Below are 140,948 nucleotides of genomic sequence, written 5' to 3'. Positions count from 1 at the left end.
GGTGTGAATTATTCGAGAGGTGAATTGTGCCTGTTGGATGTGGTCCGGCTTCAGTCCAGCTGGAGGAGAACCTATGATCAGGCGAGATAAAACCTAAAGCTCAGTCTCAGGAAATCTACCAAAACTCCTCTTGCATGAGGAATCCTATGCTTTTCTCACACAGTGGGAAGATGAATTGATGGACATATGCACAGCTTTGTGGGAAGGGCTTTTGTTATCACTGTTCCCAAATCCGACAGCTGCTCAGTTCTTGGACAGGGTAATGACCAGGTTCTCACACCATGCAACACAGCCTGGTCTAATGGAAGGCGCCCCTGACCACGACAGGGAGATGAAACTGGATGAGTTTTAAGGTCCCTTCCAACCCAAAACATTCTGGGACTCTATATTACACTTGCTTGTCATCGCAGGCCTCCAGCTGAGTAATAATTAACATTGACTCCATGATTCTCAGGAGGCTGAGCAATCATTTTATTATACTATACTTATTAAGAAACCCATTGCCCTTATAGACAGTCATGATATAGGTGGGCCCAACTGGTCCTTCAGTCAAAACACCATCACCATTGGCCATCAAGAAATCACCCTTTGGTAAACAAATCTCCATAATACATTCCACATGTTCACAACAGCATGTGGAGCAAGTGAAGATAAGAATTGTCTATAATTCTTGTCTCTGATCTTCTCACAGACTTTCCCAGCACAAGGCCTGGGAAAGTTGTGTATTGCTTTCTGTGGTCAGAGAGCTGCTGCCACACTTACTTAGCATCAAATCCTCAAAAATATGTTTTTTCCAGACATCCAGATCTTCCAAAAATACTCCTCAGTATAACTGTCAATACTCCATTATGGCTTTGTCCTTTTGGTGTCACTCTGTTCCCACTCTGGAATGTTTCCCCAGCCCTTTTCTAAAACATTCCCAATCTGGTACATACACAGGCTGCAGTGTATGTTCACAGCTCAGTAGCTGTGCTGTAAATGTATATACATTCATCCTGTCAAGGATGCATTTTAATACACTTTTTAAATTACATTTGTCCCATAAGTTTTTTCAAAGTGGATCAGATTAATGTTTTACTAACTAACTTAGGTCCCCTCCTATTAGAATGTGTGCTTAGTTTTGTGGCCTTAATGAGGTAGTAGAGTGGTAATGCAATTGTTTTTCCATTGCCATGGACTTCTTTTTTTATGGCTCTGAAAGAGAAATTCCTGCAATTGAAGTCAGAATTCAAACCATCCCAGGTTCGTCACTGTTGGGAGAATAGCCTGGGTTCAGGGCTGTGCTTGACTGGAGAGTTCTCCACCATTACTGCTAAAGGAGTAATGCTACCTTAATATGGGGTTTCCTATAGTTTTGATGGATAAAGAGAACTCTTCAAATCCTTTGAACAAAAGTTGAGGGTAGTTTTCAGAAAAACTGTCCATAGACGCAAATGATCACCCACAGTCAGGGAGGCTGTGTTTAAGACTGAAATCCAGGCCCATGTCAATAGACATAATTTAATAAAAATAATAATGATCAAGTAAGCAACTTCAAAACAAAATTAAAACATTTTGTTGTTAGTCCTATTACCAAAATATAGGTGTATTACTGTGGTATGTTAGGCAAAATTAATATTTCATTATCAAAACTGATTAGAATATATATATATATATGAATATATGAATATATTATGTTTCTAACTTTCTAAACTTTAATATATCTATTGTCAGTGAAGTTATATATAACTATATTCATCATGTCCCTTTGTTGCCTTTGTCCCAAACTGGAAATGAAACTTGGGATCATTTTAGTAAGGAGGTAGGTAATATAAAAAAGGGTCTTTAATGAAGGCCTTCAGGGGCAGTTATGGAAAGATGTCCACAAAAGCCCACTCCCCCCCAGGGGTGAGTGCATTTTTAGGTTTTAGGAAATTAGCATAATTGATAAAAGCACCAGTTAGGAGGACAAGTGGTGATGCAGTTCCCCCCCAGGCCAAGCCCCTTCTCTGCAGCCCCCCCTTCAGCACTAGCTGTACTTTGCCCATGAAAATGTGTCTTGAAGGCTGTTCTCAGCCTTGGCTCCCAGGAAAAGCCAAGATAGCAGCAAGCCTTGCGCCTCCCGGGGCTTGGAGCTCTGGAATTTGTTTTGTCCTTCTGCTTAGGGAAAGGCCATGAAACCTACTGGGAAAACTAGCTACTAGTACAATAAATGACAGAGTTACAAATAGGTATGTGAAGAATGCAGAGAATATGTAAAAGAAAAAAAGGCAAAACCCAAACAGCATCACCTTGACAGAAGATTATGTCCCATCCAAACTCTGTTTTGTCAAACAGCTGCATAGAAAATGCAGATACAATGCAGACACATAAATTATTTCTTTCCAATAAGCAGACTCAGAGAACCACAGGATAGTTGGGGTTGGAAGGGACTTTGAAGACCATCCAGTTCCAATGCCCTGCCTTGGACAGGGACACCTTCCACTAGCCCAGGTTGCTCCAAGCCCTGTCCAACCTGAGTATCCAACTTAGAGTATTTTGTCTTATAGCCAGAGCACACATATTTTCTGTTAGCAGCATGATTAAGGGTGTTTTTCAGGCTCTCTGCTTTGACAGCTCTAGACCTCACACAAGAGGGTTGTAGGCACTGACTACCACTTAAATATTTTTGCCATTCACTTATAATGTCACCTTAAAAAGTACATGACTGTGAGATACAAGAGATGATGGAGAAACTTAAGGCTGACCTCATAAAATTCCTTCCTTTAAGCACAGTACACAAAAAACAAATATACTTTCCACCCAGTTGCCCCAGCCCTGCCTGCAGTTCACACTCTGTAGTTTATTAGCAGCTGGCTAAGCAACACAGGAGGGGTTTGATGAGGTATAACGCTGATAAAAGCAATTGTTGCAGTCCTGCAAGCAGCTGTAGAGTGGTTTTGTTTGTTGTTTTGGGCTTTTTTTGATTTTGGTTCTTTTTTTCTAAACGGCAGTGTTTGTGGAAGGCTGGGAGGGTTTATTTGGATGTTCAGATATCTTTCTGTAGTTAACACAGCTGTGGGAACAGGCAGTGCTTATATAGACATACTGTGCATAGCACTAGAATACTAGAAAAAGTTGAAATCAGGTGGGGCTTTTTTCCCCTAACAAGCCTCAATTTAGGGGGTAGGTTGCTTAGCACCTATAGGCTCGTTCATTACCCTATTTAGAGCCTACTGGGGAAGACAAAAACCCCAGTGACTAATTCAGTGATTTTGCTGGGAGATAGTATGCACTAGCTGCCTGGAGGAAGGTCTCCTCCTCCAATGGCTGATGCTGGGCCAAGTTTAAACACTAATGCAGAAAATGCCCAAGAGCCTGGGAACTGATTCAGGAGCTGCAGCAGCAGGTTTAGTGAGAAGGATGAGAAGAAGAAAGCGGCATTGGAGATGGAGGTCCAAGAAGATGCAGAAGTTTAAGGTCCTAGAAGAATTTCTGACACTTGAGTTAGGTTTCTTAAAAGTTTGGTGGAAAGAGCAATATTGGGAATGTTGAATTTTAGCAAAGATGACTTGGTAGCTGTGGAATGTAAGCCTGAAGTTGATGTGTTTGTGCGAAGTTATGATAAAACAGCAGGATTTTGAAGAACTAGAAAAAATTTGAGGAGAACCAAAAGTCCTTTTTTTTTTTTTTTTTTTTTTTACAGATAGGGCCCCAGAGATGTGTAGTAGAAAGGCTGTGAGGGAAAGGTGGAGGAAAACAACATAGGATGGAGGAACACTTCAGTAAAATATTATGGAAAGCTACTATGTAAACTCTTGTTATCATATGCATGTGAGATAAATAAAAATCTTACCCCCACAGATACTGGGGATAAGATGATTGTAATTGTGGTTATGAAGTGAGAAGTGAGTGTACACTAGAAAAGAGCTGCCTGGCTCTGATGTGACCTTCAACACTGATGTCCTTCCTGGTGTGTTTGAAGGAAGGAACAATTGAGGTTTTGTTAAAAGAACAAAAGAAGGCTTTGGTCTGGTCATGCTTTAATGATCTAAGGGAGTCTAACCTACAGCTTGCCCCTTTAGTCTGGTATTGAATTGGAGGGGAAAATAAGCATTTGATGGACTTAGGATTTGAACAAACTCATGCAGTGGTGTGGCAGATGGCATGTTTTATTAGCCTGTTGATTCTGGTTTTGACTAACAGAAGGGGTTTGAAATTAATGAAGTCCTTATGTTTAAGTCTTCAGGGAAAGGGGTGTCATAGAACCAAGCACAAAAGCTATTAGTGCAGAGGACTAGGTATCTGTGCCTGTAGTGGAAAACTTCAGCACATTTAAGGGTTTATCTTGGAGTAAATAGTACATAAAAAGGAAAGTGTGTCTCAACAAGCTGTTGCAAAATTACAACAAATTATGTTAGTTATTGAGTTCCTTGGTGTCCAGGTCTTACAGCAGCATTAAGTACTCATAGGTAGTGTGTATGGCAGGGATCAGTATCCTGTAGAAAAGGTCAGCTGCTTGTTCCCAAAATTACCTAGCAGCACCGCTCCTCGCAGAGCCTGCTGCTGACATGGCCTGTCCCTTGGCCCGTAAGTTACTGTTGTAGTTGCTGCTCTGGATGTGTCAGTCGTGCAAAACTAGCTGCCTTTTGGTTAATACAAGCAAATATGTTTTGCATTTCAGGCCTCTTTTTCTTTTCCAGTGTCTTCTTGTTTGGGTTGTGCTGGCTGCTTGCCTGTTTGTTGGCTGAGTCTTTCCTGGTTTTTATTGCAATAAATCGGTTGTTTGGTTTTACAGCCAAGTTGCTGATGAAACTGAATATTGTGAGTAGGTAATTATTGTGACTAGGTAATGATCTCTGGCTGCTTTTGAAAACAATATTCTCGGCTGCACCTCGATGTTTATTTTTCTGTAAATGTCTCAACATTTACATTCCTTACAGCAGGAAACCCATTATCCAGTTTTTGAAGCTTACTGCTGGTGACATTTTCCCTTCATTTTTTATTACTAAAACGTGCTGCATCATCATTATAACACAAATTATGAGTGCTCTTGATTGGGTGGATAAACTGGGCTGTAAAATCACAAGCTTTCTATTTAATCCACTTCAATTGCAAACTGGAATATGTTCTATTTATTTTATTCTATGATTTGCTGGCTTGGTTGGTTTTTCTTTTTTATTTTTGTTTGTTTGGTTTTTAATAGAACAACTTAGTTAAAGAGTGGAGTATTAATTCTGCAGGGGAAGAAACATGGCAGTGGTGCCCAGCGACCGAATGAAGAGCAATGGCCACAACTGAAATACAGGAAATTTCACTTCAGCATGAAGAAGAACTTGATGTTGAAGGTGGCATAGCTCTGGTAAAGGGGTTCCGGTGAGGTCGGGGAGTGTCCCTCTGTGAGACATTTCACACCCACCTGGATTTCCTATGCTACCTGCTCTGTGTGACTCTGCCTTGTCAGGGGTGTGGTCTAGGTGATCTCCAGAGATCATCTTTATTTTGTGATTCTGTGATCCTTCCGGGATCATTTTCAAAGCCACTTGAATTCTTCACACCCTGGAGCTGCTGCAGGAGCACCGTGTAATTGGGGCCGGTACCTACCGGCCTGTGTGTATGCAGCTGGACTAGTTTTCCCTCTCAGTTCCCAGTCTGTACCACCGCAGTTTTCCCTCAGGGTTCCTAATGTGTCGGTACCCCTCTAGCCCAGTTTCCCCTCAGGGTTCCCGGTGTGCCAGTACCACCCTAGCCCAGTTTCCCCTCAGGGTTCCCGGTGCGTCAGTATCACTGTAGCCCGGTTTCCCCGTAGGGTTCTCGGTGTGTCAGTATCACTGTAGCCCACTTTCCCCCCAGGGTTCCCGGTGTGTATCACTCTAGCCCAGTTTCCCCCCAAGGATCCTGTTGTATCAGTATCACTGTAGCCCAGTTTCCCCTGAGGGTTCCCGGTGTGTCTGTACCCCTCTAGCCTAGTTTCCCCTCAGGTGCCCCCGCCCCTCCCTGCCGCCCTTCCCGCCGGACCGCCCTCCCCGTCACGTGCCGGGAGCGCGCTCCGGGTGCACGATGATGGTGGCGGTGGCGCCCGGCGGCGGGTAGAAAATGGCGGATTTCGAGGAGCTGCGGGTGAGGAGGAAGGAGGGAGAGAGGTGGCTGCGGGGCAAGATGTCGGTGCTGGGGGGCCCGCGCCATCCGCGGAGTGAGAGGGAGGGAGGAAGGGAAGGAGCGGGCCCGCCGCGACTTCCCGGGGGTCGGCGGGTCTGCCTGGGGAGACCCTCCCTGTCAATGCCGGGTTCCCCATCCCCGCCGCGCGGGTTGTGCTGCTGCTGCCGCCGGGGAGGTTCTTCGCGCTGCTCCCGACATTTTAAAAGCTATCTCGGCGCTGCCGAGCGGCCCCAGGGCTCGAACGGCTCCTGCTGGGCCCCGCGCTCCGTGCGGCTGAAGGGAGGGCGGTGAATAACCGCTGGGCTGTTAAAAATGCTGATAGTTGTGGAATCTCTGGAAATCCGTGGACCGCTTTCCATCCGGGAAAGCTGTGCTTGCCCAGCGTGAAACCCAGAGCCTCTTTTCAGACTTGTTTTATCTTCGGTTCATTTTCTTTCATATTGCCGTGGTGGACTCTCTGTCGCTGATTTGTCGGTGTGGGTGTGTGCGTGCGTGTCCTTTCATTTTGTTAAGGTGTGTACACAAAGAGCTGACTGCATAGTTGGTGCTTTTCCTGCTGTTTCCTGAACAATCCGCTGTTACCTTTGTGTGGAAAGAGAAGGTTGTCTTTCAGCGGCGTCCACAGCTGCAGAAGTGAAATTCTTCGTGGGAATTCTGCGTGCAGGCCGCTGCCCCCCACCTGGACTTTGTTACAGGAGGGATAAAAGCCAGTTAAATAGGAACCCCTGTGAGCTGGGCTTTAGTGGAGAGGAAGAGCTGGTGTTGGTGAGACCAGTGCGAAATGTGCTGCAGCCGCCAGAGAATTTCCCGTGCTGAGGCTTCTTCCAGCACTAACACTGGTAGTGCAACTGACGGGCTCACTTATGAAAATATAGTGGAAAGAACGGAGTTTCTTTGTCTGAGGACAACAGTGTTCTGTCTCAGTTTTAGGTTTAGGAATTGTTAGCTTATTTTTTTGTACGTCAGCCTTGTGTTTTTGGGGTTTTTTTCCCCCCTTTAAATGTATTTGTGTTTACAGATTTTCTTGCTCGGCGTCCTTACCCATTCTCACCCTCATTCCAAGGTGTCTCAAAGGGTTTGGCTGAAGCCCTAGTGTAAACTTCGCACCAGTGGTGACTCTTCTTTTAGGTCTTCCTCTCCAGTCTTGAGGTGGAGTTATGATCTGTCTCTCCCAAAGCACTGGAATCACTTACCTAGATATCCATAAGTATTGATAGTTTCCCTCAGGGCATTAGGTTCCTGAATACCTGTAAAATTGACAGGAAACTTGAGGTGCATAGATAGATGTAATGCAGGAAGTATGGAGGGGAAAAGGGAACTGTGTTTCAGACCGACTGCAGGTCTGCCCTTTCATCACTCAAGAAGTGCCACTAGTTTAAAAAAATTAATTCTGAAGACATATCTTTTGATATTCTTGTTAATCTTATTTGTAAACTCGAGTGCTTGCGAGGTGAATCTGCTAGCCTGCAGCTTCTCTAAATGTTCAGCATCGGTGTGATAATAATTCATGGCCTGTTGTGGGAAAGCTCTAGGTAATTTTCGGAGGAGAATGTTATTGTCTGCCTCATGTCTGCCAGGCCATAGCTGATTTTTTCCTTTTTTCTTTTTGCATTTGAGGATGCATTTGAATGTGTCTGCTTGAATACTTGGTTTTGAGGCTTAAATTTTTTTTCAGACAACCAAATTTTCCTGCTTTTGACCAAAGATGAGAGAGATTCCCCTACCCCCAGTAGATTTTGTGAATTGGCCTTTAGGTGTGATCTGAAATGGCTGCTTTATAGATTAACCTTCTGAATGTTTTTATGGCAGTATTGTTTGCTGCTCTCTTGTTGATTGCAGTTTCCTGTAGTGTATAATCTCTACCTGCTTTATAAAAGGCCACTTGGGCCATTTTGAGAGTGGAATTTATTTTAGTAATTGGTTAAGGACTGTCTAAAGGCAGGAGATCAGAGTTCTCTCTTAAACCCTATTTCTTGAGGGAAACAAGCAGGCCCAGCTGTGTTGGTGTGGGGGGGTTTTTTGTGTGTTTTTTGGTTGGTTGGTTAGGGTTTTTTAGTTTGTTTGTTTGTTTGTTTGTTTGTTTGTTTTCTGGGCAAAGGAGCATTTTGATATTTGTTAGGACTATTGCTGGTATCCTCTGTATCTTCACAGAAAAAGTTCTGTGGAGTTGGAACCCGAGAGTTATAACTGAGAGGCTGTAGTGAAAGAAACCAGACTTCAGGAAACCTGCTGTTACATCAGGCCTTTTGAAAATCTTCAGTTTTGTTAAAGGATTTGCTACTTTTCGAGATACTGGTGAAAATGTCTGGTCTGAGGCTTACCCTTCCAGACCATGTGATTAAGCTTTTATTAGCTTGGAGTGTTTATTGATTTCTGTAGATTACTGGTTTCTGGAGGCTTTGGGAGTGGCTGGGAAGATGGGGGGAGCACCACAGTGTCTAGTTATAGTTTTGAGGTACCATTTCTAGAGCTGCTGTTCACAGATGTGTTTTTAAACCTGGCTCATACCTTTCTCCATAATCCCCTCTCCAGAGCAGCCCAGTAAATGATGAAGGAATTGCTCAGGCACAGGCGGATGTGGAACAGAATCATCAGCCTGGTGTGGAGGCCAGAGATGACGAGCAGACACATTTTTGAGCAGAATTGGCCCAGAAGTGGGGAACTACAGCTCCTTCTGAGAGCCATCTGTGAGGCAACAATTCCAGCTCCCAGCAGATTCTGAACTCACCAGGATTTAGCTTGAAGCTTGTTGAATCTCAGCAAAATACTGCAGATAAGAGGATCAGTTACATATTATTTAGTATTCTTGGGTCCCCTGTGTTTCTGCTGGCGTCCTGACTCTAAAATTGAAACAAAAAATGTGGAGTGCATGCAGTCTTTGAAACAGATCTCTAGTTTAGGTGGCAGTATCAGTCTCACAGTTTGTGTTTAGTCATGTTTTGAAGTAATTTGTTAGTGCCATCTCTGTGGGTCAAAAAAGAAGGCTCTTTATAGGCAAATGGCTCTGCCTGTGCCAAAACTAGTCTGTGACACTTGTTATCGGTTTCATAGCCATTGTGGAAAATAACTCATTTTGTTGAGAAGAAATGGAAGAGTGCTAGTATATCCTTTCTGGCAGGAGAGATTGAACAAAATTTACTGGAAAATCATGTTTATAAATGCTGGAAGTAGGTCCCACTTTTACTTTTTGTGCTTGCACACCCAGTACTGAAGACACATGATTCAAATGTTGTTTGGATACCATATTAAAATACAGAAGTTGAAGTCTCAGACATTCGATCTCTTGTTCATGCCAGACTTGGTGCCTTTCCACTTCACTTGCTTTATTTTTCCAGTCTGGAAGAACGCTGTAAGTGACCGCCTCACATTTACCAGGTGAAGCAGTGCTTGGTGTTAAATTGATAACAAGAAAATGCTGAGAGCTGTTTTCATGTGTCCTCCTCAAGGTCACTGACAAACACTGTTTTATTTTATCTGTGTTAAATATAATTTTATTGTCTATGCCGACTAGTTTATGTTTTTGATGTAGAAATCAAATTCCACATCATGATCTTGGTTAAACTTAAGATGGTGAACAGAATGGATGTGAGAAGTTGCTGTTGGTGCAGTTATGATCCTTAGGCTGCAGTTAAATTGAGTGTATTAAATAACATAAATGCTGATAAAATACTCCTAATAGCCTCTGATAATTGGGTCAGAATTTCGTACCTGCACAACGTTCTTGCGTGCCCCATAGATTCACAGTCACCGTTCTAGATCACTAAGGTTTGTTGAGACACCTTAAAAGTTTGTTTATGTAAAATCATTAACAATTAACTGATTGTGCTGAGATACAGTGTTGGGGAAAGGAAGGAGATAATGAGTTTTTGGATACTCTAAAAAAGAAGCTGCAATGAAATGGCCAAGCTTTGTTTTGAATGTCTTAAATATTTGTGTTTGTTTAACTTAGGATTTTTGCTGTTCTTAAGTGCATGCAACTTTGGAACTAATTCCTAATAAAGGAGCCAGGCTAGAGTGTGTGCAGAGGAAAATCTCCATAATACTGTGGATCTGGTGGTTATGATTTGCATTGACTCTGGTTTCCTTTAGAGCTGCTTTTGCTTTCCTGTACTACTGACACAGATTTCAATAATGGCATCTTCATTTTTCCTTGTGACTTGCATTTCTTTAGCTATGGTTATATCTGTTTGAGAAAACATTTCCACTCAGCAGAGAGATCTTCAGCTGTCCCAGGACTCAGGTTGTTTTTCGTCACCATCGTTACCCATTTCTAGCCTGCTGTAGGTCAGCATGGATGCAAACCTGCTGCCAGAGATGTCACAAATGTACTGCTCTGCTGAATGTCCATGAAAGGGCTTAAAGTCAGGAGAGAGGATTTGTGGAACCTGTCCTTGGTGTGTCCTTTCTGTACAGAGCATCCAGGCACTTTGGGGATTATCTGGAAGGCAGTGGGGCTGAAGCAGAGCTCTCAGGGGCAAGCTGACCAGCCCTTCTGAGCAGGCTGGATTGCTTCTGGGCTGCAGGTGTCCAGTTGGCAGCTCAACTTGCCTTAAAGCCACAGTTGTTACTGCTTATTGTAGGGCATGTGTCAAGAATTAAACAAATTAAACGGGCATTTTCAGTTACCTTGCGCTGATATATCTCTCTCTCTCTCACTCTTTACATATATATATATGTAAAAAGAGAGAGAGATGTAGAGTGACTGTTAATATTGCAGGGGAGTGTGGAGAATCACACAGGTCTTGTTTGGAGAGATGTTTGATCCCTTACGTAGCTTTGAAACATGCCTGCCCCTTAATTTCAGCGGCATGTCAGCATTTCCTGGGCTCCTTAACATCATCCTCCCAGGGAAATTAATGCCATTCCAGATACACCTACGGCTTAATGCTTTAGAATGGTGTTTCTGCTGATGAATCATGGTTGCTAAAGTTTAACTGTAAGAAACAAAAAAACCTATGAAGCTTCTTATAACCTTCAAGTATGAATTTCAGGGGGAAAAAATTTCTGGAATATAACAGTGCTTGAATTAGCCAGTCTGATTTCCTTAAATTTCTGTCAAACTACTTTGTGTTCATGGAGTAGTGTTAAAACTAAAATGGCTTTGGTTTTGTGTTAAAAAAAGTGCTTTTTATTGGGCTGTGCAGCTGTAAAGAACTTCTCTTAAGAGAAAATGTCATCTACATGACACAACTTGAATGTCTAATCGTAATTGAGTGATGTGAAAAGCATATTAATAACAAGGCTGCAGTCTTCTGCAATATGCTGGAAACCCAAAAGTAACTTGATAAGGGTTTGTTGGAAGCAGTGTCTGCCTTGCGCCATGATTTTATAAATATTCTCAGACATACATCCCTATAAAAGTTTATGGATGATAATGAATGTCCACTCTATATTTGTAAATGGAGTAGGAAGATAAGTACAGAATCATAGGTTTAGTTTGGATGGGACCTTAAAGCTTCACTCCCATGGGCAGGGACAGCTCCCACTGTCCCAGGCTGCTCCCAGCCCCATCCAGCCTGGCCTGGGACACTGCCAGGGATCCAGGGGCAGCCACAGCTGCTCTGGGCACCCTGGGCCAGGGCCTGCCCACCCTGCCAGCCAGCAATTCCTAATTCCCAATGGGCCAAAATCTGTGCCTGCCCTGTGGCAGTGGGAGCCATTGCCTGGGTGCTGTCCCTGCCTGCCTTGTCCCCAGGGGCTGTGCAGCTCTCCTGGAGCCCCTGCAGGCCCTGGCAGATGTGTTTCATATACGTGTTTGTTGTTGCCTTAAAGGGAAAGTAGAAACAGGTTTAGAGGGAAAGTGTTGTAAAAGCTATTGCTCAGATACTCCTGTGAACTTCGCTTTTTGCAAGTCTTCTTTCTAAAGCCTGTCTTAAGATTTTAACATTGATGGACAAAACAGTGTATATTTTTCATACTTGAAAGCATTTTTAATGTGGGCGTTAATTTAAAATTTTGATGACTCTGGTATTGAAGCCAGGCTGTGTCTTCTAGTAAAATGAAATCCATCTTGTGACAAAGTGCTAGTTTGTGAAATTTTTTTTGTATGAAATGTTAGCCATGTTGAGGCGTGACTGACTGCACATTTCACCTTGATTAACTTTCAGGAATGCACAGAAGGCAGCAGGCAGGGTAGTAGACAGTATTTTGCAATACATGCATGCTGTTTCCATAATCTCTGTGTAAAGGATTATTTTACTCATTTGCATTGTGATTATGGAATCCAGCGTCTTGCTTTCTGCCTGCATCTGAAATAAAGGAGCTGACGTTGCTATCAAGCTTATGCAGTTATCTACAGAAGCATGCAACATGAAGTTTTCTGTAAATTCATGAATACTAGTATTATCTTTTAACACAGTTTCTCTTTTATGTCATAACTATAAAGCTGTTACAGTATTTCAAGCCATTTTTTATGAATGTTTTATGAATGTTGGAACACTTTCTTTTCATCACTGTTTGACTGAGTGCAAGAAAAAGTAGAAGGGGAGTCCAGGGTGGAAACTGATATTCTCCATCTTGTATTTGTATTTGTTGTTGAGGGAAATTGCTGGGATGAAATTAAGGTAACATCTCCTGTTGGTCTCTTCAAAAGTTGGGGTGAGCCATTCAGTGGCTCCCATGACTTTTTGCTGGCTGCTGTGTCCATGGTGCATTTATAGACAGAGTGTGAAAGCCACTGTGTTATCTCTGCTCAGAACAGCTTCTTGGTAGAAGAGTCACTGGATCCAAATGGGCTGTCTGGAAATGTTGAAAATCAGGGGCTGAAATGCAATAACCTTGTCTCATCAATGATGAGGAAAGGGTGTGCCAGATGAGGTTTCTGCCATACTGTTTTAGATGGTTATTTTGATTTGCATAAATAGTGTGGCCCTTGAGAAGGCAGGTCCTGGCTACTTCTCCTGCTGTGTTTTAATGGCACAAGAAGTAGCCAGTGACTTGGACTTGGGACTGCATGTGCCCAGACTTGGGTCAGTGTGTGCCCAGGTGGACAAGGTGCCCATGGTGTCCCAGCCAGGCTGTGACACAGCCCCAGGGCAGTGCCCGTCCCTGTGCCGGCGCTGCTGAGGCAGCTCCAGTGCTGGGGACAGCTCTGGGCCCTGAGCACAAGAGAGACACCGAGGGGCTGGAGCGTGTCCAGGGCAGGGAACGGAGCTGGGAAGGGGCTGGAGCCCCAGGAGTGGCCAGGGGAAGTTGGGCTCTCCTCTCATGTAACAAGGGATGGGACAAGATTAAATGGCCTCAATTTATTCTAGGGGGGGTCTAGATTTGATATTGGGAAAAATTTCTTGACCAAGGCTGTTGTCCTGCCCTGCACAAGTTGCCCAGGGCAGTGGAGGAATCCCCATCTTGGAAAGATTTAAAAGCAACGTGGATGTGGCATTTAGGGACATGGGTTAGGGGTGGCCTTGGCAGTGCTGGAGCAATGGTTGTTCTTCATTATCTTGGAGGTTTTTTTTTTCCAACCTAAATGATTCTGTGATTTTAAGTTCAGTTTTCATCTGATACAATTCACTGGTCTTACTGCCAAAAGAATTTTCACAATATTAAAAAGAGAATAGGGAACAGGCCAGAGACACAGGGAGGATTTTGACTTTATTGGTGGCTGACTCAATGTTTGGGCAAAAATTGTGTTAAAACTTCAGCTGAGATCAGATCTGTCAGAACATGAGTATTAACTCTGTGTAGTAAGGACTTGGAAGGTAAAGGCAAAACACTGTTTTGAGTTGTGTCTCTTTTGAAATCAACGCCCAAAGTTTTAGTAAGAGTCCAGATGCACTGCTGAACTGTTTTTAAAGATGTGTGTGATCCCAGATGTCTGCTGTTTCATACCTTCTGTTAGCACCTTCATCTCCAGGGCTTGAGTCTAGAGTTATCATGGTGCAGCAGCACAGATTAGAGGCAGGTGTTCTTTCACCTTTAAAGACTTAATCTCCTTGCTGTGATGAAGGGGTCCCTAAGAAATAGGAAGGAAGTTGTTTAGAAGTATTCCGGACAACTTTATACCTCTGAAATGGAGAGATAAACTGCTCACAAAAATGAGAGATGATGCATCTGTGCAAAGTTAATTGTTGGTAGCAGTGGAGCACAAGATTGTTTCCTTTTGTATAGTGAGCTTTTTTTATTTTTAATTTCTATTTTCACAAACAGTAGGATTCTGAGGATTGAACTGTGAAGTTAAAAAAATTAGTCTTCCAGAATTCACCCTGGTAACCAAGTAAATAGTATTATTTGTTTTGAAGACACCTTTGTGACGTTTGATGCCAGAATGTGATCTGAAAAGGAGAGGGAGTTCTTTGTGACATTTGAAGAATCAATTATGTTGTTTGTTTGTCATACTGTATGCCACAGTATGCAATACATAATGTAGCTTTTAAGAACTGTCCTCCTTGCTGTGTGCATATCTTTCAGCAATGAAATCTGATATGCCTAACTCTCTTTGTGCTTGCTTTAACACTGTCCAAAATAAAGGGAGTTTCACAATAAACTGTTCAGAAATTAAGAAATAAAATAATGAAGTGCTTAAAATGGGTTTGAAGACAGGTGATAATACTGATTCACTTCATTTTTTGTTTGGTATTTTGCTTCACAAAGTGAGACAGATTCTTTGTGGTACAGCTTGTGCTATGAATTTAAGATTTTGTTGTTGTTTGAGTGTGGAAACAAATCTTTCATGGGCAAACCCAACCTGCATCCTGGACGCTTTGTTTCTTCATTTTAAACTAACTGTGCTTTTATGTTCTGTGAAGGTGTGGGCAGTACCCATAACCAAGTAACAGGTTGTCAGGTTAAGTGATGAAAGATGCCGCGCCACACTCCTTGAAAAGGCCTCCTTGGGGTGCTGTGGGCTCACCTGGGCTTTCCTCTCTCTCCCTTTCAGAATATGGTATCAAGTTTTCGCGTTTCTGAACTGCAAGTGCTGCTGGGATTTGCTGGACGTAATAAAAGTGGTCGCAAACATGACCTCCTGATGAGGGCACTGCACTTACTGAAGAGCGGCTGCAGCCCAGCGGTTCAGATCAAAATCCGAGAGCTCTATAGGCGCCGGTACCCGAGGATCAACGAGGGACTGTCGGATTTGTCGGCTCTAAGACCTGCAGCGTCCAGCTTGGACAGCAGCTCCTCTCCGGTCGAGCCTGACTTGGCTGTCGCGGGCATTCACCCACTCCCTTCCACGTCAGTCACGCCTCAGTCTCCGTCCTCGCCTGTCAGTTCCGTGCTCCTCCAGGACACTAAGCCGCACTTTGAGATGCAGCAGCCATCTCCTCCGATTCCGCCTGTTCATCCTGATGTTCAGCTGAAAAGCTTGCCTTTCTACGATGTGCTCGACGTGCTCATTAAACCCACGAGTCTAGGTAAGTGTTTAATACCTCTGCAGCTTGCTTAATTCATTAAATAAGCTTTACTTCTAACAGTACTGAGCCCAGATTTCAGTGGGTTTTTGCAGCTGGGACAAAACAAAACTCCTTTCCTTTTATATCTTTACCTTTTCTTTTTCTTTACCATTTTTTCCAAAAGTGCGAAACCACACTTCAGAAAATAGTTTTCTGTTATAAAAGTAATATGATTAAAGACTTCTTTCTTTTGAATATTAAAGAGAAGAACAGAGTTATTCAGTTGGAAGGTACCTACTATGATCAACCAACTGTCTAACCAAAAGTTAGACAATAGTAGTTAAGGGTGTTATCCAAATTCCTCTTAAACACCGACAGCTGTCAGCATTGACTGCTTTTCTTGGGTTTGACCACTCTCTTTGTAACAAAATGTTTCTTAATACCTAGTCTGAACGCCCACTTTTTGGCTGAAAGATTTGGACCTGAAGTTTCTGCTTAGTGCAAATGAGGAACAATTTTGTGAGGAGTAATAGAAAAAGGATTTCAGGGTCAGTTATTTACAGGTTGCAACAGGGTAAAGAGAATGAGTTCATTGGTTTGCTGCTTTACCCTTATCTCACAGTACTTCTGCAGGCTCTGAGATCTGGCACTGCAATAGACACTTTGTGCTGCAGTGTTCGGTGCTGTGCTCAGAGTAGTGAAGTTTGTCAGCCTGAAAGTTGTTGCAGTACTGTATGTTGTAATATGGAGTGGACATTGTCTTCCAAATAACTTGAAATCAGCTTTATCTTCCCCTCAGTCTTGAAAATTTTGAATTATTTGGAGCTACATCTTCTGTCTTGAAATTCAGTCAGTCTTACCTTACATGTCAAAAAATGTTCCCTATTTAGTAACATATTTATAAAATAAGTTTGCATCCTCTTAAACAATTTCATTTCTTAACTGATCACAGAGTCATTTAGGATGTGACTTGTAACTCAGTGAGGGATGAACTGATCATCTGCCATCCTCCAGTACCTAAAGCAGAAAACTTTATCAACAAACAGTAATTACAGTGCCTATTGTCACTTCTCTTTGTGCATAGTGACACTCATTTTTCTTGTGCATTTGAGAGTTAAGTATTTAAATAACAGTTTAGTCAGAGAACTAGGAATATAGTCCACCTCACTGCTTCATGCTTGAGAAGGGATTAGTGAGGTATCCCTTTGCACTGATATGAGAGCCCAGGTGTAAGTGTGGGGTTTAGTTTTAACCCACACCAAATTAAATAACGAAATACTTCTGCTGTCTTTTTTGCTCAAATATTATTCTTAAGTGCTGAAGTATTCTTATAAGTATTCTTATGTGCTCAAGTATTATTCTTAAATAACCAATGTGCTCTGTGATGTTTGAGTGCATACATGCACAATGTATCTGTTTGGAATTGCTCGAGGAACTTGGTGTGTGTTTGCTCCACCTGGGTTCCTTTTAATGTTTGCTGCCTTCTTGTGTGGCTTTTTTCTGGGTATAGAAACAATCTCCCCTGAATGTCACAGTGCACAAGACAGTCCAACTCTTCCAAATTTGACTGGTTTAGTTGTGCTGTTTTTTGATGCTTAGATTAGGCATGTCCAATTTAAAATAAGCAGCAGCTCCCTGCTGCTCTCATACCTAATCTGCCTTTATTTCAGGTCAAAATTTTTAACTTCTCGTCAATTTTAAAGGAACTAAGAAAGTGACATGTGCCTACTATGGACTTTAAATATGAAAATATTGCCAATTCCCATCACTGACAGACAATTTGTATTCATAGATACAATGTGAACTTTGTATTTCTTTATTTTTTTGTCAGATGCCACTAAAGGGTAACTCCAGACATGAAGTCTAGCTGGCTTCTCTGGCTTGAGGGGTTGTGGTCCATCACTTCTTCTCCCAAGACTTTGTTACCTGTAGCTGTTGTGAATTTTCCAGCTGTCCATTAATAACTTCTGGTGCACATGTTCTTCCTGTGGTACCTTACAGTAGTTGTTGGCATCTCTATGGTATTCCTTTTGTCAGGTATCCAATTAAATACTTTGTTGTGTATTTTTTTGAACCTTCCTCCTTTGGGAGAAAGGATTGTAGCACAGTTTGTCAAGGTGCTTCAGTACTGAAGTGTAATGTGATGTTAAACCATCTGAATGTAGTTTAATGAAAGATTTGTTCCATTGTTTTTTTATTAACAGTTACATGCAGTTCAACCACCATTTGGGTGACTTAATGCCTTGTTCCAGATCCTGTTTTAATCAACGGCTTTAATCACCATGGTTCAACTTCTTTTGTGTCTTTTTTTCTTCTTCTAGTACAGAGCAGTATTCAGAGGTTCCAGGAGAAGTTTTTTATCTTTGCTTTAACACCACAGCAGGTCAGAGAAATCTGTATTTCCAGGTAAGAAGTAAGAGTGTTGTATAGTGTAGGTAAATTTCTACACAATTTCAGGAGAAAGTGTGAGGTTTTGGTTCACCAAATGCATCACTTATTCAGCCAATGCAGAATGATAATTCTCACTGAAGTTACTCTTGAGTTTATATCTCTTCTGTTTCCTTCAGGAACAACTGTGCACAGAATTTGTGTGCATTTTGTGAAAATTGTACACTGTTAAAGAATTAACAATTACTCAGTTCCGAATAATGTCATTGTTTAGAGAGGTGGGAAGCTTCCTCCATTTCTCCTGGCTGTAGGAATGGAAGCCTGCTTTTCTGTTTTTGCCCAGGCTTGATGTTGTGAACTATGAAAATTCATGGGTGCTTTTTCATCCCTGGCAGCATCCTATGTGACTGTTGCTATGAACTTTTGATGGAGGATGCTGATCCTGAAGTTCTGTGTAACTTGGGAGTAGTTAAACAGAAATGTCAGTTGTAAGGTGCTCATAGCTCAATAAAACAAAAACAAGAGCAGAGTTTAATGATGCTGGGGCAGTTGTGTCAGTTGTTTCTCTGTATGGCTGCAATATGAGTCCTGCTAAGTGGGTACTTCTCTTTTTCTTTCTCGTCACAGGGACTTTTTGCCTGGAGGCAGGAGAGATTACACAGTCCAAGTTCAGCTAAGGTACGTTTTGTGCAGTGTTCTCTGAAAACTTAATTGGCTGATAGATGTTTGTGGGGACACTTGAAAATGATGCTTTCTCTTTCTATGGATACAGGCTATGCCTAGCAGAGACAAGCTGCCCTCAAGAGGATAATTATCCTAATAGTTTGTGCATTAAAGTAAATGGGAAGCTGTCCCCGTTGCCAGTAAGTATGTATGTGTGTATTTGTGGCTTCTTGGTGACTTGTGGAGTGTGTATGTGTTTTTCTGTAGTGTTAGCTTGCCAAAACGGTCAAGCTGCTTGTTATCACTCAGATTTCTCTAATGCTGGCATGGAGTTTGTACATTTGCTGTGTGAGATAGCCATTACTGCTGTTAATAATCTTACAGCCACTGCACGGACTAAATGTGATTAAGGCCCCTACAGCAAACCTTGTCTTTTGCTGTTAATGTAACTAAATAATTCAAAACCAATGTGGTGTCTGCATGGAGAATCCTCCTCACACCTGCTCAGACTCAGTTTATATGAGGATGGTAGCCCTTGCTGTGTGGGCTGCCTGTATTTGTGAGAGGCTTGAGTTCCTTCTAGTTCTCAGGTAATGGCCTCAGCCTCTTGTGTGCCACTTGTGCACTGCTCTGCCTCTGTCTGCTTAGAGCACAGTTTATTATGGGGATGAAGAATAGACACGTTTTAGGGTTCCTAGCACATTGCTGGTGCTGTATCAGAACGCTGTTCGCAGTCACACTTCAGGAGTGTCTGATGTTGCGGAAATTAGTACATAGTCACCACAGGGTCATCTGGAGCCTTGGGTATGGACAGAAAGGGAAAAGCTCTCTCATTCTCAAAACATTTCTGGAATGGGTTTCTCTCCTCTTTGAATAGGACAGAGAGAAACTCTTGCACAATCCATTCAGAAATACTTCTTGAGGCTATAAAGTGTGGTAAAAGTCATGGAACAGAGGGTTTTTTCAGTAGGTTTGGAAAATGGGTTTTTTTGGTGGGTTTGGAAGGATACCATGTGGAGAGAGAAGGTGTGAAACCTCTTTTTCAGATTGTTTTTGGTGTCTTAGACATATTGTCCTGTACCCTCCCTCCTCCCATATGCAACTGTGACTGCTTTTTTCAAATTTTGCCTATACTCAGCTTAAATGAGACTCCTTAGATTCTCTTCCTCCTATTTCAGTCTTCAGGTTATAAAAGGTTTCTTTTTCATGTTTTCTGATCAGTGTTTTTTGCAAATGCTGGTTACATTCTGTATGATAACTTTGAGGGTTACAGCAAAAAAGAATTCAGTCTGATGTTGTCTTTTGGGCATCAGTGTCCACTGATTCTCAGTCTTGTTAATATAGGTTACACCCTGCTGTGCTCTCCATTTTGTGTGTAAGGTGTCACAGTTGTAGCAGAAACTACTACTAATCTTGGATTATTGCTTAGTTTGGAGACTTAAATCCTCTAGGTTCTTCCTGCACATGAGAAGATGATTTTTTAATCTGTTCAGCTGAACCTTAGCTGCGAAAATGAATAAATCACTATTGCCTTGGCAACTTCCCCTCCTCATTCACTGTGAGCTGAATGACAAATAGAATCTCAGTCTGAGTGCTTCTGCAGATGATTTTTGCTCTCTCTCTGCATCATTGGGCACTTCCTTTCTGTAGCAGGAAGTGTCAGGTAACTTCTTTGCCTCAAAGACCACTGTTTTCCATTGCAGTAGTGTTAGTTAGTTAACCTCTGGTGCCAGCTTTTTTTGCCCACCTGCACAGTGGGCAGGTGAACTTCTGTCACCTGCATAAGTGAACTTCTGTCTTTGCCTGGTAGGGCAGTTCACATCTCTGCAGAAAAATCTATTCTGTAAATTAAATTATTTTTGGTCATCTCCTTGCTTGCAATCCTTACCAGAAGCTTCACAGCAATGCTGCCTGTGTGCCAGTATTGCATGGGGTTGTGTTTATGTGAACATCATGTTTCCTTGTATCCTGCATTGGTGTCACTGGGAAAAGCCAGATAAAGGGGCAGTTATGCTTTCTCCTGATGAATTTCCTTGCTGTAGCAGATGATACCTGCCTTGGGTAGTGTGGTTCTTTGAAGAACCATGGAAGACTTCAAGACCCCAATAATATCGCCACTAGAGTGGGCAGCCTGCCTAAACAGTGCCAGGCCAGCAGAAAGCTCCTAAAAGGACAGGAAGAGAAGGTTCCAAATTGTTGTAGGAGTATGAGCGTGAATCTGTTCTCAAGAATAAGCTCTGTGGAAGAAAACACTAAAAGCTTTGCTGAAGCAAATCGTGCACTGCAGAGTCTGTCTCTGGAAAAAAAAAAGGGAAATGTAAGAGAACTTGCATTCACTCTCTTCTGAAATAATTCTGTGTTTTAAATGTGAAATTGTCACCAGTTCCCATATGTCTGTTCCCTCTGTGTTTGGAATAAAGCCCTCATGGCATACTGGGCTAGTGAGTAGAAAAGGCTGTTTATATATATAATATTTTTTTTTATTATTATTTTTGTTTTTATTTCCAGACTTAACATCTTTCAAGGTAACTCCTTCACCAAACACTAGGTTGTGAATTTGTATGTATTTCTCTGGTTAAAGAAATATTTTTTTTTTTCCTCAGCATATCCTTTCTGGGTGAGTTTTTTGTTTAAAACAACACGGTCTGGAAATTCATCAATACTGCCTGTGCAAGAGGCAGAGCTGCACTTGCTGGCATCCTTCATGTGCAGGATGAGTTTGAGCTGAGTGGCTGCAGGCTGGCTGTGAGCTCAGAGCAGGGGTTCTCAGGGTGGCTCTGTCAGACTGGCTTGTTGTCTTCATGACAGATGCAGGGTGAGAGGAATAAGCTGCAGGCTTACTGTGTGACGAGGGTGTTGGAACTGCATGATCTTTAAGGCCACTTCCATCCCAAACCCCTCTGATTCCATGATCTCTTAAATACAGCTGGGACTGCATGTGCAGTCCTTCAGGGACCTTGGCAGGGGACAGGTGACACCTGTTGCTATTGGGGCCAGTAGCTAATGAGGCAAAGTAGTCGCTGAGGTGATGTGGAGCTCTTGCAACAAGGTTTGATTGTTTCCTAATCAGTGAAGTGTTTTCAGTGTGTGAAACACTGAGTTTAGTCTTCATTACTTGCTCTGTTTGTCACTAAGGCTGTGACCTTGTGATGTTTCACTCTGTTTTAGTAGGGCATGGGGAGAAGGAGGACAGAATATCCACATGACCTTTTGCTCTTCCAGTGAACTTACCTGGACCCCAACTGTGTTCTCTTTCACCTTTCCAGTGCTTCTGTAAAACCCTTTTAAAACAACAAATGCCTTACAACTGTGTTTGTCTCTGCTGATGTACTGTGAAAGTCTGATATTTCTCAGAATAAATGCTAGCTTTGCTCTCCAGCCTAGACAGCCTCTAAGTTTGCCTGCTTCTCATAGATCTGTTTGAAACTAACAAGTATGTGTCAGCAGTTTCAGAGTACACTGGGTAACACATCCATTGTCCTTTTTTCCCATAGGGATATGCTCCACCACCAAAAAATGGAATTGAACAGAAGCGACCTGGACGTCCCTTGAATATCACTTCTCTAGTTAGGCTGTCATCAGCGGTGCCAAACCAGATTTCTATCTCTTGGGCTTCTGAAATTGGAAAGGTAACTTGCATGTTCTGTAGGATGTGGGAAGTCATCTGAATAGCCTATTTGAGCATTCCTGCTCCCCTGCTGCCTGGTGTGGCTGGCAAGTGTTTTTTGTTAGATGCCTGAGCTTACTATCAGTGCCAGGAAACAAAGTTTGCTCTAGAACTGTGGTAGTTTTCAGCAACACATGTGGGATTTACATACAGATGGAAAGATTTTCTTACAGGGTTCACATTCAAAAGTCTGCTTTTAGAGTTTGCCTGAAATGCATGTCAAAAATAACAAACTCTTTTTGTGGTGTGAATAGTAAATCCCCCTGTAGATTTATTAAGGAAAGAGAAGGAGAGTGCAAGGAATTTTTGACTCCATCCTAGGTTTAAATAACTGTTGCAGCACCCTTTCAGCTGTTGTCAAGAACTATTTATTCCTTACCTGGGACTGTTTGTGTTAATTCTGGATGCAGTTATCAAAGTAGTTTTCTCTACAAGGTTTTATTCAAAATCAAATTCTCTGGACTAAAAATACCACATATTTCAAAGAGACTTCAGTATAAGCTTTTATATTAAAATTTTAAAAAGAAATAGGATTTAAAGGTAATGTTCAAAAAATAAATGAAGGGCAGTGCTGACAGCAAAGGATGATTTTCTAGAACTGGGATGGAGACGAAGATGTGAGCCATTGCTTCCCGGTCAGAGCACAGAATCTTAAAATGGCTCCAGTCCTGTGTGTGGTCTTGGCCTCTCATGCTGAGGCCTGCTAGCTTTCTTCCCTGTATTGCCAAAATATACTCTGATGGAAGCAGATGACTTGGAATGCTTGGACATCCTCCCCTTGGCCTGAGAAGTGAAGTGAGTTCTGTGGTTTAGTGCTGATGCCAGAATTTGCTGCTTTTCATCCTCAAAGTGAGACCCTGGGGGGCAGCATGGGGTGTCACAAAAGGGCTTGTTGGCATGGACTGTGCTGATACTGGAGGGCTGCTGAGCCAAGGGGGCATAAACCCCTCAGTGCTGGGCAGACTTGAGCCTCTAGAATCCTCTCTGTAAGGCAACAGTTGGTCGTTCTTTAAGGAAAAAACAAAAATTCTAGGTTTCTTAGTGGTTTCATGTGCAATTAGAATGCTTTATCTGCTGCTCTAGGTAAGAGCTGGTTTTCCTATAGGTGGTAAAGGAGGAGCAGGGCTGTAGGAGTTGTTTGAAGTTCCTGTGCAGTGCCCAGGCAGTGCAGGAGCCATAGGAAGATGACTGACAGGCGGTGGAAATAAGAGGTCACGAGTTGTTCTTATTACACAGATGAAACCATTATTATCCTGCAGCACTGGGGCTTGCAGACTTTTCATTAGTGACCTAGAAGTGGGAGTGAACAGTGAACAAAAGAAGCTGACAAGTGGTGTGAGTTAGGGAGGAGTAGAAAATGCTGGGGAACGGGGCCAGGCTCAGTGGAACAGACATGGTGTAACAAGGCTGGGCTTAGGAGTACAGAACAAGCTAAAGAAAAGGTACAAAGAAACTGGGGCAGCTCTGTACCATCTGAAGCTGTTGTTTATAACATAAAGACCTTTTATCTTTTGTCACGTAATTCTTTGAGCTCCCCACTGACACTGGAAAAAAGGGGACAATAAAGGAGACAAAATGTGAGAAACTCTTGAAAGATTACATGTATGAAATGTGTCACATATGTTCTTTCCCGGAGGAGAATTCAGATTGTCTCTTGGTTGTGAAATTACCTTTTAGTTCAGTCATAACTGGAGTATGATAATTAGACCTCACTGGCCAGAGAATTTTGGCAGAATGTTGGACCTCCACAGAATTGAAGTTGTCTGTCAATGCTCTTAATAATTACTGATGAAGCAAAAAGTCACATTTTTGTTTTAACTATATGCTACAACAAGTGTAAATAGTCATCTATTGTCATAGTGGGAGTACTATATGAAATCAACATTTAATCTTTAATCTTTCTTTTTTGTAGAATTACTCCATGTCTGTGTATCTGGTTCGCCAGCTCACCTCAGCTGTGCTTTTGCAGAGGTTAAAAATGAAAGGTATCAGAAATCCTGATCATTCCAGAGCACTAAGTAAGTAATCAACTTGCCTGTCTATACTTTTGGAGGGTGATCGGTGGCTCTTTAAAACTGGAATTAGTAATACAGGAGAGATTTGCTGTTTTTTGAGAATAAAGTCCATGCCTAGGGTTTCTCAGGTTCCCTTGGCTGTTGGTGAGGCATCACACACTTTTTCAGTGGGGGTTTCTAGGAAGCATACCCAGAAATTCCATCTGAAATGTGGTTATGGGAATGCCACAAGCACTCCTTACTGTGATTGTGGCTGGGCTGTGAGGTGCAGCTAGACGTCCTGAGTTCTTTTCACCTGTACCTCACTCACTCATAATGGTTTATTTATCTCTTGACATGTCGAGTTGAGTTTGCTCTGTGAACATCAGATGTTGAAACATTTGCTACTTGCTTACAAGTAATGAAACTGTTGTTTATGAACTAGATTAATATTTTTAGATAGCTGAAAAAAAAGTGCATGTACTACTGAATCAAGGTTAGCATTTGAAATAATGACCTCTATGTATAACTTCTTTATTTATTTTAATAGTTAAAGAAAAACTAACGGCAGATCCTGATAGTGAGATCGCCACAACCAGTCTGCGGGTCTCTCTGATGTGTCCTGTAAGTATGGCTGGAAATTTCCAGATAACATTCATATTTTCATCTGTAGTGTAGAATTGGGCTGCTTTTCAAAGGCCTTGCTTTAGAAACCTCACTTGTTTTGTATTTTATCAGCAAGCTAAGATAAAATAACGGGGAGAAGCAGCAGTAACCCAGCTGGGGTTTAGGACTGGATGCCTCAGCTGTGATGCACTGAGTCGAGCTGCTGCTTGTGTACAGTGAGGCCTGTAGAGGGATTAATCTCCTATATTGACATGCTGAGGCTAATCAGGCAGGCTGACAGAATAATTAAAGGGTGGAATGATAATTAAAACCTCTTATCTCCTCATCTTGGTGGCTTTGCCTGTACTGCAGATACAGAATCAAGCAAAAAAACAGGCGATCACCTTATAACAAGGTAATGCTGCCTTGGAGGCTCTCTTCCCAGGAAGAAGTTGGTCATTCTGAGTGTAACAAGTACCTGGAGCTCAGGAAAACGCCTGAAGTACTGGGTTAAAAGAAAATTATAGAAGAATCAACTTCAGCTGATTGTTTAATAAAAATGAAGTCTTCCAAGTAATGTTGTTTCAGGTCCATTAGAAGTGTTTCTGACTGTTCTCAGTGTGTTGAGGCCTTGGAGCAGGGCTTAATTTTTCCTTTAGGAGCACTGTGTGGGTGCTGTGATGGAGTGAATTTAGTTGCAGCACCCTTAGCCCCAGGCACTTGTGTAGTGAGCAGCAAGAGTTGTTTCACCAAGTGCCTCTGGATTCATTGTTAACCATTCAGGCCTGTTTCTCTGTCTCCTGTTCTGACACCCTTTAAATGCATCTCCTGCAGCTGGGAAAAATGAGACTGACAATCCCATGCCGGGCAGTGACCTGCACACACCTGCAATGTTTCGATGCTGCTCTTTATCTTCAAATGAACGAGAAGAAGCCTACCTGGATCTGCCCTGTCTGTGACAAAAAGGCAGCTTACGAGAGCCTAATACTAGATGGGTAAGAGACTGGCTTTGCAGATTACACAATTACTTAAAATCTTTCATTATGTACTCAGTAGCTGCTTTTGTGACTTGAAGCTAGCCATTTAGTACTATTTTTGGTCAAAATACTTCAGACTGGAGGAGCCATTAGATTCCATTAGTTTCTCTTCCCATAATGACCTATGTAAGTTTATGTCCTAAGTGCACCATCAAACTCCTGAGTCTCAGTGTATTTCTTCTGGAGAAATACAAATACAGCATAAAAGGACAGGTCTTCCTTTCACATGTCTCTATCCCTGAAAGGTGTTAACTTCAAAATGTAACTTCTAACTCATAACAATTGCCTAACTTGGTTCAAGAGGTGATGTATTCTGCTTCAAAATGGAAATCTGTGCATTACAGTAGTGTTGGAGTGAATTATGGATGGGTTGGGATAATCTTATTTTCTGCTATCTGAAAAAGGCTGTAATTGCAGGGTTTCAGATTAAGAGGAACTAGGGGAAAGGAGACACAATGGGTCAAAGGTGATCATAATTATCTCTTTTTTCGTGTCTCCTTTTCACTTAGAATAAAAATGTAACTTAGAATCAAAAGTGAAACTTTATTTTTTCAGCCTCTTTATGGAAATCCTTAATGAATGTTCTGATGTGGATGAGATCAAATTCCAGGAAGATGGCTCCTGGTGCCCCATGAGGCCAAAGAAGGAAGCTGTGAAAGTGTCAAGTCCACAGTGCACCAAAATAGAAAGTATGTACATCTGGGTACTCGTTACAAACCAGGACAAAATCTTGGAGAATTAGTTGTAGCTTGGATAATGTGTGTGGATGTTGGTGTTTGTTTTGTAGAGGGCTTACTACTACTAATCCTCTTGGAATTTAAGCTAGAAAAGAAAGGGTTGTATCTGTAAGTGCTTTTTTTGTCTTTGTCTTTGCTCTTTATAATAGCAGTTAAGAAAACAAAAGGTTGCTTTTGTTTTATATCCTTAAAATTATAAGTGAAAACAAAAGTTTGTTCTTTAATAGTCTCAGTGTGACACAGAAGAGTCACAAAGCAGGTACTGGGGCAGAATATTATTTGTAATGGCCAGGTGATCGATTATACAGGATCTGGGTTCCTGGTTCTCTTGCAAATAGAAACTGCTGACATCGCCATCTTTTGGAGAACAATGGTGTTTTATTTTCTTCTTCAGGTTCCAGTGTTGTTAGCAAACCATGTTCCGTGACAGTGGCCAGTGAGGTAAACAAGAAGAAGGTTGATGTTATCGACTTGACAGTAGAAAGCTCTTCTGATGAAGAAGAAGATCCTCCAGCCAAAAGGAACTGCATATTTATGTCTGAAATACACGGGAGCCCAACCAAAGGGTTTGTCAATTTTAAAGTTAGTTGTTATTCTGTAATGTCTCAGCTAAACTGATCTGTAGTGAAATGTATTTAGAATCCAGCTCTGCTCTTGCAGATTGTCTAGGCCTCTCCTGTAGAAGGTTGTATTGATGCAGTAACTTTGTACAGGCAAAACACTATTAAATAGATTTTCACTTCACAAAAGAACTTTTTTTTTTGCGCTGACTGTTGCTGTGTTTGCAGGGACACTTCTCCATAGAAAGGAATCTGACTAAGCTAGTGGGCAGTGTTCTCCTGAGAAAGTAGATTATGCCAAGTGGAGGAACTTCATGCGTTCTTGCTGAGTTAGTGTCATCTTAAAGGCTTTTCTCTTGCTGTCTTCTGTATCCTCTATCTAATCTGCTCTGGTGCCCAGGGAACAAGACTGTGTTGTGTGTTTCATCCATCCTGTCAGTCTTGCAAGGGAGCCACTTTTCTGTTTTGAATCAAGATGAGCTTTTCCTCCATCTCTCTGTTAAATTTTGGAATGTCTTGGATGCTGTTGTTGGCTGTGGTCATCAGTCAGTCCTGCACCTTGATTAGCGCAACCAATGACTTCCCAAGTCTTTTGGCAACTCCTCCATCTTTGTAGTCAGGCCTGACTTTGGCGCTGGCTTGACCACCTTCTCTGCTGCTGTGCCCTTCTGTCTGTCAAGACCTCCTGTCTGTCCTGATCTGTGCACCTCAGCCTGGGTGCTGCTTGTGGCTCCCATGTTTCTGCTCTTGGCCCGTGGGGCACCCCAGACCTGCAGGGAGTGAGGGCCACTGGTCAGGCTCACCAGCACTCACTGCTCCAAGCTCAGCTTTCAGTACTGGCTCATCAGTTAGTGTTGCTGCCTGCATGAGGTGTGTGTCTGTGTCTCTCTGTGTAGTGGCTTATGACCTGTACTAAAATAATAATAATAATAAACCCAATCCCCTTCTGTTTTGAAGGTTCCCCTTCTGTTTCAGAAGTAATGAGCAGGTGTGGTGAGTCTCTAGTCCACAGGAATGTCTGTGTGGTCCTTGGTGAGCAAGTAGTTGGTCATCTTCAACCACTTTCAGCAGTGATGCTGCAATGCTGTTGCTTTTTTGTGAGGATTGTGGAGGAGTCCTTCTGCAAGAGACTCTTCCTCACTTTTACAAGAAAGTGTAGCTACAAATACATCTCTTAATGAAGTTTCAGAAGGCACCAAGACTTCCTTCCGTGCTCCTATGGTTGAGATGGCTACGTGCAACTGTAATTGTAGGAGGACTGACTTCTTTTCTCTCTATGACCCATGTATTTTCTTTGCTTTTTGGGTATGAATATGGCATATTTTTATTCTTCAAATCCAGATCAATGTCAGGCTTTTGGGATATAGCTTATCTCCTTTAAACAGTGTTGTCTGAATGCTAGTTTTGGGAAAACTGGGTGTCTTCTTAGAGGAAGCAACAATACATGCTGAAGTGTGAGAGGTGCCTGAGAAGGGAGGGTCTGAAATCCATGGTTCTGACATCAGAAGTAGGTTAACAGGTAGGAGTGTGGGAAGGAAGATGAGTGGATAGCACTAAAGGCTGGAGGGAGCAGTGCAGAGCATCTGGGAGCAGAATTCTGTGTATTTCCACCTGACTTGGAGTTCATGAACTGTTCTGTGCACGTGGCTGGTGCCTGGGCACCTGTGGCAGTGTTTGTAACAATGCTGCCAAGAGATCAGGCAGCGTGAGGAGAAGCAGAAGGGTTGTAACATGCTCCTTGAGCGCTGAACTGGAGGCTGGGAGTAAAGGCAGACTTGTATTTAACTCCTTCCTGTGCAATCTGTGTCATCATGTGGGGCAGGATAATGGTCAGTTGTGCCCTTGGTGTAACAGGTGGGCACTGAGCAGCAGTTCTGTGGAGAAATCAGATGGAACACTCTCCTCCTGGCTCTGGTCACCTTTACATCCCTCTGTGGGTGCTCACAGACACCCTTTTGTCTTTGACTGTTGCCAATGACTCCAGCACTGTACTTTGTTTTAATGCCAACTTGCTCTTATGTCACAGCTGCTGTTGAGAGCCAAGATACGGTCATGTTATTATGAAGACTGTTATGGAAAAGGAAATTAGAGTGGAGTACTGTGTAGTGAGTAGCCATGCTGTAGTTGTGTTGTCGCATGGTGACTTGTGAATGAGAGTGCACAGCAGTGCATGGTTTCCCTTGTGCAACTAACAGCCAGGTTGTTTGTAATTTCCCATGCTGTTTGAAACAGGGTTCTCATGTATCAGCCATCTACTGCCAGAGTGCCCAGCGTGACGACGGTCGATGCTGCTGCTATTCCTCCTTCATTAACAGACTACCCAGTACCATTCCATCACCCACCAATATCCAGTATTTCATCAGACTTGCCAGGTAGGTGCTGAGTGTTTTTCATGTATGTTCTGACGACAGTATTAATTTATGGGGTGGGTAGAAATTGGAAGAATTTATTAACTCTTTGTTTTTGTTTTTAATGGAACAAGTCTATATGCAGTATGGCACTGATGGGATGTCCGGACAAGCCTAGTACAGGCTGTCTGCCCATTTTCAGATTGCAATTTGCAGCAGTGATGTGACAAGCACTGCTTTTGGGGTACAAACTGGCACTTGGGCATGGCAGCCCAAAACTGCTCTTGCTGTGCTCAGCCAGACTTTGTGTAAACATCTGGTGGTTATGTGTTGTAGATGCGAGGGAGAGTAGTTGCTTGTTTTAGTTACTAGAGGTGTGAGGGTGCTAACTCATCCCAGCCCTCAGTGTAGTTACTCTGCTAGCTGATTGTAGTGGTGCTCTGTCTAGACTGTATGAAAAAGGTTAAGGTGAGCTACAATCTGTGAGCTGACCTCTATTGACTTTCTTTACCTAGACATACCCTAAATGCCTATGATGTATTCTTCAACACTGCTGCTAAATATCAGACAAAAGGTGGGGATACTGATTGTTTTCTATCCTGGCTCCTTGAAAAGCACAATGTGTAAAGGGACTCTGGGGGTTCTCTTGGCCGGCTGTAACAAACCCAGAGCACAGGACGTGGTGACTTGTGGTGACGGGTGTCACTTTGGCCTCCTGTTCTTCCCTTTCCCTGCTCCATTGCCTGTCTCCATTCCTCCCCTGCACATCTCTGGGTTTTTTCCTCTTCTTTCAGCACCAGTTTGGCAATGAGATGGATATCATTCCCCTTGTTTCTCTGTCCATCTTGGCTCCCTTACTGCTCCCTCCCTCCACTTCTCCCTTGTTAAGAAATCAGTTGTCTTCCGAAATTGGATAGGAGAATAAGCTGAGAGAACAGAAGTCTAGAACTGTTGTTCAGCACTTACCAACTGAAGTTCTAGAACTTGCACAGACAAAAGAAGCTGTCAGTTCTGTAAATGCAACTGACTTTTTAAATCTCCTTCAAAATTTTTCTCTCATGGAGAAGAGGAGGAGAGATGTCACGGGCCAGAAGAGATTTGGAGGTGAGGGGAGTGGGAGGGAGTATATCATTTCTTTCTGTTGACATAGCAAACACAAGGCCAATATTTATTAAAAAAAAAACCAAACAAACAAAAAACCAAAAAATGTGGTAATTTCTCATTGGTTTTACAACTCTAAACATCTTGCCCTAAATGCTTTCACGCAAATGGTGTTTAAGATGGACACTAGTTGTCACTGGTCTTGGAGGATATACATTGAACTACTTGTAGTTTCCTCTTCTTCATTCCTTTTATTTGTCTAGACACAAAACGGGGATGATATTAGAAATGTTTCCTTATTGGCTGCCCGTGGGTGGAGGAAGAGACCTGCTGCTTGTTTTTGGACTTGTGCATGTTGTGACTTTACTTCATTCCAGCATCTTTAATGTGATGACACTCTTCATGTCCCAGTTTGGCCAAGTCAGGTACAATATGCAGTGAAACTTGCATTAATGAACCAACAGCTCCAAATGGCAACCTCCATCTAAGCAACCACATTGAACCACCCTGCAGTATTCAGTGAATAATACATCATTATGTCATCCTCATTATTAAAAAGAGCCACTTGTACTAGATAATTCGTTTTGCTGCTGCCTGAAGTAGTCGTTGAGAGTGGTGTCACAGTGGTATATTCCATTTAGAAACTCTGTATGAATTGCAAAGTCTGTTCTACAACCACAAAAAAAAATCCTTAAATTTGTTGTGTGTGAATAAAGGAGAGACTTGTCTACTTATAATCCTTCTCTTCTTCCTAGGTCTGGATTTTCTTTCGCTAATCCCAGTTGATTCACAGGTACGTTTCTGATCTGTTGTGGGGTCAATTTCCAAGCCTGATTTTGCGATGTTGTGCTCCAGTAATTGTCAGGGTGCCGTCATCCAAACTGTGTTTGCCATTCACTTGCTTAGACCTAACCGAAGTCTAGGAAAACCTGGCAAGAGCTAGTAGTGAATGTGCTTTAAACAGGATTCAGCTTTTCCATGATGAATCCAGGCCTGGAAGCTCACTCCTTACTGATAGTGTGCCTTTTTAAAGTAAATATGTGCTCAGCACTAACTTGAATATACCCAGAGTGTATTTGAGGCCCTGGCATAGGCTGCACAGAGCAGCTATGGCTTCCCCATCCCTGGAATTGTCCAGGTTGGATGGCGCTTGGAGCAACCTGGGGTACTGGAAGGTGTCGCTACCCATGGCAGGGGATGGAATGAGATGAGTTTTAGGGTTCTTCCAACCCAAACCATTCTGGAGTAGAAAAAGGGGGAGGTGAGGGAGGAGGCCGGTGGCTGCCATCCCCGCTTGGTCACTGCTCCGCAGAGCTGCGGTTCTCGCTGTGGTCCCGTCGCGCGGGGAAGATGTATCTTCAGAGCATACATTTCCCCCGCGCAGTTAGTCTCTTCACTCTTCATTGTTTGTTTCAAGCAGTACTGTCCTCCTATGTTTTTGGATAGTCTCACCTCAACCTTAACAAGCAGCACGCCTGGCAGCATCATCACCTCCACCAGCCACCACGAGAGCAGCACGCACGTTAGCTCCTCGGGCCGGGCCGAGGCCGGCGTCATCACCAGCAGCGGCGGCGGCGGCAGCGCGCCCGACATCATCTCCCTGGACTGACCCTCGGGGCAGCACGGACCCCGCAGGCATTGCACACAGCTGCTGCTGCTGCTCCTCTTCCCCCCACCCGGAATTCCAGCGCCTCGGAACTCACGCTGATATTTATTGAAAGGATTTCCCCCCTGGGAGAGTGGGGTGAATTTCGCTGATGCTCGGAAGAGAAGCGATAGGGTGGTTTTTGGTTGGGCTTTTTGTTTTTCTTTCTCCTGCTCGTTGAATAGATGGTATAGAAAAGGCCCTTTTGAGAATACATGTTCAAGCTCTTAGTTTGTTCTGGGGATACTGACTTTCTGTTGTGTGGATTCCATAAGTGCTTTTTGATTTTGTTGTAAAATACAGCAATAATGTAAAAACAAATGAGTTTTTTTTTAATAAAGAAAAGCACTTACTTGCGCTAGAACAGCAGTTAGGAAAAAGGTGCAGAAGTGTAGGAATTAGTGAATTTGTAATATTTTCACTGGGGCCTGTAATAAACTTCATTAAGAGAATGAAGCTTTGAATAGCCATGACATGTGATTTATGTCTTGTCACCCACCTCCCCCTTACCTGGGGACACATAGAAAGCCTCTATAAATGGAGTTGTTGGGGTTTTTTTTCCTAGTTTCATGTTCCAAATGCAACAAGAGCCTAAGCTGTGACCTCTTCCTCTTTTATGTTCTTTCAGCTAGGAAGGGGACAGACTATCTATGCAAACCCTGCATCACACAATCTCTGTGCTGCCATGTTATAATTGGGACACCTTGCCACCACCAAAAACTCCCGGTGTCCCGTGGAATGTACAGCTCCTTTCTGTGGCATTCATAAGGAGATGAAATAGGAAAGACTTCCTCCAATGCAGGAGTGTTTTCTAGGACCTCCTGATTATGGTTTCTGTCTCCTCAGCAGCTGCTGTATTCCATGTGGACTGTAAAGGGAGCCTTGGCTTTTTGGGAAATAGAAGCCATAGGTGCACAGTGTCCCCACCTAATTTTGAATTGTGTGTTTAGGGCTTAATGATGCTTTGCCCCACATTTCCTGGCCTCCTGATTGTTGCTTTTCTACTTCAAAGGGAACAATTTCCCCGTTGTACTCCTCTGATGACCGTGCTGCTTTGTTAGTGTGTACGTGGTGTCTGCCCACACACACCTGGGGATAACCTCAGCAGTACTGTATGTGGAAGAGGTTACAGACTAGGAAAACCAAGTCATTTCCATGGAGCTGGAATAATGGTATTGTCTATGTATGCTGAAATAACAGCTTTCTCACGTGTTGCGTTTCTGTTCAGTAACTGTATTTGAAATTATCCCTTCCCTAATGACCAGATCTTACTTTTTTGCTAATTTTTTGTTCCTTTTTTCTTACCTCTTTAGTTGGATGTCTGGTGCTTTTTGCCTTCCAGTACTGTTACAGTATTTGAACCAAGTACATGGATGAGGTATATTGAAACAGGATGTTTTGTAATTTTTGTCTGCCCTGTACCCCTACCTTTAATGCTGCATTACTGTTCCTTATTGCCTTTTTTGTATGATTTTTCACGCAGTCTTGAGTTCACATGTTGGTCTTAATAGTGCCCCAATCTTTCTTTTCTTTTTTCTTATCAGTTTAATATTTTGTACCTGTTAAGGATCAGTTTTTAGCATGATTTATTTCCAATAAAACCATGCTTGTTACAAAGTTTTTCTTGATGGCCTGCAGCAGATCAGTGCTTTCTGCATCACCATTGCACGTCGACTTGACCTGTAAGTAGAGTGTGGAAAGAGGTTCCAAGAGTAATTCTAAATAAAAGTTTGCAACTGGTCTCTGCTGAAAATGCTGTTTGTGCTCTTAATGTCAAACTCGAGCGTGGCTGAACTGTCTGAGGGGATGAGAACATCTTGCACGTACATCAGGAAAGTGAAGTAAGGACAAGTGTCCTTAGGATGTGCTCTAAACCACTCAGGGTGTAATAAAGTACAGCTGCAGTTTTGTAAATTACTGTGCCCCATGTAGCAGGCAGTAATTGGGCTGAGGCAAGGTTGTGTTCTTCAAACCTTGCAGAGCCATGACAGCAACAGTGCAAGCTGGAGACATTTCAGCCTGGATTGTCACAGGCCCTGGTGTGTGTGCTTTTCCTGCAGTGCCAGTTAAGTACAAGGCTTGTGTAACCCCTGAATCCTTTAGCTCTGCTGCAGATGAGGGTGTGCCAAGGTGTCAGAGCAGTGCAGTGTCCCCTTCCATCCTCCTGCTTCCACAAGGAATTTGTTGGGATGGGTGGGAGGAGGTCAGGGCTGCAGCTGAGGTGGCTCAGCCAAACTGGCCAGTGTAGCTGGTGTGGCTTTGGTTTATTTCCCTTTCAGCAAATCCTAAAACACATCAGAATGTCTATCCAAGAACTTCCAACAAGAAAAAGCTTGGAGAAAAGGTTGGATAGGGTCTTGCCTGTTTGTTTCTGCTGTGTGAGTTGATGGTTGCTGCTTTGGGTGGACTGTATCAAATACACATTTGAGCCAGGGCAGAAGGGCAGTGAAGCTGGTGAGGCTAATACACAAATTCCCCCCACTGTACAGACAGCAGCATGCTGTGAAAGCCTTGCTCCACACACTGGTCTCCTTTCCCTCACCCATTCATTGCCATGATTTTCTCTGCAGTTACTGGAAGGGAGCTAGCTGCTGAAATTCTAGTGACAGGAAGGCTCTACCTTCTTGAAGGCTCAGCCTGAACTGGCTCCTGTGAGTAACAGGGACAGGAGGTGTTTGCTAGGTTAAAAATAATTGTGGTCTAGGCAAACTGTACAGAACACCATTAGTCCTGGGTGGCTTTTTTTTTAAAGTAGGCTTTTGACACAGGCAGGAGTGTCAAACAGGCAACAACACAGATAACATACAGGCAACAACAACCACATAAGTCAAATTTGGGTGTCATTTTTGGGGGTTTTTTTAATTAGGTGGTCATGTCATCACCGCACTTTGTTAGCACTGTGTGTATTCAATGTGTCAATCTAAAAAATTTCCATTTCCTTCCTGGTTTCAAGAGGAAACTGTCAGGACAAAACTAGGCAGTTTTGGGCAAAACTGGGCATTACACACCATGAAACAGATGTGATTGCAACTTACCTAGGAAGTTACCCAGAGGTGGAACAAAGTCCTTGAAGCCTTTGCCTTTACCTGTTTCAGTCACAACTTGCCAGGGATCTTCATGCAGAATCTGCCAATAATCAAAGATGCACTGGAAAAACCTGGCTGCTGGTGTTGGATCTCAAATTGGCAGTAAAATCCAGTGGGAAGGAAAAAAAAATAAATTAAAAAGGGATGGGCCAGCTACAGGAAAAAATAGGACTGGCTTATTGTGAGTTTTTGCATAGACAAAACCCTAGAACACCCTGATGGTAGCTAGGAAACACCTCCTTTCCAATTAATTCTTTGAAGCAGGTAAAAGTGAGGCCAACTCCCACTTGCAGAAGGCTCTCACGTGACCAAGTTAATTGGCAATAAAAAGTCAAAAATTCAGTTCAGACAGACAAAATGGGATATGGAGAAAAAGGTGTTTCACTTGTCACAGGAGCTGACCTGGTCAGCTTGAGCTCCTTAGGCTCTTACAAGCACCCAGAAGTGTTAATTCAGTGTTCAGACCAGCCAAGGTGAGAAATGGAGTTCTTGCACCTGCCAGCAAAGGAACAGGACACAAAACAATATGTTCAGTGACAGCCTGTCCTTCATCACGAACATGTGCCGTGTGGCTCTATTATTATCACAGCAATTACTGCAGAGAAGGTTCCAGAAGGGGAACAGGAACAAAGCACTCGACACACTCAGCCAGGCTCGGGCCCTCCAGCGTGGGAAAGGCACCAGGTACAGAGGGCTAAAAATCAAACCTGGGAAAAAAACCTCCTAAATACTCAAAACCAGCCACGCAAGTATGTAGATTATTATTTCAAGAAGTTAGGTTGCCAGTTTAGACTTTATAAGTTGGCCATCTCTCATTTCACCACTGATTACTTAAGCAGGCACCACACTGATGCTTTGAAAGGAGCCACCTCCGAAATAAAACATGGCATTTCTTGCAGTTTTTCCATGTGAGGAGTTCCAAATGTGCCCCCCTGAAACCTCCCCATGCCACAGGACACTCCAGGAGTGCATTTTTAAAAAGGGAGGAGTGAAATGGGACTCACAAACAAAGCACAGTACCAGAGGAAGGGCTCTGTTCCACAATGAAAATTATTTCAGTGGCAGCATAAGAAATATCACATTATTTTAAAGGTAGGGTGTTCTGTCCTGTCATGGAAGCTCCTTTGGCTGGCACAGTGTCCTCCTTTTAAAGCTTCAGATTTCTACTAAATTTTCTATTCTGCTGCTGCTGGTGACCAACTCTTCCTCCCAGGCTTGCTGCAAAGGAAAATCTTTGCTTAAAATGATGGAAGCCCAACCTGAAAAGAAAAAGTCTGAGTGTGCAGGAGCTGCCACATCTTTCTGGCACCCTCTGCTGGCACCAAAGCCTGGAGGAGCTGGCTGCCAGGAAAAAAGGAGTAAATTATCTGAACTGGAGATGCTCTGAACTGAGGATGTACAGGACAGCAGGCTGACAAGCAGTCTGATAAATACTGTACCAAAATAACCATCAGCTTGGCTTAGAAATATCTCTACAGCTGCAAAACTCCACTGCTCTGCCAGGATAGGTCTCACAAGTCATAGAGGTGGAAAATATTCCCCATTTTACTCTTTTGTCCTTGCACTCACATCCTTCAGCCCTGATGGCCAAGACATTTTTTAAGCAGCTGGGCTGGTATATTGCCTGCCCACCACCCAGCACTGGGGTCCGGAATTAATTTTTAAAGCAGGTTTTAAATCTTCTGATTGCTTTTAAGATAGTTAAGACAAATTGGTATGTGAAAAGCTGGGCTCAGTGATAAACAAATACTTTTAGGATGGAATGTGTTTTCCAGGCTTTTTGTGGAAAAAATTAATTTACTAAGAAAATCCAGCTATTCAAAGGCCAGAAGTTAATGTTTAAGCAGTTCAAAAAGAGTTTATTTTTAAAACCCCATTCTTTCTGCTCTTTCTGGTTTTTTGGCTACCTATTGCTTGTTATCCTAAAGGTTTAGTGACATAAAGAAAGGAGAGAAGTTATCTCCAAATAGTAACTTCCCCAGAGGAAAAGTAATTTATGAAGAACAATTTACCTATGCATCTACATTTTGCTATTTCCATTTAACCTTTTCATAACTTTAGAATAAAAAGCCTCCAGAATCACAGAATGAGGATGGTTTGGGTGGGAAAGGACCTTCAAGTCCATCCAGTGCCACCCCCTGCTATGGGCAGGGACAGCTCCCACCATCCCAGGCTGCTCCCAGCCCCATCCAGCCTGGCCTGGGGCACTGCCAGGGATCCAGGGGCAGCCACAGCTGCTCTGGGCACCCTGGGCCAGGGCCTGCCCACCCTCCCAGCCAGCAATTCCTAATTCCCAATGTGCCAAAATCTGTGCCTGCCCTCTGGCAGTGGGAGCCATTGCCTGGGTGCTGTCCCTGCCTGCCTTGTCCCCAGGGGCTGTGCAGCTCTCCTGGAGCCCCTGCAGGCCCTGGCAGGGGCTCTGAGGTGTCCCTGGAGCTTCTCTGGTGCAGCTGAGCAGCCCCAGCTGTGCCAGGCTGGCTCCAGAGCAGAGGGGCTCCAGCCCTGGCAGCAGCTCCGTGGCCTCCTCTGGACTTATTCCAACAGGTCCATGTCTTACTTGGGTGCCACAGAGGTGAACACAGGATTCCAGGTGGGAATGCTGAGTCCAGCCCCTCTCCAATGTCTTTCTGCACCACTGCATCAAAGACATTGTTCAGTGTTCAACATCAGAACAGACCTATTGTGGTTTCCTGGAAGTGAATGTGAAAACACATTTAGGTGTCTGTCTGTTGCATCTCTGGTTTTGTCATAGTTGGGTTTACAGTTGGGTTTCATGATCTTAAGGGTCTCTTCCTCCTCAGATGATTGAATGATTTGGCAGTCACAGGCCCAAGTACAGGCGGGGTGTAGAATGGATCAAGAGCAGCCCTGGGAGAAGGAGCTGGGGGTGCTGTGGGTGAGAGCTGGGCCTGCCCCAGCCTGAGCCCCCTGCCCTGGGCTGATCCCCAGCGTGGGCAGCAGGGCAGGGGGATCCTGCCCCTGTGCCCCTGGGCTCAGGTGAGAGCCCACCTGCAGAGCTGCCCCAGCCCTGGCTCCAGCAGCACAAGGAGCTGGAGCTGCTGCAGCCAGTGCAGAGGAGGCCACGGAGCTGCTGCCAGGGCTGGAGCCCCTCTGCTCTGGAGCCAGCCTGGCACAGCTGGGGCTGCTCAGCTGCACCAGAGAAGCTCCAGGGACACCTCAGAGCCCCTGCCAGGGCCTGCAGGGGCTCCAGGAGAGCTGCACAGCCCCTGGGGACAAGGCAGGCAGGGACAGCACCCAGGCAATGGCTCCCACTGCCAGAGGGCAGGCACAGATTTTGGCACATTGGGAATTAGGAATTGCTGGCTGGGAGGGTGGGCAGGCCCTGGCCCAGGGTGCCCAGAGCAGCTGTGGCTGCCCCTGGATCCCTGGCAGTGTCCCAGGCCAGGCTGGATGGGGCTTGGAGCAGCCTGGGACAGTGGGAGCTGTCCCTGCACATGGCAGGGGTGGCGCTGGATGAGCTTTAAGGTCCCTTCTGACCCAAACTACTCTGGGATTAGAGGAGAGCTCTGTCTCCTTTACAAAAAAATTAGGTGAGCTAGAATTTAATCCTAGCATTCCTCCATCGTATTCCTTCTGATCTCAACCACGCATTCTCTGAGTCTAAAATAAATACAATTTAGTTTCCCACACATCAGCATCCAGCATATAAAGATGTAAGCCAAACTTTGTGTGGTACCCCAAGGCTTTTATGTTCTTGTTTTCTCTTTGCAATACTCTGTTCAACAGTGCCAAATTACTAATTATAACACAGAACATAATCTAAATCCACTTTAGGCAGTTTTGCTCATGTGTGCAGGAGGAGTGTTATTTTTGACAGCCCTTGGTATTGTGGGGATATTTTTGCTGGTGCAGGGTAGGGTAGGTGAATGGTGATCACCTGAAGCAAGGCATGTCCAGCAGGGAGCCATCAGCACATCATGCATGGACTAGGAATCCAAAATTCACACTGGAATTTAAGCTTGTTTCAACAAACTTAGCGACAAACATCAAAATAACTTCTTGGATTCCATGCAGAAGGCCTCACCTACGGATTAATTTCAATTAAATTCTATTTAATTCTATTCAATTCAAAAAGTCATGGCAGCCATTTGAGATTTCCTTGTGACTACTTACATCTTTTAAATCTTAAAGCTATGAATAAAATATTATTTAGAACAAGTAATTTGGACACAACTCCATGTTTGAATTACTAAAAACCATCACTCATTGCCTTCTGTATTTCCTTGGGCTGGTGGCTTACATTCCAGCCAAAGGTTGTGATCTTGGGTTATATTAAGCTCCTAAAAAAAAGCCATAAATGCCCTTCAAAACAGTACTATACAGTACTAAAAAGGAAAAGGTCCATGGATAGCCATATTTTATGGTTGTATTTTCCATATAGAGAATATTAAAAATAAACCCAAATGTTTTATTAAATCTCTGGCCACTTGTCACAGTGATGTGTTAGGATTTCCCTTCTCCAGTGAAGAGTTAAAGAAATTTACACATCCCCTGGAAACCCTTTTCCTGTGGGTTTTAACAAATCTGAGGAGAACGTGAGTTACAAAGGGAACTAGTTGGTTTCTTAATTTCTCTTCTCTTAGCATTCAAAGTGCTGATGTGCTTCCAGGCATTGCTCTTCCAGGGGCTGACTGGAATTCAATCTTTTTGAGTACACTGGAATCCGTGAGGGCCCACAGAAATCTCATTTTGATTGCACAGACACAGCATTTGTATCAGCATTGCACTGACACCTTGAGAAGAGGCAGGGAGGCAGTGCTGGTGTCTCTTTCTAGTAGGAAATAAAAGATTCCCTCTTTTCTTAGACCTGGTGTGTGCTTTGTGTGCTGCACCACGCTCACATCCTGTTATCTCCCCGGCAGATCCAGTGCAGTACATTCCCAGCACATTATTTCAGATTGTGGCATTCCTGACACACAAATTTGGCACTGACCAGGTTGTAAAAGGACAATTGGATATGTTATTGCAGGTAACAGACTGCTCATATTCTTCTTCTGTCCCACATTTTTCACACTGTTCTTTTTTTTCTAATATGTACAGAAAGCATGGACCTATTTAAAAGAAGGTTGGATGTCCTAAGGATGTCCTAAGGATGTCCTAAACTAAACAAAAAAAAAGGTCTATGCTTACCCTCTTGCAATCAAATCAAGTAAAATAGTATTTTACCTTAAAAACAGGATCCAGAACTAGCTGGCAGAATGTCCTCAGCAACTTCTTTCCATCTGGGCTAGAGGCTGATTTGCTGAGTTTTCCAATTGCTGGATCAAAATATCTGAAGAAGATGTTTATTTTTACTCATCCAGTTTGAACTTGCGGAGTATCCATTTCCCCTGCAAATTTCCACTCAGTTACTTTTAAAAGAAAGCTTCGCAAACTTTCACATTTCAGCAGAGATTCAAATAACAGAAGGTGGCTCATTTCAGTATAGAATAACTGCTAGAAGCCTGTGGAGGCAAAGGATGGCTTTTTTGTTAATTTAGGCCTTTGATTTATTGACTGATTGATTGATTTTACTATAAACACTCATTCTTCCAGGTTGGACAGGGTTTGGAACAACCTGGTCCAGTGGGAGTGTCCCTGCCCTTGGCAAGGGGTTGGAACAGATGACTTTTAAGGTGTCTTCCTACTCAAACCATTCTGAGATTCTTTAATTTCTTGGCTTTTACAGGGAAATAGGCACTTAAGGTAACTTTGCTGTCCAGAATTCTCCTAGTCCACCCTGCTACCTCTAACTGCCTCTTGAAGCCTTGCTAAAATAATTTAGAAAGAGAAATCCTGGAGGAACCTGTAAGCTACATGAGTCAGGGTAGGCCAATTTATTATAAGGCACCAAAAGACAAGTAAATACATTGAACTTTCACACTTGTATAAATCATTCTGTTAACAGCAAGCTGTGTACACAGCTAATAGCAAATTGAGCCTGTTGATTTCAACAATTTCAGGTTCATTAAATGCACAAAAATACTCAGTGGAATCATAAGACTGGGTTTGGTCCATAATCTTGTGTTTGTACATTAATTTTACCTGTGCAGGCCAATGAAATAATTCAGGTTCTGAAGCTGTGATGGCGAATCTTTTCTCTCTGCTCTTGCAGAGAAGAGAAGGCACACTCGGAATATCCGCACGACAGGAAATTTCCCTTCTCAGAGTCGCGGTTAAACACTCAGATGTTTAAATATTCTCGTTGCAGGAATTCCAAACTCCCTGCAGGGGCTGCCTGGGGGAGTTTAGCTCAGCAGAAGCACTTGTATGCGCCGCTGACGTCCTCAGAGTGTCACTGTGGTACCTCAGCATGCATCCATGTGCAGCCTTCCCTCTGCCTCCTCTCCACCCCAGAGCCCTCTCACCATCTCTTCTGCTTCATTCCAAGCAAGAGTTTCCCTTCCATACGGCGGGGATGTTTATGGCAAAGGTTAAATTGAAACTTGAGAAACGCATCTGTAAGGCTCCGAGTAGGATCTGGGGGATTATAGCTTTGTGGCGAGTGTTAATTGAATTGTTGGTGAACTTTCTCTGGCGTTTAGAATGGAGGTGGCTCCCTCCTGCCACACAGAGGGAACTGGCCTGACTTTGGGGTGGCTGAGATCCATGGAATGTAAGAATCAGAGTAAAATCCTTAGCTCAGAGACCTTTGTTTCAGTAACTAGGTAAGCTGCAGTCAATTTTAGCCTTAAAACAAGCCAGTATGGGAGAATTCCATCTGAACAAAGGGAAACAGAGCGCAAAACTGGTGAGAAAGTTGGTCTTGTACCTATTTGCTGAAAACAAATAGTATCTGAACCAGCACAGTTCTGACAATTCCTCACCTTAACAGCTAGACCACCAGAGAAAACTTCCAATTGACTTTGCTTTTTCATTTTACAGTCCTCATCTGCAACACAGGAAATACTGTTTGTCTTTCTGTCCAACTATGCTTCCAGAGGTATCCAGCACATTATCATATAATTACTGACAGAAAAACAGAGACTTACATCTTCAGATCAGAACAGAGCAAATTAAGTGTCCCCTCAGTCAGGAATAGCAGAAAGGCCACGTTTCTTGTTGTGCAAGTGACAGAAGCAGCAAAGTGAGGCACAGAAAGCCAATCTTTTGGATTTAAAGACCAGCAGCTCCCCTTCACAGTTTGCCCCAGGCAAATGTCTGACATTTGGGGTTTGAATGACGCTGAGACACCACCTTGAGGATACACAATTCGTCACCAGAGCATGGCCTGTTTGTGAATTCTCCCCTCCCTCCCAGTTGCTTCCACTCCCCAGTTGTTTGGTCTGAAACAACATCCCCAAAAGAAAGAACATGGGACAATGAGGGGGGAAGGGGACTGAAGAATGACTCTGAACCGCATTCAATGCATGCAGTTATTTTGCTTCAAGGCTGGTGCTCTCCAAAACTGGGTTTCAACCACAGCAAAGTTTTTATATCTTCTTCACCACAATATCACTCATTGGTCCAGTTTCACCTTCTCCATATGTGGGAGTGGTGGCAGTGACATTTTCTACACCATTCTGGTAAAGTTCCTGCAGGTCCAGTTGCAATCCCAGCAAAAAGAATGATCCATTTTGGTCATCATCAGTATGGGTTTCATGTGTTCTGCAGTAGCCTGTCACAGAACTGTCTCTGTCTGTACCCAAACCTCTTAATAAAATATCACCACAATTAAAAATGGTATTATATATATGGGCAAGACATCTAATCTGCTTGATAAGAGTGGTGAGTGGGAAAGTCAAACTGGTACCAAATAATTTTCAGTTGTCTGTACTTCTCTAATGGAAGGAGAATAGAGACAGGCACCTCCACTCTCCAGGATTTTGCTGAAAGATCAACTTTATTTCCTGCATTTCTTCATTCCTACAAACATATATTTACTCTATATTCAACCCACAGGTTGGGTATGAAGTGCTACAATCTCCTAAGAGAGAGGAAAGGCCGTGGGCTAAAAATGCATGTTAGAATTCATATTATACAAAGTCAGACTTTTCCCCCATCACTTTTGAAATTTTTCCCCCTTAAGAAGATAAAAGTAAAACACACAGAGTTCTTTCCAGCAGAAGAGCATGTTTACCTGAAACAGCCAGTCACAACAGGGGCACCATCAGCGACAGGAGGGCTGCTGTGAATTCAGAAAAGAAATTGACATTTCCTGGGAAGCCAATTAAGTTAATAAGAAAACTCAAACCATCCCTGAACTGTCTGATGAAGGTCAAGGTGCTCTCTGAGAGTTTACAATTCCCAGAAATTGCCCTGTAAGAGAAGAAAATAAAAATAATGAATTAATAATGTTTCACTTTGTGCTGATTTTATAGGTTTCATTGGTTGGGCAATTACTGTGCCAACAGTTATGGTGCCAATGCTTCTCAATATACTTTAATATTTCAATTCCTGAAGTTATTAGGATCTAAAACCCTGGTTTTTTGTAATTAATTTTTATTCTTATTCAAAACCAACACCCTAACCTTATAGTCACAGCATGACATCTCTGTGAGACACTTGTAGAGCAGTGCTCCAATTCACTTTAAAATTTATTAACTTTAAAACTTTGCAGTGGCAGACTTCAAATATAGAGGAAATAACAAGGCACAGCCCTCCAGAGTAAGAAATCCATGAAAAAAGAAGGATACTACAAAGAAACTCTCCAAAGGCATCTTCCTCTGTACTGAGGAGCAGGTGGGAATGGTCAGTGGGTACCACATAAAAGCTCAGCCCCAAAACTGCTGAGATTTCACTCTGAGGACTGTGAGCTTCTGTTCTGTAATGCAGAGCTTGAGGCACATGTCAAGTTAAAAAAGATCTGGCAAGAGGCAAGGCTTTCAGCAGAGACCTCTTCTGTCTTCAGGTTTTAAAGAAAAAGACAGGAAGAGAAGATACAATCAGAATTTACGTAGATTCAATTATGACACATCTTTCTTGCTCTTTTTCTGCGTCTGTGAATCAGATTCCTCAAGCTCTGGCTGAAGAAATCATGCTCTGCACACCAAGGAGTCTGACAAGGTTGATTTGTTCTGCTCTACTGTGAAATTCACCCTGAGGAGGGAGGAAAAAAATAATGAAAAATCAGCTATTGCTTTCTTTCAAAGTATACAAATGATACGAAGTTTTAAATTTTTACTGTCGTTAAATTCACAACCTAAAGAGGAAATGAGGTTGCTCATGATTTTAAGCTCAGTATTACAAATATCCATTCACATTTTTGTCTTGTTTGTGCGAGTACAAAGAGCGGGGGCATAACTTAAAATACATCCCGGGTTTTGTACCACGAAATGTCAACCAGCACAGAAAGCGAGGAGCCCACTTGCAGAAACAGAACAGCTCATCCCTTCCAAATGTTCCCGGAGGGTTTGGTGCGCGCAGCTGAGAGCTGCAGCTCTCTCTCTGCAGAGCTCCATCCTTCTCCTCTGCTCTGCTCCCACCCCTGCTCCTCGCCGTGCCAAGCCCTGCTCCCTCTCCAGATCCCCATCTCCCAGGATCCGAGCCCTCCCAGGTGAGCCCAGCCTCCAGCACACCCTCCTGGCTCTCCTCCTTTTGGGGACAAAACCACCAAATCCAGAAACTGGTGGTCCAGCTCAGCCAAAAACCTCTTAAATCATTAATAAGCCAAGAGCAGAATTTTTTAGAGCCCCTTTCACAAATTTCCCCTGAAAGAAATAGTTCTTATTTCCATGTTCTGTCTCTTGCTGAGAGCATCTCCCCTCTTCTAGCTTGTAAAAAAATGAAAGGAAAGAAGAAATCTTGGCCCCCAGAAGTGCTGGTATTTATCTGTTAAGCACATTAGACACCTGAGCAAAGGTAGGTGAGATGTTTCTAATCTTGGCCTGTCTCAGTCTGTCACAAGCACCTTTAATTGGTTATTCCTGCAAATCCTCTTAATGCAGGAAGCTCTTCACAGGGACAGGGAAAAGGACAGGAGTGGGAGGGAAAAATTATAGGAAATAGCAAACAAACAAGCACGGAAATCCCATGTTGCAGCAGTGGTTTGTACTTGTTGATCAAGGGAAGAAAAATGCCCCATAAGAAACACCTAAATAGGCTCCTTGTCTGAGCTGGAGTCACAAATGACTGAAAAATCAAATTAAACACGCGTTTCTATTGCTACACCAACAGAAGTTTCCAACACAGCTGGAGTGCTAATGAGCACATCTTCCTCCAAGGATAAGATATTAATTTAAAATATCAACCAGCCAAGCTCAAAATATAATTAAATGTAAGAGACAAAACAGGATTATTTTGTGCATAAGACAGATACACTGCAGAAATAAATTACTGCATGTTCTCTTACTAACTTTGGATCTTTAGTTTCATTTTTTTTAATTGTATGTTTTCTCAGAAATTGGTTCTCATTAAAATAGTCAAGTTCTGTTTGGAAATGAGAAATATCTGAGCAGCAGCTTGGCCTCTTCACCCAAAAATGTGTTATTTCCCCACAATCCTTTTCATTTATAGTTTCTTTCCTACTTGAAAGTCTGTAGAAAAAAACCAACCAACCCCTCCCTCTTTTGCCACCAAGAGAAACTTAGTATAAACAAGACAATTTTTATTGTATGTTTACACTTTTGTCAGTGATCCACTTCATATGAAGGTACCTAATTTCTGAATTTGATTCACTGGGTTATTTTTCAGCTTAATAAAGAAACAATTGTATTCCTTTTCCATAAAGTTCCACAGTGTCCTTGCATCCAAAGTCTCACTCAGAGTAACACTTACATACTTCTTCCTAACTTCTTTGAACTATTTCTTTCTTCTCTTTCTTTTCCATTTACAGATGGCACCACTTTTCTACTTTTATAGTTTTCCCTGTTTATTAAGTTGTGCTGTGCTAAAATAATATAAAATCAAGACTCTTAGCTAGAATTATGTATAGTTCCATAAGTATGCTATGTACACTTGTTTCATAATGCAAATAAATACCTAAGTGTTGAAAAATGCTCTCTACCTGCTCTTTGTTCTTCCTAATTTTACACTTTGGTGATGGTGCAGCTGAAATTTGTGCCAGAAAAATATTTAGCTAGCAAAGATAATTGCATTTTTTCCATTTAAGTTTCCACCACATTTATTTGCACAGGCCACACTGTGGTTTTCTTTTGGGATAAGGAACAGAGATGGCCACAGCTGTTTATTTTTATTTTGTATTTAAAGCCCTCTATAAATGTCCATTTGCACTAATTCTAAATATAAACATCATGAGCATATTATTTCAACAGGGCTGGTTGTTATCCTGTGGCAGGAACTTCAGGATTATGTACCAATAATTGCTGTCCACTTCCAAACATTTTATTTACCACTTCATTTACACAGATTCCAGAACAGGCCTGGGTATGTGTGCTGCTCTGCAAGAGAGAAAAGCACGAGCAGCACAGTTTTTTTGGTCTTAAATACAATTGAAAACACATATTCAGATTAAAAATTAACAGTGACTTTAATTTTAAATGATTCTAATTGAAGAGAATTTTACAGAATTTTTGTTCTGCTGTGTCAGTCAGCAACCAGATCAAAGGTATCTTGCCATGAGATGCTTGCTGCAGAGGGATTAAGATCCTTAACCAGCAAGCAAGAAATAATTGAGGTGAAAGCAGTATCTGTAAAAAGGAGAAATATTACCACTTTATTAAAAACAGAACTTCACTTTTTTTCCAAAACTCCCAAGTTTCATGGCCAGAATGGGCAGAAAATTACCTTCTTTCCTTGTAACTTCTATCTGACATTTTTTGGTTATCTCACATTGCAGTGCTGCCTCCAGACTGGACTTCTTCTGCAAGGCATCTTTTCCTCTTAAAGATGTTGAAATTCTTATTGTATTGAACAATTACATGCTTCACCTCAGAAATAAATATCCTGAAAGCCAAAGAAAAATGAGAACACTTACAAAAGCTGACGTGGGTAACATAGAATGTCCACTTCAATTAAAAAGTAACATTAATACAAGGAAAGACTACAAGAATTTGAGAAAAAAAAATTTAAGAAGAGAAAGAATTTTAATAGCATTAATTCTCAAGAAATGCAAAGGTATGCAAGCATATGTTTTTCCACTGGTTCACTAGAATAAAAAAAAGCTCAGAGTGAGCGAAACATATTACGAGAACTGCAGTGATTTAAAATAATCGTAGAATCAGAGAATCCCAGAATGGTTTGGGTTGAAAAGGACCTTAAAGCTCATCCAGTGCCACCCCCTGCCATGGGCAGGGACACCTTCCACTGTCCCAGGTTGCTCCAAGCCCCATCCAGCCTGGCCTGGGGCACTGCCAGGGATCCAGGGGCAGCCACAGCTGCTCTGTTCAGCGCGGACTGACAGTGGGAGAGAGCTTTCCTTTGCTTTTAGCTAGGTTTTAGCTAGCTGAGGCAGAGAAGTTCCCTGGACTGTGGTTTTTCTTTTTCTTGGAACTTTCTCAAACCTGCTCTGGACTGAAAACCCAGAAGAACACCAGGAGATCACACCTGTGGCCCACTGGAGCCTGGCACACAGCACTTTCCAGCACAGGAGGGACCGATAAGAGACTGAGCGACCTGAGCTACACCCCACAAAAAGGACTTTCTAAATTTGCCATCTCTTCAGAACAGCGAGAGGCTTTGTTGTTTAATATTAATCTTTTATGCTTGTAAATACTTTGCTTGCTAAATAAACAGGTTTTTTTTTTATTTTTCTCCAAGGAAATCTTTTCCTGAATGAGCTGGGGGACGGGCCACTTGCACCTGCTTTCTAGAGAGATCCCTTTGGAAGTTTCCTCTCAAATTTGCCCTAAACCAGGAAAAGAGCCTTTCCCTGATATCCCTGACACAACTCCATGCTGTGGTGTTCCAAGGGCCCCCTCTTGCCGTGGGTTTTCCCTCTGAGGATGTTTAGTTTTGATTCCTGACTTGGAGCAGGTAGTCAGTGCCGTAACCCCCCATTAGTTACCTTTAAAAATGAGTTATATGAAGATCAGCTCTCTGTTGGAATGCAGGGATGACACCAAGTCCCATTAAAAATAACTCGCTGTCATGGAAGGCACTAAAGTAATAGCAGCACTTCACGTTTCTAATACAGACTTTCATCCAAAAACGCCTTTTAGAAATATTGGATAATTAAATTGTCAAGCGCAGAGTGAGTGTGTGAATGGCTTCACTGAAAAGCTCCGACTTCAGGGACCAAGCTAAGGGAACATTTATGCAGGAACACCTCCTAAGAACTGAAGGTCAAGAAAGGTGAATATCAAATCAAGTAAATTATTATATACGGAGGGCAATGGGTGGGATAAATGGTTGTATCAGCCCTACAGAATGAAAGGTCCGTTTTAATAGGACCTGTCAGCCTTGGAGATGGAAAAATGCTGCTGTAGCTTTCCACAGAGCTGCCAAAGGAGAACTTGCAGGACTTGGCTCAACTGGATGAAGCTTAACACGATTACATATGTTTAAGATAACAAAATACCAAGAGTACACATTCAGAGAGCGTCAGAGCGTGGGAATGTGGAAATTCTGGCCTCCAGCATCAGAATTTTTTTTTAATTAAACAGCAATTTCAGTGGTCATAAATGCTCAGCCTGAAGCTCAAAATTACATGTTGCCTCAAGGGCATTGTTCATTTTTTTAGAAAGCAGGTATTAGCTGCACTGTGCTCCTCAAAGCAGTGCCATAACAGAGGAAAAGCTGGATCTGAGAGCTCCAAACTTTCCTTGGCCAGACAATTAACAACTTCACGTTGAGCAGGCTGTAAGCCCAGTGTGTTTGATGCCTTGTCAGCACCTGTACTCAAGACAAAATAATCTAAATAACCAAAGGCCTTTACTTGCCAAGAAAGAGAAGGACTCTTTTGCTCATCTCCTTCCCCTGGACAAGAGGAAATGTTCACAAGTCGCTTCTCTGCCAAGCCTTTCCTGCCCAAAGGCACATTTTTCTTTCAGCTTATCTTCAAGGGGTTATGAAGCAGATATGAAATAGCTTCCTTTAAACAAGCAGGTTGTGTCACAGCAGAGGGAAAGTGCTGTTGTTTTGTTCTGAAGAGCTGAGCAGCACTTGTGAGGGCCCTGCTTGTGCAGTCTGAACGTCAGCTCTGTGCACAGTTCTTTGTCAGCATGAAGAGTTCTTTCTGAAGACTTGATGTCTGGTAACAAAACCAGCTTTTCCTTGGGTCTGTGTGCATTTAAGTACACAATTTTTGGCCCATTTTGCTGAGCTGGTGCTCACACACAGTCCTGTACATATAACTGAAATTTATTTTCCTCTGCCTTTTATTCCTTTCCAATTTATGCCAACCTGTGCAGGAAAACAAAGCTCAGAGAAGTGTTGAAATTTTCCAAGTTAACAGGTTCCTGGAAAAAACCACGGAGTGTACACTGGCATGCCATTTTCATGGGCATTTTATTCTTTGTATGACCTCAATTCCATTTAAAAATGACAGCTCTTCCACAAATTGTCTTTCAGCTTGTTACTTACCTACAAAAACCTTCTTACAGTCACTAACCATTCCTCTTCCCACATTTGGTTTGTTTTTTTTTTTTTTTTTGCTAGAAGCATGGTCTTTTGTGTTTCTGGAGCAATTACTGTCCTTATTCTCTCCTCCACAGCATCGCCTTCAGCCCTGGATGTGGAGAGTGCTGTACTGAACCCCCTCCTGGCTGTATCTTCAATCAATATAATCATGTAAATTGTTCCTGAAGAATGAAAGAGCTGTGTGCAATTCAGCACACATTTTAAAGGCAGAAGGGAAATTGAAGAGACATTATTTTTGTGCTTGCCTTCTGCCAGACTTGATTTCTTTAATATGCTGGGGTTTGCTTAGGAGGAGAGTCTAAAATGATTCTGGGTAAGTGATCAATTGTTCTGTGTTTAGAGCACTGTAAATAAGAGCAGGCCAGCAGTTCTGGAGGATTGGAAAATGTTGAAAAGAGAGGTTTGTCAAAGGGTAGCTGAGGCTTCTCGAGGAGAAGTTGGTTCTAACTGCACCCAGTATTTTATCACCATTGTACAGAGGGTACAAAGACCCAGAGCCCTTATTCAGTAACATATATTGGAACAATTAAAAAATTGCTTGCCTGTTACTCCATGTGTGGCAGGATATGCCATGATGGGACAGGGGGAGCCATTTCCTGTGTCCAGTGCTTCTCAGAGTTTTAATCCATTTTCACTTACCCTGTTTTGCCCTGGATCCACCCTTTCTCATGCATATATTCAGATTTTTCCTCTGTGTTTCATTTTGGTCTAGGTTCTACTTTCTATTAATTTCAGATAGATAGGTTTGCCTTGCTTTGTAGTGCATGGAGTACTTGGTTTTCCATGCCTTGTCTATTCAAATAAATTTTGGTAACATTCAGTGGCTGGGAGGATGGGTGTTTCTGAAGTTTATTGGTACATGGGCTTGTGTGGACAGGCAGGTCCCTCCCTGGCTATCACCCAGAGTAGCCAAGCAGAAGACAACTCAATTATCATTACTCTGCAGTTTCCACATTGGTGCTGCCTCAGATCTTGAAAATTCCAAGTACATCTGAAGAGCTCAAGCCTGCCTTCACCTGCTTGTGCACAAGTCATGAAAAATTCAAATTTGAACCGTCCCTGGATAAAAATGGCACAGCCTTAGCTTAAAACATATTTTATTCTGTAAATCAATGCATTGACTAAAATATTTTCTCACGTGCAGTATTTTCTCATTTGCATTATTTAAGCACTGCAGTTAGTCAAGATCAATCTGCAGCCTATTTATTTTATTTGCCAATTGCATTTCTCTATACCTACCACTAACAGCTCTGAGGGATCCTCTGAAGACAGAAGGTCTTATCCACATTTCAGTATATTACCTGTTTGTATTTCTAGTAATGATGATTGAGAACTAAAAACTTATAATTTTATAACACCTTAAGTCAATCTACAACAAAATATTTTACTGTTGTAAGATACCTGATGGGGGCAACAGCTTCTCTTCAGCTGGTAATTCACATACTGTCGGGGAGCAATCCTGCAGGTTTCTCATCAAGAAAGTGCTGTCTCTCAAAATACTCAAATTATTTATCTCAAAAATACCCAAAATAATATTGTAAATCTTCTGCCTTACAACACCTCTGTGAGAATAAAAGCCTGTGATGGATAAATTCATGGGAATAAAAAGGTACCTGACCAACACAGTGTTAGAAAATCTGCACAACTGATGCCAGTAAAAGAACAAAGCAGAAAATGTCTAAAATGTTTGATTTTCAGGAGTGGGAAAAGAAAATTGTGTTAGTTGTAAGTTGAAGTTGTTTTGCCTAATAATCTTTGAAAAACAGATAATTTAAACCCTGAGCATTTGGACTTTTCCAGGGTAGCACTGAAAGTTTTCCTAATCTGTTGCCATAGTCTTTTTAATTGTTTTTCTTTTTTGGAAATCTGTTACCTCAAGCAGCATGTGTGTTTGAACCTTTGAGCATGGAACTTATATTAATCTTGATAATCAGGTTATATAGTTATAGATTGAGTGTGACTTTAACTTTTCTTTCCCTACCAGAGGCTTTAAAGAGGCTTTAAAGCACACCAGTCCTTTAAAGGTATTAATCAAAAAGCTGGTGAGTTATTTTGCTGGGTTTTTTTTGATGAACCTTTTTTTTTTTTAATTATGCATTGGCTACAGTCAAGCAATTTCCTTGGATTTTGCCTTCACTTCAGAATCACCTTTGTCCACCTCACAAAATATGAGGCATTTGACAGGGATATCTTCCTTGGAGGCCTTACTTAGGGATGAAGAGGACAGGCACTTCAGGAAGGCATTTCAGCTTCTTGCTTGCCTCTGATGTGTTGTGACTGAATGACAAGAAGGATGTGCCACATGATATTATTTCTGCTCCTTCACTGGATGCTGTGTAAGAATATCTGATATTAATTTTAACACATAAAAGCAGCATATATGATCTTGAAAAGGGCTGCATTTATTCAGTTCTCCTTAAATCAGTGGGATTGCTCTTGTCATTTTAAGCAGTTTGCCCCCAAATGACTGTTTTTGAAAAGCTGTAAGAAAAAGAGTGCTAAGCAAAGATAATTATGTGTAAATTTGAAATGGACTGTGTGATCATTTGTGCTAGTGAAACACACTTGCTTGTCTGCCTGGACCAAATGAATGAGTAGGTAACTCATCCAAGCTTATTTAGAGTTTAAGGCTGGCCTCATTAAAAGGCATCTCACTACATTTGGGAAATAAATGGAAGACATTACTGAAAATTTACATAATTTCTTTGCCAAAAGGTCCCTGCTTGTGAATGAAATTAACAATGCTTCCTTATCTTAAAATAATTTATTATTATAATATATTTTACAATTATGTATGATTATTGTTAATTATAATATTCAATATAGTGAAATGGATGTAGAAGTAGTTCTATGTTATCAAAGATTCAAAAGGCATACATTTTAGTGTTCATTCAATTCTGGTTTCAAAAGACAGTGGAAAAGAAGGGAAAGCACAAGAAATTAAGTGGTTTTCTGCTTCAGGAAGGATGCAGGCAGGTTTTCTGCAGTGTATTAAATAAGGGCCACCACTCAGCCTTTGGTATACTGGGAACATCTGCCAAATTGCACTGGGAAGGTCACACCTGTTTATTGGGAGCAGGATGTATCCTATGATGGATTGAAAGGAGTGGTGTGGGCCAAAATGGTTGGGCAGGGAGCCTGTTCTGAACAAGGCCCATCAGGGCTCAGCAGGCATCCAGGATGCTCCCCCAGGAATGAGCAGTCACGGGGCAGCCCTCGTGCACAGGGCTGGAAGTATCCAAGGAATTCGTGAGTCTTTTTTTTTCAGGAAATGAAGAGATTAGGAGTGAAAGCTCCCAGCCTGAGCTAGGCCCAGCAGCCATGTTCCCTCAGCTCACGGAAGGCATGAGGGAGCTGGAGCGTGTCCAGGGCAGGGAACGGAGCTGGGAAGGGGCTGAGCCCCAGAAGAGGCTGAGGGAGCTGGGAAGGGGCTGACGCTGGAGCAAAGGAGGCTCAGGAGGGCCCCTGTGGCTCTGCACAGCTCCTGACAGGAGGGGACAGCCGGGGGGGTCGGGCTGTGCTCCAGGGAACAGGGACAGGAGCAGAGGGAACGGCCTCAGGCTGGGCCAGGGCAGGCTCAGGTTGGACATCAGGAGGAATTCCTTCATGGAAAGTGTTGTTGAACATTGGAAGGAGATGCCCAGGGAGGTGTTGGAGTCCCTGTCCCTGGAGGTGTCCAAGGAAGGCCTGGGCATCTCTGGGCTGGTGACAAGGTGGGCATTGGACACAGCTGGGACTCCATGGTCTTGGAGGTCTTTGCCAACCTGAATGATTCTGTGACTCAGTGATAAAACCACTGTGACCACTTTAAAATCTTTGATGGAGGAGTAGTCACCTGGAAGCCCAGCTGGATCAGCTGCCTGGGGCAATCTCTGGTCACAGTCTGCTAAGGCAGATGTGCCCCTTTTAGGCAGAGGATGTCACAGGGCTACGTTTGGGGTGGCCAGAGGAAGGGCAACCTCACTAAAGGAGGTGGAACAACCCTTCACAATTATATTAATCAAGGCTGGTGAAATAAATACAGAGTTTCACCATATTGCTCTCATACCCAGTGGTGGTAGGGGGAAGTGAGACTTGTCATAATCAACTTTATGCAGGTTTTCCTTTTAAATATAGCCCTCTTCTAGCAGAAGTGATCAACATACCTCTTTCAGAGCTACTGTGAAAGGAGGTGAAAAGCATTACTGCTACAACAAAATCACTGTTAAAATATTTCTACTTACCCCAGTGATGAGAGGGTAGTTGTAAGAGCTTTTTGTGTGGTTTTTTATTCTTACATCTTTAAACATAATTACTGCTTCCCTCACCCAGCAGCAGCCATGAGTAGGTTCCTGTAATGCTGAATGTGCTCTCAGTAAAAAATGGCATTTTAAGACTGACTGTAATTAGGGATAAAAGTGACTCTTGCTGGGCTGAATGTTTGCTCCTGGTCAGTTCTTTACAAAGCAGTGTTTTTCATTTCATAAGCAGAAGGATTATTTTTGTAAGGTCACACTTCCAGGACAATTTTTAGCATCTCTGCCATAACTGTGAGGCGCCAGGTTTCTGCAGAGAAGACAATTTTGTCAGTGATGCATGAGACAAAGTAGTATCCATGACTTCAAATTTTCATTTGGTCCTAATACCAATAGGCCAATGGACCTGTTTTTGTCACTAGTGGGAAGAGATAGGAAGACTTTTTTCATCCTTGGGCTGAGCATGTTTCATAATCAAATGTTCCTTTAAAGCTGGGAAATAACATTAACATTAGGAAAATAAAAAAAGAAAAAGGAACATTTTCTCTCCTAGGCACTGCCATATGTCTTTCCAGGTGGAAATACAACAGGGTGCAGTAAGGCAAGGATTGTGCAGGGCCCCTGTTGTGCTTGGCTGTTGGAAAGCATATGGTGCAATAATGTTCCAGTTTTGACTGTGAATTTTCCTTCTCCTGTCTTCTCTGGCAAATATGATTGTTCTGATGTGTGTTCAGCTTTTCTGTTTGTGGCTAGGAGTAGTGTGCTCCTCCATCTTCAAATCTACCTGTAAGAGCAGATTCCACTTCAGAGAAAACCCCAGAAGAAAAAGAGAAAATGTATGAAAATTTTTCTCACTAGTTGTTTGAACCAATTTTACAATGTTGAAGAGTTTGCAGAGGCTTGGATTTCACCAGCCTTAATGGAGACTTTTGGATGCTGAAATCCCAGGAGAAGGAACCTTTCCCCATCTTGAAAGAAAACAATGCTGGTCCTCAGGCAGTTTTTATGCCCTTGCAATAACACTGACCTGCAGCTGGCTTGGTCTTATTGTTTCCTTCCTACCCTTGGAGTTGATTGCTCGGGAAGTATTGCGTTTTGGAATTTATTGTTTGTAGTTCAAGTTTCTCAGCACACTCCTCAGGCTGTGATGATGCTGCTGAAGTTTTAGCACTGCCTGAGTGCCTGCCATCCTGCTCCCCTCTGCTTGGCCAGGCATGCCAAGAACTGCACAGAGGGCTTCTGCATCCCCAGGGCCTGAATTCCTGTGGGATGTGGTGAAGTGCTTTGGACACATGTGTGATCACAGATTATGGCAAAAAGCAGAAGCAGTTGTATTTATTTCAGTCTCATACCTCAGTGTCAGGTCACTGCACTGCACCGTTTCTGAGGAAGGCTGCTGCTCGTGGCCTCTGAGGAAAAAGGCATTAATCTTGGGCATGTGGCAGTTTTGAAATAAGAAACTCATGCAAGGAAGTTCATCTGGAAACATGAGCAGTTTAATGACTGCCTTCTACTCTGAAGATGGAGGGGGCTACATCTCTCCAAAAATTATCTCCAGAGCTCCTACTTCTATTGTAACTGTGGGTATTTCCATTGAGCAGTCCTTTTTAAAAATCCTATTAGGCTATTGCCCTCTACGATTTCTGTCTGCAGAAAATCCCTTGGAGCAAAATGAACTTCTCACAAAAGTCCCTGCATGGAGGATATTGCTACACTGGGTTTCCACCCTCTGGTACCCAAACATTTAGAAGCCTCAAGATGTGTTTGGCAGCAGGGCTGAAAGGAAATTGTGGATGCCTATTTGGGCAAGGCTGTAACTGCCAGCTTTGCAGTGTGGTTGTAGAATGGCTGTGACATGCCTAAAATACTGAGTTGTTCACTATATTCCTAAAAACTAGCTGTGCCTCCATCTCGCTTCTTCCTTTACTTCTCTTACTTTATCTCCTTCATGCCGGTTGTCCCTAGGGGATGAAAATCCACATTAATGCAAACTGACTCAAACTCACAAAACAAGTAGAGATGCAAAGCAAATACTGCAGATTCTCCTATGGATTGCAATCCAAGTTGTACTTCCAGGCAGTGCCTTGTGAGTGTCACCCCTTGTCAGTGGAGCACACGGAGCACCCACCAGATTGTTTATCTGCCCTGCTGCTGTTGTGCCTCTGTATGCTGGTTGAAGAATTTGGGTTTCATCATCATCATCATCATCATCATCATCATCACCATCATCATCATCACTGTGTTCTTGACAGAAAGCTTTCTTTTATTTCTGAAATGCTGAGCAGAGCAGAACTGGCAGTGTCTATGACAATGTCATTTGTGGCATTAGTGGCAAAGTGGAAGCATCATCTTGCTTTCCCAGTGCGTGCTCTATTAGCACTCTCCATATGCTGACTGTTTATTGTATTTTGTGTTTTAATGTTTTTTCTCTGGGGTCAGGGTGCTGCTCCACAACCAGAGCAAAAGGAGGCAGCAAGGTTTTCTGAAGGTGACACTGGACACTGCTGTGTTGATAACAATATCCCTTGGAAGCAGTAGGATCTCATCTTCTCCCTGCTCAGAAGCACCAGATCTCTTCAGTAGCCTGTGCACGCACATTTACAGCATTTCTGAAGCCAGAGCCTTTTGATCTGCTTTGTTTCCTCGGGATTAAACTCTCTATGAGTTCTCACTCCTGAGATACTCAGTTTGAACTTGCCACTTCTCCTTGATCTTCGGCACTGGGTGAAAACGTTGTTCTCACTTTTTTTTTACTGCCTTTTCTGTGTGAGGAAACAAAATTTTATTCCTCCTATTCCTGTATATCCCATTGAATCCTGCAAATATATCTGATCTGAGAGTTCTGAAAGCTGGAATATGGTACAGCCATTAATTTCATTGAGTCAGAGTCCAGACTGAGTGGTGGATTTAAACAGAATGAGTTGTTCAGAGCTTGGAAAAAGCATTTTCCAGCTGCTTTTAAGTCAAGTAAACTGCTAAATTATTACAGAATTGCAAAGGTCTGGTACAGAATTGTACAAAGGGTGTAGTGCTGCAATGTAACTTCTCTTCCACAATCTTATCTGCATGAATGTCTGTAATCAAGCTCACACATTCATCCAGCTTTAAAACTTCAAACGCAATTTGCGGTGCAAAACGTGATGTAGAGTTGATGAGGCAGGGACATTTCTCCAGAAGTCATCAGCAATCTGCTGTGAGTGCTCAGTCTCACTGCAGATCTGCACCCGAGGCCTTTTGCAGGAGCAGAAAACTGCTTTGTGCAGTGTGTTAAACAAACAGCAGCAGTCAGTCCCGGCCTCAATCAGATATTAAGCTAATAACCCAGACTCTGAAAATTCTAACCTGTTTTGTGTTGCCACTGTACACACCTGAGTGACTCCAAACAGGTCATTGTTTGAATCAAGTTGCTCATGAGGAGGTTTGCAGGATTACCCTGTAGATTCAGCATTTAACTAAAAATTATGCAAGTAATTTATTTCACCAGCACACACCCCACCCCTTGTTTCCTTGGTTTTTTCCCTTTTTTTTCTTTTTTTTTTTTTTTTTTGCTTTTTAGCACTCATGCACATAAAAAAGTTGCATGGATTTAAAATTTTAGGTTTAGAATCACGTTATTTTGAGAGAAATAATCCCCTTTTAAAGTGGTGTAAATGTTTCTTATGAATATAAAAATAAAGCCTGATAGAAGAAATGCTCCTTTGAGAAGTTTTATTGACTCCAGGGGATTTCAGTCCCACTGGAGTAACTGAGAGATCTGTTTCTAGAAAAGGAAAGGGATTTAGCTCAAGAAAGAGGCTTCCCTCCACACAAACAGCTGTTTCTTGTCACATAAGAGAGAAAAGCTGCAAAAGAAATGGGGCATCAAGCACAGAGCGAATAAAACTGCTGCTTCTCTGCAAACATCCCTTGCAAAGTCTGGAGCATAGGAGGGTTTTCCAGCTCATGATGCAAGAGCCGTGGGCTGGGCTGAAACTTGACATCAGGAGGAAGCTGAAATGCAGCATTGGTGGAAGCTGCCTGTGATGCAGAGGTGAAGGCTGGATCCGGCTCGACAGTCCGGGAGGGAAGAGGCGCACAGCCCGGGATCGAAAGAGCCAGAGAAGCAGGAGGAGCCCCTGAGTGGCGCTGGAGGAGAAACACAGAGACAAGGGCAGCCTGGCAAAATAGGAGGGCAGCCACAGCGTGTGTGGAAGGTAAATAAGCAGCCACAGTAAAATAAGGGGCAGTTTGATTGCAAAGCGCCAGGTTGCTGCTGCTCTCCTAGTCTGGCTGGGTTTCTTGCCCAGGGTATGTGCTGCTCTCTGCTCGGCACGTTCCTGATCCATTCCCACGAGTTTTACGGGAAACCTGGCTCCGCAGCCATCTGCATTGATCTGAAAGCTGGGTTAAAAACTGTGAGTCAACTCCAAACACAGAGAAATTAAGTTTTTTCAAATGGTATTTTTTCTCTCTAAAGCAAAATACCCTTGTTATGTCAGGAAGTGGGAGTTCAGAGGCAGGCATGGCACATCTGTAAGATGCATGAGTGCTGTGGAGGGGGAACTGAAAGCTAAAGATCTCTTGCAATTACGTGCAGAACTTCACCGTGTACTTTAGATTGCTTCCTTTAGATGTGCTAGCAAGCTGCTAACACCTGCAGGTAACTGAGTTGCCAAAAAAAACCTCGGAGTACTTGAATAATTCTAATAATAGTTTCATATATTAACAGAATGGTGTGAAATTGTAGAAGTAGGAAATAAAGAGGGATCATAATGGAGACTGGCTGTGTGATGAAGTGTAAACAAATCAGAAGTCAAATTAAGTCCTATTTAATCTGACTCAGAGCTGATTTGCCTCAACATGATTTCTGTGGGGTTGTAGGGAGTTTTCTCCTGTGCTACCTAAATAGAATTTGAGCACTGTGCGGATGCTGCCAAGTTAATCAAAGAAATGTTCATTTGAGCACGAGCATGAGTTTTCAGGGATGAGTGCTCAGGGTGTTTGCTGAGGCTGCAGGTCATGCAGCACCCCATGAAAACAAATAGCAGGCAGGTGATCCCGTGTGGGGTGGAGATGGGAAGAAAAGGAACCCATGTCTTGGCACCTGACCCCACAAATGTGACACTGGTTGTGTCCTTGGACAGAGATTTAAGATATTGTTCTCTGGTTTCAAGTAACTCTCTTATCTAGGGTCCGTTATCCACTTTCCCCCAGTTTGCTGGGAGATTGCAGTGATAAATCTCCCCATCACGCGCAGGGGAGGCTGATAGCAGCACTGCACCTCTCTGCCATTACACGCTCTAATTGCACGCAAGGTTTTCAGGGGTGCAGAGACATCATGGAACAGAGAGAAAGACAAAAGCAAAGATTAAAAAAAAAACAACCCCCAAACCAAGATGGACCAGGAGCAGATCAGATCAAACACAACAGAGAAAATGCAGCTTGTTTCATGGACAGAAAGAGAATACTCAGCTATCCCTGCAAGTGTGTCAGAAGCCACAAACAGAAGCTGCAGTAATTGCAATTAATTGCACTCCAGAGGGATGATGCAGCACCCACGGCCTATTACAGCTTTATTTTGAAGAACAAAATGACTCCCCAGCCACCCACTGCCCTGTGCTCAGCACTGTTTGCCAGGAGGGTTTATGCACACAGCTCCCTTCTCAAAAGACTTTTCCACAGGTACATCAGTTTGAAGGATTTGATGGACTAATTATTTGTATTATTTTAAATCAACAGTTACCAAACAAGTAGATTTTTTTGCTCAAAAATTATCCAAATTTCAGACAGACACCAAATAAGCTTGCTTTAAAGTCAATGTACAGAAGGACCTAAACCTGTTTCTAGAATAATTCTGATATTTCTAGAGCATATCAATATGTGTATGAATCATGGTTTTGAAAGACTGCAACTTTTTTAGATTAAGCTGTTTACGGAACAAAGGGATTTTTGACCACCAGTCTTAGTTTCCTCCAAATCTAAATCTCTGCTCTTACAGAGTGATTTTGTTCTTGGCTGTTATTATGTTTACTTTAATATGAACTTATTTTTAGGAGTTAACTTCATATTTCAAGCATAAGTGTTTTTTAAAGTATTGAAAACCAGCAGTGTTTTCTTGTCAGAAAAAATGACAAAATGGGAATAGTCAGTATTTGCATTTATATAGAATCTTCCCTCATAGGATATGGAAGTGCTTTGAAAATACCAAGCTGCCAGGAGGAAAAGGTTTTGTGGTAGCTACATATCTATCACTGAGTACAGTGATTGGAGTGAAGTAGGTGCACCCAGAAGCCTCAGAACCCCAGAATTGACATGGAAACAAACCTTGGAAAACTGGAAAACAGCCTGTCTCATTAAATAAGTCAACTGTTCACTCTCTGACCCTTGGTAGGAGGCTTTGGATGGCACCTGGGGAGCCATGCATGAGGAGAGGGACTCAAGTTCTTGCAAAGTTCCCAGATAGCTCAAGTCTAACTGTGTAGAACTTCTAAAGACCAAATTGTTATAGGATTGAATTAGAATAACCTTCTTTTTTTTTTTTTTTTTGTTGGGTTTGATGAATTTACGTCTACCTCATTTTCAGAACAGCTTTTACTTGGAAACTGTTTTTTAAATTGGTGTGTGGGAGGCTGGCTAGGTCACTGAAAATGACAGACTAGAGGCGCAATCAATAGTTCATTTCTGGGAAAGAGTGAGCAAAAGGAGGTGATGCAGGGCAGTTGAATTGCTCTAATTGGATTCAGAGTCACAGAACAAGAAAATAACTTTTTATTGCGTTTGCCCATCATTATCAGTTCTAACTTTTAGTGCTCATTTACTAACTTTCCAACTATTTCCCAAAGAAACAGGATGTAATTGCCTTACAAAACTCTCAAGAATGTGATTCTTGCTATTTGGGTATTAGGACATGCTGTAAAATATTTAAATTTATTGATTATAACTCAATGCAGTCTCTATTAGGAAAATTTGCTTTAATTAGTACAAAAATCCCACCTCACTAATGTTCCCACTGAGGCCTCTCTGGGTCTTACCAGCAAGGATGTGGAGCCATCGAGGAGCTTCCTGCTCCCTTTTCAAGAGGAGGAAGAAAGGTACAACTTCTGAAAGGAAATCTCACACTAATGTCTTTGACCTTTAAAGTCTAAACTTCTGGTGTGACAAGTTTAAATGCTAATAATAATATTTTTGGTGTTTTTTAGCTAGTTGTGTAGTTTCAGCAAAATGCCACTTTTTGATCCTCTAAGACTGGGCAGATGATAATTTCTGGTTTGTGAACTCAGTTATATATATCCCAGCTTGAGATCTGAGAAGGAAATAGCTGTTGGCCTGTTTTTCCTGGCAATGTGAGAACTGTGTGCTCAGTTATCAGTTCTGTTTTGCTGCTGCTCCTGTCAATATCTTGTAAGTGATTTTGCAAGTAAAAATGATGTGTGACCATCTTTGTTGGAGGGAGTGTATGTTCCATGTGATCCTGGCAAGCTGTCAATATTTTGTAGCTCCTAAACTATCAAATGTTATCTTTTAAAGAACTTTCTTATTTTTTCAGTAATACTCATTTTGCAGTTAATTCTAAAGTTCTATTAGTTTAAATATTTAAATTCTGATCTATTTTTCAGTGTCCTAGTAAGGGACTTTGGTTGAGCAATGGTCTGTCCTTGCTTAAGTAATGTAATTTATGACATTTCAAACATGCAACATTCAGTTCTGAAAAGTATCATGCAGTTTAGTGGATGTGTATGCTTGTACTTTTTGATGTAAAGGTAACCATAAATGAAGAACCTCAAGTTCTTCATAAGTTCTTCATAAACTCAGGTTCTTCATAAACTCAAGTTCTTCATAAACTAAGAACCTCAAGTTCAATGGATAACTAAATTTTTGAAATAAGATCAACAGCTGGTGAAATTTTCTTAGCATGGGCAACTTCCTAGACCTGCAGCTGAAACTGATACCCTTCCCAGCATGAGGCAGCTAATGAGAAAAATATCAGTTTCAAAGAGCAGATTCAAAGCAGGGCAGATGCCTGTCCACTTCACACTCAGTAGATCTGTTTGGCAAGAAGGTTTTATTCTTAATGATGAAACCAAAAACACTGCTGTGTTATATGTTGGAGTAATTCACAGCTTCTGGTGGCCTATGCTCCTGAAGTAAAATCACCAAAAAAACCAGGATTGTTGTTATTTGCAAAAAAGATTGAGCCTAGCACAAGTGACATGACTCCTACTCCTTTTTCACCTAAGCTTTTGATGTCTCTCAAGGCTGGAACAGAATGAGAGACATTATAAGTAAGGTAAATTAATATCTGCACTTTTCAATATCTGACCAAAAAAAAGGGTTTACTTAGGGCTGAAAGGAAATGGCTCATGGTCCTAGACTACAGCAGATTTTCTGGGCCACAAATCAAACTAGTTTTTATATTATTTTTTTCACTGAAAAATAGATAGATAAATGGATAGCTGGAAAGGAAAGGAAAGGAAAGGGAAGGGAAGGGAAAGGAAAGGAAAGGAAAGGAAAGGAAAGGAAAGGAAAGGAAAGGAAAGGAAAGGAAAGGAAAGGAAAGGAAAGGAAAGGAAAGGAAAGGAAAGGAAAGGAAAGGAAAGGAAAGGAAAGGAAATCCATCCTGAGAAAATTTACTAAAGTTTTGTGAAATTTCAAGGCAAATTTATTAAGCAGATGCATTCATTCAACATTACAAGAGGCTGCTAAGGTGAAACTGTGGAATTTCCTTGGAGATACCCAGACCTTCACTGGAAAAGGCTCTGAGCAAACTGCCACAGTTTCAGGGTGGGCCTTCTCCAGATGGCACTGAGTAGGAATAGAGGATCGCCAGATGTTCCTGCCTTCCAAAAATTGTCCCTGCCTGTGGCAGGGATGGATTCAGATGGGATATTGGGAAGGAGTTCCTGGCTGTGAGGGTGGGCAGGCCCTGGCCCAGGGTGCCCAGAGCAGCTGTGGATCCCCATGATCCCTGGCAGTGTCCAAGACCAGGTTGGACAGTTCTTGGAGCAACCAGGGACAGTGGGAGGTGTCCCTGCCCATGGCACAGGGTGGTACTGCATAAGCTTTAAGGTCCCTTCCCACCCAAACCATTCTGAGATCCTGTGATGAGCTCAGAGTTCCAGCTTCTTTACAAAAACTTAGTGACTAAGATAGAATATCCTCCTAACATTTCATCAAAATCATTCATCTTTGGGTTAAAATCGTTCCTCTTGTCCTTGTAAAAAAATTGCTCTCCATCTCTTTCATCAGCCCCTCCCCTGGAGGCCCTGGCAGGGGCTCTGAGGTGTCCCTGGAGCTTCTCTGGTGCAGCTGAGCAGCCCCAGCTGTGCCAGGCTGGCTCCAGAGCAGAGGGGCTCCAGCCCTGGCAGCAGCTCCGTGGCCTCCTCTGCACTGGCTGCAGCAGCTCCAGCTCCTTGTGCTGCTGGAGCCGGGGCTGGGGCAGCTCTGCAGGTGGGCTCTCACCTGAGCCCAGGGGCACAGGGGCAGGATCCCCTCCCTCAAACTTTTGTCATATCTAAAAGGATAATTTAAGCAGTTTCTGGAGTGAGTGGGGCTGATGAGCACACCCAAGGGCTGAATTGCCTGACTAGCTGCCTTAAAAAGCAACTTTTCCAGAGATGCCTGTTCTCCTCTGCTGTTTATAGCATGTGTTTTCTGAACAGCTTTTCTACAGATCTATCACCAAGAGAGAGCTAATATTCTATCAGAAGAACTCTGGCTTTTATGCACTACACTCATGTTCTGTACAGATCCAGGGCACATTTCAAGCTGGACTTATTTTTTTATAAATTTTGGTTCAGAAAAAGCATAGAACATATCCTTAATTATATGTACATGTAATATACAATTATATTGTATATAATAATAATGATATAAGGATAGAGTATTAATCACATTTTTTATTTGCCATTTTTAATATAATATGCCTTTTCTTTTAAATTCTTTCTGTATAATGTGACATCCAGAAAACTGTTTTCCTCCTATTTGCAGTAAACAGAGCAGTGAGAGGTAAAGCAATCTGGTGCCTGAACTTGGGAAGGTGAACATGTGAAGAGAGGACTTTGGGATCGTGAACTTTAGGATCTGAGTATGTTTTTTTGGTTTGTTGGTTTTTTGTTCTGTTTTGTTTTGTCTTTGTTTTGTTTTGTGGTTTTGGTTTTTGTTTTGGTTTTCGTTTTTTTTGTTTGTTTGTTTGGGGGTTTTTTGTTTTTTTTTTTAAATGCAATTTTTTTCGTATAATGTATTATTTGGAGCTTAGATATTTGAGTGAATAGAAATTGCATTACTATCTTCTGTTAAGAACTATCAGAGTAAAACAAAAATAGTAGTTCTCCTTAATCTAAATATGGGACATTCTGTTGGTTCACAGAGAAACCATTAAGGTAGGATTTGAAGAAAACAAATGAAAAAATATAATGAAGCAGAGTTGGAGGCAAAATCTCTTATAGAAACCTCTGAGGGTAAGTGAGTAACCCTAAATACTATTTGGATTTGAGGTGGAGGTTCTCATTATCGATTGTGAACCTAAGAATTTAGCCTAATAGAATGCAGAGTATTAAATGATACAAAGTAATTTTAGAGATGTGACGTAGTGTTTTCAGCCTACATAATACTTTAATCCTCAGACCTACTATTCTAAAAGTATCAGCTGGTGTTAATCAGGAATGCTCACAGCAGGGATTGAAATGGCCAGTTCACTCCTTTTTTTTCCAATCAAATTCTGCTCTCAGCCCCACTGCTGTCCTGTGTACTTGTGAAGGTAGGATTTGGTACATCATTTGATCTTCTTTTTGACTGCAAGCCAAATGAAAAACTGTATTTGACTCGCCTGCTGTACAAGCTGGTTAGATTTCCCTTTAGATATTCACTAGCCTGTATAAACCCAACCATTTTATAGGTGCTTTAGAATGTGTTTTCAGTGTGTTTTTAAAGGATCTGGACAAAGCTGAGTCATTATTCCTAGCCTTGTCCTGTGTTGGAGTGGTTCCATAGGATGGGGGATTTTTCAGTCTGGCTGAAAAATCTGTGTTTGTGCCTCTGACTCCAGGTACCCTCCTACCCTCTTCCAGCTTTTCCCCCGGAGTTTTCCTTATGCAGGGCAGGAGAGACCGTGCTGGGATTCTGACTTAGTCCCTCCTGGGGAAGGCAGGAAGGCAGGCAGTGTGTCACTTGCTGAGTGACACAATTTTGACATCACCGTCTTTAGGTACATCTCTTTGGTGACTAATATGAGGCACACCATCCTTCCTGAGTCAGGTGAACTCTTTCCCTGAGGCTGTCAGGAGCTGCCTAAGTGTGAAGATAAGCAGAGTCCTTGCCTCTCCCAACAGCTTGGCTCTGCTTTTGCTCATAATAGATGACTCTCCAGACTCTGAGAAAGATCTATTGCCTCTTAATGTGAGGCCAGCGCTTGGGCAATTCTCACAGTCAGTGGCTGTGGGTTGTTGTGTGAGCCCTTTCCCAGTCAGACAATGAGTTATCTGTCTTCTTTTTGCTGGAAGGGAACAAATAATAATAACTTGCCGTAGCCATGGCTGACCATTGCATGAGCACACTAAAGGTCTTTCACCCCAAAGATGGACTGAAAGCCTCATAAGCTTGATACCAGTTCTGGATGTTGAAAGTTTGCCCAGCTGGACCTGGTGTGTCTGGTTCTCTGGTTCACACAGAATCCCAAACTGGATAAGTTTGGAAGGGACCAGAGGGAGTCAATCTGGTGCCACATCCCTGCTCCAGCAGGATCATCCCACAACACAGGGCACAGGATTGTATCCAGAAGGGTCTGGAATATCTCCTGGGAGGGAGACTCTACGCCCTCTCTGCTTCAGGGCTTGGACACTGCCCAGGGCAGAAGTTTTGCCTCCTGTGCAGGGGAATTGCTGGGCTCAGTCCCTGCCCGTGGCTCTGGTGCCATTGCTGGGCCTGGAGCAGATCCTGGGCCCTGCTCTGTCCCTCCCTGCACACAGGGACTCACAGGGACAGCCAGGGGCAGCCAGGGACAGCCAGGGACAGCCAGGGCTGAGGGTGCCTCTCAGCTGGGGCTCCTCCCCAGGCTGAACAGCCCCAGCTCCCTCAGTGTTTCCTCACAGGAGATGCTCCAGTCCCTCCATCACCTGTGTCACCCACCTATGGACCTACTCCAGGAGCTCTCTTTGCAAGGATGAAGTGAAGAACACCTCTGGCTGCCCATTTTCCTGTGCTGGCATATCTCTTTCTGACCCATATTAAAAACCTCCACTGCACACTGGCATGCCCTGAAATTCCCAGGGGATGATGTGCAGTTTTCCATGTGCAGGGATGCTGGGTGGACATGCAGTAGCTACAGTGCAATAGACCTTTGCAATGGGAAAGGTTCATAACCACAGTGTTGTTACAAAGGTTTTTAGTAATGGAATATTATGGGTGAATTTTTTGTCCCCTCTGTCTAGATGATATTTCATTTATGATCAGAGATCCTTGCTTTTCAAGAGTTGATTCCTTTCCAGCTCACGGCTGAAGACTTAAAAAATAAAGTTCACATCTTGTTAGCTTATTGTCATTTTGAGAACTCATCCTTCTGAAACCCAGGGTTATAATTTTGCCTGAATCTCACATTGTATAATAGGGAAGAGTTTGTGCCCTTCAGAGTGGCCTTAAATAGCAGTAGCACAAAGAAAGCGATCAGATGCCATTAGCAGCCTTCTGTTGGATTAATGGCCAGCAAAATCTGGTGAAGATGCCTGGAGCTTTCTAGCATCGCTGTTGTGACTTTGTGCATAATTGCCCACGAGCAGCTACACAACATCCAGCTCTGTTACTCAACATCCAGCCCAGCACAGCACAGCCCCCTGCACATCCCTCCCCACTGCTTTCCCAAGGGAATGCAGTGCCTCTTCCGAGGGGACACGGCGAGGCAGAAGCTCTCCTGTGCTTAAAATCCTCCATCTCAACATGGCTCTTGGGCTTTCTATCCTGCACACTTGCGTGACTCTTCTTTATCCTCCTGCCTGCTTGAGCTGGACTGGCTTGGCTGGAGAACCAGCCTGTGGTGTGCAAAAATTGAGACATGCGATGCGATGCTGTCCGAAGATTTCAGTGGGGCTTGCTTGAGTATGCCACAAGTCACGTTTCCAGGTCATCACTTTGCAAGCACTTTCAGCTCTCACAGAAAGCAGCACCACTGCCAAAAGCATCCAGCCTTCTCACCCCTTCATCTCCAAATTCCAGTGTAGCATCCCTTCTCCTGATTTTGGATCTGCTTGTTTCTTGGGCAGCTGAGCCATTTGACAACTAACATTTAAAATTCTTTTCCTGCTGGGCTTATTCTAAACTGGATTGCCTCTCAGTTAATCATGGAAAACCCATGCAAACACTAATGCTGTGCAAGATGAGGAGCAGTGCAACAACAAACACAGGTGGCTGAGAGCAGGACAAGTTTGATTTTTCCATTGGTTTTCCAGTTTAAGCCAGGTTGTAGTGTTTGTAATGATGCAGCTTCACGTTTCCTTCATTAAAAAGCCACTCTGCCCTGGCACACCATGAATTTTTCCATAAAATAATGTAGTCTGGAACAGCTAGTTAGAGCTGTTTGAGAAAGTGGTAGTTTTTTAAATTTTATTTTTAATTAGGGCCCATTAGACCAGATGCTGCACTTTCATTAAACAACTCTGCAGATGTAGGAGAATCAAAGAAAACCCTATCTGCACCAAAAAATATAATATTATTATATAATCCAGTCTCTTCCAGAGTCAGAAGATGCTGTTTCACCCCGGGGGTAACTTGCAAGCAAGTGCACAGACCAGGCTGCAGAGGCAGAAATTGTGAGGGGAGGAGGAGAGGCCTTTGACAACCTCCCCAAGCTGGGAGGCAAAGGTCAGAGAGGGGAAGGGAGCTGCTGTACTTTGGATGTTCCACTTGTCAGAGTTTGTTTAGTGAAAAAAACAGGAATATTTCCCAAAGCTCCTCTTCTGGGCACATCTGTTATTTTTTCAGCAAATGAACTGAAATAACAAAGGGGGAGGAAAGTTAACTCCCTAACATCACACATGGAGAAGGAGTGATGTCCCTTTCTGTTTATCAGATTCTGATTGTGTTGGGGGGGAACGTCAGCCCCTAGTCCACCCTGAACAAAGAGGTTCCCAGTAGCAAGTTGAGAAGAGGATAATACCATGGGACCTTTGCAAACCAGGATCTGACCAGCTCCTGGGAATGTTTTACACCCACCTCAGTGTCTCTGATACTGATGTAACTCATCTTTAACTTGAACAGGATTTTCAGGAGGAAACACAGATTTTTTGCAGTGATAGTTTGGCTGGAAATCCCTATTACCTTCCTTTCTTACCTCTCACCAAGCACCTGTAAAAGACTGGAGCCCAAGCAAAATGAGTGTTTGAGGCACCAACAGCTCCACCAGGCCTGAAACAGGAGAGGGAGCAGGGAAAACAGGACAACGTCACTTGGAGGGGAGCAGAAACTCATCTGCACTAAAAAATGTCTCCTAAAGAGCACAGTCTCTCTTTTGTGCTCGCTGCCAATTGTACTTGATTAATCAGGTTCCTGTGGGGGTGTTTTCCTTCATTCCATTCCTAACAGCATATTTTTCCATAAGTGATCTGAATCTTGTTGCAGATAGCTCGTTGCCTGTGAGATCATGACTCTTCCAACAAGTTGCAATATTTTGCTCTCAGAAACTAAAAAATTCTGGCTGAAAAAAATCCCATCAGTACTATTGGCAGGGCACTGGTCCCACAAAGGTGTTTGTTCTTTTAAAAGTAATCAGTGTGAGCTTTCCTCCCTACCAAAAAGATGTGAGGGGAGAGTTAATCTGGCCTTGCTCCTGAGGAGCTGGCTGAAGATTTCCTGCTGGAGTCTATGAGACAGCTTCAGACCAGGGAGCATTTCTGTGCCACACACCTGTGCCAACATCTCCCCCACCTCGGCACAGGCAGCTGCATCAGAAAGCCCCATTCACTCTGGGGAAAGCACATTTTACAGTAGCATCCATCCCCCAGCCAAATGGGATCAAGCTGAGGCAGCTGCAGTCCACGTCCCATGAGGAATACTACAAAAAAGTGCAATTAAAATAATTAGTTAATGCCTTTTTATCCGGGATGGTAACAAATAGGGAAAAGAGCTTGAAATAGCTATTCTACATATCAGTCCAGTATGGTATTGGATGCTTCCCAGGATTGCTCTAAGCTTTCCCCAGGGCTTTAAAAGCTTGTGGGTAGTGCTTGGCCGCTTGCTGGATTAAAGATCTCTATTACTGATGGTAGCAGGGGTAGGTTAAAGCTACTTGAGCAGTAGATTTTGCTGTGAGAACAAAAAAAGTGAGTCTGAGTTTATAATAAAGTGATTTAGACTGCCATTCCTCCCTAGGACATCAAGATTGCTTCCCATTGATTTAAACATGTACTGGCTTAAGCTCTTGATTAAGCAAAATTTGCCCAATGATTCAACTTTATGGGGGATGCACAAACAAAAAAATACATGGCCAAACACATCCGTGGCACAACTCAGTGAAATGTGGCATTTACCCAGCTGTTAGCTGCTTGTTGCTTGAGGATTTCTCTGCTAGCCTTCAAATGGTGCAATAAATGAAGATTTCTTTTGCAGGCGTTCTTTTCCTGAAGTGTTCAAGGCAAATAAAGCACTGTACCGGGAACTTCAGCCCCAGCAAACTGTATTTGTTATTGCCACAGCAGGTGATATTTATTCTGCAGCCAAGTGAGATGGCCAAAGGGTGAAATATAACCTAGAAATCAGGGCAGACTCTCTTAATAATCTTTAGATCCTCTGATTTCACACTGAGATTTCATCCAGGGGCCAAATTATGCAAACATTAGCTTTTTTTCATTTTATATTCCTGTCGTCATTCCCTGCCATCCCTGTGGGGTAACCTGCAGGTCAGGCATCTTATTGAAGAACATGAAAATACAGAATAATATTGAATAATAAATGCTTCAGGTCATGCAAGCTGTCCCTGTGTCCCACCTCCGTGGCAGATGAATACAGAATAGCTGAGCTGGGGGAAGTCTGGGTAGCTCACACAGTGATTTTGAGGTGTTTATATGCAGTCTGTGAAGCTGCCAATGATCTTAATCTTTGCATGGATCATCAGAGCAGATTTTGAAGCTCACTAAGCACTTTGGTTTGTGGCAGCATGGTCCAAAAGCTAACTTGTATATAACTGGGCATTTCCTTTTCATATTTTCAAATTATTTCCTTTTTATAGTTTCAAATTATTTGATTTTTCTTCCTTTTAAAAATATTTCAGTTCTAGGCGACCTGTTATTTTAAAGTATCTGATTCTCTTATGTTGTACGGAAATATAACTCCCCCCATCTCCTCATCCCGGACCATTTTTTGATATCACTGAGGGGGAAGAAGAACCCAAGGTCTGCTTTGTTTTCCTTTTGTCTGTGAGTGGAGGGTTAACAGCAGAAGAGGGAAGAAGGGTTAGCAAAGGGGAGTGCTAGTCATGTGGACAGAATGCCAGCAGCAAAGCTGGCACATGTTGTTCCATTCACATGGAAGTATGTTTTATTCATTTTGTGATGATCATCTACAGTAGCTATGGGAGAGAAACAAGAGGACCAGGGTAAAAGTGGAAATCTGGGTAAAATTCTCTGTAGCTTTGTCCCCCTTTGGTGGTAGGTGGTTGCAGGAAGTGTGATTTTCTGTGACATTTTCCCTGGATTTAAGACTGTCACTTTGAGTGGATTAAATCCTAAGGGGAAAACAATCATAGCTCACTTCCTGATGTTATTTTCCTGATGTTATCTTCCTGACATCAACTTGTTTCCATGCTGTTTTCACACTTGGCCCTCTTGTCATCCCACTTGCAGCTGAAATGGTCATCCTAAGCTCCTGTTATACTCAGGAAAGGAAAAGGTGTTTTTGGGATGTGACTCATGTGATGTATCTTTGGGGATACTCTGGGATTCAAAGAGCTCTTATTCTCCACGGAGCATGTTGACTAAATCCCACTAAGTGCCTGGAGGGTTTTGGTGAGTGTAGGCACATTCATTGGTGGTGGGAGTCAGACTCATCTCTCTTCAGTGCTGGTAACATCAAGATTTCTTGTTTTCCAAGAGCTGTGCGTGATACTTGCGCATCTTCAGCAGGCATGTCAAGGAATTGGGGATGGGATTGCGTAGGGAAGCGGATCCTGTGCTCAGTCAGGTGGATCCTGCTCTTGCTAGAGTGAGATCTTAGGATCTTAAACTGGAAAAATGATACGTTAAAAGGCAGCAGGGATTTTTTGTTGTTGTTTTTTTGGTTTTTTGCCTGTGGAAAGTTGTCCTTGCTCCTCCTGCAGCACACCTGCAAGGCCAAGAAATGCTCTGGCTGCTGGTTCGGAAATGAGGGAAGAGGTGCTGAGGAGGGCAGAGACGCCCACCTGCGCTGCATGTGAGCTGACTGGGTGGCAGATGACTCCTCCTCAGCCTGCAGCAGTCACGGCTCAGGTGCTGGGAGCAGCATGCCATCACAGAAATCCCCTCTTGCCTTGCCAAGCCAGCCTGGAGTCCCCAGCACTGTGGTGCAGCTCTGCCTCAATTCAGGGAGGAAGCCTGGAAAACATGGAGCTGACCCCAAACCTACAGCTAATTAGGAATGATAGTTAGGGTTGCTGTCCCCACTCCAATGAAGATAAGGATGGGCTTGGTTTTTTAGCCGGCTGAGAGGGAGTTTAGGGTTTTACATTAAAATAAGACAGGATAGTTCTGCAAAAGCAGCAAAATCATTAGTGATTCTTTAATTGAAGCTTTGACATATAATATTAATAACCTATTAAAGCCAATGGGGTGTGAAACATTTGGAACTGTAGCTTGAAATCACGTTGGATGGATATTGAACTGTGACTTTTTGTAGCTGTGTAACTCTTCACTCGCTGCTGGGGAGATAAAACTGCTAACAGGAACACATTAATTTCTGGAGCACAGACGTGTTGTGATGGGAGAGTGGAGACTGCAAGGACAACATGTGGGTACAAAATGCAGAGTTAATGGCTTTTCTGCCTATTTTAGGGGAGGTGATGTGCTGGTTCCAGGCAGCAGCTGGTGAACTCAGGTCTGGAGCTCTGTGTAGGGAACTGGTCAGAACTTGCAGGGATTTTCCAGGTGTGTATCCCAGGGCAAGGTGTGTATTCCTGTGGAGCTGGTGACTGTCTCAGCTAAGGTGATGTGTCACAGCACAGTGTTTGTGGTGAAAACACTGATTTTTGCAGTGCCAGCTGGTTCTGCTTCATCATCTGGAAGGAGAAGTGCTGAGGAAAAAAGTTTGTCCTTCCTTTGTCCAGAGTAGAAGAATGCTGAGTACAGCTGAATGTATAGATCTGAGCTGCAGCTTCCTTGGATTTCTAAGCCAAACCTTCAGTGATACCCAAGGTGAGGGGCCAGCACCTGAGCATGAGCTGCCAGAGGGAAGCAAGCTGATGACCCTGCCATAGCTCCCTCTTGCACTGGAAGGACTTAATTTTCCTATTATTTTTTGTTTGGTATGGTCCTTTTTTCCAGTTGGGAAAGGAAAATAGAAAATCTCTACCTGGAATAGTGTATTGTAAGGGATGGCTCCAAATGAGGAAAAGCAAGAGCAACCAGGGGGCTAGAAATCTGTAAATTAAAAAGGGGTAAGGGACATTCTTCATGCAGCCTTCCCACTTTGCTTTTAATTCCCTTGCCTGGTAAAGCTTAGAGCAAAAGTTGAATCGGTTTATAATGACAGTGTGCAACACTTTAGGATATATCCTTCTTAATATCTTTGTCTTTGGCACAGTGGAAAAAAAAAAAAAAGAACAACTTATTGTGATTATTGCTGCTCTTATTAAACAAATATTTTGTCTCTGATTCCAGCGAGGAAAGGTGAAGCCACACTGCTGTTCTTGTTTGCCAGCTGCTTCCATGCGCTGCAAGGACCCACAAACAGTACTAGTTTTGGTTTCTGTTGTCACATTAAGCAACTTTTGAAGCTCTGAAACCTTCAGTGTGAATCTGACACTGTGGTTCAAATTCTCAAGCGCAGCAAAAGAGAAATTTAGATTTGGGCAATCTGTATCTGTGAAAGGGGAACCATGATAACAACAGAAAATGCAGATCTAAAATGCAGACACAGTATTTAATTTTAACTGATCATGAAAAGAAGCAGTAAGCCAGTGGAGGAATATTTTCACTGGTGACTTTTCATTGTTTAATGTCTCAACACATTGAATTACATTTGGAAGTCATAAGCATTGAAGAATACTTTGTAGACTCTGAGCCCAAACAATGGTTTTACTGTGCTTGAGCCCTTGGTTTATCTTCCTCCTTTACCCAGGTCCAAAGCCATTCTCTCTCACTGCCAGCAGCCCTTTTCTTGCTGCTGTTTGCTCTTGTGGGTAATATTTATTATCATTTGATATTTATTATCATTGAAACTGAAATTGTAGTTCAGAGAATGCTCTACCAAGAGTAATTTGTTCCCAGCAGGACGTTTTAGCTACACAGTAACATGAAAGCATCAAAATGCCAGAAGAACATTATAAAAATGAACTGCCCTGGTGCTAAAATAAGCTTTAATTGATTGAGAATTGCACTGAGCCTGACAATCTGAACCATTTATTATTATTTTTCTTTCAAGCTTCAGCTACATGTGATTTAGAGTGACTGAATTATAGTTCCCACATACCTTCCTACCCACAGTGTGTGAAAGAAAACCCACGCACAAATTTCTTAGCTCCAGAGGAGCTGCTGGATACACCTGGAAGAAAATAAAAAAGCTGATTGAAAGTGATGTTTAAACAAAGGTGATGGGAACATTCTGAAAAAAAAAAAACCCCAGCCCTATTCTGGCTGAATGCCATGATGTGCTGCCCTCTCCTCATCCCCACTCTTCTGGGGATGTCTCTCCCTGTCAAAGGCATTTCCTTAATATCTGCCTGCACAGCACTGGATCCTGTAGGCCGTATGGTGTTGGATGTTAATATTGGCTGTGGATAAATTACCATTCTGTCTTCCCCATTTTAGGTTCTTAGAGACAATAAACACATCCAGTTGAGTGTACTCAGCTATTTAAATGAACATCTGTTGCAGGGTCTCCAGAAAGAGATCAATACCACCACCAAAGATCATGGATAAAAACTGAAAATTTTCTGACTGATGGATTTACTTGTGGTCCTGTTATAGAAAGAAATATGGAATACAGCACTGGAAGTAGCTGGAAGTAGCTATTGTCAAGAGGGTCATCATAAATCATAGAATCACAATTTGGGTTGGAAAGAACCCTAAGGACCATCTTGTTCCAACCACTGCCATCAGCAGGGACACCTTCCACTATCCCAGCCTGAGTTTAAGGTCTCAGTCTAATCACAGCCCTGGACAAATTCACTTGCAGCCCAGAGCCAAACAAGGATTTCCATGTAACTCCCAACATCCTAAGGGGAGGAAGATGCTTAAACACGTTTTTGGCTGCGGCCCTCCATCTCCCTGCCCATGCCAGCACTGCCTGTAACAGGGCTGTAAAAGGCCAAGCTGCTGGCAGAGGTCAGGGGTGATCCAGGCCCTGCCTGTGGTTGTAGCTTATCCCTCTGGATGGGTGGTGCTGCCCTGGAGACTTTCAAGCTTGTTTGGCAGCAAAATGGACCATTGTTGTCTTGGTTTTGCACTTGTTTGTAAGCCGAGCCGTTTCCATGCTACCAAACACAACTTCCAAATTGCAATTCCTGCTGCCTGCCAAAGGGGCTAATAAATCCCACTGTCACCTTTCCTTCTTGCCTGGCTAAATTACAAATGCCAGTGGCAGGAGCTGACTCAGCTGATGCCTGGCTGCGGTGTCTGACTGTTCCAGGAATGTTCTTTATTTGTTACCCTAACACAGGAAAGCACGACCCGGGGATTTATGGCAGATCACAGATCCAAAGGAAGGAATTTGAAAATGCCACCAGCTTTATTAATAGCCACCTCTGTGGCCACTTTTCAGGTCAGACCAGAGACTGTGCAGGGCTTAAAATCTGAATCCACACTGCCCCAGGAGGGGCAGAAAGGTGGGTCTGGTCATAATGCTGCAAGGGTAGAGGTGTCTCTCTTCCAGGCTCCTTGTCCAGGTTCCAGTGGGCATTTCCACAGTGCCAGAAGAGCAAAATAAAATATGCCTCATGAAGAATGGGGATTTTTGAAGACCACAAAAGCCAGATGGATATTTTTTTTTAATTAATAATTTTTGTCATGGACTAGCATGGATTATTTAAAAAATCATGATGTGTCTGAATACATACTGGCTTTGGCTAGAGGAGTAGCTCAGGTGAAGTAGCAGTTAGACTAGTGGATACTAATGTGTGTAGCCAGCATTGTAATTAGTGCTGTTGGAGGGCATAATGAGGAATGGCTCAAAACCTGAATGTCTGGCTTTCTTGAAAGGTCATGGGAACTAAAGTTGATGGTTAATTCAAGAGGAATATACTTAATTCCTCTGAATACAAAATCACTGCAGAACTGAGATAAAAAGTTACCCTTGTAGCTTTTTCTAAATTATTTTTCTATAATAGGTCTCTTTTACATCTTGATCATAAAAGCAATGTAAAAATTTGAAGGTTTTAATTAGCTGATAGTTAAGAGGAAAAGTTTCATTTTCACATTTACATCCATTCTTTAATGTGGATTAATGCCACTCACTGACAGAGCAAAACGTATTCCAAAATCTGATGTGCTCTCTCTGTGAATTAATATGCCATATTGCATATTTTTAAAAATATTTGAGATTAACCTTTTCACTTTTTCTGTAAAAATATACTGTTGAAATAGTGAAATAATTATTAATTGTGGTAATTGTGGTTTTCGGCATTAGATAATGTGTGATCCTTACTCTGGTCATGGGAAATATTTGTTCATTGTGATGTTACTACTGGAATACTTTCATCCAAAAGAAATACCAATCTTTCAACCCCCATTAAAGTGAGTGCTACTAATTCCAGTGCTTTCCTTTGGGAGGTTTTAAAGGTGGTTTTGGAGAACTGGGTGGGAGTTATGACTTGTTTGGAACAGAGGCAGGATCACATTTCTTATTTGAGAGCAACTGCTGGCCATGGAAACCCTTTGACCCCTTTGTGGCTCTGCCAACATCTCAGTCCCCTTGAGTTGCTAAACTCAGGGCTCTCATGCAGTGTTCCAAAATCAAACTAATGTTTATTATTGATGATTCCTGTAAATGAATCTGGGTCCTGTTTCTTCTTCTCTGCAGAGAGGCTGGGCTTCCACTGTTCTCAGTTACTTCCAGGGCCATGAGCCTGAACAGGACCATAACAATCACACTTAACTTCCTTTGTTTTCTAGGAACATGGAAATACCACTGGGAAAGCAGAGATGTCCTCAGCTCTGAGTTTTGCATTTTGCTATACATTTTAGCAGGCTCTGCTATAAGGAACTGTCAACAGTAAATGTACAGCACCGTAGCCAAGGCAGCCTCTGCAGAGTTTCCTTATTCCTTTGAGGCAGACATCATTCCTTTCCCAACAGAGACGATGTCATCAGGGTAAAAAAGGGAAATTTTATACACTGGGTCATTTTTTTCCCTGTAATGGAGCACTATGTGACCCATAATTGGAGAAAAATTGGTCATGATTTAAGAGATGATGTAATGTGTATCCAGTGTACAGACCATATGTTGTGTTCAGGACATGTCCTCTAATTCAGCTGTCTCCACAGGTGGGAGCCTGGTGCCAAATTGGCCACTGTCATCTCCACGAGGCTGAACCAACTCAGAAGAAAATAAATGTTTACATCTTAGCTGGATCCTTTCAGCTTCCTTCACTTTCTCAGTTTAAGACATATGGATTTGTGGCAGTGATGGGGGACTAGACATTGTGTTAAGCACTCGATTATGCTAGTACATTCATGTTTTATATCTGCAAAAGAATTAATATTGATAAGCATATGTTTATGAGTTTCGTGTTCAGCAGAACCTTCCAGCCATACACCTATGTGCCAGCTCTTTGCAAAACCAAGGATCTAGCAGTTTACACAAGCATTGTGGAAACTGTAAATAGGCATGATTTAATTTTAATTTAGGGGGGAAAATGAGGTGTAAAAAATGTTGTCCTCAAACTGTTTACCACCCGTAGTATTCTGCAATGCTGGCTGGGGAGTTCTTTGGTCTGAATAACAGCCACGAAGAGTGGCTGAGCAGGCAGGAATAAAAAAAATCCTGAAGGGGAACGTGAAGTATGTCTTGTTTTACCCTGAACCTGTATGATTCTGTGAGTTAACATGTTCAGTTAAGTGTTCTGTGATTAAACAACCAAGAGACAGATCTGCTGTCCCAGACACGAAATACCCTTGCTTTCAGCTGAAATTAGGATGCATGATCAGTCAAACATTGATTCAAATGACAGGTTCAGTGAAAGATACTTTAAAAAAATTCCCAATCAGGCCTGCCTATCAAAAATGAATTTTTCTAGTTCATTTGCATTAAAAAATAAACTGCATTTCAGCAGGAAGGGCTGTGTATTGTCCTTGCAATAGAGAGAGAGAGGAACTTATTGCCTCCAGAAGAGAAGTAGAGTCTGACCCCTACCAGATTTTGTCCTCTTGCCAATTCATCTTTCCTCATATAGAGCTTCAGTAGCATGGTCTTATCTTCTTTGTCTTTGAAATTTAATGCTAGCTTATTTAAAAAAAAAATAAAAATAAATTCAATTCTGCTTCATTGGGCCCCAAGGGCAAATGATGAGCTCCCATTGGAGGGTGTCACTGTAAGGAGCATGTTTGTGTTTGTGTTAGAGCACTCAGAGTCTCACTGCTCAGGCTGGAGGAGTTTCTTGTGACAGATTATCTCTGGTGATATTTAGCAAGCAGCTCACATGCAACAAATAAAGGCCAGACACGTGTAAGACTGACTGCTTCTGGCAGCTTCATATTAAGATCCATTTTGCCAGATTTGCTTTAGATTTTGAAGTCTGTGCTCCAAGAATGGATGCAGGAATACCCGTTCTGAGCTTGTGTCTGTCGTGCTGGAAATGTTATTAAAGCAGGTGGATGCAGCACTTGGGGACATGGGCGAATGTGGACCTGTCAGTGTTGGGGGAATGGTTGGGCTCAATGCTCTTAGAGGGCTTTTCCAATCCTTCTCAGACTCTGGAGGGGATCTGTTGTTGTCTGCTGCTTGTTCAAGTGCAGGGTGTAAAATTATTATAAAAAATATATTTTTTTTTTTCTCTGCAGAGGCCTGATGCTCTAAAGGAGGCCTGCAGTTTACAAATCAAACTCTCAAAGGGCCCCGGGAATGAGTGCTGACACTGCTCATTCAGCACTTCTTCTGCAGTCTCAGACAGTTTCACTGACAATAAATATTGCAGGCAACCTTGAGCATCCTATGAAAATTTGTCAATAGACATTCTATTTCTCTGTGCTTGCACGGAGCTGGTCTGCTTCCAGTTGTGCAGTGTTGTTGTTGTACTGGGCTGAGGGCAGCAAACAGATTTATTTTGCATGTGACGTCGGGAATGATGCCTGTGCAAGCTCTGGCACAGAAAACCTCTCCTATTTTTTGTAGATACCTTTGTACTTTGGGTCTGCAGCTCTCCTGCTCATAGGTCTCTCAGGTGCTGCATCTTCTGGCCAGTCCTGATATAGCAGAGAATGATGAGAGGACACAGAAAATCAAAGACTGACAGAATACATGGGCTGTTTGCTGCAGCTCAGGCTCCTCATCACTCCAGGAGAAAGAGCTTCTGCTAGGCTCAGGAATTTGGTGCATTACTGCACAGATCTCAAGGGGAAAAAAAATCCTTTTGAATGGAGGGCAGTAAAAGTAGGAAAGCTGAAAGTGTTTTCACCAAAACCTAGGTGACATAAGAATCTGCAAAATAAGTTTCACACCTACAGAAAATCATAGGAAGCCAAATTCTACTCTCTGATAATTTGCTGTTATTGTAAAATGACTCCCAGAGCAACTGAGGCAAATTTCTCTGAGTTTTCAAAGCTATCAGTAGAAATCAAACAGTTCAAATCATTAAGTAAATTTTCCTTCACTTCTGAACTTATTGGCCTTGACTAAGCTGCTGCATACAAATCTGCCAGTGCAGTGTCTTGTGGGGTCTCAGACTGGGAATTTTGATGTCCATAGGGCTTTTCCTTTTCCTGAGAGGGTTTTTGGTAGATCCATCTAAATGGTTCAGTTTCTATATGGAAACAGTCTCATATAATGTGAGCTTGTAAGAACTGGTCATTTAAAGAATAAATATTTGGCCCCAGAGCTGATGGCTTTGGCAATAGGGAATCAAACTACTTTTTGTGTTTAACTTTAAATCCCCTGGTGTATGTATTATTCCCAGTGCAGTGCATCCCACTGAGTTATTTCTCTATCCTAAATATTTGTTTTCTTTCCTTTTTTATGGAAGACCCTGAATAACAAAATAGTAGAAGAATGTTTCCAAGGAAGTATGTCCTTGCCCTCTACCCCTGCTTTTCCTTGGATAATCTTTGATGAGGCTTGGGGTCCTCACTCTATTTATAAGCAAGGTGATAATGGAAGCATTTAGCAGGGTATAGAAATAGAGGTGTGGGATTTGTGAGAGGCAGGACACGCCAGGGGCTGGGTCCCTGAACCTTCTCTGCAAAGTCAGATGTGTCTAAAGTGCTGCTCTCCAGCCTGCAGTAGTTCAGGGTGACCAGCATCACACCTTAAACACTTGTGTGACTTTTGTTACCTAAAATTAGGTAAGGCAAAGCCTGCTTTAGCCATTGTCTGTCCTGCCGAAATTGCTGTAGGGCATGCTGAGGACTAGCCCTGTCTTTAAGGATTGTGTTGGAAGGGTTGCACAAAGTCACCTTTGGCCCTTCTTCACATGGAGCAGAGTTACAGCTGAAACAAAGTCCATGAACACTTTGTTTGCTGCTCCACACAGCTGGGCTGCTGGCACACTAGAGCAATTTGCATACGCTGATTTAACTGTTGGAAAATCTATTCACACAAAAATCTTCCTATTCTCTTAGACAATGGATTTTTCCCCCCTCATTTTGTTGTCAAAATCGTTTTCCCATCTGTTATTGGGGCAAAACAACCTCCTAGTCTGGATGTTTCATTCATGGATAAAGCTTTCATTGGAACTTGTTTTAGGGTTGGGTTAGATTTTGCTCCCAGTGAAATGAGCGACAAAACTCCCTGTGAGCTGAACTGAGCCTCTCCTGAAAATGAGGGGGTTTTAGAGGAGTTACGATGGCTGTGGACAAGGTCTTGTTGCTCTGCCCTTTCAAAAGGGAACTCTGTCTAGTGGAGGAACAATCAGAATATTTGTCTCTTTAAATGAATGGTTCTTAGAGCCTGCACTGAGAGGCAGGCTCCCTCTCTGCGGCTGTGAGGCTACACAGAGCCTCCAATAAATCAGCATGCAGGCAGGGAGAGCTCTGTCCTTGAAGGGATGCACAGTGACCTTGCTCATGCTTACTCTGGAGGAATAGGGGAAACAGAGGAGCCCAAATAGTGAGCAGAGTGGCACCGAAGGCTCTGCATTCTGCATGCAAATGCCACAGCACGGGAGCCACGGCACGGACGGCGCGCTGCTGCACAGAATGCAGCTTTCCTGCTAGCCTGACCAGACTGCTGCTGCTGAGCTTCTTTTTCCCTTTTTCTTTTTTTTTTTTTTTTTTTTTTTTTCCCCTGCAGGGTTCTGAATGAAATCCTCATGATTGTTGCATGCTTGTTCAATAATAGCAAGCCCCAGTCACGTCTCCTTGCGAGCACATTTGGTCGGAATCACTGAGCAGAAGCAGAGAGGAGCTGACGACTATGTGCTTCCAACGCAGGTTGCCGGAGCCCCGTGTTTGCCATTGGCTGCAGTTCTCCGGTCTGTGTGCAGCTTCCCCCATCTGGAATATGAAAATGGGATTGAAGTAGATAATTGCTAGCAGCGGGTTTTCAAGAGAGGCTTAGAGGGAACAGAATGCCTCTCACACAGCACAGGCTGCCTGCGCTGAGAGAGCTCTGAGAGATGATTTTAGAGGTTACCCACGTCTGAATCTCCTGGAAACTTTACCATGGAAGCAAGCCATTGCGCACAGTCCTGGAGCTAACATCCAAAAGGGGCAAGGAAGGGGCAGCAGGGCCAAACAATGGGATACCTTGTCCTTGGATTGCTCACAGAAAAGCCAGCAGGCATTCCCCTCCAGCCCCCGGCAAAAAGGGCATGAAGGTGGCAATGAACTGAATTTTACCCAGCGAAGCTTCAGTGGCTTTTCAGAAGGATGGGATACACTGACCCTTCATCAAGCCGGGATTTGCTGGGAAACAGAACTTTGTTCTTCATCTTCATCTGCGCCTTTGCCGTGGTCACCTTGCTGCAGCAGATTCTCTACGGGAGGAACTATCTCAAGAGGTAAGGGGGGATCAGAGGGAATAGGAAAAGTTGTCTGATCAGGCTGAGGGGGGATGGAGCCCCAGGCAGACCATTACAGCAGTTCAAACCACTTCTCAGTGTTTTGCTGATGATAACAATATCTTGTCAGTCTGGGAAGGTGCATCCAGCATCTGTAATGTTTGTTAGGTTATGAGTGCAGGAGAGGGTTAGGCAGAATATAGTGTTTTGTGAGTTCCCTGGGCTATGTTTAAATCCTCAGCTGCGGCAAAAATATGGGTTTGTATTCAAGTTAAACAGACTCGTGCCACCTGAGTATTTGCCTCTTACAAGGCTTCCCACTCTGTGTAAGTTCAGGCTGAAATGGCTCGTGATGTTGAATTGAAGTAGCATTGCTGAAACTTCAATGTCTTTAGAAACAAACATGCAGATGCAGTTCCTAAAATCAATATTAGTGTTCCAGATAACCGAGAGAGCACTTTATTTTTGCACTGCTGTGTTCTCATGAATTGCTGCTGAGACTGCCTCGTTGTAGAGCACATCACTCTTTGATCTGAAAATGCTCTTTTCACAGCAAACACCGAGGGGGCCCTATAAATGTTTAACCTTGACCCATGCAGAGTTTATTTTACTTAAACCTAGTTTGAGAAGTTACAGCTCGCATGATTTTATGAAGATGAATGTTTCCCTTACATGCTTTGAGGTAAGTGTTTCAGTTGTGTAGGCAGCTGCTGTGGAATTTTTTACTGGAATTGAGCTGCGTTCTGCCAGGAGAGATAAATGGTTTGGTTCTTGCCTTGCTTGCAACTCATGGAGTTGTTTGCCCCGTGCCAAGAGCAAGCAAAATGCTGGCAAATCAGCCAACATTTCTCTCTGGGAGGGAAAAGCAAGCATGATATTAATATGTTTAGACAGGGGTGTTGTTTATCCACAGAGCAATTTGTGTGCCTTGTGTAGCACAAGGCCTTGTCTGGGGGACTCTGATTTTTTTGGGCACCTCAGCTTCAGAAAGATGTGACTTCCTCAGCTGGAAGAAGCAAGAATGAGCAGCAGTGTAGAAAACATGGGGGGTTTTGGCTTGGAGAAAACTGAGGGGAGAAAGGATAACTGACTTGAAATACCCAAATTAAATCTTGGAAGAAAAAAAGCAATAAGTACCTCTCTCTAAACACTCACAAAGTGCTAAAATGTTGTAGCAGGAAAGATTTGGATTTAATCATGATGGGGAACTTTTAAAGAAAATAATTACCTGAGGAGGTATAAAATCTCCACATTTGGGGAGCTTCAGGAACCTGGTAGGTAGACAAGGGTAGTAATAAGCTTTCTCAGTGTTAAGAGCATGACTTTATGGCCAGGTCGAGGCCTCATTTTGCCTTATTTTCTCAGTTTTTCCCATTTGTCCTGGAGGCCTGGCAGTCCTACCATCCTTGCTTTTCCAAGTCAAAATTACTGCAACAGGGCTAGAGAAAAGAAAAAATAAATCACAAGTACAAACTGAAATGAAAAATGGCGGAGTAAAGATAAAATTATGAGAAGATGCAAGCAAAAACTCTTCCACTGAGTGATCTCTGGGGCCTGCCTCATGCCCTGGGAACCTCTCATGTCATCATCAGGGAGTGAAAAAAGGCTGATGTCCAATTCCTGGGATTGCAAGGAGAAAGTCTGGTTCTGAGCCCTCTGCCATCAAGGAGTCTCAAGTAGGGAGATGAGCATATATTTTGTCACTTGGACTGGAAAAATATTACTTTTCTGGTTTTTTTAACTCCAGCTTGCAATGATTTGTTTATTTTAGTTTCTTCTTTTTCTTTTTTTTTAATTAGTCATGTGAAAATAGTCTCATAAAGAGCTCTGCTAACTCAGTGCAGGGGAAAAAAAAAGCACCTCAGCTCCTTTCTGCTGGGAACTGGCAGTTCCCCTCTTCCATGGGAATAAAAATGCAGGATGTGGCTGTAAGTTTTTGGTGACAGAAAGGTGATTTAATCAGCGTCCTGCATTGTTACCACAACGTTATTATGAAGGTACCTTTTTTTTTTCCAGCTTTCCTTTCCCTCCCTCTCCCTTAACACCCTGCAGTACCTTGTGGTGAGCATTCCAGGGCAGCCTGATTGCCAACCAGGGGCAGCTGTAACCTTTAATTACTCCTGCACTTCACAAGCCTCCGGCGTTAAGCCCCCTGCTAGAAGCTGATTCCGGCTGTGAGGCTCCTTAGACGTGTTTTGACTTGTACCTGGTGCTTTTGGAGAGGCTCCTTTGGAGAGGGGAAGTGGGGTATTTATATCCCTGGTGCCACTTGCCAAGCTGGAGCCTGGGGACGCAGCCATTTACTCTCTGGGATTCCACGTGCTGCTCGTTTGGGATGCCTTTGCCAGCATCCCAATGCCTGCAGCAACAGCAGGACCCATGGCCTCCCAAGGCAGCAGGAAGAAATTCCCCTGTGTATTTGGAGAAACCTGAAAATTGCCCTAAAGTACTATTTCAGTAAGTGTACAGTGCGTTTAAGTCTAAATATAACACCGGGGTGGCTCTTTTCCCTGCAAGAAGGTGGTGGAAATGGGTAAAGGCCATCAAGGCAGGGAAGTGTGACCTGAGACAAGCAGCTTGGGCACAATGCAGGTGACAGCAGAGACTCAGGACTGGTCCCAAAGAGCAGAGTGGAGAAAGGTACCCTTTCCTGGGAGACGGATGGGAAAGTTTGCTGTGAGCCATGCCACTTACCCTTACCAGCAGGGAATGGGCTGGTTTGATGGCCATGAAATCCCCCCTGAGGCTGTCCATGGAGGCTCAGGATCCTGCATTTGCCCGTGGCCATGTTCCCAGAGCATCTGTGGGGGTGGCAGGACTGTGGACAGGAAAGGATGCTCCAGGAGATAAACTCAGCTCAGGGAAATTTGATAAGGGGCCCAGCCTCAGGTCAAAGTTCTCTCTTTACCCTTATGGGATGTTAATGAGCTCCTGGCATTGCTGGAAGAAGGGGACAGCGTAGAGATTGAATTTCTAGGCATTCACACATTTTTCACCCACTTTGTAATGTTCCCCACTCCTTCCTTTGCAGTTTTATGCCGTGTCATTGGAAAGCTGAGTCCTGTCCACCTTCTTTTTTGCCCTTTTTCAGTTTTCTCCCGGGTGGGATGGGTGTGGGTGCTCTCACCAAGGCCAGTGCCTCATCCCTGCAGTTGCAGCTGAAGTTCTCTAACAGGAGAGTCAAACCACAAGCTGCAGAAATGGCATCGGGAAGCTCTGGTCTCTGCAGCTTCTGATCCCCAGTAAAAAGGATGATGAAATGAGATATAATTAAGGGACTTTAATACCGATCTCTAGGGTAATTATTTTTATTTTAGGATTAATGTGATGATTAAAAATCCACTGCATTGATCTGCTAAAGTAGGTTAAATGCTGTGGTCTTCTGCTTAAATCCAGAGCTGCCTCTTGCTTTTGTATTGACTCATCTTTCCAGTGCTCGCCTTTCAGCTGAATTTTCTTTTGAATCAGATGCTCAGCTGAGGGCTGGCCTTTTTTTTGTCAACTCTTGTTTGGCCAGCAGGGAATAATCCTGGATTACATCAGGAAACTGCCACTACAGTAAAAAAAATGTTGAAATCTGTCTTCATCTCCCAACCTGTAGCATGGGAGAGATCAATAGGACAGTCCTTCCCTTTGGCAAGGGAAAGATATCAGAGCAATACTTTGCTATATACCAATATTCCGTTGGCAGGAAATTCACTGAATTCTGGGTGTTTTAAGAGACTCACTTCTGCACACTGAAGAATGTCATGTGAAGAAGAGAATCTGCACCTTTAAAACTCTTTTTATTCAGCTGAGTTAGGAGAACACATTTCCAAAACTATTAAAGACCCTAAACAAATATTACCCCAGGGCCTGCCAGAGGGTAAAAAAAGATTGCAAAGAATCACACAGCAAGATTCAGCAAACCTTCCCATGCAGGCAGCCTGTATGATTTGGAAGCTTTGTATCTTCTAAATGAGAATAAAACATCACTCTTATGTATGTGTGCCCTCTTACTAATATCAGAATCTCATGACTTGAGGTAAATCCACCATTTTTTAATATCTTAGGCAGCTTTTACTCAACCCTTGCAAATCAATTCCCAGGCATCCTTACTTCTTTCCACAAATAATGTAAGATTATTTGTGACCACTGCATGGACTAAAGAAATAAACCCAGAGAAGATGAACCTGAACTGCACATTTCATCTGTACCCTAAATTCATGTCATTCCTACAGCAGGGACAGCAGGAGCTGCAAATGGGGACATGGAGGCTATGTGTGGCCCAAGTTGTATTTTGTCCTAAACTGGGTTTTTTTGCCCTAACTCCAGCCAGCTCAGGTCAGCTGAGAGCTCCTGCCCCATCTCTGGCACATGCTCCTCTGGCCAGCTCATAACACCCTGTGAAAGTGCTAGCCGTAACCTAAGACCATCTATTCCTGTGTTAAAACTCTCCTTCCATTGAAATATCTTCCCCAAAAGGTGTAATCTGAAGGTCACCTAGTGAGTCATCTCTGGTCACACTGCTCTGTGCTTCCAGCTCTAACCAGAGGGAATTACTACTCCACAGAAATTACACGTATCCTGTGAGTCATCTGGATGAATCCCTGACAAGGTGCTGGGAGGTCTTGGTTTTGGGAAGCTTTCTTCAGAGAAGAGTGCTGGAAACTTCAGAACAAAGCAAAGTCTTCAAACAATATAGAACACCAAAAAAAAAAAAGTGTTTACAGGATATGGACATCACCTTAAAGCGGCCAGATCTAGTTGAGCACAGCAGGAGAAGCTGAGACTCATGCTGTTCCTGCTACAGGGCACTCCCAAGGCCATTTCATGGGGTGCAGGCATCACTGCTGGCAGTGGGGCGGAGGGGGCAGAACCAACAGGGAGCTGATAGATTAATTCAGCTGTTTCCAAAGTCATGGGCTCACAGAATCACTGAATGGTTTGGCTGGGAAGGGCCCTTAAAGCCCATCCAGTGCCACCCCTGCCATGGCAGGGACACCTCCCACTGTCCCAGGCTGCCCCAAGCCCCATCCAGCCTGGCCTGGGGCACTGCCAGGGATCCAGGGGCAGCCACAGCTGCTCTGGGCACCCTGGGCCACCACTCTGACAGGGGACAATTTAACATCTACCCTAAATTTACCCTTTGTCAATTTGACGCCCTTGCCCCTTGTCCTGTCACTCCAGGCTCTTGTAAATAGTCTCACTCCATCTTCCTTGTTGTCTCCCTTCTCATGCTGAGAGGCCACCCCAATGCTTCTCTTTTCCAGGCTGAACAATCCCAATTCTCTCAGCCTTTTCTCTCAGCAGAGCTGCTCCATCCCTCTGATCATCCTGGTGGCTTCCTCTGGACTGGCTCCAACAGGTTGATGTTCCTCCATCCAGAGGCTGGATGCAGTCACCCCATCCCACTTCCCATTCCCTTTCCCACTGCTGCTGTTGGTTGCTTTAGGCAATTCCCTGAATCCAAAAAATTTTCCTTCTTCTACCTAAAGGTTTGGGGATTTTTAACCATGATTTTAATTTCCTTCTAAAGGAGAGCATCAAGCGGCTGAAATTTTAGCGTTTGAGGAAATATTATTTCCTGTCCTGTGCTCCCTGGCAGTGTTCCCCATGGCCCTGATGCAGGAAACCAGCAGGGTTTATATCCCTGCTCCCTCTATGCTGTATTTCCAGCATTGTTTTGTTCCACCTCTGCTGTTGAGATGGCAAAACCACCTGCTGGTCTGGCCTGTGAATTGCCAGTCCTTCTCCACTCTTGAGATGACACTAAATTAAGGTAATGGGCATCCCTTATTTCAGTGTTTTACATGTGCAAATTCCATTATCCAAGCGTGTCACCCCCTGGTGCGTCACACCATGGTCCTTCCTGACCTCATATCGTGAGGGATGTGTCCTACAGGGTGGCATTTGGACACTTGTCCCTTTTATTGTGACTTTGGACACCCAGCAGCTCCGAGGCCAGTATCCACAATCCTACCCTGTGGCTGGTTTGAATCGTACTGGGCTGTAGGAGCTCTCCAGAAACCTTTTGCCCTGGAGCAGTGGATTGTAGGTGTCCTGCCTACCAGCCAAAAAGTGGCCATTGTCCCTACTGATCAATACAGAGACAATTAAATCCTGATTCTAATTCAAGTAGTACCCAGCAGCAGCTTCCTTCAGTCTGACTTTGTTCTGTGAAGATCTAGGCATGCTTCTGTCCAAGCAAACAATTCTTCTTGTGTATTTGGCTGAATATCTGGGTTAAATCCTCATTTTACACAGACCTGTTGCGTCAGTATGACAAAGTAATAGTTGAGTTTTGCCAATGCCCAGCATTCAACACCTTTTCACCCAACATGATTTAACTGCTGTGACATCTCTCTTAGAGAAGAAATGCCATCAACTTGTTTTATGATGTTTAGAAAAGAATTACCTGCTTGGCCTCTCTGTGTGTGGGCAGGTACAAAGGTCAGTCTTGCCTTCGTGTGTGAAAAGCCAAACCCAGAACCCTGGGCGAAGCCATTTGTGAAAAGCCAAACCCAGAATGCTGTGTTCCCATTTTGGGTTGTGCTCCACCCATGCTCCCCACCTGGGATGGATCACAGCCTTGACCACGAACCTCTGTGGCCAATGTTGATCACCTGCTGCCTTGGTCCTTTATTTTTGACCCTGCTGGAGTTTCCTGATGGTTCTTACACTTGCTGGATTTGGTTCAGCCATAATCACTGTGAAAAGCTTTGTATTTTCTTACTTCCACTGTGCTTCATTCTTACCCTTGATTGCTTTTTCATTTCATTTCTCAATTTTTAATTCAAGTGTATTCATTGCTCAGCAGTCCATGCCTCCCTCAGGCAAATTGTGGACTTAACCTCTCATTTCTTTGAGGCATGCTTGCCCTCTGTTGCTTGCATCCATTTTGCTTTTCCATCAGCCCTGCAGATAGTTGATGTCCGTTCACATCCATTTTATTTGGATGGGTTTATGCTTTAGTTCTCAGGGTGAATGCCTTAAAAGCAGCCTCTGCCACTGGTCTGGCATTTTCTATCAGAGCAAATACAGCCAAAGCTGGGCTTTTGACAGTCCTAACTGAACATCTTAGGCTGTAAATATTTTGGATGGGTTACCTAAGTGGCAGGACAAGACTGTGCTATCCACCTCTGTGATGGAGAGAGAGGATATTTGCTACTCCTGTGCCTGGCACTGGGTACACCCTCACTGACTGTGAATGCATTTTGCTCCGTGTCTTCAGCATGAGCTCTCAGGGCAGTGTGGGGACACTTGACCTGATGCTGAATATTTTGGTGCTGGAAACTTGAGATTCAGTGCAATTATTTCAGTCAGGTCACTTGTGGTGTGGTGAGATTTGGGACCCACGCTGCATCAGGCATCTACCATCTCAATTGTCATAATTTGCTGGTATCTTAAAACATTTGGGGTTTCCTGTGAGTATCTGTGCTCAGGGCTTGGTTGTTTTGGCTTTTTTTTTTTTTCCCTTTTCTTGGAAACGACGTCCCTCACTATAATTTCATTCTGTTGTCGGTTTTGTCCTGCCCCTCAGTATTACAAATCATGATATTTAAACTATGAATAATTATAATTGTGAATAATTATTGCTAATAAGTTTGATAAAGTTTATCTATTACTCCTTGGATGTTTATCTTCCAGCCACAGATGAGAAAAGGCAAGATTGTAAAGGTTTGGAAGGTATCCTTGGATGTTCTTGATGTCCTGGTCAACATTAGATCCAGTTTAAGCCAACTATTTGAATGTGTTTTTTCCTTCCTGGGAAGTGATTTTAGACCAAGTTTTTTCAGATACTGCTTGTGAGTATCTGATGTAAGATTTAACCCAAATGTGAAATGTGCTACATGAAACAAAACCTTTTTTCTGTGTAATAATGGTTATAATCCAGGAGCTTCCCACCTATGTTTCCAATTTTGCTTTTTGCACTAGTCAAAATATACTCCTCCACCATTTTAATACTATTATTTCCCTCTAACATAAAGAGCCAAACTTGTCCCTGGTATTATTCTGTAAGGCCAAGAGTGTGGTGAAACCAGACATGCTCCTTTCCTACATTGTCCATCCATATTTTGTGTTTTGTGGGGTTCATGTTATTTAATTTCTTCCTTTTGCTCTGAATATACCATTCCTGCTCTTCCACTTATTTTCATACAATTTTCAAAACCTTTTAAGAATCTTGTCCCTGTGAGATGGTAAGTAATTACCCACTGTCAGTCTATCTACAGAGCTGTAGGTCACTGAGACAAAGGTTGATCTCTACTAAAGCAGTGAGCAGAAGAATGTAAGTGCTTGTAGCAGGACTAAAACTTGCATTTTGCTAATTTCTCTGGAGAAATAAGTATTTCTCTAAACTTGGCTAGTCAGATTCAATGCTTCTTCCACCGAAAGATATGAATTTTTTTAATGGACTCACATTAGAAGGAGAGCATATTGCTCAAGTCCTTGAGATGGCCCCAGGAATGTTTTATTTATTTGTGCCTTGCATGGCAGGGTTATGGACCTGGATTACAGGTATTAACCTGGCACAGCACAGGTGAATTGGACCTATATCACTGCTACAGGCAGATTCTTTCTTTCTTTCTTTCTTTCTTTCTTTCTTTCTTTCTTTCTTTCTTTCTTTCTTTCTTTCTTTCTTTCTTTCTTTCTTTCTTTCTTTCTTTCTTTCTTTCTTTCTTTCTTTCTTTCTTTCTTTCTTTCTTTTTCTTCCTTCCTTCCTTCCGCCACTTCCTTCCGCCACTTCTGCCACTTCCGCCACTTCCTTTCTTCCGCCACTTCCTTCCTTCCGCCACTTCCTTCCTTTCCTTCCTTTCCTTCCTTTCCTTCCTTTCCTTCCTTCCTTTCCTTCCTTTCCTTCCTTCCTTTCCTTCCTTTCTTTCCTTCCTTTCCTTCCTTTCCTTCCTTTCTTTCCTTTCTTTCTTTCCTCTGTGCTGCATCTTTTAACTTGTTGTGCCTTGCATGTTTATTTCAAAATTGACCGGGGTGTTTAAAGTGATATTTAACTAATCAAGTTGGCATTTGCCTTGTTCTTGTCACCTGGCTTTGTTATCTTCAGGGACTAAGTCTGGCCCTTTTGGTCAGGGAAGGGGTTTTGAGCACAGGCTGGTCTGACTGGGTCTGATCCCAGTGTCTCACTGTTCACTGTGGTAACTTTAGTCCTTTACTCCTTTTGGGCCCCTCTGATATCTTTTCAAGCTCAGTGTAATTAATCTTGCTTTTTCTGGCCTGTGCAAAAATGAAAAGGGGTCCCTGTTTTTGCTCCAAACCTCCTCTTGCTGCTGTCTCTGCTGGCTGCTGTGCTTCTCCTCACCTGTGCAGCAATCTGTCACACTGAGACTCCTGATATTCCCCTCACCCAAGCTCCTCCAACTCCCTGATCCATCTTAGTGAGTGCTTCCAATCCCTCTCATCTGCAGGTCACTCATGCATACCACGGCTTTAGTTTTATTTTCCGTACACCCCGTGGACACAGTGAGTCATAGTTTCCTTATTTTGCGGAAAGAAGGAACTGGATCTCTGGCAAGATTAACCATCTGACTTTCCAACACCTCTGTGACACCCCTGCTAACAGGCTAAGGGCACCACTTTCCCTTTTCAAAGACAGCAGTGATCATTTAACACTAAAGGCTTCAGTTCCTCCTCCTCAAAGGCACAAGAATTACAAAACAGGGAAACTGAGGTACAGTGAAATTGATTTTCCAGTGACTTTAGGAAGCCTTTACATGGCCTGGGCTGTCGGTCATCGGGACAGAGGCTGGATATGGCTTCTATATCTGAGAAGTGTATATGGCTTCTAGCAGAAACAGGATTATAAAATTACTAATGATGTATATCGAATTAATGAATGTACTATTTGCTAATAACTTCAACAGGAGCTGAAGTCACAAAACCTGGATGTCCTGTCACTTCCTAATGGCTTCTTTGTTAGGGAGAGTGAATATAGAGACGGGATGTGAGAACGTCTGGAAAGCAAGAGCAGGAGAAGTGAAGACAAATAATAGAGGGAGCTCAGAAAGACAAAAAATTTGCCTTGTTCTTGGGGATATCCATATCTTCCTTCCCTTCCTCTGCTTCTCCTTCCTTGCCCATCTGTGCAGGCCAGCAAGCTGAGTCAGGTTTTGGCTTAGCTTCACCATTACAAAATAACATTCATTTCTGCCTGGTTTTCGCTTGGGCTTAGATTTAGCCTGCCTGTGGTAGATGCCAAATGAGGATAGTTGTAGCTGTCACCTTTTAGACATGAGTGGAAGTCACGCACAGCCTGGAATTAAATGGGATGAACTGGTGGTATTTGGGGAATAATTGTGGCAGCAGTGGCAGGTGATGGCCCCACTGGCACTGATGGCTCCTCTGTCACCCAGAGGTGCTGATGACTGTGCCACCTGCACCAAGCTGCTCTTGTGCCTGGGAATCACATGGATCTCTCCTGAGCAGGTTCTGCTGCACACACAGCCATGGATAGAGCCCAGACACAACCTCCAGCTGTGCTTGGAGACTTTTGGGTCTCCTTCTTTTAGCAGCTCCTTTTACACACCTTGCCTTCTGGTCTGAAGTGGGTTTTCACCTTTCCTTTCCTTTTCAGAAGGACAATAGGCACCGCTGAGGGGGGATCTCAGTGTGACAGCAGCACGGGTGCAAAGCTTCTCCCTGCAATTCATCCTCTTGCTCGTTCTTGCCTTGTAGCTCAAAATCCTCATAATTATCTGACATCCTCTGCTATTAAAACCTCTGCTTGTGTAGGAGTTGTTTTTTGTTTGGATTGCAGCAACGGGCTTTCAGTCTTTGCTTCCTGCTGCTTCCTAACAGCCGGTTTTGACAAGCCCTTCAGAGTCACTGCTGCTTTGTTAATTTTCTGGCTTTTCACCCCCTCCTCCTATTATTACTTTACACCGATGTTTATTTGACCACACACTGATTCAACACTTACAGTTACCAATTAGGATCAAAATATTGCTTTGACATTTACCTGAAACTCAAGGCCTCTGTTGCTAAGGCATCCAACTTCACGGAGTTTCTGCAACGCGAGGCAGAGCATTGCTCACACTTTTATTTGTTAGGGATAAGTCCTGTGATTAATGGTATCCATAACTGACGTACATCTTCCTTGATGAACAATTTGCTTACATTCATGGGCAAAACGAAGCATCTCTGCACTGAGAGGGTTTCTGGTTATTGCACCTTTTATGAATTCTTTCCTTGCCATCATCAGCATCACACGTTGGGGACACATCCCAATTTTAGAAGTTGTTATATTAGGGCAAATTGAGCAAATGGCAAAGTTCGACTTGACAATCATTGGCAACAATTCCAAGCTTCCACTTAGCTTTTCTTTCTTTATTTTTTTAAATTTTTTTCTTTTTTTCTCTTTTTCCTTCCCCTTTTCCTCTTTTTCCTTTTTTCTTTTTTTTTTTTTTGTTTAAACTGTTTGACACAAGCTATGTAAATTACATAGTAGGCCTCGATGTCTCAGTCATTTCCTCAGCTTTCCTCACCTTCTTTTAGTCTTTCCTTACCCTCCCTTTTGCTCTGATGCTTATTCTCTTCGTTTTCTGTGCTTCTGTGGTCTGTGTGCTTTTATATTGCAATTCTGATTCACAGAACCTTAATTTGTTTACCTGTTTAAATGCAGTTACTGCTGAGAGTGAACAGGGTAGAATTTGACTCAAATAGAATGCCAAAGAAATACACTGATGAAGCAGCTCAAGTCTCTTTTCTGTTTTCTCAGGTTGTTTGCACATTTGGCCAGACATTTTTTTACGGATGCTTACAACTCAAACCTGAGAGGATTAGAAAATTTTGTATTTCAAAAATGAAATTCTCCCAACTCAAGGCTGATTGAAATCAATGGTAAAGCTCTCAGTAATCCTGTTAGAAACAGAATTAATTCAGTGTTTTTAAATGTCTCATCCTTGGTATCTACTCAGTCCTAATACCACAAACCATTATTTATGGAAGTTGTTCTTACTGTGAGAAAGAGATTTATTGTACCACCTCTGTGAAAAATGCAGAGCAGCAGCTTGGTCTTAGTCTTGCAGACTCACAGTGAGACACACAGCCCTGTAAGCTGTGAAAAGTTTCTTTGGTGGGGTGTTTTGTGTATTTATAAGTCTGTATTCTGTTAATCCCTGGAGTACCTGTTGGAAGAAGAGCCCTGTGTGGTCTGTCAGGCTCAGGGCTGGACACTTAACTTCAATCTGACCCTAAGCTCAGCTCACAACTCTGCACTTTGTCCTTAACCACAGAGAGGTGTCATACCCAGATCCCTCACTGGATATTTTTGTACCTCCATTAGATCCCCACCCCGCCACTTCAACGCTAACTATATCAAGCTGGTCATCGTAAGACATACCTGCCATTCCTCAGGGTTAGTCTTTTAATCTCCCCTTGGATCTTACCCAAAATGAGAATGTCCTTTACACTTGGTGCCTCTGCTGCAGTGCACGCCCTTCCCCAAAACCAGCTTGATGAAAGGAGGGCATTAAAAAGTGATTTTACAATTTGTTTTGCTTGATGGACAAATTCACCCCCCTCCAGTCTGGAACATTTACTTAGATTTCCTTTCAGCTGTTACGTACAGAGTAAAGACACACAGACAGGGAAAGGACTTTACTGCATGCTTTAATTCTTCATTTAATTTGCCTGAATATTGGCTATGCTGTAGAAGAGTTCACCTCTGGAGGACACACCAAGACCAGCCATTTATCTGGATTAATGCTCTCTATTTCAATTTGCAAGCAAATATCAAAGTCCCAAATAGTGAATTTAAATCCAATTAAAAGGCACAATTCCAGCTTGGTTTTCCTACACTTCTACCCTCTCTCCCAATGTATCATTCAGTGATGCCTTAAACAACTAAAATATATTTTTAAGGCCATATACTTAAATGTCTTTTACAAAGATATATATTTGAAGAAACCATGGTTCTATACCAGTTAGTGTGGTAAAAAATGTGTAAGACTGTGGTATATGGGACAGAACCACAAGCATTTATTTCAACGAGCCTCAAAGTGAAGGTGTCCAAGTAATTTTCTTATGTTTTCTTCACACACCAATATTCCACTCATAAATTGTACCTTGGGCAGGTCAGCTGAATAAAAATGAAAGTTATAGGGCTGCCTGACAATCCAGAACACTGCAATACCCAATGGCTATTACAGCATAATGTATTCACACTTGGACATTAATCATGGAATCACAGGGTGGTTTGGGCAGGAAGGAAACTTTAGCCTCATCCAGTGCCACCTCCTGCCATGGGCAGGGAGAGGTTCCACTATTCCAGGTGGCTCCAAGGCCCATCCAGCCTGGCCTTAGACACTTCCAGGGATCCAGGGGCAGCCACAGCCGGGGATCTGGCAGGGAACCCCCAGATGCCCAAAGCCTGGGACCCTCAGCCAGCGAGTCCCAAACCCTGCGGGGCTGGTGAGAGACCAGCCGGGCTCAGAGCAGCCTTTGGGGCGGTGTTAACCCACCCAAGACAGCGCCAGGGGCAAACACCGACTCGCGTGTCCTCACCTGCATCCATCGGGATTCAGTTCAGAGCCGCAATCGTCTCTGACAAAGCAGCATCGAGCTGGGCTTCAAGGACCGGGGATTAAACTGGGCTGAAGAGAAAGAGACTGCAAGGGTTTCACAGAGTCACAGAATGCTGTGGGTGGGAAGGACCTTAAGATCATCCAGTCCCACCCCCTGCCATGGGCAGGGACAGCTCCCACTGTCCCAGGCTGCTCCAAGCCCCATCCAGCCTGGCCTGGGACACTGCCAGGGATCCAGGGGCAGCCACAGCTGCTCTGGGCACCCTGGGCCAGGGCCTGCCCACCCTCCCAGCCAGCAATTCCTAATTCCCAATGTGCCAAAATCTGTGCCTGCCCTCTGGCAGTGGGAGCCATTGCCTGGCTGCTGTCCCTGCCTGCCTTGTCCCCAGGGGCTGTGCAGCTCTCCTGGAGCCCCTGCAGGCCCTGGCAGGGGCTCTGAGGTGTGCCTGGAGCTTCTCTGGTGCAGCTGAGCAGCCCCAGCTGTGCCAGGCTGGCTCCAGAGCAGAGGGGCTCCAGCCCTGGCAGCAGCTCCGTGGCCTCCTCTGCACTGGCTGCAGCAGCTCCAGCTCCTTGTGCTGCTGGAGCCGGGGCTGGGGCAGCTCTGCAGGTGGGCTCTCACCTGAGCCCAGGGGCACAGGGGCAGGATCCCCCTGCCCTGCTGCCCACGCTGGGGATCAGCCCAGGGCAGGGGGCTCAGGCTGGGGCAGGCCCAGCTCTCACCCACAGCACCCCCAGCTCCTTCTCCCAGGGCTGCTCCCTCTGCTCAGCCCAGCCTGGGTTGGTCCCAGGGGCTGCCCTGACCCAGATGCAGCTCCAGCACCTGGCCTTGTTAAACCTCACAAGATTCCCCTGGGCATATTTTAACACCCCATGTTGTTCCTTCTTAATTCCCTATGCTGATGATTGCTCCAATTAGACAGGAGGATGGATGTGGCCAAAGAGATTCACCAGCCCTTGTCATAAGCCTGGTGACCAGCAAAGCTATCAGGGTCCTACATGCCCTTTGTTTTGGACAAAGCCTTCTGGCAGATTGCTTCCTGGCTGTCCCCACACAGCCCGACTGGGAAGTTAACTTTCAGTATTGGCAGCACCAAATGTTCACAACTCAGCTTGCCAGGCTTCTGAGATAATGAAATAGGGTTAAAAAGGAGAAGTTTAAAAATAACAAGCTGCAAGATCCTTCTTTGTTGGCTTCTGAGATAAGAGAAGAGTTTTGGCTTGTGTTGTCCAATATTTCCCCAGCATTTTAAAATTTCTACCCTGCTATTGGTGTGGTTTCCAGAAGACTGCAAGCCTCATGGGGGTTGGAACAAATCTGTGAAAGTTTGGAAAACAGGGGCTTGTGGTGATTGTGTTTATGCATTGGCTTTAAAAAAATGCCATCTTACCAAACAGGCAAAATAAGCACTGTGTTATGACACCATATGACACATCCTTTGCTAGCAGATCCAGCAAATCAGAGGAAGGACCCAGTGCCCAACACATTTAGCAACTACTGTAGATGTGAAACTGAAGTTTGGAGCTTTTACTTCTTTGGCCCTGTGGTTTCCCATGTCTCCAACTTTTTGCCCTTTGGAGAAAGAAATTTCCTCCTCCTCCTCATAGATGTGTGTTGTTTATGAGCACAGATAACTACTGGCCTTCAAATTTGTGTGGGGAACCTGGTATTGTTTTCATCCAAGGACTTGCAGAGTCTGTGGGAAGTAAAAATTATTTGTTTACCCTAGTAAGGTGATATCTTGTTGTTCTTGGTATCTTTTAATTGCTTTTGATGAATGTGTCATAGTCACATGTGCATGTGAAGAAATAGGACATGAGAACTCATGCTGATAGACTTGACCTAATGAATGATATCAAATATCAACTGCCTCGTTTTCTTGCTAGAGGGCTGCAGTTTAGCTGGCAGAATGGAGAGGAATTGGCAAATTGGACCGGCACCTTTAATTTCACGGATGACGGAGCAGTGAAGAGTGGCAGTGACACAGGCACCAGGTACCAACACCCGAGGGAATGGCTGTAGAGATCTCTCTCTCCTTGTGTGAACCACAAATGTGAGCACAGGCTGTATGAAAAATGAGACCTGCAGTGTGCTTTGGCTGCTTGGCACTGCTCCCCACAGTACAGAAGACGGTCAGGGATGCCCAAGCACTGTGCTGCTTTCCCCCTTGCAGGCCTTGGGGACATTTTGGGATATGCCATAAGCATCCATTAAGTCTGCAGGAGGGTGGTTTCTATGTTCTGTCCTCTCCTGTTTCCCGACCAATGCTGTGTGTCAAGGTGTGGCAGTGTGGAAGAATGGGATTTCAGCAGAAAATGTCCCAACATGACAGTGTTGGTGCATACAGAGCACACTGGAGAATGTGGTCTTTAGAATAAAACATGTATTCCATGAAAACATAGTTTAACTTAAATTCTTTTCAGGGCCTAGCTGGGGAAAAGTGTTCTGTCAAGATAAGGCTGGAGTATTTCCTTTATTTACAGTATTTGGCAACATGAGAAGCACTGATGTGCTGCTGCACTCTTTCTACTTCCTGGTTTGACATGGGCTCAGGTGTCTGCAGGGCCATGAGCAGAGTCAGAAGACTGGCAGCAGTTGTGCCTAGAGAACTCCACAGCTATCCCAGGCCATCTGCACAAATCCAGACACAGGCATAGGGTGGGTATTTGGGCTCTCTTCCTGGAACACCAATTACAGGAGTAGTTAAAAATCCTGAGTCATGCGTAGCATCAAGTTCAATAAGCAGCAGGGAAATCTTAGAAAGAGCTGTAAAATAAAGGAAAAAACTAAAAACAATTAAAAGAACCTTACACTTAGTACTTGTGTATAAACAAAACACTGGGTAAATTGCCCATTTTATTTTAAATATCATCGTTTTGTAACCGTACACCACTGCAGCTGTGGAGCTGATAGCACTTCAAAGGCAAGCAGAAGTTGCAGAGTCTAACCTGCCAGAAATCATCGTGTCACTGAGCCACAGCAATGCTGCAGTTCCTGTTCAGGCTCTTGCTGTAATGTGATCCTGTGAATGCTGCCTGCTGCTCGTCTTTGTAAAGGTTCTTTATGAGAACAACCATCCTCCACTGCAGTTTTTCTCTTAGAGCAGGGAGGAAAAGGATTCATGTGTATATGTGTTGGTGTGTGTATCTATCTTCCTCTCTTGTTGCCTTTTCAGTATCTGCATATATAATCTGTATTTACGAAGTCTTCAGTTTAGGCACTTGGCGTATAAAAGAACTCAGTGAGACACAAAGACACACATCATCTTGAAGGCATGAGAAAATAAACAAATATAGATTTCCTCCTCTAGACACCTTTGACAGAGGCAATTGAACCATCATTGATTGCATGACGGGGAACCAAAAGCCTTGAATATAAAAGACAGAGTCGTGAGGGGCTGAGCCACAGTGCTGCTCTCAGTCTCTTCAGCCTCTTCAAAGACAAACAGGTTCAAGGTGCAAGTGGTTTTTACACAAACAAACCACACAAGCTAGATATAAACAGGACAAAGTCATAATATCAATGAAGAAAAAAAGTGTATTTCAAAGCCTGTGTTATGTGATATGTCAGTGACTGTATCTCTGCTGCCCAGGCTCCCCAGGCATGGGCACAGCCCCGAGGCTGCCAGAGCTCCAGGAGCCTTTGGACAGCGCTGCCAGGGATGCCCAGGGTGGGATTGCTGGGGGTCTGTGCAGGGCAGGAGCTGCACTGGTGATCCTGGTGGGTCTCTTCCATCTCAAGACATTCTGGGGTTCTGTGTTACTGGCAGTGGAGCTGAAAGCTTTTCAGTCAGGGATAAGTCTACCTGCAACATATTTCGCACCTAAGTGTGCTAGAGATATTATTTATCCTTTTGTATGGAACCTGGGAATATAGGAAAATAAAAAAAAAAGTACTGTGTAAGTATGGAGATGAGACTGTGTGGTGACTACTGCAGAGCTGTGTCAAAATTGTTTACTATTTACATTTGATCACCTTTCTGACTGTGTTGTCACCAGACATCTCCTGAGAGTCTTAATCTGACACTCAACTTTATGCTGTTGTTGTAAAAGGAAAACAAGTCTTCCTTTAATGAATAATTCTTTCCACTGAATGGAAAACTTGCAGACTACATTTCACAGAACTGATTTTATTTGTATATATTTACAGGGCTCCAGAGAGATGTCTGAAGTGCACAAAACTAATTGTATGTCAGCATAAGCACACAGAATACCTTTTCATTGCATAGCTCTGCAGTTTGCTGTGCCACCACCTTCTTGTAAAAGGTTTTGTGTTTAAAGATATTAATTGAAATAGATGTGAATATGATTTCCATTCACTTCTACCATTTATATATATAGAGACATATGTTTATTCATGCATGTGTGGTATCAATTTGAACATATTCTAGAACTACTCTTTATCTTTTAATTACATAACCTAATACAGGGTGTAGAGATGCTGACAACTCATCCTGTAGGAGTGAAGGTTTAGATGAAAATGAAGGACTTCCAAAGCAAAGGCACGCAGAAGGAATGAGTGCATTAGAATTGCAAGTCAGCCAGATTTAATGAGAATAGTGGCCTTAGAGAAACCAATGAGCAGTGAAGATTAAACACTGCATGAAAATGATTAAGTAAGAAACATATTAATATTATTGTGTTATGTGATTTCAGTAAACATTGAGGCTCTCCTTTGATAGAATCATACAATAATTTGGAAGGGACCTTAAAGCTCATCCAATGCCACCCCCTGCCATGGGCAGGGACAGCTCCCACTGTCCCAGGCTGCTCCCAGCCCCATCCAGCCTGGCCTGGGGCACTGCCAAGGATCCAGGGGCAGCCACAGCTGCTCTGGGCACCCTGGGCCAGGGCCTGCCCACCCTGCCAGCCAGGAATTCCTAATTCCCAATCTGCCAAAATCTGTGCCTGCCCTCTGGCAGTGGGAGCCATTGCCTGGGTGCTGTCCCTGCCTGCCTTGTCCCCAGGGGCTGTGCAGCTCTCCTGGAGCCCCTGCAGGCCCTGGCAGGGGCTCTGAGGTGTCCCTGGAGCTTCTCTGGTGCAGCTGAGCAGCCCCAGCTGTGCCAGGCTGGCTCCAGAGCAGAGGGGCTCCAGCCCTCTGATGGCTGAGGTCTGAAACCAAACACGTTTCTCACATTGAGCCCTGCTATGACAGCTCTGCTGAGCTGGGGTAACTCAGCTAACCCAGGTTTTCATCACAGTGCTCAAAGACAGCTCTTCAGACTGTGTAGAAGCAGTCCATGGAAATAAAATCCTGTGTCATGTATGTGGTGCAACCAAGAGTGTGGATCCCTTTGTGTCACCTAACACTGCTCTGGGCAGGCACTTGACAGATCCCAATTTGCTGGGCCTTTTTGGGCACCAGAGCCTTCATTTCATAATGTTGCTGAAGGCCTTCTAGGTGGCAAGGAAACAGTGATTACTAACAAGAAGTAAAAGTGAAGCACAGGAGCTCCACAAAATCCATAGGGATTTCAACCAAAGGAGGACTACCCACACAGATGCAATAACAACCAGTTGTTGAACACTGGCTTATTTTTGATTCTTGTGCATCACCCATTACTCATATTTCTATCTTTTGCATTTTACTTTGCGCTAAGCATCGTTAAACCTTACAGTACCCCTGTGGAGAATCAGATAAAGGGTTTTATCTAGTGCTGGTTATGACAAGTGATATACACAACCCCTTCCCAGAGCCCTGATTCTTCTGCTCTCCTTTTAATATGTTTTCCAACTTACTGGAATTGTGAGTCTTCACGCTTAAGTAATTTTTCACTGACAAGAAGCTGCCTTAATGACAGGATGACTTATCTGCCATATGAGTTGGTTTATGGTGTTTCCTTCAGTCTACTGGAGCTGCAGATAAAATTCCATGTAGAGTTTTGTGATAAAACCACAGAAGCCTTTGGTGGGTGAGAGGAGATCATACTTGAAGGCCTGTCAATCTGCACACTGAATTCTCTAGCATGACAAATCTGAAGCTTTGTCTTGTCCCCACTGGCTACGAAGTAAAGAGTAGAATCAATTTGATTTGTCAAATACATGTTTCACAGGAGTGAATATAAGGACTTAGGATTTTGCTTAAGTCACATTGCTGAGTTCCTCATACAAGGATCCTAAAATCTAAAAACCACAAGAAAAAAAAAAAGACAGATGCTTGCAATAAGCTAAAATGTGGGGTTTAAGATGTCATTGATGCACAAGTGTTGTCATGAATGTTGCTGTATCTTTTAGGTGGGTGGTCATATGGATAACAACATCAGCAGATTATTTCAGTCAGAGTGAATGGGAAAGGGCTTGATTAAAACACCCAAGAACCAGTTTATTAAAAATCCGAGAATTTTGGAATTAAATTGGGAAAACAGGGCTTCCTGCAGCATACTCAGGAGACAGCATTGGTTTGATACAGCAAGAGACAAGAAGCACCAACATGTCCCTGAAGCTCAAATCCAGTGCAATCTCCAATAAATCATTCACACACACAGCACAGTGGGAACACCTCTAAATGGGGATGGGTGTCATTCTGGCTCAGAGAGGACCTGGGAAGCACAGGGGGTGGTGGTGCTGATGGGCTGCAAGGTGGGCTCATCTCCAGGGAGAAGCAGGAGGCAGCCTGGACTTTGCTGTGCCATTTAGGGCTGTTTCTGCTGGAGCTCCTGCTGCTACACCCACGCCTGCTGCAGTGGAGCTGTGTTCTGCAACTTACTCGGGTGCTGTGCTAGGCTGAATCCATGGAGAGAAAGGCTTGTGTCCCAAATCAGTGGGCAGATGGGAAGGGAACAACGTGCCTTTGGCAGGACTGGATGTTTGGTCAATTCTCATTGCTAATGAGGCAATGAGCAGCAGAGCCAAGCAATTCCAAGTGATCTGTGTGTGGAGACTTGGAGATGAGATGGGAGATCATAATAAAGATGGCAGTGAGCAGCCAGTGACAGTCTGCCAGGAGCTTCCATGGTTGTGATGAAAAATATATCCTCAGGGCATCACAGCCATCATCTTGACTGCACAGATGTGTAAGATACCTGTGGAGTTGTGATCAGAAAAAGAATCCAGAAAAGGAGCACCTCCGAGTAAAAAAAATTGTGCACTTTCTACTTTTCTGGGGATGTTCAATGAGCTATACATGAACAGCCTTTAAAGGACAGAAATATAAAAGCCACTCCTCCTCTGAAGAAAATCAAACTTAAGGATTTATGGCTGGTTCATGGAAGCGCTTTTGGTTTTTTGAAAGCAAAAATTTTAATTTGGAAAACAGGCGCAATATCATGGTCCTTGTCTTGATGGATGGACGTATCTAAAATCATCTATTATGAAACCCCAGGAAAGCTTACAACTCTGTAAGGCCAAACATCTCAAAATATCCTAAGTGAATGGTCAGTGAGTTCATGAGCTTTTAACCTCAGCTGCAAGAATCTCCTGGAAAACCTAAGCCCCTCTACAAGAATTCCAGATCCTGAATTTAGTTACTCTTATTCTTCTAGAAAGACAACTAATCTTGAACTAAGCATGCCACTTCTATCTTTAGCTTCCAGGCACTGAATACTGTTTTTCCTTGCTATGCTGCATTGAAAACCTTCCTGCCACTGGTAATTGCTTCCTGGTGCAGTATCTCCTTATTCAGTCACCATATGTTTAGATTAAGCTTCACACGCCTCTCATAATATTTTAGAATCCAGAAAATTTCTGCAAGTCCTTTTGTAACTCTCACCAGTGTCTCAAACCCCCAAAGATGGAATGTCAGAAGTGGATGCAGTAATTCAGAAGAGCTATTGCTACACGATGCATACAGAGATAAATGACCATTTTATCTTGCTTATATTTTAATTTTTTTAACATGACACAACTCATGGTGGCATATTTTGCTCCCACCTACAGACACACACTAGAAGTTCATGATCAGTTAGACATCTAATGCATTAGAGATGAAGATGGTAGAGGGTTTAAACCAGTATTGCCAGTGACATTGTCATCAGCACAAGGTAGGCAGGAGGAATGTGAGCCATCTTTCTTAATATTTGTTGTCCCCAAGGATGAGACAATCAAATAGTCTCATGAAGCTGTGTAAAAGAAGCCTGATGCTTCTCCAGTCTCCTCTGTTGAGCCCACAGCTCTTCCTCTCTCAGTTCAGCCTTTCAAGCATCATCCTCTTGTGGCTCTCAAATAGCAGAAACAGCACAAGCAGCAATGTGATTTTTCTTCTTTTTTTAATTTTTTTTTTTTTTTTTTTTTGTGCCATAGTCGTGGTGAAGTTTAAGTTAATCTAACAGCATCAAGGATTCCTGCGTCCCTTGCCACATCTACATCAGCTCCTTCACCTGCTGAACAGGGACCATCCCTTCCCAATGGGAAAAAATAATCTTGGGAGAACAGGCCATGCAAAGTGGTAGGACGCTTTTACTAAGGGAGAAAAAACCCTGAATTCATGTAAAGCCCTTAAACCCTTTGACCAAATCTTGTGGGTTTTGATGTTGTCACACAGAAGCATTAAGAGAAGCAAAGGCCAGAGGGATTTGGTCTCTCACAGTGGGCTCTGATGAAGTCAACACCTACTGTGCTCTATTCCAGATGAATTGCCCAGGGCCTCTACAGCTGTGGTAGGCTCCACCCCAGCTGTATTTTTGCTACAGGGGCCTGAAGGTTCCATGCAGACCTTGCCAGATGATGTGAGTCCCCTGTGCTTTGGGGAATGTGCGCTCTGGCACATTTGGAACATATCTGAGTAAGGAAGGTGAATCTCGACCCAAGGTTGGCCATGGATCTGCCCATCGTGATGAACACAGGCACTGCTAATTGGACAGCACTCTTAATAAGCATTTAGTAGAAGCCTGCAGGGCTTGGTTCTTTTATTCTCATTTCTTAGTCACTGGATAATGTATATTTTTGGAAAGATCTTTGTTTTTCCTGCAGGGTAGGTGGAATCCTTCCTGCCATGCTCTGCGGTCTCGCCGTGCAAGTGCTGCAGCCTCACTGCAAGCAGTGTTGGGAACTGGCACTTCAGGAGTGAGCAGAATGAATGGGAAGGCAGCTTCAGAAAATGATCCTGCTTAAAAGATGCCTGACCATTGCAGTAAATTATACTTTTAAACCTTTGTTCAGTGTATCAGACAAATCAGTGTCTCAACCCAAGCGTCACTTGAAGGCAGGATGGAAGTCTCAGGCTTTTTAATTCGTGTAGTATGATCAAGAAAAGCTTACTTCTGATCAAAGCAGGAGCAGCCCAACTGCAGATGATCAAAGACCTAAGTGTTAGCTGATGTACTGAGAAACCAAATGTGTCTCTCACTAGCGAGCTCAGTAGGCAGCTCAGCTGGAGGTGAGGTTGCAATGGGGGACGTGAAGGTTAGAAAGGAGGAAAGTTTCAGTCAGTCAAAAATGGAAAATTACAGAGTGAATAGCGTCTAATTCCTGGGTACTCAGTGTAGTGGGCTGTAAAAAAATAGTGCCCTCTGAGCACTGTGTGGTGTTCAGGCATAGAATTTGACCCTGGAAAAGTGTTGTGGGTTTGAAAGCTACGACTGACGTGAGCAGACAGAGCAGTGAGTGGTGTGTAGCACCAAGTGCCCTGGGAAAGCACAATCCTACATGCAACTGAGCTGTTTGCTGTAATTCATTTGCAGTTGTGTTCTTAAAGTAAAGAATCATGAATTCTTGTATTGGTTTTCCTGTGGAGTTGTGACCTTTAAAGGGATAGAAGGTATTTATGTTTCATCAGGGGCAGTGGAAAAATGCAGGGGGAGGACATTATGGCAGTGACAGATCAAGTCTGTTTTATGGATAATAAAACTTGACTGTCATTCTTGTAAAGCCAAAGCACAGACCTTTTCTGTAGCAAAAGGAGTAAGCAGTATAGTCAGGTTTGTCACTTGTCACTAATCCAGAACATAAATCAAAATAAACTGAACTACATCCTTGTTTCTTAGCTGGAGATCAGACTGAGGAGGATGATGGGGAGGACAGTTTCCATTTGTGTTAATTAAGCTTTCTGACAGGCAAATGTATCTTCGTTCACAGGGAACTACATGTTTTGGAGTGGGAGTTAATAGGCAGGAAGAGCTCTCAGAGACCAGGGAGTGGGTGAGACTGATGCTTCCTCTGGGAAAGTGTGGGGGCCGGATCTCCAAACACTCCCTGCAGGTCCAGACCCTTGCAGGATGAGGATGTGGGTTTAAAGGACATCTCTGGAGCTGAGGGAACCCATGGCCCTTGTGCTAGGGCCAGGTGTTGTGCAAAAGCTGCTCTCTAGGAAAGCACAATGTGAAGCACTTCTGTGGGGAGAGGTTGTCCAGTGCCCCGGGGAACAGCCTCTGCTAATATCCTGTAATATCTGCAGCAGGAGGAATCGCTGTGAAGCAGATAAAAAGCATGAATACTCCTGGGAGAAAGAGAGAAACTCTTTTTTTCCCTGAGTCTATTGACCAGCCACTGTCTTGAAAAATTCCCAATGCTGTTGCCGCACCATTATTATGTGCAGCCGATGTGCAGAAGCATCCACAGCATTTCAACTCAGGAGGGTTCAGTGGCAGTCTGTCTGCTCCAGAGAGGTCCAGGCTGAGAAAGGACAGCCCAAAGGGTGTTTATTCAATAGCTTGGCATCACTGAGCTCACTTCAGCCAAACTGACCCCATGGCCAGCAGCATTTTCTCCCCTCTCTGTGCTGAATGACATTGCCATTGTTGTCCCCTGCCTTTGCTGCACGTGTCCCATCAGCAATGTGTCATACAGCCCGTCCCATGGATCCTCCCTCTGCCCTTCCATGGGGTGCTAAATGGTGAATTCAGTGCTGCCAGTGGCTCTGTTGGGAAAGCTGGAGCTGTTGTGAGAGTAGAGATTTGCAGGACTGTGCTTTTTCAATCTATAGGCTCATGGAATAGCTCTGCTGGAAACGCAGTGTTGCCTCATGGATTGATTTCCTTTCAGATCCAGAAGTGGTTTATTTTTGACCGAATCCTTTCCTTCTTAACCTTCTGCTGCTGTGGTAACACATCCTTTTTCATTTCTATTTTTGGTTTGTGGATTGAGTAAACAGGCAACGATCAAAGGGAATGGCTGGGACACAGGAAATTTCATCTCCATTCCATAAAATGACATCTTTGACTCCAATGCCACAGGCTGAAGGCAGCTTTCCTGTGCTGTGGTGCTCCCACGTGAGTGCATGTGCTGTTCAACATCTGAGCTGCTGCTCTCTAACCTAGCAGCGCAGCCAGAAGTGCGCAGGAAAGATAAAAATAAATGTTAATCTAGATTTTTGCTCTGCTTATCTGTCCTGAGGCACATTCAAGGCACTGAAATGAAGTGTTAGGAGGCAGGTGAGGATGAGGCTGATAGGATTGCTCGCTCCTGCACACCCTGAGAAGCAGGAGGGGTGTGTAAGGTGCTGAATGTTGTGTGGGGGTGTGTATCTGCCCCTTGTCACTGTGTAGAACGTGCACATCCAGGGTGCCAGCATTGCCTTACTCAAAGAGCCAAAGAAAAGGATTGATTCTGAACAAGACAGTCAGAAAAACGATTATTTCAGAGGATTAAAATGTTGTCTGTACTGGGAGCCAGAGGGTACTCCAGCCCTGGAACATTCTGTGAATTTTCTGTGAACTGTAAGAAATTCTATGGTGCTGTCTAAAGAGAGATTTTGGTTTAGTTTGGGGAGGTTACCTTGAGTACACCCAGTTGAAGCCTCTTCCACAAGTTTTTCAGCTCCAGCTCAACAAGACAAGCCCACGGGAGATGTGCCAGGGCAGTGGATCTCAGCCTCTCCTTAGCAAATGCTGAATGCCCAGGTCTCGCAGACATCTTTTTGTGAAAATCCTTTCTTAGGGTTTTTCCTGCTGAAGCTGAGAAGTTTCAGCAACAAAATGTAAACAATGGTTATCTGCTGCTGTAGAATGCAACAGGTTCATCTGTGATTGGCCCATCTTGGATGTTTATAATTAATGGCCAATCAAGGGCTGAGCTATCTCGGACAGAGAGAGCTGCCTTTTGTTATCATTCGTTTTTTTTCTATGCTTAGCTAGCCTTCTGAGAGGAAACCTTTCCTTCTATTCTTTTTAGTATAGTTATAATGTTATATATATATATATAGATATATATATATTAAAATAATAAATCAAGCCTTCTGAACATGGAGTAAACATCCTCATCTCTTGTCCCATCCAAGAGCCCCTGTGAACACTGTCACATCCAGGTGAATAATTCAGCTGGAAGGAGAGTGTGAGCCTTTTGGTGAGATGAAGATTCATGTTAGGTCTCCCTTCAACAGTCTTTTCATAGAGTTCTTACTGATCTTGGAGTCCTTTAATTGCATATTTTCTTCTACAAAACTTATAAAAAGTACATATTTGTTGCCTTGAAGTCTATACAAACACATTTACAAATTGCCACATTTTTTGAGGATGAGCTATTGGGTTCTTCTTTATTAGGATTTTTTTTTGTTCTCCTGCCACCTTTTAAGCATGGGCTTCCTCCTTTCAGTCTCAAGGTTTGTTCCTCTCACTGGATCACAGAAATGTTTGGTTTGGGGTTTGACAAAGCTGAGATGGTGAAAACCTCAGGGAGAGGTGAAGGAGACATTTTTCTAAAGCAGCACTTGACAGAAGGACAGAAATATTCCCTGTTGAAAGCAAATTGCTTTGGGAGTCTCTTGGACTTTTTCCAGTTACACACGGGTCAAACACGAATTTTGATACTATTTTGCAATGACACAAACCTCGAATATTTCCTTTCCAATGATGGATTGAATGAAGCTTTTCCACAAATCTTATCTTATATTTCTCATTGAAGATTCAAAAATTGAGTTCTTGGAGTTACAATCTCATGAATACCAGGATTTTAAACGATCCCTCAAAAGAGCTTTCCCTAGTCTTGTTCATAATACCTCTTCCTCAGGTCACCTTCTCTCAGTTTTTCATTATCCTCTCAAGTGTTTCATGGCTTTGTGCAAGTCTTAGGCATTAGGTTTTAATACAGACTTGTAATGATTAGGAGTGAAACTAATGCAGAGCTTGGTTTAAACCCAACATCTTGTTTGTCATTTCAATGCAGACTCATTGAGTTCACTTGAGCCAGCCTGGGCTTTTTCTTTTCCCTAGCATGAGTAGCTACCATTGTGGTTTTCTTCCCCTTCAGCCCAGTGATTAAGGTAAAGAAATTAGCCAATAAAGTAAATATTTCTCTCTATATTTTAATCAAGAATATCACTCTTATTTCTGCTGTGTCTGAGCATTCAAATCCTTTTGTTCTCAGATTTTTTTTTCTAGAATATAATCCCTGTTTCCACTCACTTCCAAATAGACCAAGACAGTAAATCCCAGTGAAAAGCTCAGTTGCTCAGGAGCTATGGAATAGCCTCCACAGATGGAATACCATCTCTAGCACTTTTAGGGTACTGTTTTTTCCAACCCAGCACAGTCAGGCACCCCAAAGGTGGGAACAGTGTCCCTTAAATGATCGGTGCTTTTGCCCCGGCTTTCAGTTCCAGCTCCAAGTGCTGACTGCTGGAAATGGTAGTTGGTCCTTGTTGTTGCCTCAGGATAGATGACCTCCTGTAGGAATGGACAAACTGGGCATGGGAGATTGTTCCAGGACCAGCAGGGACATCTGTGCTTTCCTGCGAAGGAACAAGCTGCCTAGGGGCCAGGCAGTGCAGCCTCAAGTTAGGAAAAAATCATAAATTATAACTTTCAGCAAAATTCTGTTGATGTGCCAGAGAATTATTCTAGCCTATACCTTATTTATGATATCTTTTCTTGTCCTTCCCCAGGTATTTTGAGTTTTATGAAGGGCCTTTGGAGTACAACTCTACAAAATGCCTGGAATTAAGGCAGGACATCATTGAGGTGAAGGTCTTGTCTATGTAAGTATGAGCTAAATGCAAAAAGTAGAGGTACTTAGCAATGAAAGCATTGCTAAAAGTGTTACTTCTGGGGCAGGATGGAATGGTATCTTACAATGACACTGCCAAAAGGCTCAAGAGGTGACATCAACAGGGATCTCAGAAGGGATCTCTAGCCTTCTCTTACCTGTGCATGCAGTGTTCGAATTTGATCTGAGCTCCATTTACAGAACATGGAAGCTTTCCCCATACATTGAGGCATTTTGGTCAGGCCCAGAATTATTGTTGGGAATTCAATACAGTGTTTGTAATATAATATTTCCATAATTGAAGGGTAAGAACAGCCAGACTGACTCATGCAAGTGTCTAGCTTAAGGCTGTTTCATTGACAGTGGCCAGTAGTGAAGGCTGAAAAAGGAAGAAAATGTTCAGCCCTTCCTGATAATAAATACTGGCATGGGGGCTTGTGGACTGGTAGAAGGAGTCCAGAGTGGAGTAATCAGAGTGGACAATAGACCTTTCTATTAATTTGTTTAGATATTTTCTGAGCCCATTTGTGTTTCTGACCTTTTCAAACAGCAGAGAGTTTCACAACTCAAAACACCTCAGTGAAAAGGTAAGAAAATATGATTCTGGGAAACAATAAAATACCTCTAAATTGTGGTTTTTGGTCCAATAAGTATGTCAGGAAACCAATGAGTTGAATGAGATGTTTATGTCAAGCTACAGCAAGGGAACTGGGTGAAAAAAGTGAGTTTGCCAGTATGACAGTGCACAGCTGGGTGATTTTAGTGTTGCCTTTTTGCATTTTTCAGCATTTCACTGAGTTTAGGTGATTAGATTATGCCTACTCCCTCACCACAACTGAAGCCAATGGTTTATTAATGTAGCAGGCAATGCGCAGGGTCTGAAAATTGCCCTGGGAATGTCATTTCAAAAAGCAGCTCCACACATGCATAACATTGAGCAGCCAGGGCTACAGAAAATAAAGAAATTGTTGCTCCAGGTCTGCACGAATCTGAGCACGCCTGCCTGTCTGACTCTGTGCACAGCAGAATGTAGGTTATGTCCTTGCCTCCTGCGCTGGATGAAGGGTACACGAGAAACACACTTTGCACGGCTTGCTGACTCGCAGCGCTTAAAAATAAAAAGGAGGGGTGAGAATGTCACACTTCCCCAATGTTCTGCGGAAGATCAGGAGCTCTGATTCGCCTTTTTTCTTTTTGCCTGCACAGAGAATTCCTCATTTTTCTTCATCTTACCCAGTGGCCCAAAGAAGGTAGTGGGTTCCTGCTCAGCCAGATACGAGTTACCCTAAATTCTACAGTAGATGCTGTTTGACATTAAACTCTTCTACTCTGCTGGTCTCTTCTGATGTTCTTGATTCAAATGTGCTATGTTTCCCAAGTCAGCCCTTATGGTAATGGAAGATTTCCAAGTTAATGTGCTCTGGTGGGCTACAGCAAGTACAATATGACCTAATTCCTTCCTGCAACTTCCTCAGCCTGGGAAATGCTCGGTTCTGCTCACATTAAATATATAATTATCTTAAAAGTCTATGCTTTATTCAAACATTAAAAGCCCTCAAGCCTGAAAAGAACTCATTAAGACCTATCAATCTAGCAGAAATCACAGGCTTCCAAATTTCTTAGCCAGATTATACAGTTGCTTCCTACCTCCAGATATTTGCAATGCCTTCATTATCTCTGTTGTCCAAACGCACCAGAATATGTGCGAACTTCAGTGAGGAACTTCTTGGAATTGGTGATATCATCAAAAAATGAGTCATCCTCTATCAGCCTAGTTGAAATAAAAGTGAGGATTTTTTTTTTTTTTTTTTTTTTAATGTGACTACAGGTGTACTGATTAGCAGAGGAGGAGGTAGAGATCCTTATGTAAAGAGCTTTTCATTTCCCCTTACCATCACAGACTCTTATCCCTACATGTGAGCTTATAAATTGTTCATAAAATAAATTTACCCACAGTGTTGTGCTGTAGGATGTCACAGATCAAGTTAACCTCACCAAAATGCAGCTTTAGTTGGACAAATTAATCCCTTTTTCCAATACCCCATCCTGGGCCCTTCTGCTGGGTGCACCTTTTCCCCAAAATCCAGCTGATTGAAACTCATTTGCTTCCCAGCAGATTTTGGTAGAGCAGCTGCTTCTTGCTCAATATTGCAATTTTTTATCCTGAAAAAAACAGTCAAAGCCTATCAGGGAGAAGAAATCAGTACCAAACATCAGTTCTTGCATTCACTGGGCTTGGAGTGGCTATGTCTGAGCAGAAAAAGGAAGAAAAATTATAAATTTTGTACTGTTGAGACTGGCTGATTTGTCCCATCAATTTGTATGGTATTCTTCATCTGCAGCTGTTTTAGGAAATTAAGCCCTTGTAATAAACTTAATTTTTCTTTTTTAATATATTTTAGGGTGAAACAAACTGAATTGTTTGACAGATGGAAGAGCCTACAGATGTGCAAATGGGAGATGAATGTCACAGAAGCCAATTTATTCAAGTAAGAATGTCTCACATTAATGAGACTGAGTAAAATTTACTTTAGTTTGAGTTTAGCTTCTTGCAGAGATCAGAATTTCACATGGTTACCAAGAGTAAGCATGACAACATTTGGAATACCATCCTTTTGAATAAATGTGGACTTTCCCCCTGCTTTATAAAAAACAACTCAGCAATAAGATATCTGACATATGGAACAGTCTTCCAGGAAAGGCAAGGAATTTGGTGTGGGAAAGACTTCCAGATGTTATTTGGGCAGCAGTGGGGATGGAGGTGAGATTTAATGGCTGCCCCTAACACATCAGCCTAACTCTCTGGCTTGGAATGGTAATACCACTGGTGATACTGCACATTTGGCCTACAAAATACTCAAAATACTTGATTTCTTCTGGGTGTTTTAGGTACTGTCAGACCTTGGTTATGACTTTCTCTGGTTGTTTGCTTTTTTTTGGTAATGGCTTCTCAGCTCTTACTCACAGATTATCTACATATTTTTTTCTGGTCTTCAGAGACCTCTCAGTTAATTTCTGTAGTGCTCTGTCTTTCTTCATGTAACTTCTCTGCTCCATGACCCTCTCAAGACACAGCTTTTGGAACTGGCCTTGTGAAGGCAGCAGTGGATTGAAGCCAAACCAGTTTTTGAATGTTATATATTGATATATTCCAGTGCCATATTTGAGCAGATTTTGAGAAAACAAACTATTTCAGGGTAAGTGCTGTAGACTGGAGTCTGCAAGTCACTGGTACAATCCAGAGACGTTGTTTGTAATAAGGCTCCCAGCTTTATCCCAAATTCTCTTGCATGATTCCAGGAAATAGCTGTCAGGAGTTAATGAGAGAGTGTGAGAATGCATGTGCTGAGTTAGTCATTGACATCTTTAAAAATAACATTGTTAGTCTCAGACTCATAGCAGTTTCTCCAATGTGATCTCCACACCTAAGTTTTTTTAGGTGTTTGGTTTTTGTTTGGTATTTTTTCCCCCTGCATTTTTCCTGGAAATTACTTGGTAGGCAATTATCAGGGCCCGTTTTGAAGAGGTGAGTAATTCAGGATTGCAGCTCATTATTTTAAAAACAGCTGGAGTGAGAGGAGTAATGATTGTGCCCAGAGAGAAAGCAGCACTTGGAGGTATGGAAAGAGGCCCTTTGAGCTGTGGAGGCCAGAGCAGAGGTGGGAGCAATGAGAAAGGAGTTTCCAAAGACCACCAGGAGGACCATCAGTCTATCTCAGGCCACCAACACCAGCACATTGAACAAAGAACCCCTCTCCACCCTGTGCACTGAGAGAAAACAGAGATGAACGACTCCTGTCACTGCTTCTACCTGCCTGACTGATATATCACTGCTCCAGGAACCCTCACTGGCACCCAGACGCAAACATAATCTCTGTCAGCTGGTCTCAGGAGCAACAGTAGTGCTTGTAATTAAAAAGAAGAAAATGTGTAAAGCCTGTTTCATCTGTGTTCAGTGGGGCAGAGACATCAGTGTGTGGGGTTGTGGGGAAGCTGCTGTCCCTTAACAGCAAACCAAGGTCTCTGAGTTTGTTTAGGAGGAGGATGAAATGTGTAACCCTCATAGCTGTGGGATTTTGCGCTTTGCCAGTCCAGTCCCATCATGTGGATGGGGAGAATCCAGCAGATTTAAATGGCAGCTGCTTGAGCAGCAGAGAGGGATGAAGGGCAAAAATCACAATAAGGTTTGTATGTAGAAACTAAGGAAAACAGTTTCCTTGAGAATCTTCTGTGCCTCTGTGCCTCTGGAAAACCAGCTGGACATTAAGGAAAAACATCTCTTTCAATTCCTTAAGGAGCAGCCAATGAAGAGGTTTTTCTCATATCCAAACTATAACAATTCAATTCCTTGAATCTGTTTGTAATTGTTTTTGCTGTTGGACATTATTCATTGACTTTTTCAGTCTCATTTGCTGCCTTGATCTGATGGTCATTTTGTGCCATCCTGCATGAGTCAAGTATATGAGAGTAATTGGACATCGCTGAAATGTTTGCATAATTCTCTATTTGGTTTCTGGTGCTTGTAATAAAGCCCATAAAGAGGACAGGCTTATTCTTCCAACTGAGAATATGAGGCCACGCACCCCAGAGGCAAGGCATTTAATCTGGGTTATTTGAGAGCCATCTGGCTTTGCCTTCATGCTCGTGCATTTGCCATGACATGGATTTTTCACTGAAGGTATCAAACATTGACTGGGAAATAAACCCTCTCTGGAATAAGGGTGAGCAGAAGCCAGGGCTTCCAGTGCCACCAGTGAAAGAGGAAAAGCATCCAGGGCAGGATGGGGAAAGGGAATCTTATTCACAAAGCTACTTTTCCTATCTACATTTCATGTGTGGGAGGGTGTTTCATTTTTGGGGTATTGGTTGTAGGTTTCTTTTGGGTTTGGATTGAAGGTATTTGAGATGGTAGTTTATGTTTGGATTTAAGTGTTTATTATTTTTTATTATAAAACAGTTTCATTACTGTGAGTTTAGCAGCTTATCATTAGAAGGCAGAAAATGGTTAATGATCTTTTGTTACAAGGTTTTTTAAGACTAAATATTTAATTAAGAATTTACACTTAGATTATTTTTTTCTTATAACTTAATAACTGATTCTAAAAAGGTTGTTATGTGAATTTTTTTGTCTAATTACAAAATGTTACTTATGAAGAAGAAGGAAGAAGCATGAAGACACTTAGGACGACACTTTGTGTTTTTTATTTTGCTTCCGTCTACAACGTACTAAAAATTTTAAAACTTAAATTTTTTACTAAGTGATACACCACTTTCTATAATTTATTTTACACTTTTGTGGATTTTAGTCTATTTTGAAGTCCAGGAAACTTTTTCTATAAATGAGGGTTAAAGTTAGTGCTGCCTTGGGGGTTAGGACACTTTAGAATAGACAGAGAAATATTTTGGGTGTTTTGGGTTTCTACAATGCGAAACACAGCAAAGGGGTCAGACTGAATGTTTTTTCTCTCTCACTCTGAGTCCCATGTTTGGGATTTCATGAAAAAAAAAATTTTTGGTCATTAGTCTGAGATTTTGGATTTTTAGGCATGACCAGTTTGGCTGCCACCAAACTCTCGGGGCCACATCACCTTCCTGATGCACACATGTGCAAGGCCAAGGGCAAAATTAAAATTTTTGAGGTTTTTTTTTGTTGCAGCCAAAGTGTGCTGTGCTCCACAGCAGTCTGTCAGGTGGGGCAGTGTCTTTGGGTATTGATGTGTTTAAATACTGCCCTGCCACATTTCCATGTCTCCAGAGGAACTCTTGAACCCCTACATTTCCTGCCCAGTGATGAGTATATAATTCATAAAATGGTGAAGATGTCTAAAGCAGAGAGAGACTAATTCACTGATGTGGTTTTGCCAGGATATGGGAGGCAGAAGCTCCTCTTTGGGGCTAGAGCAGGGCAGAATCTGCACATGAGTTTCCCATGTGCAATTCCCATGAATTTCCACGTGATTTTCCATCTTCCCCTAGAAGAGACAAGTGTAGGTATCTAATTTATTCTCTTTTCTTTTTGTTTTGCCACAGTTTTCTCAACCAAAGAAAATTTCACCCAATCTGAAGTTTTCTGAGTGAAAATCCAGCAAACCACCATTTTACCCATCCAAGAGCTAAAAAACTTTTTTTTGGTGAAAAATACCTTGTTAGGAGCAACAGTAATTGCAAATCCTGTGTCATGCCATCATCTCCTTGTTCTTATTTCTTTTTCTTTTCACAGGTCTACTCTGTCAAGGTGTTGCAACGCCCCATCCTTTCTGTTCACCACCCAGAAAAATACTCCCTTGGGAACTAAACTGAAATATGAAGTGGACACGAGTGGAATCTTTCACATCAACCAAGAAATCTTCAAAATGTTTCCAAAGGTGTCTCTGCCCACTTGCAGGATCATCTTCACTGTACTTGCTGCATTAGGCACTATCCCATAGCCAAGCATTTAGCACTTGTTTGACATTTCTGCAGAATTCATTCACTGCTTATATTTGATATGAAAATCTTTATGTTTTAATATGATATTTTAGGTGATTATTCTGTTTTCTGGTGTCATCTGCAAAATATACACATACACATCCATCCATATATATATATATATATATGTATGTATATGTGTATGTATATATATATGAGCTATAGATATAGATATAGATGATATAGATATAGAGATATAGATATATATAGATATAGATATAGATATAGATATAGACATAGATATAGACATAGACATACATATATATGTAATTTCCTGCAGAATATTGCTGACTTAGGAGCAAAGTGGATAATGAAATAAGAAAGCTAAATAAAAGAGACACTGATTTATCAGAACTCTTTCAAAGTATAATATTCATATATAGTAAATCCAACATTTGAGGGTAGATCTGATTTTCTTTTTGGCATGATTATTTTATAATTCATATTCACAATGATTATTTTTATACTTATTTCCGTTCGCAGATTATCTGTGAACAGGCTTCATAATTTTTAAATGTATTCATCATAATTATTATTCAAAGCCTTTCCAGCAAATAACACTTGACCTCCAGGGGTGTTCAAGGTTATAATCAGTGGGTAATTCCCTCTGCACAGAGTGACTGATGAGCAGGAATGGGCTGATGTGGCTGCAGATTTATCACAGGGCTCCCCCCTTCAATTTACACAGAATACTTGGAGGGGGTGGCTGAAATTGATCCATTTTGAAAAGCCAGACACCAATATTCAGGTTAAGTACTTAGAATTTGTGCCATTGAACCTGTCCTTCAGGGTCACACCACATCTAATCCTTTGGCTTTCTGAGCACTGCTGAGAGGAAGGGAAGTGCTGTTATCTGAATGGGCACGTGGGGAGCTGGGGCAGAAGCAGGGAAAGGCTGGGATCCAGGAAAGCACTTTGGCATCTGGAGACGTGCAACGGAATGGGTACATCTAAATCCAGGACTGTTATCCTCAGAACCCTGCTTGATTAGGCAGATGAGTGCATCAAAGTCTGAACACACCTGAGATCTGCTAGGTTTGTCCTGGACGATCAGGATGCTGTGAAGGTATCATTGCATGCCAAAATGCCTTTGGGAGTCACTGGGCAGTGACCAAAGCCACCCTCTGCACAGGCTGTAGCCTCTCACATGTAGGAAATAAAGGGCTGAAAACACAGAAGCAATGCTGCAGGAGCAAGAGCCTTGTGCTAAGCATGGACACCTGGCTTCTGATTTCCCTTCCAGGGCTGCCAAGGGACTGTGTGTTAAGAAATCACTGCATAAAGCACAGACAGCTCCATACTTCCTCTCTGTCAGACAGCTGCTGCTTTTCTCAGACAGGTGTAATTGCATGCCCTTTTTGCCTCGTGGCTTATGGATGCCGTGGAAAGATCCTGGGAATAATCACCCAGAAATGTCAAGCCACTTTTGCATCCTTCTGTAGTTTGCAGCGTGAGATTATTGATAAAATATGTATGTGCCAAAAACGAGCACTCTCATGCTTATGTAAGCACATCCCTACATATTCATAAGGTGTAGCATGGCTCAGTTCTTCGTCACAGCCCTCTCACCCTAACAGCCCAGTTTGTTCTCAGGATGTGATTTTCACTCTCTGGCTCCAGCAGCAGCTGCATCTCTGTGTGTGAAGGCAGGATTTTTCCCAAAGATTGCAGGAGAAAATTGTGGATTGCATCATCCACGAGTCCATAAAGGTGACTAACCAAAGGCAGTGCTGGTATTGCAAATACTAATTAATAATCATTAATACTATTAGTACAATTAGAGTTGGTAAGCAGCAAAATTTGGTCTGCTTTCTGTGACATGCTGTCTGACAGACTTCTTGGGTTTTACTGGCTGCCCTGGAGCTCTGTGTGCAGACTTCCCAAAAGCAGGACACCAGAACCTCAGGAACCAGCAGTTTGCAGGCAGCCCAGAAAACAGTGCCTGAGCTACATTAATTCATGGTTTGTGCCCTCACGTGGAAATCAAAGGGGAAAGCAAATGTCTGAAATTATTCCTTATGTTATTGAACCTGGGGAAAAATAATAGGTTATTTGGGTTTGTTGCCTGTGCCATCTCTAACTGCACAGCAAAATACACATTGCTTTGTGTGGAGGGAATATTGCACCCCAGAACCAGTGTCAACATCCTGTGGTTAATGCAGCAAGGTGCAGCTGCAGAGGAAAAAAAAAAAACAACGGAAGAAGTGAAAAAGGGCGTTGTTGTGTCCATGTTTTGGGGTCTTTAACTGTTTCCTTGCCGTGCTGCTGCAGGACATGCCGTACCACCGCTCCCAGTTCAAGAGGTGTGCAGTGGTTGGGAATGGAGGAATTCTGAAGAACAGCAGATGTGGCCGGGAGATTGACAGTGCAGACTTCGTGTTTCGGTAACCACCACAGATCCATTTTCCTCTTTTTTTTTTGCCTTTTCCAATGACAAATGGAACGTTGAGAAGCTATTCTCTCTCGCATGGAAACATGACATTTGCTAAATTGGCTGTGTCAAGCCTACTTCTTGCACAAAAAGCTGGTTTTCAAAAAAAAAAAAAAAAAACAAAACAACAGCAACAAAAAACCACCCCAAAACATCATTCTTTATAATATTTTTTTTTATTAAGCTTTGAGGAATTACTTCTCCCAAACTCCGTGGGGTTAATCACTGACTTATTGGCCAAGTCTGATGCTCTCTCCCTGCCACTGAGGTTACGGATTTATCCTTCTATGGATATTACCCTATAAGCAGTGTCCTATGAACCTGGGCATAATTTTCTGGAGCAGATCTGAGCCAGAGGTACAGCCTCTATTGAGTGCCAAGCAGCTTGGTCAGATGTTAATAGCTCACTGCTGATGTGCCTCAGAGGTGTGTTTCTGGACAGGTGCAGAGCTCAGGTGCTCAATAACAGGATTTATTGTAATCAATAATCTATCCAGGGCTTCCAAAGTCACCAGAATAACTTTAAAGGTTAAGTGTCTTCACTGCTCCTCACTAAATGTGGAATTACCCAGGTTTTGCATAAACTGGGATGTCCCACGATGAGTGTCCCTGGATAAGAGAGTCTAGCAGCAATTTTATAATCCTTAATATATATGAGAAAGATTTTTTTTTGTTATTCATATGCATGACTAATCCCTCTCTAAATCCTGTTAAGCTCTTTGCCTGGGTCATGGCATATGACCGCTAGCTCACAGATTCATGACTTGCTCTCTAGAAAAGAAAAATCTCTTTATTTCAGTTGGCCTATTTTCTGATCTTGGGTATGTTGTTGTCAGTATAGAATAACCATGCATAAAGTAATTAATTTCTCTGACTTCACACCAGCAAAAATTAGATCAGATTTTGGTTCAGTGCAGTCTTAATTCAATTTGACATCATATGAGAAAATTTTACATTCAGGATTCATTATTTTCAGACTCCTGTGCCTCCTATTGCAACTTTACAGAAAATTATTATCTTAGTTTTCAATGAAAAAAAAGTCTGTGAGAAAGTCTAGGCTCCACATAACTTCTTTCTTAAAAGCTTAGTGTATTCCATATGCATTAAATAATTACTGTAGATTCACTGCTGTTGTGCTGGATCACAACCGCAAGTCTGGATGAAAGGAGCAGCCCATGTGACACACGGAGATGGCAAGCAGAAGCTGAAATGTGTCTGGCAAATCTCATTTATGATTAAGGACTTTTAGTAGAGGTCCTGTTCTACCACTGCTGCTCTTCCTTGGATGGTACCAAAACTGGTGAAAAAAAGAGGAGATTATTACAGAACTTAGAAACTGGGTTGCGTTTGGTAACTGTAACAATTAAATGGAAGTTTAGTCAGAACCGGAATATGAATAAATATATCAGTGCCAAAGAAACCCCTGGTTCACCATCTCCAAATTGTGGATTATGCAAAAAGATGTGCCAGTGTTTTAAAACTCAAGGTCAGTTTTAAAGTAAAGCTTGTGTTCAAGATCAGGTCTGAACATATCTGCTTTCCAGTCACCACTCCACCAAACTATCAGGAATCATCATCTTGGCCACCAGTAAAATTTTATAAAACATTTCACAAGTGTTTATGGAGCCCTGATTACATTCAGCAGTACCTTCAGGACACTTGGGGAAATCTTTTCTTGTGGCCAGCCGCATGCAGCCAGGATTGTTCTGTGAAGTAAATTCTGAAAGCAATCAGTTATACTACAATAGAGTATATCAAATACACACCAGAGTTGCATATACCAGTAGTTATTGTCTGTCTCCATCTACTGGCCAGACGGGACCTCTGTGAATTTAGAGATGGGACTGCTCTTGGTGGGGATGAGTTTTTGGAGTCTTGTGACAAAATACAGTTTGTGCAGATGGGACCGTTTTTATAAGGCATTATCACCTTCAAAAAATTCAGTCACTCTTAATCCTGGTGTGAATTTCCTGTTCAGAAACATTGAAGCTGATTATATGAAAACCTTCCTCAAGTATTATCTAATAAGCACAGTGCCCAATGCTAGATGGTACTGGGGGTGCCCAAGGACTTGGGTGGCATGACCCAGCAGAAGGAAGTCCTAGAAATGGCATTGTCTGTGAAAAGGATAGCCAAAACCAATTCTCTGGCCAGATGAAGATGGACTATCTGTAAGGTGGATGTGAACCTTTTGTGTTAGAAGGACTTTGGAGGAATTTTGTGCATTCTTCTGCTCCCCAAGCTGTCCTCTCTCTTTGACTGAAAAATTATCCTGTCAGCTGAACTGTGGTATTGTGAAAACAGTAAGCATCTCTTACCCTAAATCCCATCACAGTTTTTGCTCAGCCCTGTTCTTCAGAAATAAGGACAACTTTGAGAATTAGGCACAGCAGTATTTTTGAGATGTGGGGGGCCTTAACAGTGATGGTTTTAATTGAGGCTTGCAGGTCACTTCAAAAAGCTTTCAAAGTGTTACTTAGTGCCTAACTCTAGCTTAAACTGAGTGTAAAACCAGTTGCCAGACCACACATTTTATCCCTGAAAACACATGCTGAAGGTTTTTTTTCAGCTGTATTTCCTTTGGAAGGAAAGACAGCGTGATAATTTGTGAGTGTGCATTTCAGTAACTTCAGCATCTCTTGAGAGATACTCTAAATTTTGTGAGATGATGTATCTAGGACAAGGCCAAGGTGAATGGAGGCTGGGCAAAGTCAAGGCTTGCAAATCTCACAAGTTTGCTTCCAATAACTTTGATGTCCTATGGTGAACTTGTAGAGTCAGAATTGCTGCTATTAAACCATGTTGGGAGATGCTTTTAAATGGAAAAGGAAGTGAAGCAGATAGTTTGGGATTAATTAGGTCTGGATTGATTTCTCTCTTGTGGAACATTTCCCCTAAATTCTCCTGGGTATAAACTGAAGCATCTTAAAGGCAGTGTTTTAGATATAGTTTATTAATTATTGAATGCATCTCAGCTACTGCTCAGCAAGCCTTTGATTTTATAGGCTGATTGGCCTTGGAGCTTCAATTCATTTTGCATCCTAAACTGCAGGAGTAAATAGGTAAATTGCTGTTAAGGAGGCAAAATGAGCCTTGGCTACACCTGCAAAGAGGACTCATCTCTCTCAGGTGAGGGAACAAGAAAAGTCCTCACACAGGCCTCAAGAACTTGTTAGATTATTGCACAGTTTGGGCATCAACCTGTTTAGATACAATTTTAAATTCTCACTCTGCTTCTAGATTTGTTGCTTGGCAGAAATGCTTAAATAAATTTTATTTACTAGTCCTGAAAAGGTGAAATAAATTTTTAAACTTTCTTACTGATTTCTCTTTTTCATAGATGCAATTTGCCTCCTATATCTGAGAAATACTTCATGGACGTTGGGGTGAAGACAGATGTCGTGACTGTCAATCCCAGTATAATCACTGAGAGGTTATTTCTGGTTTTTTTGTATTTTCATTTTTCTTGATTTCCCAAATCTACCTTAAATATAATTCTGTTACACAGAATTTTTTACCAAATCCTACTTTATGCCATCACTATGAATCATACATTTCATTCTGACTTGAATAAATAACAAGTTGTAGAAATGTGTTAAACACTTAAACCTGCACTTTGACAATAGAAAATGGAAAGGCAATGAGCTAAAATTAAATTAAAACAACAGAGCCATCCTTCCCCTGCTCTGCTTGCAAGCCCCAGTCAAACATCTTAGAAACATTCAGGGTGAAAGAAACTGGATCCCACCTGAAATGCTGAAGTCACGGAATCAGAGTCATCAACTTTGGGAAATTAAGATCATCAAGTAAATAAAGTAACACAGTGTCACATGTTTTAAAGAAATGCCAGTGAAACTTTACTGTAGACAGGACTGACTAGGTGATTTTAATTTTAAATTTGTAAATGCCCTAATGCTTACCTAGTGACATTTTTGGGACCATAAGGCTCATTACTGCTTTCCTTTCTCAAAGGAGGGGGATGTTTTTCTTTCCTCAAGCAACATAAAATAATTTGTTTGACTTTGGATTTCTTTTAAAAATGTTACAGTAAGACATTTTAAGCACTTGCTAGCTTTGGTATTGGCCCCTTTTTTATACAGCCCTGCACTGCAGGGTGCACTGAGGAGGGTCCTCGACAGGAGAGTTGGCTGAGTAACAACCATCACACCAATGTGGCTACCTGTCATTCTCCTTTATTCACCAACTTTGGCATATTTATTCTTCTCTATACATTGTCTCACACCACTAGTGCTTGATGCTCATTGGTTAAGCAACTATAGTTACACATACATGTTAATTAATGATTGGTTGTCACACCTATAAGCATCTTTAGTTAAGGTGTGCCAAATTAAGATTTTCCCACAACGTGCTTGGCATCTAGTACATCTTGGCACAATGCTCATTCTTCCTTGTTGGATCCATTCGAGGTCAGTACATGGTCTGTCTTGTTCCGAGGACAGTTCATGGTCTATCTTTTCCTGAAGACAGCACATGGTCTTCAAAGTAACTCTGTAATCTGAAGGCCAGGGTTGTCCATGGAGGAGCACAGCATGGCCTTGTTCTGCTAAGAATCCTTCTACAGTGCACCACGTAGCTTGGAAAAATTACGTACTTCTAATAATACCATGGGAAGCGAGACACCATCAGAAATGGCCACAAGGTTAAGAAGTTATTGTGATGTTATTATGAAGTTATTATGATTTATTTTTAATTTTACAATTTTTTTTAATTTTTAAAAACAAATTTTAAAAAGTTATATTTTTTATACTTTTTTAGAAGTATGTAATTTCTACCCTACATTTCATACTGATGCTGTAGCTACAAATCCAAGTACATTCCCGTTGATAACGGGAAGCTATCAATGGGAAGGATCATCTCAATTATCCCTGTGCCAGAAATATTTCAGAAAAAGCCCATTGCGGGGGGGTTTCTTGCTGGGAATGTGCCGACCATCACTGCCATGGTTTGAGAAGAAGTAAGTTTTCTGGGATATGAAGTGGTAAAGCCAATAGATGTTCAGATTTTCAACAGTGTTTCCTCAGGAAGCCTATGGCACAAGAGGGACTCCTCTCCTCTTGATGAACTGAGAATTGATTATCTAAACAGTAATGACGGACGGAGTTGGTAATTTAAGAAATAGATGTATTAGAAATTTGGTGGGCGGAGGAGGAAATGTTTTAGAAGGTTTTAATTTTTCCCTGTGTGTTTCTTTTTACACATAGTTGTAGTTTAGTTAATAAAGTTTTCGTTGTTTCTAAGTAGGGGCCTGCTTTGCTTATTCCTGCTCACATCTCACAGCAGAAACCAGAAAGAATGTATTTTCATGGGGGGCGCTGGCTTTGTGCCAGCGTCAAACCGTGGCAATCGCTCCCACCCTCTCCCCTGCAGATTCCACAAGCTGGAGAAGTGGAGGAAGCCCTTCTACGAGGTGCTGCAGGTGTACGAGAACGCCTCCGTGCTGCTGCCGGCCTTCTACAACACGCGCAACACGGACGTGTCCATCCGCGTCAAGTACGTGCTAGACGACTTCGAGTCGCAGCAGGCCGTCTACTACTTCCACCCCCAGTATCTCATCAACGTCTCGCGCTACTGGCTCGGCCAGGGCGTGCGGGCCAAGCGGGTCAGCACCGGGCTGATCCTGGTGACTGCGGCCCTGGAGCTCTGCGAGGAGGTGCACCTCTTCGGCTTCTGGGCCTTCCCCATGAACCCCTCAGGGATTTTTATAACTCACCACTACTACGACAATGTGAAGCCTCGCCCCGGCTTCCACGCGATGCCCTCGGAGATATTCAACTTCCTCCACATGCACAGCAAGGGGATCCTGCGGGTTCACACAGGGACCTGCAGCTGACAGGGGACACTGCCAGAGTGTGGCGGGAGCTCGATGGCCTGTGTATGGTGGAGGAGGTTTTGTTACACCCCGAGATTATGCAATAATTGTTTGATATAAAGTTCCTCAAGGCGTTGCATCCCATAAGATCTAGGACACCAGCATCTTTCCTGCTAGCAGAGTTGGGTCCGTAACAGTGTAGGAGAAGCAAAAACTCCTGTGCCCCAGGGTACACCCTGTCCTGGAAAGCAAGTCAGACAAGAAGCACATTTACAATACATTTAGAGATAAATAGAGCACATTAATATAGTTATCATTTCACTATGGAGAAAAGCACCAAACTTTTGAGGAAAAACAGAGGTGGAGAATTTTAGCATAGATTATATGACTTTACATAGGTTTCTGAATCGAGTACCTTGGGGTATTGCCAGATGTTATTGAACACTCTGTTCTCTGGCCTTTAGATTTTTGAAAATACTCTTTAGCATTATAGCTTAATGGGGATATATAACTTAAAATCTTTGTTCTGTAATGTCACAAAGTGTTGATCAAAAATAGCAGATAGTTGTGTTAGGAATAAACAAAATCACTTTATGAATTTTTTCAACCAAGATAGAATAGAATGTTGAACTCCCATTCACAGCAACAGGTAACTGTGTGAATCATGTTGTGATATTGTTTTAGAGATTGTTTCTTCTTCCTTCTTGCGCCTTGCATTTCTGTTCTCCTCTGCTGATTGTGCTTCCTTTCTCCCTGTCTGTGATGCTTTCCTTCTGGCTAACACATGGCAATGTGTGCACTTCCTCCCACAGCCACCATCTCAGCATCACATTGGAGTCCTTGCTGAAGAAACAAGCTCCTTCACAAGGTTTTCTTGAGATGAAGAGCAAGGGGATTACATAGTTATATTTTACAAGTTGACTTTTTGGTTCAGTATAAAACAGAAAAAAAATCATTTCCTCGTTGATTTTTATTAAAGACTTTGTAAAAGTATCTGAATGTTGATTCACTGTTGTACAGGTTGAGTTAACACTTTCAGGTATCTGTAATATGTTCATGTCAGGAAATGAAGTCAAAATTCAGAGAAGTTATTTTGTGGCTTAGATTATGATGCTTATTTTAAAATTATGCATCTTGAAATGTCAAATGTCTTAATGTGGCGTTTTTGTATATTGAGAATGTTATTAGGATAGTGAAAGGGCTGGTGGTGTATTCTTTAAATGTCATCAGTGTAGCTCTACCAGGTATGCCAAGCCTAATTTTTCACCTGCTATAGTTGACAAAATCCTGGAGCAGAAAAGGTGCCAGAAGCTGCTGGAGTTTATTTTGTTGTAGTAGGCTGCTGGTAATTGCTCTTTCATACTGGCATGACAGCAGACACAGGAGGTGAGGTTTGCTATTCCAGCTGTGCTGGCATAGCTAAATGAACAGAGTTTCCCTGTCTAAGTTATTAGTCTGAAGCACTAGGTCTGTTGCCTTGTCTTGTCTTATGTAGATTGCAAGATCTTTGATCAAGGACTTGAAGTTTAAAATTCTGTATGAGGGATATTTTATTTTTGTGGGGGGCTGGCGGGGAGAGGGTTTAAATCCAAATATGGACTTGGATTTTGACTTTGTAATGCATGAATGCACAAAGCTTCTTTTAAAAGCCTCTGTGCTATGCTGAGAGCTTTGCAAGTTGCTCACACTACAGATAAAATGATCACAAAGAAAGTGAAAGCATGCTGGTCACCACTTCAAAAGTCCCTGCTGGCCAGCAGTGACCTGGGTGGTATGTGAGAGTGCATTTTATTTACACTGCACTCTTGAGGTTTGATTGCCTTAGAAGCAACCCATATCCTTGATGAAGGTGTCAGAACTCACCTGGGAAACACCAGCCAGGGGCAAGTGAAGGACCAGTGCTTAAGCTTAATATATTATTTGTGGTGATGATGTGTTTTAGGTCTTAGAGATACACTGTGTGTTATTGAGCACTCCCTCATATTGTCTACCTGTGAAATAGGCAGCACCCCCATCAACCTGCAGGTGAAATGGTTTCCTTGACTCAATATGCAAAAGAGATCTTTGTCTTTGCTGTGTTCTGTAAATTTGTGTGCAAAGGGCTTTGACAATGAAGTGCTGTGATGAAAGTGCTATTTAGAGAGCAATGTGACACTGCAGGTTGGCCGTCTTGCTGTGCATTGAGTTTTATGATAACAGTAATGACACTGAAGCTGGTACTTAGAGCCCTTACTCCTTATTCTGCCTGAGTTTGGGGCTAGTAGTGGCTTCAGGTTTGCTTTGCTGCTGCTGCTCTGCTAAGGTTACCTTCTTTAGTAAGAGATTTTTCTTTACTGTGGTGATGGAAGTGAACAAAATCAACTGAAAGGAGTCTGATACGTTGTAAAAGGCACTTCAAAAAAGATGGGAAAGCACTTGAGAAGCATCCATATGCTGATAGAAATAGTGCAAATCCCTCTTTTTAGTTGCAAGAAATCCTTTTGGACAGACAAAAGGATAAGCAAAACTGCATTTACAGTTAATCTGTAAATGCAGAGTCACAGACATTTCCTTTCCATTGTTTGCTTCATATAAATCAGCAATGTAAATTCACTGTAATAAGTGCAGTGTTACTGTGTTTAGATTTTGATTGCTTATAAATCTATAGCTACTATATTTTTTTAATGATTTTAAGAAGTGTGTGCAGGTTACTTGCACATATGCACCAAAGGCCCAATCTTGCCACATTTATCTGAAAAGAGCCCCCATTAAGGTGGGTGGGTATTTTATTTGTGTAGGGACTGCAGAAACAGGCCCAGATATTTCTGTGAAGGTGTACATAGCTGTACAGTTAAGGAGTGATTTGGAAGCCAGAAAGATTATTAATGAAATATATATAAAATAGTCCTGGTGATGAAACACATGTTGCAACATGTTCACTTTCTGATTAATTTTTCAGGTGTTGCTCAAAAAATGATTGCAAAACTATGGCATTTGTCAGAAATGCCATGTGTAGAAGGGCTTTTGCAGAAAGAAGGACCCTCCCTGGTTTCTGCCATCATTCTTTTGTGTGCTGAGCATAAGAAAATATTCTTTTGACATCAATCATTTGTCTGACTTTGGGGCTGCTTTTGTTCTCCCTTCTCCCACGAGGTCTAAGCTCCAAATGTCCAATCTTAACCTCTGAACAATGGGATAGATGAGTGATAAGAAGTGACTGTCAGGTGTGTTTGCTGCAAGTAAAGGATGTGTGTAGCACGTTGTGCTTTCCCAGAAAAATCCCCCCCACCAATAATTCTGATCTGTCCATGAAGAAAGGCTGTCAGCTGTCTGGTACCACATCCTGAGCTTGAGCTGTAATCTCAGCTCTGCTGCTGAGGATGTGAAGCCTGAGAAAGGCAGAGAGAAAATGTTATGGTTTAATCCCCAATCCCTCACATTATTTAGGAGAATCCCTTAAGAAGTTCCTGATACTGCACACACTGGCAAGGCAAGTTGAGTTGGAAATGATAACTGGGATTGCTTTGACTTTATTGTCGGGTCAACAGAGGAGGCTTATGAATCTGCCAGTGCTGTCATCAAAGGGAAGGAAGTATTTAGCTGGAATAGTTTAGCTGATTGCTTTTGATTCATGAAATCCAACTTTGCTGTTGGACAGAATGGCTTCAATGGCGATAGGGCCATTATAATATTTTAGCATATTTCCTGTGATTGCAGCAGAGTTGTCAAAGCCAGCTCATGAATTGCAAAAGGGAGAACCATGCCATGGCAGCAGCAGCTCCTTCTGCTGCTATCTCAAGGAGGAGAGGCACCGTGCTGAGCAGGTCTGTGGTCTCCTTGAGAAACAATGTCAAGGGAATACAGGAGGCTGCAAGCACAACTCTGCTCCAGAGCCTTTAGTGCCCTGGAATAACACAGCAGAGAGAACAGGAGAAGTTTCACAGCTTGCAGCAATCAGGGGTGGCTCCTCCAGCCTTGAAAAATCCACCCTCTTGCAGGCTCGGCTGACGATGAATTAAAGGTGACTCGGGATGGCCAGATGTAGTGGATGGAAGGAAATCAGCTCCAAGAATAGCCCCTCTGTGGGTGTTTGGTGAATCAGTGGAAGGGCTGCTCAAGCCTTGGAGGCAGAGCCTGGTGCTGACGCAGCTGCGTGGGTGCTCAGCCCTCCCTGGCAGCGAGGAGCAATCCCTGCTGTGGCTGGGGGGAAACGAGGTGGGGAATCTGTCCTTTCTGATCTTCTGGCATGTCCACTTGTCTGCCAGGGTAGTGAATGTGAAATGCTCTGAAATGGGCCTTTTCCCCCACCTCACTCTCATTTGAGAGTGCAGAGAGCTTTGGAGCTTTCACAAGTATAGGAAAAAAGAAAACAGCAAAATTCGGCAGTCCCTAAAGGGCCAAGCTCCCTGGGAAATTCTGGAGTGAGCTGAGGTTCCAGGAATAAGGAAGTCAGTATTTATGCTTAGGGCCTTTACAAAACCCAGTGAAGTGTGTGGAAATTTTGAGTGCTCCAGAAATGGGCCTTGGTCATTGGTAAGATGAGCAGCCTCTTTTTTCCCCCCCTCACTTGATTTCAGATACACTTTTTTCATATGCTTTAGATACAGTGCAGGAGCAATACCATGTTTTTAATGGTGTGAGTAAAGAACAAGCTTCTCTGGAAGCAGAAGTGTTGTGACTGTCACTCTCCCAGATTTCATCAATTCATCCTTTCAAGCTCATCTATGCAAAGCATTTCATCGTGGTGGCGTAAATCATACATGAGCCCCCTGTACCTGGCAGTATGTGTGTGAACCACAGGCTCAGGAAAAGAGGGTTTTTTCTGCTTGCTTTAAATTACCAGTATGGAATTTGTCAGTGAGATGAATGTGTTGAAGGCAGGATGCAGCCCACTACCTTTAAAGCCACCACAATATTCACGTTTGGGTTCAGCTGAAAGAGAATTCAGGCCTTACATCAGTGCTTGTAAGCCAAGCCAATAACCTGCATCTCCCAAAAAACCCACCCAGATTATTATCATTTTGTGTCTTGTTATCATCCTGTCTAAAGTGGGTGATCCTGCTTGGCATCCCGTGTTGTCTGCATGGTATTAAAAATAAAAATTAAAAAAAAAAAAAAAACAAAAACTGATTCTATTCAACGAAATTTTACTTCAATGCTTTTAAAAATAAACTTAAGAGAAATCCAAATGTACGAGAGGCATTGGGTTGAGGGAGCCTGGATCCCAGGCTGTCAGCACCTCCAGTGCTCCCCAAAGCCCTGAGCACCCAAGAAACATCAGAAATGGGCCACAGTGGGAAGCTTGAAGTAAGACAAATCTGCCTCAGTGCTTCAAGGATTGAAAGATGTAAATATGTTACCAATGTGTCTGACTTTCTATTTAGAAGCCATAGATGTTCTCAGTGTTTGATCTTTGGGTAAGCTGATGTACATTTTTGACTGTACTAATCACTGTAAAATGTGTTAGCATGTAAAACAGTGACAAATTAAGCCAGAAAAATCAGATACTGCGTTGGCTTTATCTTGAGATGTTTGTTGCACCTGAAACTGATGGACCAAGACACTGAAGTATCTCCAGTGCTCCCTACAGCTTGTGAAGACTCTGGTTATTGCCTTCTTATCAGTGTGGAACAGGCAGAATTAATCCCTATTTGTTGGCATTGTGTGACACACACTTAGGTGTGCATTCGAGCCTGTCCCCTCGGAGATGAGGAGAGGGAGAAAAATCCCTTCCCTCTCTGAGACAGGACAAAAATATGGAGACTTTTCTTCATTTCTGGGCCCTCCTGCTGTCAGTCACGAGGTTCCTGATCAAACCTCTGCATTGAGCCCATGTAAATTTACTGAGCAACTGCTGCCTGTTGAGTATTTCCCTGGTTTTCACCTGGTGGGAAACAAATGCTTATTTTGGGAATACTGGAGTAAAACTTTGTGTCTCCATTGTAGGGGAGCTTGGGCTATGACAAAAATAAAGCTGTTTCATGTTTGTTGTTTCTGTAAGGCAGTGGCAGTGAGGGTGGAGAAATCCATGCAGGGTTCATGTTGGTTTTATGATGATGTTAATGTCTTGTGTCCTTTGGCTGACCTTTATTTTGTCGACCTTACACCTTGTAATTTTGGCTTATTATTGTTTCTGTAGCTGTACTATGGTTGTGATAGAAAGCCTATCAATTGCTGTAAGCCATAACTAGAACAGTAATCAGGGGTTTTTGGGTTTGTTTTTTTTTTCTGGTTTTTTTTTGGTCTGTGTCACTGTGTTTGAAAGATGATTTAATTCTATTGAATAAACAAATCACTTTAACAGTTTTCTGGGAAAGGCAATTTTTGGGCCTCTTATTGTGCCTTCACACTGATTTTGTATTTTCTGCTGTTCTGTGTCCCTGAACAGGGGGAGTTGGAAGCTCAGCTGGTAGAAATTGGTTCACAAAACTAGAGAATGTCACTGTGGAATTATGTGATGATAGAGCATCATTTACAGATATATATATATATATATATATATATATAAAAGTATATTTAGAGTTATGCAGCCATACAAACTGAGAATTTGGTGTTTTGATCACTGAATATTCAGTATATGTTCTGGACAGTTGTCTACAAAATATCTAGACACAGTAAGGTAATTTATTACTGCAAGTAGCAAACTGTGCAGAGACAGCCCTTGCAAAGCCTCTGCAATCCCTGGGATTTTCCTACTTACACCTTCCTAACAGCTCTGTCCTTTACTGTCTTCATCCTTCATAGAAAATCATCTTCTTTGGATCTGGCCTGTCTTATTCAGCCTCAGACTCTCAAGCTTACACTTCCATCAATATTCTCAGAGAATTAAAGCATAGATGTAAAAATATTTATGATGATCCATGATAGCAGATGAAACAACCATCTATTTTTTGAAACTGGGTATTTTCCCAATTGCCATTCTATTGTTCCTAGATTATAAACTGAAATGGGAGTACGTAACAGAAATAATACAATCTGGGTATTAGTGCTGGTATAAGGAGAATGTAAATGACTTTGAAGATGCAGAGCTGTGGTGAATGCTGGAGGAATCAGCCTTCATTCTTGCTGACATTAAAACTGATGGATGTACTTCCTTCCCCCAGATGCTTGTGATTATTGTTAGTGATTATTCAATCAAGGAGAGGAAGCATGTGGAGAGGGAAAAATGAATAGACAAATTGACACTGGATGATATAATTTCTGTCTATCACGCTGCAAATTGCTCGGCTAAGCAAGCAATCAAAGAATGGTTAATTTCCTAAAGCCTGCAGCATCCGTCATTTTCCTCCGTGGCATTTGCAGCCTTGGCTCCCAGAAAGTCTCCATAAAAAGCCAGAGTGAATTACAGAGATGTTTCACCACAGTCTGACAGTGCCCAGGAGTGGGCACTTAGGGAAAGAGCAGAAGAAACAGGGGAAATAATAAATGGCCCTTCTGCTGGTATTCCCTCAGACTGGTATTGACAGCTTGTATTTTTGGCCCCGGCAGTGCTGTGTGGTACTGAGTGTCAGATTTCAGCTCTGTGTTTGTGATGAAGTGGTTCCTCCTGCTCTTATGAGCTCCCAAGGGTGCCCAGCAAGATGTTTTTGGGTTGTGGGCCCTGCCAGATGGAGCCAGGGCAGGTACTGACCTTCCTTTTCCCAGCACAAGCATCACAGGGAGCACCTCTTGGAATGAAAGTTTTATGAATTTCTATTTATCTTCTGCTTTCCTTTTTTTTATTTTCTTTTTTTTTCCCCCTAGCACTGCTAACCCAAATCTGCTCCTGGATGGCGAAATGTTAGCAGTCAGGTAATTTTATCACTTAGTTGCTTTCTCACTCTACATCTTTTAGTCATCTTTTCATCATCCCAATGGATCTGGCTAGAAGAATAAACATTTTAATCCATAAAGACACTACTGTCCATCACAGAGAGGTAAAATACTACATTAAGTCTGTGTAAGTGCTGCCACTTTTTTAGGTGGAGAAGATGCTGTTTGCAAGGATGTCAGCAGTAAAGCTGCCCATGAGGAGGGTTTCAGGGTTTCCGCTTACTTTTTTCTAAACCTTTAAACTTTTGATTCAGCAAGTTCAGGTTTTAGCCCTGAGCTGAGAGCATGAGCATTTTGTTGAAGGTGAATTTAGACTTCTGTAGAACTCAGAGACAAAAATGGAACCTCTGAGTTGTGCAGAGGTCCTTGCTGTTGGGGCAGCTGGTCCCATGGTGGAATGACAAGAGGGTCTTGGAATTTCACTGAATTCCTGGGATTCAGTTCTGCCTTTTGAGACCCCCAGAATTAAGGACCAGTGAGTTAAGGGCCTTCCAGACACAAGATACAAGGTGTTCTGCCAGGCCTGAGAGAGCGTGACAAAATTCATCCACAGAAACCAGGTTTCACACAGTTGTATTGCATCTTTAGAAATAATAAGGGCTAAAATCCAATGTTTTCCCTTCATGGGGAATATTTTGTTTACTTTTGCAAGGAGTAGATTTTGTCAGCCATACAAACAGCCCCACTGTCAGTTTTAGAAGTCTTTCTGCCTTGCTGGGCTGAGAGTCAGGTTTTGGAGAGTGAAGTTCACCCTTCCCATGGACAAGGTGAGAGAAATGCCATTGAGGTGTCTGAGCTGATGTCTGGAGCTTCACATGAGCATTTTCATTTGCTGAGTGGCACTTGGCAAAACCATGGTCTGCACTCAGGTCAGGCAGGCAAGTGCCTTTCAGGCACTGGAAGTTAATCTTGGTGTCATCTGTATTTCTAAGCACGTTATTTCCCTTGAGAAGTGCTGAGGCACTGAGGGAGCCTGATAATTTTGCAAATAATTTGCCATCTTTACTGCTCAACACAGACACCAGCAGAAGATAAAATGAAATCCTGAGTCCCTAATGCCCTGCTCTTTGGAGGTTTCCATGAGCATGTGGTGCAGGATGATAAATATGGGATACGTGTCCCTTCCCTCTGAAAAGATTAATTAAATTTTTGACTTCCCATCTAGGTGTTTCATGAAGTGCTGTGTACTCAGAATGGGTTTTGGGGATTTTTGTTTCAGATCTGTCTCCCCAATCACATCTTTAATAAATCTCTCACAATTTTTTCCTTTGTGTGGCAACTCTGGGGAAGGATTTGTAATAGTGATGAATTTCAATTTCTCCTTACCTCAAAACTGATTGAATAGGCTCTTTGGATGGTGGTGAGAATGGGAATTAACCACCCTCAGATATTTCCCTTAATCCTTGGTGGACAGTCAGTCACTTGTGCAGAACTACTGAGTACAGATCATTGGACATGTACATGCCCTTCTCTCCTGATGAGATTTGGGTGTGCAGCCTCAACACCTTGAAGGGAATATGGGATCGTGGAATTACTGTTGGAAACTACCTTTAATATCACAAATTCCTGCCATCAACTCAGCACCAACGCCACGTTCACTACAAACCACATCCTCAGGTGTCACACACACATTTTCAGAGCATCTCCAGGCATGGTGACTCCACCACTTCCCTGGGTGCTCTGTCCTGATGCTTTAACACCCTTGATATGAAGCATTTTTTCAAAGTACCCAATCTAAACACCTAAATATCTTAGTGCAGGTTGCTACATTCACCAGCTCCTTTCCTGTTTTAGTGGGATGAGTCTCACTGCTTCTCTTGCCTTTTTCTGGGAAATCTTGTTTGCATTCTCTACAAGGTAATATGGATGTGTTTCTGCTAGAATGCGTTACTCAAGAAAATCTTTGGTTGCAGCAATCTCAAGGCTGCTATTTGTGGTCTGAGGGAATCTTGCTGCTTCTTTTTCTTCCCAGAAGCAGAAGGGAGACAGGAGGATTGAACAGAAGCTCTGCACATCACTCTGCACCACTCTCAGACCAGCCCCAGAACCAGGCCTGTCTGACCTCACTCAGAAGATGCATTTTTTCATGTATTTCTTTTTCTCCTTAGCACTCACAGTTTCATGGCTCTTTGGTCTTTCTTGCCTTGCAACCTTTCACAGTGAGTTGTACACAGCAAGGCAGGTGTTTGGAACAGAGGGGTATCCCTGGATTTTCCATTTTTAAGGAGCAGAGGCCCTCGCATTGCTTCAAGGCTGGCTGTGGCAGCAGTACATGAGCCACTGCTATATGTGGTGGCAAATATCATGGAATCATAGGATAAGTAGGGTTGGAAGGGGCCTAAATCTCATCCAGTCCCATCCCCTGCCCTGGGCAGGGGCACCTTCGACTGTCCCAGGTTGTTCCAAGCCCTGTCCAACCTGGCCTGGGACACTTCCAGGAATGGAACAGCCACAGCTCCTGTCTTGGTTTGGAAAGACAGGAGTCTGCTAAGGAAGGCAGGAGCCTTCCCTGAAATGGAAAATGTAAACCCCTTCCCTTCAAATTGCTATAAATTTTAAATTAAGGGGCTCTCAGGCAAAAAAATATGGGAGCAGGAAATAATTCCTTAACAGGGAAGAAAATAAAAAGATAAAATAAACAATGCAGTAAACTAAAACAGCACTGACAGAGTCAGAACACAACCGGACACCCTGTGGGTCAGGGTGTTGGCAGCCGTCCCACTGGAATTGTGGCTCAGCCCTCCTGCAGTGCCAGGGCTGCTTCTGCTGGAGCAGGGATCCTGTAGAAAGGTGCAGTCTCTTCCTCTGAAGATCCAGTGGAAGGAGAGGCAGCTGCTGTTCCTCTGGGAATCCAATGGAGAAGCCATGCTGGTGTTCCAGAACCTCCAGATTATATCCAGGTAGGAATGCTTGGCCCCTCCCTCTGGGTTCACATCTCCCAATGGGATGCTGTAGTTCTTATCAGCCATGCAGTAACATTCAATAGCCTGTTATCAGCAGATATCCCCCTGGAGGGAGAATTGGTTGTGGAAGGGATAAGGAAAACTGCCCACTGAACCGCAGACAGCTGCCACACAGATGGGAATAGAACACAATTTGCTTGGCAATCCAGGACAGCTCCTCTGGGCTCCCTGTGCCAGGGCCTCCGCACCCTCATAGGGAAGAATTTATTCCCAATATCCCACCTCCCCCTGCCCTCTGGCAGTTTCAGTCTTGATCTCTGCCTTGGTTGACATTCAGTGCCAGGGATGGAAGGGTGAGACTGACAGACACTGACAGGGCCCTTACACAATGTGCCCTGTAAGAAATCACACCAGTGGGCATGATTATTACCCAAATATTAAACCCAAATAGGTCTGCAGACGTTTTGCCAGGCAGATGCTAAATTTTGTCACAGAGGAGAGGCTGATAAGACACGTACAAATGCAGCTCCGTGGCTCTCCGAAGAAAGCAGCATGTATTTGCATTTTTATAAGCCCTTATCATTAAATGTTTTGGGTGAGTTTTCAACCAGCTCACCAGATGCTGACTGTCCTCAGCAGGGTCTTTAATGCACCAGCTGTGTCTTTCTTTATGCATAGATCATTTCCATCTCCTCTGCTGAGTATTTTTGGCCACCCCTAGTGCAAAGTTTTGCTAAGTATTGCTAAGCTGTTGCTTGAAAAATGTATTTTTATGATTAGGAAAACGTTATAGCTGCAAGAGCAAAAGATTTGATTTCTCGGGATTAATTAACCTTTATGTTAACAACTTTTTCATCTATTAGCCTTCTGATTTTTAATTCTATATGCACAACCAGCAGGAAAAAGCAAACAAGATGCACTCACTCAGCAATCAAATATGACATTAAAATAGTTTGGCCCTACCTCCTTATCCTAAGCAAGTTTATTTTTGTTAAAAACTATTGGGTTTTGTTACATAATTTTATAGCATGATCATGGCTATTTAAGGGAGCTTGCTATGAAGGACAGCTCATTGTAATCCATCCATAAATCACACAGGCTTGGATGGGTCTGGTTGAGTTGTTAACCTTGACTCTTTCTTTTTAGGTCTAATCATACCCTTTGCACAACAAAACCAAATCTGGCTCATCTCTCAGTGTCACGTTTCATCATTTTTGAGTGAAAAATGAACTTTCTGTCAAACAGAGAGCTCAGCCTGGCTTTTTCTAAAACTGCTGTCAAGATCCTGCTTGTTGAACAATTGAGGCACAACCCCAGTGTGAAAAGAGCCTGGCAAATGCAGGGGTGAGAGCCTTTCCCTTTGTCCATTGATTTCCAACAGCCTGGGGAGCACAGCTGTGTGCTGTTCACATTCTCCATCTACATGTGGAAAACCAGGGACTGGGAGAAGTTGAGTCTGTGCCTCCCGCAAATTCAAAGCAACAATTCTTGGTGTGAAATGAGTCTCTCCTAAGTTCAGGCATGTCCAGTGTAGAGCCAACATGTGAGCTCCTTGCCAAGGCTTTAGCAGAAACACAGCCCAGACTTATCAGCTTAGGCCAGGATTTGGTTTTGTTCCCTACAAAAGGCAGTTTTCCTGACCATCCTGCCTTTGTTCTCCCACCTCTGCACCAGCCTGGAGGCACCAGAGCTAAATGGAGATGTCATCCCACACCTTTCCAGGGCCAAAGTTGGGCATTGCTCTTTCTGAAAGATGAAGAGATCTGCTTAAAAAAAATAAATGAAATAAAATTGGGCTGACCCTAAGCTTGAAGCAGATTTGCATAACTCCAGAGGGAGGGAACATCCAGCTGATCTGTGAGGCTGTAATTTAGGAAGGGCCTCCATCCCCACAGACCCAGCTTGTGTTGCAGAGCAGTTTGTGCTCATGATATGGGCTCTGATATTGGGATGTAATTGCTTTTCTAATATCCATGTATTATTTACACCATGCTACTGTTGCAAACTCCTTCTGACTCCAGGTCTGTTGTTGCTCTAATGTATTTATTGGAGCAATGCAAGGTCAGGCTAACCTCCACTGCTTGTCTGTAAATGACCCAGCAGAAACCAATAGTTTTAGAGCTGGAACACCACTGTAAGTGAGACACAAATCAGGACCCTGAAGTATTAATTTACTTTATTGCCATATCTTTATAGACGGTTATTAAGTGCTTAACTATTAATGTTGCTGCTTTATTTATTGCACAGAGATATGTCTTAAGTGTTTCCTGAGTATCTTTTCAGGAGAAGGGCATCAAGGGAAAACAGATCAAGACAGGCATATCAAAGATGATTGGAGTGGGACAGCATTTGACTTCAAATTCTAACTAGAATTGGTTAATATCTTTGCAAACTACAGTCCAGAATTCAAAATATATATAAACGTGACCCTGCAGAAAATATTTCAGATTATTCTGATTTTTTTCAACATGAAATTACAGACTAGAATGGGCTGAGGGGAGTGTGAGGGTTTTGTTGGCTTAAAACCTAACTCAAAATATCAATGTAGTCAGCTCTGCCATGCAAAGAGCAGCACAGGAAAATGTCATGCAGAGGCATTCCCAGACACAGCTCATAGCTTGCCCTCCTCATATTTGAGGGGGGAATGTTCCTGCTCGCCACCTACTCATTTCTTTCCTTTCTCTGAGCATCTTGTCCCTGCCTTTACCTTCAAGGACACATCCTTAAGTGTTCCCCGTCTCCACCTGCGCTCACCATGGAGCCCTAAGGCACCCAGGGGCAATTGCCTCTCAGAATCATGATCTGATTGTCAGATAATGGCTTGCTGATGGTCCTGTGGGGTGGAAGCTGCTCAAAACCCCCCCAGTTCTGGCTGTGTGAGATATTTTGTGGTGCCAGAACCCTCCCACAGCACTGGTGTGCCCATCAGTGAGGTGCTGGGCCACCTCTCCTGGCTGTGTGCAGGACGGCTCCTTGTGGCCATTCCCTCAAAGCCAAGCAGAAACTCTGCCTTCAACAGCAAAATATCTCAGAAATGGTCCCCAAGACACTCAGCTGAGCTGGGTTTTGTGTAAATGAGGCCCATTGCTCTGCTCTTTGCTGAATTCCACAGCTCCAGTTGACAGTGGCCTCACTCCTTCTGTGATGGAACATCCTCTTCACCCCACCAACACCCCTGCCTGGTTTGAATAAGGGCAGCCCACATATTTTTATGCTCTTCTGTCTTTTTGAGGAGTTTTCTCTGGTGTTAAGTATGTATCCAGGAGATGTAACTGCTGCCAGATCAAAGGGACACCAAATAAACCACATAAAAAATTATAAAAACTTCACAAGCACAAATTTTATTATTTAATGAGGATGTTAATGCAGCACCTGAGTAGCAGTTTTTCCTCTTGCTATCACAGTCAATGAGACTGATATGAAAAACACCTAAAAAAGCAAAACCCAACCCAACTCAAAGGACGGCTGCCAGATAGGAAATCCAGGAGGAGAAGGATGAGGTGGGCAGTGGTATCATGTGCTTGGGAGCTGCTCCATATGCTTGGAGCAGATTTGCATCTAAAGGAATGGAAAAACCTTTTCCTTCATATTGATTATTCCTGTGTTTTGGTTTTTCCCCCCACATCTTTCATATATGCTGGGTTTCCATTTGATAAGCTCTGGCTCATTTATTCACCTTTCAGCAAACCTCCTTGACTCTTTTTCCCTGCCCAACACTTGAATCAGCCCACACCTTCTTTAGCTGATTAAGTTCTTTTCCACTTCACAGTTTATTCCCTAACAGACTAACTTGCAAATATATGAGAGCTGGCGCATTTTCATTCCTTGAAAAAGTAGTCAGTAATCAGAAAAAGAATTCATGTTAGTTCTCTCTATTTACAAAATCCACATTGCAATATATCTTATTATTTATTAACTCCAAAGTCTGACTCAGACTGACTCTTTCAGTATGTCTCCCATCACCCCCATAAAATACTCTTTACATTGGAAATAATGAGCTTTGAACTTCTAACACAAGAAGTCTCCATACTTTGTTCCCTCAGCTCTCTGAAGCAGCTGAGTTCACTAACCAGCTCCATTAGTTGTTTCAAGCTCTGTCCTTTTGAATTTACCAAAGCCAGCAAAGCAAAGACCACTTCAGTATGTGCTCACCTGAACACAGGCACAGAGCACTGGGGCAGGCAAACAGAAATGGTGCCTAAATTCAGATATTTCTCTGAGGGATGGTGTGCTGCAGGGTGAACACCGTGGTTGGTGTTGTGGGCTGGCAGTGCCACGCCAGCTAAGGCTTGAGCACCTTGAGACCCCCCAACACCCCCTGTGACAGGGCTGGTAGGCTTAATGCCTTCAAAGTCACACATCAAACCTCAAAGTTTGCTCTTTCAGAGAGACCCAGTGATGTATCCTTTTGTTGGTGGCCAGATCTTCACAGGAGCAGCTCTGTGATTATGCAGCGTTTTAATTACAGCGAAAACTATTTGTTTTACAATGGAAAGTGCAGCTGGTGAGTTGTGACCTGAGGAAGAGCAGCAGATGGTGTCCTCCACGCAGGGTTTCTCCAGCACATTTTCCTAAGAATTCCTGCTCTGACCTGATTTTCTCCCTACTGCAAAGCAGCAGTGACCTGCCCTTTGGTCAGGAGTACAAGCTGGCCATGGTGTACCGCTCTCCCCAGTCGTCCTTTGTTCCTTTTCCCAAGCAGAAAATGCTGGGGAAAGAGGGAGGGAATCTGTGCTGAGGTCTGCATGCTGAAAAGCACAAAAAACCTGTAAGGTCCATTTGTCTTCATGACTGAATATCCTCAGTTAAATAGGATTGACTCCATCAAACAAACCCGGTCTGTGCCTTGAGAAGGGGATTTGACTCTTCTTTGATGCTGAAAGTCAGAAACTGCAGGTTTTCTCCACCTTTGTACAAGAGGATAAAATGGATCTACTTTCTATTGTATGGAGAAAGTCAAAGTGAATTAAGTGGGAATTCTTGGGTGAACATGCAATGGCTGAATTAGCGGACAATTCTTTTTTTATCATTATTATTATCAATAACAACAACAACAATAAATAATGATAATAATGTAAATGTTAATGTTAACAACAACAACAACAAAACAACAACAATGTTAATGTTAATTTTTAATTAACAATAAATATTAAGTATTAAATATTAATAAATAACAACAAAACAACAACAAAATAATAATAATAATAATAATAATAATAATAATAATAATAATAATAATAATAATAATAATAATAATAATAATAATATTTTGGTATAATTTCCTTGACATCTCTGAGAAGTCAATAGGTCCTTGGTGGCTTCATATTTTTTTAAAGCCCTCATTAACTCAGTCAGGGCTCCCAGCTGACTTTGGCAGGTAAATACCCCGACTCCCTCCTGGCTGAACTCTGCTGAGGGCACCTGAGACCTTGGGAAGAGCTTTTTCCTCTCTCAGGTGGCTCCATTCAGGAACCTGCACCCAGGAGCTGAAGGAGGGAACTGGCTCAGCACTTCCAGAATAAGAATGGGCACCATGTGGCTGGGGAAGAGGCTGCAGTCTGCTGGTAGGGCAGTGGTCTTCACTTTTCTGTCTTTATTACCCCCAAATCTGTGAGTACACAGACCCCCTTCCCCTCCAGCAAACGAGATGAAACAACATTCAGTTAGAATCAGAAGCTGTAATATGATTTTTGTTTTCCTGCTGTAATCAGAGAGAAAAAAATATACCTTCAGAGTCTTTTATCTCTATAAGGAGAAAGAAGTAAAAATATGCAGAGAAAAAGCCTTCAGGCTGAAGGGATGCAGCAAACTGCCATAATAGCTTCTGTTTACTTTGAGCCTAATACTGATATTTTGTAGACAGGTAAAAAAGCTACACTGACACCCTTTGTTGTTTGTTTTGTTGCTTTTTTTTTTCTTTTTTTCCCCCCAGAATCTCAAAGCTTATATAATTTTTATATCCTCTCCTGCAGGAGGAGACAGGTGACATCAAAAATGAGTGCTGCTGTTCTTTGGCACAGGTGGAAGATGCCTGTAAGAGCATGCATAAATTGGGGTTAAGAGCAGTGGAGTGCCCTGTTCACTCCCTGCCACAGCTCCACTCTCAAAGGAGCTGAATTTACATAAGTTAATAATGAGGAACTAAAAACTTAAATGATGATTTGGTAGCTTATGATTATAATAAGCTTCTCCAAATCCATATGGCTGGGGGGGCATAGGTTAGGCTGCTGCAGAACAAGACAGGAGGCTTACTAATATTTTAAATGAAATAATGCAGACTTGAAGATTTGGGGTGGGGGAGAGGGGTTGCTGACCAGATGATCTTTAAAGGTCTTTTTCAACCCAAACAATTAAATGTCCTGACCCTGGCAATGAGGTTTGAGCTGTATGGAAAATCTTGATGGCAAAAATGGTAAATGGTCAGGAGATTTTCCTGCTTTATTTCTCTTTATTTGCACATGAAGTGGTGTGAAAGTAAATCTTCTCAAAAGACAAAGAGTAGTTACACTTTCACAGACTCTTTATTAATGATATATTTTAATTATTCTGCTTTGTAGCATCACATGAAATAAACTCGTGTATTTCATATAGGTGCATGATTTCTCCTTTATGTGTTGGAGATCATGTACAGCTGAAACTTGGAGCAGTTCCCTGTTCTTTCAGCAGCTTTAACATCACTACAAAAATCCCTGGTTTGGACCCTGGGGTCTGAGGCTTAATTTTAAGCCTGTCCTGGGTGCGCTGCTGGACTGAACCCAAGCAGGGGATGGAGGATGCCCAGTGAGGCATGGCCCTAATTACTGATCTCTGAGGCAGGGATTTTTGGGTGGGTTTTGAACATCTCGGAGACTGCTGTGATAAGGGA

At 42.8% G+C, this 140,948-nt stretch overlaps 2 protein-coding genes across 8 annotated transcripts; both read left to right on the top strand.

Annotated features, from left to right (window-relative positions):
* The first annotated feature begins 5,993 nt into the window (after positions 1-5,993).
* On the top strand, positions 5,994-33,948 carry PIAS2 (protein inhibitor of activated STAT 2). Of its 6 annotated transcripts, XR_008483564.1 has the most exons (15): positions 5,994-6,078; positions 14,996-15,470; positions 17,771-17,855; positions 18,465-18,515; positions 18,610-18,700; positions 21,995-22,129; positions 24,080-24,185; positions 24,712-24,785; positions 25,602-25,762; positions 26,360-26,493; positions 26,936-27,107; positions 29,334-29,473; positions 29,965-30,023; positions 31,306-31,343; positions 31,997-32,046. XR_008483564.1 is itself a non-coding variant. In XM_054283291.1 (14 exons), exons 1-14 carry the CDS (start codon positions 6,055-6,057, stop codon positions 32,075-32,077), a joined length of 1,767 nt encoding a protein of 588 aa, XP_054139266.1. In that variant the 5' UTR covers positions 5,994-6,054; the 3' UTR covers positions 32,078-33,948. The 6 variants fall into 6 exon arrangements, 2 of the variants coding, with proteins under 2 accessions (XP_054139266.1, XP_054139265.1); XR_008483561.1 differs by lacking the exon at positions 29,965-30,023 and having other exon boundaries at positions 30,814-31,343; positions 31,997-32,055; XR_008483563.1 differs by having other exon boundaries at positions 29,965-31,343; positions 31,997-32,055.
* A 24,146-nt stretch (positions 33,949-58,094) lies between these two features.
* ST8SIA5 (ST8 alpha-N-acetyl-neuraminide alpha-2,8-sialyltransferase 5) lies at positions 58,095-127,581 on the top strand. 2 transcript variants are annotated; one of them, XM_054283332.1, is made up of 9 exons: positions 58,095-58,187; positions 80,584-81,292; positions 96,694-96,801; positions 108,560-108,652; positions 111,063-111,149; positions 114,881-115,025; positions 117,400-117,512; positions 120,900-120,992; positions 122,948-127,581. In XM_054283332.1, the coding sequence occupies exons 2-9, from the start codon at positions 81,162-81,164 to the stop codon at positions 123,408-123,410; spliced, it is 1,233 nt and encodes a 410-aa protein (XP_054139307.1). In that variant the 5' UTR covers positions 58,095-58,187; positions 80,584-81,161; the 3' UTR covers positions 123,411-127,581. The 2 variants fall into 2 exon arrangements, with proteins under 2 accessions (XP_054139307.1, XP_054139308.1); XM_054283333.1 differs by lacking the exon at positions 96,694-96,801 and having other exon boundaries at positions 58,096-58,187.
* Positions 127,582-140,948: the final 13,367 nt, after the last annotated feature.

The sequence above is a fragment of the Melozone crissalis genome, unplaced genomic scaffold (assembly GCF_028551555.1).
Source record: "Melozone crissalis strain CALT ecotype California unplaced genomic scaffold, PUWL_Pcris_2 ptg000036l_1, whole genome shotgun sequence".
NCBI classification, from domain to species: domain Eukaryota; kingdom Metazoa; phylum Chordata; class Aves; order Passeriformes; family Passerellidae; genus Melozone; species Melozone crissalis.
This window is presented reverse-complemented; position numbering and strand designations above follow the sequence as displayed.

What these genes read in the sequence shown, in the direction of transcription:
- PIAS2 (XM_054283290.1), top strand. Translation starts at nt 6,055, where the DNA reads ATGGCGGATTTCGAGGAGCTGCGG. An exon ending in GAGAGCCTAATACTAGATGG is followed by an intron (nt 25,763 to 26,359) that starts GTAAGAGACTGG and finishes TTATTTTTTCAG; the next exon opens with CCTCTTTATGGAAATCCTTA. An exon ending in TATTTCATCAGACTTGCCAG is followed by an intron (nt 29,474 to 31,305) that starts GTAGGTGCTGAG and finishes TCTTCTTCCTAG; the next exon opens with GTCTGGATTTTCTTTCGCTA.
- ST8SIA5 (XM_054283332.1), top strand. Translation starts at nt 81,162, where the DNA reads ATGGGATACACTGACCCTTCATCAAGCCGGGATTTGCTGGGAAACAGA. An exon ending in GAGGTGAAGGTCTTGTCTAT is followed by an intron (nt 108,653 to 111,062) that starts GTAAGTATGAGC and finishes AATATATTTTAG; the next exon opens with GGTGAAACAAACTGAATTGT. An exon ending in AGTGCAGACTTCGTGTTTCG is followed by an intron (nt 117,513 to 120,899) that starts GTAACCACCACA and finishes TCTTTTTCATAG; the next exon opens with ATGCAATTTGCCTCCTATAT.